Consider the following 144,179-nt stretch of genomic DNA (forward strand, 5'->3'; position numbering starts at 1 on the left):
AACTCCAGCAACACTTATAATATAAAGAACAACTTTTTTTTGTGAGACCATCATCATTGTCATCATATAATACATTATAAAAAGCTTTTAAACGATTATGAAACAACAAAAGTAAGTTTATGTATAACTAACATAAGTAACATTAAATCTCATTTTCGCAGTGAAAAATAGGTTGTTAACAGATATTTTTTGTGGTAGATTTCGTTGACAAAATTAACACAAGTGGAGAGTTCAGGAGTGTGCAATATGATAGATATGAGTTACACCATGTTTCCTCCATTAACAGAAGTGCCTCTATGGAGAGGTGCCCCAGCTGATATAGAGGAGGTCTCTACCCCAAATGTGCTGCTTTGTTGTGGGATACTTTGAAAACACAAACTGCTGGAGAATTCTATATGTGGGCATGGCCTAACAACTCTATCACTGTTGTTTCTCAGGAAGCAACTGGAGAGATGTGTCTTTAAAGATTTCTGTTAAGAATGGGAGGAGAATTGGAGTATATGCTAATTATGTTAAGGGTGAATGTGGAACAGTAAACAAGGTGTGTCTTGCAGATCAGCTTCAGTTGATTAGTGGACAAGTGTGAATAAAATTTAAGAAATTTTAAGGCATTGGACTCAGTCAATATCCAGTCAGACATATCTTATGTGACTGCTTGAGAGCTTCCATGGTCCATCAGCATCAGACCTCTCGGCTTTGACCACATTTCTATCGCATGTAATCCTTGAAAAATAAAGCCAGAGGGAGACCAGTTGATCTGAAGATGCATCTGGACACTGTGACGGATTGAAAAGGGACAATACCAGAAGGACTTGTGCCATCAGATTATATTACTGATGACACATGACACTGTGTCACTGAGTCAAGGCAAGGTCCCATTAGACACAAGCCAGAAATGGAAACAGCTGCTGCCAGGGTGCACATGCACTGCAAATATATCTGCAAATCTAAATTGTTGCTTTTAATTCAGTGCAAAAATAACAAAGGAACCAAAAAGTGGGGTCATAAGGTCTGCACCTTACATAAGAGATGTGCACCAAAAAATCTGAGTCAAACAACTGAGATGAATAACCAGCTGCCCATTCCAGTGACACAGGGAAATGCCCCCATTTCTGTTGCTAGACCACAGAAATCAGTCAATAAGCAGGTAAAAGAAGCAAACAGAGAGGGAGAAAGTTAATACAGAGAGAGAAAACTGAAAACGAAGACAATGTTGTCACACGTTAAATAAAGCATAGCCTCCCCAATACTTCCATTTGTCGTATAAGACTGCCGTTTTTTAATTATTCCATGCTGTCCATGTGAGCGGGAAAGAAAATACCACTCACAGCTCTGGAGTTTTGATGATAACAGAGCGCTTATCCATTATCTCTACACAGCTCTATTTATGTAAATCTCACTCCTCTCCCTTCCTGTGCTTTCTTGTGACGGCTTGCCTGCACTGTGAGAAATACGTCTGAAAGGCAGCTGGCAGTTTATACCAAACGAGTGAACAAAAATCTGCACATATTAAGTATGCCTTACAAGCTGTGCTTATTCCAATGATTATAGCCCTTACCACTGTTGTAAATATAGTTTTAGAAATTAGAGGACTCAGGGAAACTCGCCGTAAGACTTCATGGAGCATTAGCTTGATTTTGATAACTGTTTGGGGGTTTTTTTTGTTGTTGTTTTTTTTTTATCACAGCATTGCTGGGAGCATTTGTCTGTTAACTTGACAGCTTAACTGTTTTTATGAGGTGCAGAGCTGCTGGGAGAAGATTGGCCAAAGTAGGCGTCACCATCCATAACAAGCATCTAAAACACCAGGTCGGTCTGGCTTGTAAATATCTACTGGCTATAGTTGTTCACTTTGATAAATTCTCCATTTATGTATCCAAGTCACACCCGCTTCCTATAATGTCACAGCCATACAGCAGGCTGCACATTACCCTCTCTACTGAATTCATTCCCGACCTTCACCTTCTCGCCACTTTGATAACAGCCATCCTTAAAACCACCCCTGTGGCCAGTTAAAGGTTGCAGTTGGCTTTATTAGCGTGACCACAGCTGGAATGCTTGAAATACTCCTCCTATTATAAACTGAGCACAATGTCCAAAAAAAAAAAAAAATGATCCTGGGGAAAAATCAATCAAAGATTAAGCGGCTTGCGTGGTTAAGCAAAAAACTTGTTAACCTCCTAACCCTCATTCACATCAAGAAAGGACATCATCTGAGCACTGGTGCACCAGCAGCTTACTCAGGCAGAACTGATTGAAAGCAGCAGCATTTAGGAAGGAGACGCGCGCGCGCACACACACACATACACACACATACAGCAATCCATGCATTTGGCTGTTGGCAGTAACTCCGTGATCAGCAAGAAATTGTTGACCACAGATGAATATCTTTACGGACTGTCAACTTTGAGAGAGATCCCTCCGTACTTCAAAGTTCGGATCGGCGGCGGACTCCGGTAGCCGGCTTGCGTTTGATGGCACGTTCTGATCGCAGGCGCGCCGGTGAGAGAAGAGCGCGCGGCAAGACACCGAACGTCTCCGTCTGAGGCGCAGCAAACACGAACGGGTGCCACCACATTTCATACCCACATCACCCAGAGCAATAAAGTTAAATCCTGCAACTTTACCTGCAACTGCCGATCGCCGCGAGCATGCCAGATATATGTCAGCGCATCCTGGAAATAAGAGTCCGTAACATCAGAGTTTTCCCCTCCGATCGCTTCGGCCGGGATCGAGACTTCTATCCAGTTTTGTTAAAGACAGCACCTGCTGATCCGCGCGCACGTATGCCCGCACAAACAACTGGTTGTGCTCTGTCAGCGGATTCCCATTAACCACTGTGGGCTGGACGCGCCGCTGCGCAATGACGCACGCCATGGACTCGCAGCTGATTTGGAGTCTCCAAAGCTGCCCAAGGTGAATGGCCAGTATATCTGTGATGATGGTGTCCGCTGCTGGTTACCCTGTCATTACACTGAATGGGGGGAAAAAACGATATTTCATTTCACAGCTAAAACCATTAAGGTGTTTTGTTTGTTTGTTTGTTTGTTTGTCTGTTTGTTTTTCTTATTTGTTTTTTTTTGGTTGTCTTTTATTTCCTCATTGACATGAGACAAAGATTTACCTCGGGAGGCATTGAATAAATATTTGTTTCAAGCCCTCGAAATCGATTCACATCTTTAAAATCAAAGAGATCAGGGTGGAATAATGTAATCTATAGTGACACACAGCACATGTATGTTATCATTCCATCTCTATTTTGGTACTTTGAAGAAATCAAGTGACAATAATCCTGTCAGTGCATGTTTAACGCTTCGCAGCAGCACTTAAAGCTATTATACTTTCTAATCTGCTTCACAGAAAAATAGGTTGCTCTATAAATCCAGGAAAGGAAGCTCCGGGCCTGCCAGTTAGGATGGAGTACCTTGTGCCAAGGTGTCGGTCTCTGTTGGATGGCACTCGACAACCGTACCCAGGCCTCACCTCTTTGCCTCTGTGTGGGTGTACCGGGGAACACTTCCATCCAAAACACCCCAAGGGGAGTGAAGGGCGGTCGGTCAGGCAGCAGCTGATCCGATCTTTGCTAACATGTGTGCCATAACTGTTGGCGCTCACTCACTATACGGTAGGGCAGGCGACCGCCTTAGCGGTGACAAAGAGACCACCATTCCAGTGGCAGAGGGTGAAAGCCGTCCTGGTGACCAACAGCCATTCAGCTGAACCAATGCCTAAGCAGGACAATGAATCCCTTCCACACATGGATGTATTAGCCTCCACCTCCAGGGAGGCTGCTCTGTAGCTGACCCTGACCTCTAACCTTAGTGTGGAAGAGGGAAGAAAAAAGGCTTCCCTTTGGGGATCATTAAAGCATTAGCAGAAAGGAGCGTAATACTCTACATATTGTATTTTACTGTATGTCAAAGAAGCTGAGCATCCCGGGAGCCATTTCACTGGTTGAGCTTAAGGAAAGAACATTTTATAAATAAAATATATCAGAAATGTCATGAGATTTTCAAAGCTCTTGGGAATCAGTTAAATCCAAAATGTTGGGAAATGTGTAGTTTGACAATAAGAGGAACTGACATTTTAGCAACCTCATTCACAAATTTTTACCCGTTTTCACTTACAGTTGCCAGGGGGTGCTCAAAAATCTAAAGGTCAAAGTTGTCTGACCTGGCAGCGCATACTGGGTAAATGTGACATCTTTAATTTCGATTTGGCCCGGCACTTTTGTTGCATGCCATCCTCTCTGTCAGACAGTTTCCTCTCTCTATTTTGAGTGTTAATGAATGCAGAAGATGAAAAAGAATGCATTTGCTCCTATGCCACTAACACTGGCAGAGAACAAACCAATGTAAAATACAAATATAGCATAAGAAACTGGTTCCCAAGGTCACAGGGAAAATCTCACTGGTCACAAATATGAGTAACAGGATTTGAAAAAAAAAAAAAAAAAGCAGGAAAAAAAATTTTCTGCTATAAAATTATGACTTTTTTCAGATTTTGCTCTAATCTGTGATTTTTTTTTTTTCTTGTGAATCTGAGAGGGAAAATTATTTTCACTTTTACTCCAGCTCCTATTTGTGGACACACACACACACACACACACACACACACACACACACACACACACACACACGCACACACATGGTGATTTCTTTGTTTTGAGAGGTCACAATCCAAACAAATAAAGAACCAATATCTTAGGATAATTAAAACAAAAGTTGCTGGCTTTCAAGAAAATATTCAGTTTTACAGGCATACTCTATCATCTACCTAACAGAGAACAAAGTAAAGTATGGACACTGTCCTCTCACTAATGGCCGTATGGCTGGATTTACTACTTAAGAGCCAGTCTGTCCATTCATCCATCCTGCATGATCATATCCCTTCGTTTGCGCTGTTTCTGTAGTATCTTTTCACACCGTGCAAAGATTTGTGCCACCTGCCATGTCTTCCTGACCTTGTAGTGCGTTACAGGTCTGATATCTTCTGAATACCCTTGAAGTTAAAACAGGGATCGCTTCACCTGTCATTTTTTTTATGCTTGTGGGAGTAGGGGACATGTGATGAATCTCCCCCTCATATCGCTCACTGGGGTATTTTCACCACGTCTATCTAAGCCCTCATTCATCTGCTGCCGCTGCCGCTGCTTTCACTGAACCATTTCTCCCAGGGTTATATGGCCATGTGCATGTTTTATGCATGATTTATGTGTGCTGTGTTCTCCGAGTTCCATCATATAGACCTAGGTCACCAGAAGAGACCAGATTAAAGGTGGCCTTTCATGCGTTTGTCCAGTGATCTCTTGAGGTCTCAAGGGGTCAAGTGCGTGACACATTATTCGTATTCAACAAGTTACAAGCTACTGTATATGTAGATCTAGATAATAGATAATATCTATAATACAATATATGTAGATGAATATTTTTCCACATGTAGCAGTGAACTAAATCTTTGTCTGCCACTCTCTATTGTCTCCATCTTGTCCAATCATTCAACACTTAACCACAGTGCCAGCAGAGCTTGCTCTGATATTAACATGCTCATGCAATATGCAACATTTTGACAACTACAATCTTTATAATCGAACAATTCATCTATTTTATAAGAAAGGTTTCAATCAGTTGTAAGGTGACCTTGCCCTCCCCATCTGGGTGATGGATTTCCGTGCAAAGCCTCCCTCATCCACAATTTATTGCATAGGCACAAGAGTGTGGGCTTTGCAGAGCTGATTCCATGTTGTCAACCATGGAATCTACTACCTTTGACTTGGAAAGATGAAAGTCCATATCGATAGTGCAACAATGTCTCTGGCATTGAAGCATCATTATTTCTAAAATGAGGATAATCTGTGGGCCAAACAGAGATCTTCAGTTTCTATTTGGAGTAATTCAGAACCAAGGACAGCAAATCTTTCTCTACTCCAATATGAGCAGCAGGGACTGGAGCTGTGTTCAATATGAAATAAATAAGTAAGAAAAACATTAGAAATAAAAAATCACATGAATAAATTGAATAAAATATAAATGAACCAACAATTTGCAAAATATTTGAAGAAACTATTAAAACTCAGCTCATTGTTACTGTAATTTTACAATTCACTTTCACAATAATTATTATAGGATATCATTTTACTTCATTATAGACATTTTTATTTCAAAATACTTTCTCTGCTTTTATTTCGTAATGGCATTTTTTCCTCACTGACTCTTTTATTTTTATGTCGAGTTTTATTTCATAATGTCACTTTTCATGAAAGTGTTGCCACGGCCCTCTCACCTTTCAGCCATTCACATGCCTCCTGCCGGATGGATGGATTGATGATAATGAGTGCGGCGTAGCAGTGGCAGATCCGGATCCCGCAGCTCTGGAGTCAGAGATACCGGCGGAATGAGGACAGGGAGGGAGAGAGGAAGAGAGAAGGAGCGCAGATTGCGTCGTGGGAGTTCCCCCAACAGCCTCGGCCTATAACAGCATAACTAAGGGCGGGTTCAGGGCTCACCTGAGCCAGCCCTAATTATAACTGATAATGACGAATTACATTAGTCCAGTCTAGAAGTAACAAATGCATGGAATTTTTTCTTGGCATCCTTTTCAGACAATTTTAACAATATTGCGTGGGTGGAAGAAGGCTGTCTTATGACCCAAGGTTAATTACAGCTGAGCCGGAAGCCAAGATAATGCCATCCAAAGCAGCTATATGATTAGATAATGTTTTTCTGAGGTGTCAAGGGCCAAGTACAGTACCTTCAGTTATAAACTAGCCAGTATAAACCAGCTCTGTTCGCTGCTGCCGTTGGGACTGTTTCTTCACTTTGATGCTGGGTAATGAACAAAGCTTATTTTGCATTCATGCAATGTTGGCAGAAAGGGAGGAACGGGGAAAACACCGCTCATTCCATCTTTGGAGTGTCAGTTGGTCCGTAGTTAATCCTTAGCGCTAACCAATTACGCAGATGAATAGCCTAAATTAGCTACTTTCCTTGTGTCACATATTTGTAAAAACATTGTGTGATTGAATTTGCTGTAATATTGGATTTTATTGTGCTGTAACTGCCAGCGATGGTGCAGTTGCAGCAGTTCCACCATCAGTCTGTTGACATGTCTGTGGTTCTTTTCACCGAGGGGGAAATTTCACAAGTGTCAGAAACTCCCAATATCTCTAACTCCACATTACAAGTCGGAGGCTAACATGAATGTTTTTTTCCCACTTGGCTGCTCATAATTAGGGTTTAAACAATAAAACATGAACAAGGCATTACAACCCTGCTTAGCTGGCTTGTCAGCTAGTTGCAGTCTTGTTAAGCTAAATAAATATAAGAAGATATTACTTACCATTATGAAATAAAGTCTTTTTAAAAGGGCATTTTGAAATAAAGATTTCTATTATGAAATCAAAATGAAGTCCCATAAAACTAAGAATGATGAAATAACATTTCACATCAATGAGATGAGTTCTATTTCTTCAAATATTTCACAACTGTGGGTTCACATATATTTAGTGCAATTTATTCATGTGAATATTTGTTTCATAATGTCTTTTTTACTTATCTAATATTGAACACTTTTGGCCTCCGCAGAGCTCTAGTCCGTGCTGCTGACATTGGAAAAGAGAAAAGTTTGCCATCCATGGTTCTGAACTATTCCAAATAAAGGGTGAAGATTTATGATGCTTTAATGGTAATGATCATTTATTACATTATATCACAAATAACTGTTTCATTTATATATTTTCACCAAAATCACCAAGCTTGTTGTAAGGGCAATAAGAGCTAATGCATCTGGATACATGTTGGTAGAACTAGATTTTTAGACATTGCCTCTATAAAACATCTTTTACATCCTTATTACATAGTGGCATCTTGAAGACTTGGAAACTTCACGATATCAAAGCAGCATTATGTCTGGCTTCACAGGAGCTACTGTGCACCCTCATTAGACAGATGCTGTTGCCAGAGGGGACTGCGGTATCTGGGGTAAACTGTTAGTGGCGTCCTTGCTTTCCCTTCATAGGAAACAGATGTCAGAGGGAGCAAGACTGCCTTGTCATTCCACCTGAGGTTTCAATCCTTTCATTTTCCTCTTTTTCTGTCGACAGTGTCCTGACACTTACGCTGTGCTGACTGGAACAACGTCTCAGATAAGGCAGAATGATGTATCACAAAACAGATGTGCTAGGTTAATGAATAAATCAAAATATGAATGTTGCAATGGTGTGTCATTGGCTGAGAAACTAATTACGGAGCTAAAAAAAGTTGTGTCAATTTTCGGCTTCTGTTACCCTATGCATGTCATTTATTTAGCATAGCTAGAAGGGATCTTGGGTCATTAAGAGTTTGTGAACCAAGTGCTTTACTTGCTCTTTTTTTTTTTATAAAAGAAATAAACTTAAAACAAACAGAGAGTGTTGGTGGAGCAGGTAGAAGCACACCCTGTATAATTGGTTCCCACAACACATTTTCCTGTTTTCTTCCCCTTCTCCCTTCCTGTGACATCCGCTATCTCCCATTCCTGTCTGTAAATATTTTCCGTTTGATCCCTTGCTCATTCAGCTGCACTCTCTATCTTTCTCTCTGTCGTTCTCCACCTTTGTTTTACTCACATATGTATGCCAACACATACCCAGGAAAAGCTTGGCATTGCTCATTGGGCAGATAGAGAAACCAAGCATCTTCAGACTGGGAAGCGACAAATCGAAGTATTTCCCACTAATAGATACATCTACACGGAGAAAAAAAACCTCTCTTTTATCTTTCCAAAGTTTTATCTATTTTCCTGTAAAAATAGCCTTGAGGTTGCATCATCTGTCAGTCTGTCAGCTTGTTTGTTGTTTGATAGACTAGATTTTATCTTCAAACCAAAATTGCCACAAATATAAAATCCATCAGCTCATAACAGTACAGCACTGTAGTCTAACAAAGCAAAAAATTTTAACCTTGCAGAGACTGAAGTAAACGAAAAGCTACAAAAGATGAGAACAAACATGGCACCTACGATGGAATCATGCTGATGTTATTGTACTAAAATATGTTTCTGTGAGTCATCCGAGTCCACTGGAGACCATCCCACTTGCTGTACTCACACCTTCAGTTTGTTTTCTTTGCTCTAAACTACTGTAGGACCATTTGCTTTACCACAAGCTGCACAGTTACAAATGATGTAGAGCTTGCACAAAAAAAAAGTCATAAGGACTCACAAGTCGTGTCTTTACTGGGCTGAGTTCTAGTAACTTGTTGCCCCTCCAGGCCAGAGATTTTGTCACTGTGGATGTGTCAGAGAAAATGTAATTCCAGTTGATGCAATTCCCTTTGAGGATTATGGTCTTCTCGGGTGTTCACATTGGTTAAGAATGCATTGGAAATGGCAACACGATCTTCAGCTCACGCCGTGGTTTGCCCATGTTTTAATTTTTCTCATGCTCGGCTTTCCAAGCTTACAGTATAATAATATAATATCGTATATATATATATAACTTTCTCCACATCAACTGTGCTGCATTTTGTTTTCTGTCTTTTGCCTGTTCAACTTGAACCAGCAACATCTCCGTTTTCTTGAAAGAGATGTGCTTTTTCAGATGCCGGAACAAACTCAATTAATGGGGTACATTCTTCAGAGTTCCCCTAAAGGAATAGGTCAACAATTTGGTGAAATATCACACAAGTGTGTGAGCGCATTTTTTAACTTTGAACAGAGCCAGACAAGTTTTTTCCCATTGCTTCCAGTTTTTATGCTAAGCTAGGCTAATTGGCTCTAGCTGAACTCCACCAACTTTATTTTTCTCATTATAAGTCTCATCACTACGATTACTTTTTTTCTCTAACCGAGTAGTTTTTGGGTAGGGACAAGCAACCTACGTATGTGGTCATTTAAGTTGGACTTGTTTGGAGCACTACTGCGTACGTGAAAAAAAAAGTTGAATCAAGCCTTTCGTGGCTCCAGAGTTAGCTGTTTGAATTCTGATAAATGGCTTCAAGTGATTTCACTTGAGTCAGCATCAGATGTCAGCATTGTCAGGCTGCAAGTTTTAAAATAAAAAATAAAAAACGGGGGGTGTGAAGTGAGCTTACCAGACCTCTGTAGCCTGGTCCTCATCTCTGCCTCAGACCAGAGTTGAGTTTCATTTTGGGTAATGTAGGCACCAGGTTTTGACAAGGAAGAAGAATGTATGGAATAAAAAAGATAATATCTCTGGCTCTGCTGAGATATTTTTGATCTTTTTTTAAATCTGCTTATGGTAAATCCAGCGGGGTTATAGCAGTGCAATGCTAAGTCAGTGGAGTATTCTTTTATCACACAGAGTGGCATCGATCTAACTCCCAACAAGAAAGTAAATAATGTTCAACTTTCTTTAACATGCTAACATGCACTTACAGGATACTTAGTTGGGTTTTTAGTTTTGAAGAAGGATTATTATATGCAGAAGATCTTCTTAAAAAACCTTTAGTATCTAGCTTTGCATTCTATTAAGGACTACTTGAGTAATTTCCTTGCCAGCTCTTGCTTTGTTGATATAATAAAAAGCATTATGTATTTTGTGTATGAGAGAAACTGCTAATTTTTTAGTTTCGACATTATCTTGTACTATACATTTAGCTGAACTTGCTCATGGGAATAAGAAAGATGAATTCTTTAATCGTTCTTTGGGGATTTCATCATTACTACGATGAACATGTAAACATGCATATTAACATACTTTTATCCCACAATATATACACTTTATATTGTCCTAAATTAGCTCATATACTGCTCACAGGAAAATCAAACAGTTTACTGGAACAATATTAGCAAGAGCACTGCGAATGTGCTTGTTTTGTTTGACAAATAAAGCAATTAAATACTACAATGCACTGAAGCAAATGTACAGTTACTGGTGGCACACGTACAGTATGTTTTGTTTCCATGGTAACATTCTGAATACTCTGCATGTTGATGTCTGCAGGGACATCGATAAATAGGATATGAAAAAATAACTTATCTCAGTTATGACCTTAAACAGACTGGAGCTTGTATGTAAATGCTCAAATCACTCTGCAGGATGTGCTGGTATCAGTTCCCCAGGCTAGTTTCACTTTGCTCTACCTGGACTATTGTTCGGGCAAGCATTTACATTTGATTAAATTTGGCACCTTGGTATTACTTGTGTGACAGAGTGGAACTGTCCAACATCTCTTTATATGATTATTTTTGAATATTCTAGGATAGTAAAAAGAGGTTTAAAAAAAAGATGTCTGCAGAAACAAAGATTGCAGGACAACAGGCTCAAACCTGCATACATTATTTAGAGAGGTTGCAGATCGACCTCATACTCCAGGCTGGACTGAAGGTGAAGTGCCTGTAAGTAAATAATAAGTTGCCAACAACAATAAAAATATAAAAACCCAAGTCCCATCATACTGCCTCTGTAAAGAACCTAAAAAAACACATATTATAATTCCAGAGGTATTTTTGGGGCCTAAGTGTAAATAACTCTATTCTCAGTGACTGAAAGTAAAAGCTGAATTGAATCCACTGATTCAAAGAGCTTCTGTAAATATGTGTACTTCTATCACAGTTGGCACAGAGAAGTTTGGTGCATTAACAATCTCCGGGGAAAGTGATAACTTTCTGATGGGTGTGTGACACACAATTTGTTGCTGGTGCTTCAGTTTTTGTATTGCAGCTAATAAAATAAACAGTAAGAGGGTTCCCAAGAGACATGTTCAACCAACAGTTAGGTAAAGGGTCAGCCACACAGCACTGGTATGAGACCCCAAAGCAGAGAAAAGCCAAAGGAAAATTGCCAAAGGAAACAAATGTACGTGAGAGAGAATGACTTACCGACGTGAGAGAGGTTGAAGGTGCATGAGAGAGAACGAGTTACTGTGTAAACAAATTCTGGTACATGTATTGCACTTTTCTGTATAAATCGTTCATCCGAAATCTTAAAGAGCTATTTTTACCCGCGCTAGCAGCATGGCTCTATGAATGGCAATGTTGGTCGGTGATTCTGTCGGTCAAGCACTTTGGTCCAGACACAAATATCTCAACAACTATTAGATGGATAGCCATCTAACAGTTTTCTAGAGACATTCGTGCTCCCTGGAGGATGGAGCCTGCTCATTTCGGCAATCCTCTGACTTTTCTTGTCTCAAATGTCTCAACAAAGTCTCTTGGATGAATTGAAATTTGTTAGCATTTCGCTCAAAGCACTGCTACATGTCTGTAGACTCTTAGTCTTGTTTATGTGTAAAGCATGAAGAGTTTTCAGTACCACTTTAGCTGGAAATAACAGTCTGACAAAAAATTAGTCCTCATCAGCAGATGGAATTTGCTCAGTCGTCATAAAAGTGGAGTGAAATACAGTGAAGTAAATGAATACTTAATTAATAATTATAATAAATACTTGATATTAAATATATAAATAAATCTAAATGAAAAACAAAACAAAAACAAAGTGTTACAGTGTTACAGAATTTTCTATGAGAAGAATGCAAATGCTAAAAGCATGCTGGAAAAGGCTCTGGGACTGATGGAATAAGCCAATAAAAATACAAATAAATGTCATGTGATCTGAGGAAATTAGAGAAGGCAACGCCATTGACACAAAAGGGATTAAAGGATCTGGGCTTAATGGCGAGACGTTTGCCAATGACTGACTGATGATGGATGATGATGGAGGATTGTTGCAGCTACACCAAAATCTGTCACACACCTTTCCACATTCTGCTTCTCCTGCGTTGGGGGACTTTCTGCTCCACATTTTTTATGGCTGTAATTAGGACACTGTTTTGCATAAAGAGTCACCATTAGGGACAATCCATCATAGTCTGTCTGTCAGTATGCTGTCAACACAAACACACCGTGAGACAGCAGGGAAACTTAGAAACACACTCATATATACACTACAGTGGACAAGTATTCATAAGCAAATAAACCCATGTATTTGGCATAAACATATGCTAAATTTAGTAAATGTACTCCAGCAGTGCACCTCAAACATCTTGTATGTACATTTGCATCTATAAATCACATATGGACATTCACATATGTGAATGATTCATTGAGATTTAACTAACACATTGCAAATAGCTGATAACCTCAAGACTCACAGCTTGAATTTCTTTCTTCCTTTTCCAAAGTACACCAGAAGAAGTCCAAGAGTAGTGTGTTTTTGCATCATGTATTTGAAGTTGCTTTTCAAAGGGGCTAAAAATGTTCAAAGTTCCCTAAAATAGTTTGTGAAAAGCTTTAAATATGCTCAAAGCAAATGTGAACAATTAAAGTCTCTTTGTAGAGCCTCTTGGCTTTAATAAGGTAGGTTTCTGTGTATGTGTGTCTCTGTGCGTGTGTGTGGACAATCAAAGCCAAGAAGGTAGGGACAACTTGCAAGGACACATTTCCAGAAAAGCAATTGTCTATATGTCTGTGAAGTATGATTAATAACCCACACGTTTATGGAATGAGGGGAAGAGTCTTTGTTGAGGGTATCTTTGTGGCTTCGGAGGTAATTATAGAACATGCACAACAAGCAATACATTCTCCACCAGCTCCTCATACTGTAAGAGGATGTTGATTATTTTATCAGTAAATGAGAATTCCTTACAACACTACCAGCAAGTTATAAAGACATTGTATTGATTCATGAACAGTGAAATTAATAGACCTTGGTTACTTGCAACCTATAGCAGTTCCCTATGGGTTTATATGCAGATACTGCAGTTGACTGAGCTGTGCACATGTTGTATTAAAATAATCCTTGTTGACCTTCTCCACCTAACCCAAAAAAGACCCAAAAGTGCCATGGGAAGATAAATGAATCAGTGACAGTTATGTCACACAGCCTACCAAATGAATCCTCCACCTTTCTCGTGCTTTTTAAATGACAGGTCCAATTAAAAGATGATTAATTCAATTCAGTGGTAATTTAAGTTACTTTGTGAAATGATGACATTAAATCAAGGCTAAATTTATATATTAAGTCGTGGGAATCTCTGGAATACAAACACAGTTAGCTGAATGAAAGAAAGACAGTAAGAAGAGAAACAAAGAAAGAAACTACTGCACCATCCCAGAAAAGTTTTCTCTAATTATGAGGAGAGATTCCGATTTGAAGAGACTCAGACTGGGATATCTTTGGAGGCGATTTCCGTTTATTCCTACGACGGAAGTAAATAACAAAATCCTCCAGTCAGTTGTGACATGTAACTTGAGCTCATCTCCCATGGAGTACAATAACAAAAGGGCTGTTGCAGCCAACACATTAAAACACAGACAACATACCTGACGACAGAAGTAAATAACAAAATCCTCCAGTCAATTGTGACATGTAACTTGAGCTCCTCCACAAATTAAATGACACAGGCATACCTTAGCATACTGCACAGTAAGTTTTAAGATGACAAGTAAACTGTAAACTTACATCCGTGTTTCAACAGAAAGGCCACAAATTTCGCTAACCTCTCCCATGGAGTACAATAACAAAAGGGGAGAGGTAAAGTTAGGAGACATCATTTATGGGGGGGCCCTCAGAAGTGATTGACTCTGATTCTCATGTCTCTCTCTCTCTATATATATATATATATATATATATATATATATTTGTGTGTGTGTGTGTGTGTGTGTGTGTGTGTGTGTGTGTGTGTATATGAGAATGAGAATATATGTATGACACAAAAGTAAAAATAGAAGCTATCTTTGCTTTAGATTCTGCTTCCTATGGGGTTTATTAATTTGGTGCTGGTCAAAAACATAATCGTATTAGATCTTTAAAACTCACAGCTTGACTTCTTCAGTAAAAGAAGGTCACAGAACATTTGAGATTCAAACCCCTGCTGCAGTGTATCAAGTACAAAAGGTCTGATGCATATTTAACTGCATTTCCATACATGGCACATTGCTTAGTGTCAGCTTTGAGGGTTTTTTGAGATAAAGACATGTTCTGTATTCTACACACATTGCTTTAGATACAGCCTTAATGAGCCAAAAAAGCATGCAAAAGGCAAAACGATTTGTAAGTATAGGAATTCTAAAGAGGGATGGAGCAATACATGGCCTTCCTCTGACCTATGCTATGTTATGACTTCAAACACATGAATAATACACCCTGTCCTCCACACAGAACATCTTTATCTTTGAAAGCAGAGCAAACGAGCAACGAGGCAAACTACGTAGGATACTAAGCAGATTACTGTACCAGGATACTTTCAATGTTACAAGTACACTATTTCATGCATAAAAAGACCTACTGTGTGTTAAATGTCATTGCAACAGTCAAAATCATTACAGATCATTAGAGCTCTATGTTGACAGGTCACTGTGATAATCTTTTGTCTGACAACTTTTGTGTTACTTCACTATACCTTTTTCTTTCCCCCGATCCATATTTTCAGAGGGACCTATAGCAGTGGTGGGCATGTCCTTTGCTGTGGCTGGCTATACTATAAGACTCAGTCTGTATCATTACAGCTAATGTTAAGATAACAAGCAGAGGGCAGTTATTTCTTTACATTGTGTTAAAACTGGCTTCTGCTGTGGCTGGCATTGACAGGCTGTGGCTGTCGCTGCGATTACTGGGTGTTGCTGTTGCTGCAATTGTGGCTATGGCGGGCTACGATTATGATTACCAAAGGCCGTGACACTCAGGAGTTGTGCAGTAGTGAGGCTGACACAGTTGAGCTCGCTGAGCAGCCGGTAATCCATCTGTTCTATTTGATGGAAATACCGGCCTTGAATCGTGGCAGGAGTATGTGTTTTAATGGCATACTATCTTAGCCACAGCCAGAGCCACAGCCACAGTCATAGTTATAGCCATATAAGCAGCCCTTGCTACAACTTTTGTCAGGCCATGGCTATAACATAGCAATAGCCATAGTCGTAGCATAGCATAGCTAAAGAAACAACCATAGGCATTGTCATAGCCACAACCACACCTGTAGCAATGTCTTCGAGTGGAGCTTGACCACCCAACCCACAGCCAGGAGTAGCCAGCCGGTGGACGTAACTACTGTCAAACATCGGCTTTCTTACAGAAAGATGGCTCAGAGGGAATGTAAAATGTATTGCAAGCTGACACTAAATAATAGCTCAGAAAAAAATATTTCCTACTGTGACCTTATGGGGGCTCCGTGGAGCTCTAACAGAATGATGAAATGTACTGTATTTCTGTTAGCGGGAACTGTAGGGTTTCAGTGTTTCTAGGAGGAAGAGATAGCATAAGAATTGTTATGTACTGCAGCCATCAATAGTTGTTATAATCGATCATCTCCTTAAGCTTGGAACTTAAATTAGTATCTCCTGTCTTTACGCTGTAGAATCTATTATGTAATTTATACTGTATGTAAAGTTTATGAAGGTTTTCTAGGTAGAGTTAAACACATGGCTTATCACATCAATGCAATGGGTGAGTTTAAATCTGTCTAAGCCTGTACCCAGTGTAAAATTTATTCCCTTGCATTGCTCATCTATCATGCTTGCACCATCTGTCTGGGGGATTCATTCTATTATTTGTTCCTCTCTGTCTCCCTCACGTTTGGATTCTGTGTTTTTAATATCAGGATTCTGCCAGCGATAGGGTGACAGGGGCGCACACCATTTCAGATTAGCAAATCTGCCATATTATCCAGAAATGTCTGGGAGACTACAAAACCCTGTCAAGTGCCAGAGAGGCGCACTGTATAATCTCTCAGTACAAACTCTGCCGCGGGGCACAGCAGCTGTTTTTTCTGCAACGCCACAAAAGAGGAGAATAAGGGAGAGGGACCATTCTTTATTCCCAGATTTGGCCAAATCACACATCACAAGGCTGCTGCCTTTAAACAAGTGAAGGACAATAGACATGACCAGAGAGATTAAAAAGAATTAGTCATTAGAAGGGAAAGGAAATATCATGAAGAGACAACAAATAGTAAGAGTCAGATGTTCTCTCAACCTCATCTAGCTGGTGCAGCTGTTATTAGACAAATCCTTCCTGTGGGAGAGGAGGACAGATCTAGTTTAGACTACTGCAGCATTGCATTTTATTTTTTTTCTAGCCAGACGTGGTGGCAAATTACTGACACTAAAGGGCTACCCCACACTGAAGACAGTTAGCTATTTCCTCACAACATTTTTCAAATGACATGGATCTGTCTTGCTGGGAGTCCACTTCCAGAGATATTTCTGCACTTGATGTTTCTTTGACTCCTCGAACACCACTGAAGAGATTCTCCTTTCAAAACATGGCCTAATCACAACCAAAGAAAGAGCGAGAGAACATCTAGATAGTTCAGGATGAAGAGAAGTTTTCACAGCTCCAAAACACCGTAAATTGACTCTTCAAAGCTCAATGGGTGACCCACTTTTGTGCAGCCAATTATATTACGTCTACCACTTGCATCTTTTTTTTAAGTGGGTCAAGAAACAAGAGAAATCTGGAAATAACTGAACAAAGTTTGGGCGTTTGTACACGGAAGGTGTGGTATTTGTTTTTTTCTGAAACGATTAATAAATGTCTTCGGTTTTCAAGATCAATTAAAAATTAATTACTTAGACAAACAAAAAACTGTTGACACAAATACAAAGATGTTTAAGAAGAAGACACATCGAGAAGTAACATAAAGGAAGAGTTTTATTAGAAGGGTTTGGTGAAGGAGCTGAATATCAACTTCTGTTATGCTATGGCTCTTTGCAAATGTATCTTCAGCTCATATCGTCTGACACAAAGACAATGTCTGATTACTTCTTGGATCGCGAGCATCCATGAGAGCAGACAAACCGGCAACCCGCAGAACAGATGCCTGGACGTGATTAGTGGATACAAAGTACCTGACAACAATCGACCAGCTGACTCCCTGTGTACTTGTATTTTTAACTAAGTGAAAAACATCAGATTTGGCTTTCCTTTGATGATGGCCTAATGTTAAAGGTCCTAAATGTGTGGCATGAATCAGTATAACATGATAACATTCTGTCTTTTATGTCAGATAGCTGACTGCGTAGGACAGTGTAGGGCTTAACAATAAATGCAATAGGTCATTATCATAAAGATATTTGTCGGTAAGCAATGGTCTTCAGAAGGCTGGTTTTCTTGTGCAGGCCCAATAGTGTCGTCAAGTTAAATTTAAGGTCATGACGGATTTGTTGCTGAATGCAGGTGTGAAGGTAAACAGTGCTGAGTAAAATGAGGCACACGCATGTCAAAATGTCTTTTGGGCCTACAACACCTCTATCTGATGCTTGTCGGTGTGTGAAAAGATGAACAAGGAAAGGACACCGTAAGAAAGCAGAATCTGTAGTTTTTATGTCTACTGATAAACCATTGCATCGAACATAAGGGTAGAGGTTCACTGCTTAAACCTCCATTATTAATTGTTAATTAATTATTAATTATTAATTGTTGCTGTTGTTTTTGTTTCTGACATTTGGAGGCAGCACAACAAGCTGCACTCTCCTGGTAGCTCTATTTTGCTCTCCTCCAGCTGCTGAGGGAAATAATCTGGCTCTTCACCAGCTGACAACCACACGTCTGTATGCTGTCCTATAAAATGCACAGTATATATTCAATATTTTCATACAAATGTCGATAATACTAGATGTGAATATGTTAGAATCTAACGTGAGAATAAAAAACTGTCCAAATCACCCATACGACCTCTCAATTTGTCCATGGCGTGTATACACTGGTAAAGCAGTGTTAAGATACAGCAGCAGTGATCATTAATAACTCTACCACCTGGCAGACCTGTTGACCTGAGACTTGAGAGTTGGAATTGAGTAAAGCAGTTTCAAGTCTGATTCCCTCAAGCACTATGCGGCCTAATTTTTACAGCTTTTGCTGTAATTACTTCGCTTTTCTCAAAGACTTGCGATTTGAATTGGACCAGTCCTCTGAAGACTTGAGACTTGACTCGGACTTGGTCCAAAAGACTTAAAAACAGCTATCAAGCTAGAATCTCATAGAGATTCTGTTCATGCAATGGTCTGAGTGAAGTGGAGGTACCTGCACTTTTATAAAACACCAGCCTTATCTATACAAAATGCATTAGACAGTGGTTATCAATCACCAGAACAGTGGTATCTTCTCTTATTATTGTTTAAAATTGCTACACATAGATCACACACACACACAGACACACACCCAGATGGACATGTTTGTGTGTGTGTGTGTGTGTGTGTGTGTGTGTGTGTGTGTGTGTGTGTGTGTGTGTGTGTGTGTGTGTGTGTGTGTGTGTGTGTGTGTGTGTTATAGGTACCGCAAGTGTCTGCCTTTACTAGCACTTGCACAGAATACCGACAATTCCTACCTCTCTTGCTGTTTCTCCAAATGTGTGGGGAAGCATAAGGATAACATGAGACAATTGGGAACCAGTCCACTGAAAAGACAAAACAATTTGGTGGCAAAGCAGTCAGGTTCTTTTAAAACTCCATTACCGTCCCCACCCCCAACAAGACACAAGACAAACAGAGGTTTGTGTGGAGAGGGAAGAAGCTGCTTAACAACTCAACTGTGAGTTTCCATTTCTGAAAACAAACAAACAAACAAAAAACAGCTTACACCTCCACCACGTGTGTTTGATGTGTTATGACCACATCAAAGCCTCTGGCTGCTAAACTCTCTCAGTTAACAAGGCGTGAGGTCTCTGTTCCGGCTGATATTTTACCTTCCACTCTGTTGACTCTCCTCGGGTTTAAAGGCAGGCACCAGTACTTTTTGGAACAAAGCTACTGAAAGCCCGGCACCAGCACTCAAAACCAGTCACCAAGTGACCGTTTTCATGCCATCATATTGGAGGTTCAGTTTTTAATAAAATGTACGGCCATATTTCAGCTAAGCCCCAGTGTTAATGATGCCATGCTGCTTGTTATCTCATTAATAGTTCAATATTTTATTCAATCATCATCATCTAATTTCCCTGTCACTGCTGCGTTATTATATTAACAATAATAACAAACTCTATTTCTCAGATACCTGATCAGAAAATACTGGACTACAAATTCAAAAGTGCTGCTGTAACACATACACTCAGTTGCCAATTGATTAGGTACAACTAGATAAAACTAATGCAGTGTGATACAACAATCCTGCAATAAATCCTCCCTTCATGAGGATTATAGTGTTCAGTCATTACTGAAACTGCTGTCCATCCCATTTATATGGTTGACAAAATATTAGGAACGCCTCTCAGTATTGCCCAGTTCAGTTCAACAGCACCACAAATTACAGCCGTCAAAATGGCCATTTAAAGAAATCAACATCCTCTTAAATGGATTCGGATTCATAGTAATCCTTTTCCTGAACTGGAGAGTCAGTAGTTTTACTGAAGAACTTGACTTAAAACTTAAAATGGGTATGACATGGATTTCTTTCATCACTAGAGTAATATGCAGTTAAGAAAATCACTGGGATATGTAGTTTTGCAGGGAAAATATTTGAATTTATTTAATGTAAGTTTAAGCCATTTTCTCACTCATACATGGCCTTTAGATGAAACAGAAAATATACAACAGCTGAATAATATTAGATGGCGCATGGTGTAATGTTACATTACCATAACATCCGACAATCGACAGAAAGAAAGAATGAAAAAAAGAAAGAATGAAAGAGATTCCTCTAGTTATAGTTAGATAAGGGTATCAGTCTAGTTAGAGTTACTGTGTGTGTTTGTTTGTGTGTGTGTAACACAAAAGCATGCCCATGAGCACAGGATGCCTCCAGCATTACACAGGCAGTCCTGGCCATTTGGCAAGCAGGACTGTCTCTGTCACCAGGAGGCATACACAGTGCAGCCTGAGGAGAGGAAACAAGTGGAGGAAGGAAAAGCTCCAGCGGACACTCCGAAATAATCACTCTCTCCCCCGTCACCCACACATTGAGTTCTGTCAGTGCAAACCCAGCAACCCACTCGCTCTGTCCAGGGTCCTACAAACATTGCGGAGCCGAACTGACACGGTTCTGCAGGTTTTTGCCTAGCAATTACAGTCAGACCCAGACAACGGCAGAGATCTCTGCACAGCCCAAACATATCACATAGTCTGTGACAGCAAAGTAAACAGCAGTTGCTCTCAAATGTTTAGCAAGAATGTCTGAGTTCCAGCCTGGGAAGAAAATTGTGGTGGGGCTGTCGCTGTTGTGAACTTAGTAATTAATGCAGTTGCGGCTGATAAAAATGTTATAGCCCCCTGTAAAAAACATAGTTAGATATTCATAAATGAGGGTAGTAAGTGTACCATACTAATCAAATTTGCTTCCTCAAAGCTGTGTGGGTACAGTTTGATCAAACTTTATTGACTTTAAACTTTATTGAAAAAAAAAGCATCAACACAACAACTTTCGTCAAATTCTAATTCTGATTGTTATGTTGCAACATTGTCTTTGGTACTGTACGTGGAAATGAAACACCAACTTTTTCCTACAAGGCCTCAATCATCTCAAACCCTATTTCCAGACAAAAGTGTTGATACTGGGAAATTCTGCAAAACCCAAAAGCATGTTTGCTTACAATGGTTTTTTTAAAGTCCAATGCCAATGTTTTTTTGAAATTCTAACTTTTAACAGTATCTGCGCATATCATGGCAAATAAACTATGACTAAGGAATGGCTAAGGTTAGGCCACTAAAACTCTTGTCTAAAGTTAGGGAAGGACTGAGCTCACCTCAACCTCACAGTAATGAAAGGAATCCAAGAAATAGGCTGGCACATAACCCCCTGTAAAACCACAGCTTGTCGGTTTTACACTTTGTTAAACAAGATATAACATGTTAATTAATGAGCTTCTTACCTTTGGACAGAGCGAGGCCAACTTTTTCCCCCTGTTTCCATTCTTTGTGCTAAGCTAAGTTAGCCACCTGCAGGCATTAGCTTCATATTTATCGTACAAACATGAGAGTGGTTTGATCTTCTCATCTACCTCTCGGCAAAAAAAGAAATCCATTCTCCAAATGTCAAGCAATGTCTTTCATAAAAAAGGATAATGTTAGCAGCAAGTCTGTAATGGGGCGCAAAATCTGTTCTCGTGCCGCACCACAGCCCATCACCAACACTGCTACATACAGGGCACACATGGATGGATTACTGGTCTGGCCTACTGGGCACAGCCTCTGCTGGAAGTGACTTCTAACATTACTTGTTGGAAAGTCAATCAAATGACCACAAAGAGATCTAAAATATTGGACAATGACTATAAAGAGACGCAAAATTACTCCAAAAAGATGCAAAATGACTTCAAAGAGACACAAAAAGACCACAAAGACAGGCAAAACAACTACATAGACATAAAATGTTAGACAGTGACTACAAACACTGTAATTTGGTTGTAATTCTGAGGAATACTTGGTGAGAATATTACAAGACAAAAATGCAGAAATCTCCAGAAATATTCTAACTTTGTCATTTAATATTATGTTCATGTAGGACCCTGTGTCTTAAAGAAAGAAGCTACAGAAAAAAAATAAGTTTTTTTTTAGGGCCTTCAAAAGTGGCAAACAGCAGCTTTACATCTTGGCTATCACGAATGGCATTAAGTGGTAACTGTTACTTCATATAGCATGCTTGTGCTTTCCAGTCTGGTTGGTCTGTGAGGCTTTACCGTGTCAAGCCTACCTTGAAATTACATGCTATCCCACCTAAGAGACTTGTTTCAATTAAAAGAAAGACAAGGTTGGAAATGCAATATGTTTCTGAGGAATCGTTTCTGTCCATTTCCTCCTGTGTGCATTGGGTTACTGACAGAAACAGAGGGCAGAGTGTTGCAGTACTGATATGAAAACACTCAACTGAGGGATACTGAAATAACATTAAATAGAAACTTTGACCAGTTCAAATAAAAAGTAGAGGCTTACTGTTGAATTCGTGCTCTGCTGAAGTTTGGTGTTCAGACTGCAGGGGAATGAATGACAGCCATTCGAATGGCAAAGTTGATTGGGTTTAGCTTATCTGACTGGGTAAATACGATGAGATACTACTTATATTTAGATCAAATGTGTCAATACAGCCGTATTTTCCTGGCAAAATTGTGCCAAGAGCAACGTTGATGGCTAAATTCCATCTGTAAAAATATACCTACACTGCATATCCACAACAGGATGGTACGAAAGAATCTTGCCTTCCAACTGTCCAGTACCAGTGTATATTTATATCATCTAGCCCACAGCTTACCCACTTGTGAAGGAGAATACAGCCACTCCATCACTGAGCAGTATTGTGTGTGTTTTTGTGTGAAAGCGAGATAGCGAGAGGGAGAGGGAAAATGTGTGAGTAACTGTGAATAAATGCGAGTGTAACAGGCATGAGCAGGACCAGAGATTCACTGATCATTTTGGGATGCATATGGAAGAGAGGGTGGGTGGAGAGAGTGGAGATGATGAGAGCGAATAATTCTAATTTGCTCAGGGTTGCACAGCAAATATTTTGTTCTGATATGTTTACAAAAATACAGGCTGGTGGAATTCTTGCTGCTGTTTTTTTGCTGCATCCACCAGTGCACTCAAAATGTGACTGTGTCATAACACAATATGCTGCAGCTGCTTCTATGGCTTAGGCATTTTTTTATATGGCCACACAGATATATCCAGAAACATCACGTTTTGGGCGATTGCAGTCTGAAGCCTTATCGTAGCTGGGAGTTGATATTGAAGAAGGACATCAAGGTCTTGCTCTTTGTCCTTTGTAACTAACTTTGGCATGAGAGCTGATGCAACACTGGTGTCTTGAAGTTTGTGTCACACGTCATGTCCCACTGTATCATGAATGACTCAACGAAATGTAGCACTTTGGGAACAACACTCAGTTTGCCAGTGTGTTTTGGCAGCTGTCATGAAAAGGCTGGCTGGGGGTAGGGCATGTTATTGGAGCCTGGTTCAAGGATGGTTCACTTCACATGTGACTTTTCTTTTTACTACAGACTTACAAGTAAATGCATATTCATATTACAGCTTTGTATACAGCATGGTTCCTGTTGTAATGACACATAATGAAGGTGCTATTGCTACTTTAATTTCCCATTAAGAACAAGCAGGTAATTCAAATGTAACTCTAAAATTGTGTTGTTCAGTTTTACGCAATACTTGAGTAACTGGAAGATACAGAAGCTGCATATTTAGCCATGTTTGGCAAAAAATGTGATTGTTCGGAACATACAGTGCAAACAGATGGGCAGTGGAGCAGTGGATATGCTGCCGAAGTGGTTTAAGACATTTCTTTAGACATCCCCCTCAAAATCTTGTCACTACTGTGTATGTATTGTGTTTAAAGAGATATGTGAGGAGGCCACACTGTAACATCATCATTTTATGGGGGTGGCCACAACATAAGCTGAACATGAAAATCCCCCCCCTGATAATAATTTAGAAATAGACCTAATAATAAAGCTTTATTATATAACACATTCCACAGAAATGATGCAAAATACGTGCTTCAAAAAAGATTTAAAAAACACATAATAAAACAGATTCAAGAAATTGGAGCATTAAAACATAAAATAGAAAAAGAGATATTTAAAAAGAGTCTACACACTGTGATGAAGTAGTGAAGAACAGCCGAGCTGGGGGAAAGGTATATTAGGGCGTCTCTTCAGCCTAGCTGAAGAGATGGCGTGCTGGAGATGGCTCCAACTGTAGGACATTGAAAAGACAGCTGGCAGCAGCAGAGAACGGAGCAGAGTTTAAAGTCTGTCCGCTAGTGGATGATTGGCTCGCAGAGGCTGTGGCAAGATTTAATTGCCTGAAGTGAAAAGACTGAAAGCCATTAGTGAGCTGATTAGGCTGGAATCAGAAAACCTAAACAAATAGAGTAAGACAGTATTTCACTTAGTTCATCAGCTACTCTGTCGTGACTACATGCTTTATTGGGAAGTGTTGGTTGTTGCACCTTATTTCTGTCTCACTGTAACCAATCTCATCTTTCCAGATCCTCCCTCAGTTGCCCTGTGTGTTGAGGCACATATTTGAGCTTCTGGTTGGCTGATGCATGGAGCTTCCTTAATCCTTCTTCCTTATTTAACCTTCGCTAAGATTCATTTGTCATGTCAGAGTACACAATGTGCATATGGGTTAATATTGGCTGATTCTGATTCAAATAAACAGCGAGCTTCCACAACAACTCCGCCATCTGTGCTGTAGAGCTTGTAGAGCTTAATAGCTTTTACATTTATTGATGTAAACACTAGGTGACAGGTAGAACATGTCTCTGGTATATATGAAGTGGTGCATCACTTCTAGTAATAAACCTAATCTACATCAGGAAACCCAGGACAAACACTTCACAGTACCCTGTTTAATTGATAAGGTCTTGGAGGTGCAGTACAAGGACATATTACTGTACCATTTCAGAAATAGTCCGCACTAAAACTGAATCTTGGTTGCATTCCTATTATCTTAGTAATCTCAGCATTTGTGCACAAACAGCCTTTTTTCAGTGGTTGAAATGAAGAACATCCGTGATGGCACCTAGCACAACATAAAAAACAGAAGTACACAATCTAAGTTTAATAGGCTATAGCCAGCGGGGTTTTCAGTTTGATTTCTTTGCATCTGCTGTAAGCAGCAGTGAAGCTGTCTGTTCACAGGAGGTGTCTGCAGCATCCTTCAACAACATCGTACACATCAAGCTGGGATCTGAGCCCCCGGGATTTGTGGGGTTTCATCACAAGTTTCCCATTCTGGAGAGGGTCTGAACTGATTCTTTAAAAAAAAACGAAAAGCCGAATCAATCTGAGTTGGTTACCAGCAGTAGAACAAACAATGTGCTTGTTTCTTAAGCATGCCTTTGTAATATTCTGTTATCACAATATGAATTGCAGAAATAATTCTTCTATACCCCAGCCAGCTTTTGAGTCTGCCTTACTGTACGTGTCTTTAATCACTATCAGTTTTTATATTGCTGTCAAGCCTGTGTACGCTCTGACTAAAGCCAGAAAAAAAAAAAAAACTGCGGGATGGGCTTCTCTGGCAACATGACAGTACTGTGACAGCTTGGCTAGAGTAACCCTGATCCAAGGAAACACTGAAGGAAGATGTAACAGAGTGACAGCTTGACCTTCAGACGTAAAAATTGGCAAGGGTCACTGGATGGAACAGGCAGTCAGCACTTGGGTAGCAAGGTCAGTGTGTCGTAAGAGGAGGAGGAAGGAGGATATGAGGGAGTAGTCTTTTTATAGGACCAAGCTTGGCTCAGAACACTCACACCCTGCAGGCTCCTCAAAAGAGTCAATTGAGCGACTGAGTTATGGAGGATGTGGACACGAGAGAGAGAGACAGTATAAGAGAGAGAGAGCGAGGGAGAGAGGGGATGGGGATAGCCTCCATAAGGTTGGACTTGATGTCTTGGCTCACAGGGGATAGATTTTCAGGAGCATAACAGTCCATCTGTGCCCTTACATAAAGTGTTTCCCTGAAGTGGGATTGTGAATTGAGAGGGAAATGCCCTGATCTGCACCGTTCAGCCCGGTGAAAGAAAAGCCATGTGAACCGTAAAAAAACTGGGACCACCCTAAAGGGCATGTGATGACAGAGAGGTATCACGCCTCCCTCCCTCTCAGTCTGCTGTTCTCTTCTTGATCCCTTGCCGTCATCCTTTGCTAGACTTTTTGATTGGCCAATGCAGCACCTTGCACGATGACACTGCATTGCCTTGCAGGAAAATTTGAACCTGCTTCAACTTCTCTGCTGGCCGACCCTGCGTTGTTTTGCCAGAGCCCTCCGCGTTGGCACCCCCAATAGCAGACCCTTTTTATCAGTTGGAAACATGGAAAAGTCAGTTGGACACAGCATTTTCAACCAACTCGGCCAGCGTTCACTTAACCCTGCAGATGCAGGTGATAAATTCTCATAGCAACAGTTGTAATTTCAGCCGACAAAACTGATGGTTGCCTGCTTTTGAGTGGTAAATTTGCCATCGTCGTAAACTACACACATGCCATCCAAGAACGAAATGCTTGACAGGCATTGTAGCACTATGGGGGGCTGGGCTTAGCGAACTGTACATTAAATACACTTGTTTTCTTGGGTGCTTTGGTGCTGTACACATAATGTGAAGTGAAACATACAGTACATCATCAGAAGACTCCATCATACTTACATTATACTTAAATACATACATACTCAACTTCCAGTCTCATTACATCACGATTTCCTGCAGTTTAGATAGAAATGATATTTTTGGACGTATAATAATGTGTAGTGGAAAGACACTGTGCACTCTTCCATTAAAAAAATAAAAGGACTAACTTTCCTGTTATTAAGTTTTGAATTGCTCTATTTTGAATAATCCATGCAGTGAGGGCCAGCAGGATGCCTTATTTTGACGTGTCCTGAGGCTAGAGCAAATCTGTTTGGCAGACAGGCAAGGAGCTGCTGAGAGAAGACAGAGCACCAGGCTGTATTCAGAGACACAATTCATACAAAAATACTCTCAAATTTTCCTTGAAAATATGTAAATGTAATTTATGACTGACCCAATTTAGTTTCTCTAAAGTTTTGTTCTTGAAGACATCTAAAAATCTTTCTCTTTTCAGTCATATTGTGGCAGCGTAGCATTATAAGTTTTTCAAGCACGTTACTTTTCTTATCATCAAAGAGAAAAAAGAGAGGAAGAGTGAAGTGTGAGAGGGGGAAAGCGCTGCTCCCTCAGAAATTGCTTTCATAATGTGACCGTGATGTGACCCTTGTCATCAGTAACGCATGTCAACAGCTCTCCAGCAAATCTATGTACTGTAAAATTCAGTCTGATACCGCTTGAGGACCAGTTGTTTACTGCCACATGTTTATGTGTTTCTAAGGGGCACCGTCTGTTTAAAGCATGGGAACAGGGAAATAGAAGAAAATGAGATAAAACGGGAAAATGGCAAAAGGCGGAAGGAGGTTCGGGCTGGTTACCATGGTACCTGAGCTCAGCGATGTTTCAGAAGTATTAAAAACCCTCACTGAGGGTCCTTTTGCTTGTGATCCAACTCTTCCAGGTGTAGGCTGCTCCTCCTGCAACATCCTGGCAGGATGGGCACCTGGCTGGAGAAACACATCAGCCACCTGAGAAGAGAGAAACATTCATACACAGTGACACATACACACATTCACATCCTGACACACTCATTAGCCAGGTGTACCAGTCTGTGAACGACAAGTTCCTCCTGAAATATTCATGAAAACGTATTATTTTCATCTCTTTGAAAGGAATGTGTCAGATATTATCACAGTGGTAAAAGTCAAGTCAGATATGCATGGAATGTGTAAATGTCATTTCCGTGACACCAGCTGTGGTTACATGCAGATTTTTTTCAGTCTGATTAAAATCCTTCAGATTATAGATTTCAGGTCCACTGTTTACATGGAATGTGATTTAATACGGTCTGGTGTTTACACCAGCCCTACGCATTTGATCGGAACAGCTGTGGGACATGGGCAAAAGTGCTGAATACGTCATGCATCCGTCTTCCTCAACGGCTGTCTTATTCCTTTGGCACGTGGCATCTCAGAACGCTTCGGTGATTTGATCGACAAGAGCAAACTAAATGCATGGAGCAAATGCACATTAATGGTGGAATAATGCTTCAAATGCAAATAAACCATTTTAACTAATCGCTCTCCAGCCAGTGGAGGCGTTTGAATCGGCATTAAAAAGTTTATTGTCTTATTTATCGTCTGCTTTTATCTATAAATTAATTATTATAAATATCTGTTGTCCACAGATGCTGTAAACTGTATGGAGAGTTTTGTCACATTTTATTGTGCATTTTGAGCATTTATGATGCCGGATGCCATCGTGTGTGTCTGTTTTTGTGTGTGACTTCTTATCTAACAAATTAGTTAAGGTAAAAAATAACTTTTGTTTGAAGATACTTTAGTATGTTCTAACAAACAGGCCTCTGACCTTCTTTCACACAGTCTGCTCCTTCCTCTGCCGTCTTCTTTGCAGGAAAGTTCTCCTTACGTTCTGGTCTGGAAAGTTAACAGAGTGACAACACATAGGCTCCATCCTCGAGAGCTTAAAAAGATTCACAGTAATCCACTCATTATATTTTCAGCTGTCTTATACAAATATAAATGTAATAGTCAGCCTTTGAGCGGTGCTACGTTAAAGGGCAATTCCCTGAGATTGAACTAAAGGGCAAATAGCATAAACCATAAAAACAAAGCCCCAAACTAAAAATAGACAAAGGTATGTGGACAGGAGTGTATTGTTAAAGTGTAGTGGTAAATTACTTTTGGGACATTGGATGGCCAGAGGTTGATTCACGGTGTTACCATTAGAGAAAGGGTTGTTTTAATCACGTCATCCAAACGATATTTGATTTTTGATGCTCTCCGCTGAGCCCGAGCCTCTTTTAGGGCATTAAGACTAATTTGACCACCAACCCGATTCACAAACACACTTGAAAGAAAAATTCCCAGAGAAAAGTGCGACTCTTTTTCCAAACCTCCAAGATTCACAGTGATATATTAACTCCTACTGTTGACTTGAAGCCTAAAACAAGTGACATATTAAAGATGGAAAGAGAACATTATCACATCTGATCTGTTCCTCCAAAGTTAATACTGTAATACGGTACTAGCTGATGAGAGCCATGACTCCTGTATCTACATTCAGAAAGGGAAACACGAGCAGATGTAATTCACTTCAACACAACTCTATTGTACAGTTTACCTGTGTACTATATGTAATACATACACAAGGAGGGATGGGTGGGCGGTGGGGAGTGAAGGGTTGGTTAGGGGGAGCGGGTAAGGGGTAAGGGGTGGGGGAGAAAGGGGTAAGGGGTGGATAAAGGGCAACAATGGGGGCGGGGGGAGTGCTGAGTGGGTGAGGTCGGAAAGGAGAAAGGGGTGGGGGGTTCAGGGAGAGGGATGTTGTGCTGTAGCTAACCCCTGTTCTTTTTCTTCCCCCTCTTCTTCTCTGGCTTCTTCTCTTTTTTCTCATTCGTTAGTTTATCTTCACTCCTCTTTGTCTCCTCCTCCATCTTCTCTTTGTCTTTGTTCTCCGTCTTTTCTTCCTTTTGAGTCTTGTTCTCCTCCTGTTCTTTTTGTTCTTTCCGAGCCAGCTCCTGTTGCAGGCTTGCCTCCAGCGCGTCACACCTGGTCTTCCACTGCTCTTCACTCCGCTCAAGCTCTTTATCTTTTCAGGTGAGCATGGCCAGGCAGCCTATGTGAGCTTTTGTGCGAGCCTGCCTTTTTCTGGTGACTCTTTTGAGGAGCTCATCTTTTTGTCCGAGCTGCTCTTTGAGCTGGCTCTCCATCTGCCTCCGTCCATTTTCCAGCAGGTTAACCTGCTCCTTCAGAGCCTTGTTTTTATCTTTCAGAGACTTTATCTCACTGACTGCAGAGTAGAGGGCGTCTCTGAGGCCCTGCACAGTGTCTTGCAGCTGCACTGCAGATGATCTGTACTGCTTTGGCCGGTAAAGGGGACCGCTAAACTGCATTGGCCCAAATGCCTGAAAAATACAAATATACATGTAGTTTGCGGCTAAAACTCCAGTCCCACATTAACAAAACCTGTACTCATTTGAATCTACTATAATTTCAGGACAGGACTCCTTCTCTCCTCAACAAAGAGAAACTGCACTACAACTGCTATATCTTAGTGTATTCATTTCACTCTGTTCCTACTGTTAATACTGTTCATATTGTATATATCTTGTGGTATTCATATAAACCCCTCACTGTTATTTATATATCTCTGTACATTTGACTGCTTTTTGCACTTCTGGTTAAAGGCTAAACTTCTTTTTGTCTCAGTACTTGTACTCTGTGCATTGACAATAGAACTGAATCTAATCTAATCGATTTTATGAAAACCGAACCTTTTTTGAGACCACAGTGTAACTCTTGGGCTGTTTTATTTTTCTCATTTTTTTCTCATTGCTACCAAATTACTACCGAAATAATGTACCATCTGTTTTCAGTTCCAGTTGGGTTTGTTTGGGGTTAAGTTTGGTTTACTGTATATTATTTCTAGTGAAACTTAAGGATAATGTTTGATTCAAGGTTTTTAACCAGGTCTCACACACATAGTTAGTTACTGTATGTTACATTGCAGATTTAACCTCCATTTTTAATCCATTGATTAGAGACACTGACATCAAGAGTAATCTGTTTTGGCATTTTGAGAGAGAAAAAGACACGTTTGGTAAATATTCCCCTCAGAAAAAAGGGCTTCAATCATTAAATCCTCTTCATCTTTATGTATTTTTATCAAAATATATCAAAAGTACTTTTTTTTCAATGTGGCCGGATATGAGAAATTATTAAAATTGTGATGCATTAACTCAACAAACTGTTTGAAAATGTATTGAAGCTTTAGACAAAATATGAATAAATAATAGGGAATAGTAGGCAAGCCTGCAGAGGCACGGTGATGAAAATAGTTTCTCCAGGTCAAATGAGAAAATCTTCCCTGGTTTCTTTGTCTGTGTATTTCCGCTCAGTGAACATACTGAATGGCAACTAAGGGGAGCAGTCGTACTTTGCATTTGAAACTCAACTTGAAACTGCATCATAGTTTCAGAGTTGTAGAACTTTCCGACGGAGTTGTTGTTCAAGTTACTGATGTTAAAATCGTAGATGTAGATATGGGTTGTCGTTGGACTGCAACAGTTGATGGTTTGTTTTCACCAAAGACAGAGACAGAGCTCAGCTCAGATTTCTGAGGATAAATGAAGTTTTCTGCAGAGGCAGGTTCCAACCAGGACGTCCATTATTGTGGAGTGATTTCTACAGTGGTGTTTTGATGAAAAACATTCACATCATTTGTTTTAGTTCATCAAGATTCTAACAAAGCTCTCGATGGCATTTTACAACTGAAAGTGGCGATGACACGATGTTTCCTGGTCTGACCCCCCAGTCAGTATCTTGTCTGACTACTCACACATCCTGGTCCCACATTGTTAATGACATATAACAAATCAGTGAACACAAAAGCTCCATAAAGTGCAAAGACTGTAAACTACCAAAAGGGCCCCTCACTGACTGTTGATAGAACCGTACTGTGTACTGTATATCAATATCTTAGGATCCATTATAAAGAAACTGTTTATATTTTTACAGTGTTTTCCTTTTACAGATGTCAGGCAACTAGATCAGTGGTCAGCAAATAGCGGGTTGTGGGCTTCAAACAACAACAACAACACCTTTCATCCAGCCATAAAGCAGGAGAGTTTTTATGTTGTGTGGAGAGCCCATCATTTACATCTCAGGTCTCCCGGTGGAACATAGAAGATACATTCACATATACTGACACAGTAAGCCTCTATAACTCTGTTGGGAAAAATGTCAGGAAAAATTGTGTCTGTCCTCAGATACAATCTGAAAACAATCAGTTATTCTTGAATAAATCAATTGCTCTCCCCCATTGAACAACGCTGTAAAAACTGGCCCATGGTCAAACCTAACTGCTGACTCCTGGTATATGAGGGAAGAAATGTTAAAAAGAAGTCTGAGATCATTTGGAAATAGTGTCTCGGTTTGTCCATGAAAATGCACAGTAAAAAGGAATCTTGGACACATTTCTTTAAATTTATGGGATAATAAAATGTGGGTTTAAGTTGGATGTGTATGTTGAAAAACATAAAACAAATGTGTGTATCAAACGTGTATCATATTTTTCTTTTAATTATATTTTAGAATTCTTAAGCATCACTATCACTTTCCCGTCTCAGATTTTTGGACCCAACTGTATCTGCTATTTGAAAATTATTAAGAAAAATGGTCAGAAGAAAACTGAGAACATATTGTGTTATTAAACACACTCACCATCCTGAGCAATGTCACCCTTTAAACCGCACAGAGCTCAAAGTCTGTTTGTGCTCAGTTAAGTTCTGGCATTCTGCCTTTGGCTGTGGAAACTGGATGCTTCCGTTCAGTCCCAGAGGAGGACAAGAATTGTCTCCTGTGTGCAGGCGCATCTTAAAAATACTGTAGGCCCCGGGGCTACAGGCGTTTTGGAGTCATTCCACATAATACAAAGAAGGGCTTTATCCATTTATCCTCAATGCATTCTGACGGCAATACTACCACCAAGACTGTGCGCTGCAGTGCTCTAAATGGTGCAACATAAGAGCTACTGGACTGGTGATTATTAAACGTGTATATATTTTGCTCTACTCTACTGTGTTCTGATCATAGCTATGCACGAGAAACCTCAGTGACTTCCCAATATTGTTCATGGTGGTACTGCAAAACTTTCAATTGTATAATATTATAATCTATAATATTGTTGTGTGTTGGGGATAGGCGGTTGGGCTTAGCTTCCCAGTATGCTCTGAGGCAATGTGTTTATGGACATAGCTTTAAGTTAAATTGTGTTTTAACTGATCACAGATGTTATTTGGTACAGAGTCATCAGCGGGGGTGGAAAGATTACTGGAATACTGTATTCAAGTAAGAGAACTGTTACTTAAAAGAGTTTTTATTCAAGTCAAAGTAAAATTACTTGTGTAAAAATTATACAAAGAAAAAAGTACAAAGTAAGTCATTTATGATATACTCTGAGTAAACTTTACTGCATCACATTTTTAAGAGGGGGAAGGGGAGGAGTAAAATGTTATATGTGATAATAACAATATATGATAAAACTATTAAATTAAAGAACATCTTTAGGCTACCAGGGCTATATGCATTGGTATTTCAATGCATATACTCCGTTCACAGGTGAGAACCGCACCGAAAGCAACCAATAAATTCCATTCAGGCACTGATAATTACAAGTCTATGGACATCACAGCAGGAGCAATATTAAGCAACACAATTCAAATAGCTGACACTTCTTGTACAATTAACAGCGGAATAAAGCAGCAGAAAATATGGAGATGTATTAATAACATAAACTCCACAGCTATTGCAACCGACAAGCACAGAAAAATGCTAACTTGCTCGGCAGGGCTGTAGTTGTTGATGCTCTCCTCTGTACAGCGAGTTACAATAATCAGTCATTTGTTGCTCTCACCTGTCCGACCGTCACTCTGTGAGTCTTGTGACGTCCTCCACCATCTGCTCTAAATCCAGCTTCTCGGCTAGTTCATTCTCAATGCAAAGGATAACCAGTTCACTGTTACTGTTCACTGTTCACTAAGCCTCTCATGTCTCACTGCGCTACTCCAGGTTTTCAGACACTGAGCTGAATGAGCTCTGCATTCACAACAGGAAGTATCAAAAACAGCAGAAAGGTGGGGCACACCTCACGGACGGTAGAAGTGAATGTAGAAGTCACAGCTGAAAAATTCCACCACCAGTATAGAGTGCTGCAGGAATGAGTCCTAAGACCCAGAAATAACTTAGCATTGTTGCACATCCGGTTTCATCATCCCGAAGTCGATGGGTTTTTGAAAGGGTTTTTGGTTAGATGCCCGAACTAAGGTCTGTTGTTAACACAAGCTCACGACATTTTCGCGTTTTATTCTACAACATAAAATATATCAGAAAATACCCCACTCTTGATTTTTGAAAGCTTTTACATGTCTTAAAAAAGGCGGTTGCTAACAAGTGGTTAAATTAGACTGCAGAGGTTGTCGGGGACATTAAACGTCGTCACGCCACATACAAAAAATGATCTACTCACCAGTCCGCCATTAAGGCCAAATGTTGTCTATACTTGCTCTATTGCAAACTATTACCAACTTTCGAACGGATAATTTCAGGAAGAAATTCAGTTCAGTTCATTCACCCAAAATATTTGTTCTTTTGAACGAAACATTCACAAATGACACAAACCACAAGTGTTTGATGAACTCCCTGAAGATGGATCTTTCACGTCTGTTCAGTGCAGTAGTTGCTCTTAATCAAGCAACACCTTAACAACGACACCGATAACAAGCCAAGTGGACATGGAATGGACAGTGGACAATTTTTCTTTTGAACGGTTTATGAAAGGTTTAAACTACCCCTCTGCAACCAATTAAAATTTCAGTCAGTTTGGGCCTGTTTATTCTAACTGAGGTGTTTATATGGAGCCTTTTTATTCTGTTTGGGCTTTTAAACCGATTATAATCTGACTATTAGGCTCTAAGTAAACATACCTACTGTGTGTGAAGACCATATTTATTTTTATTGTCATTGCTTACAGTTTATAGAATATTAGGTGCCCTGCTTGAAAATGACCAAGGAATGTGTTTGACATTTCCAGCTGTGATGAATTTGCATGCAAGAAGGATCTACAGCTCTGGGAATACCAGCATAAATAATATGAATGAATATTTAAAGGTGAGATGAAAACATCTGTTTCTCCTGGCCATTTTAAACATTGAATCACACAAAAACAGTTCTATCAAAAAGTGAAGAACGGCTCACTTCAAGTGCAATACCTGTACCCTCATGTATCACTCCTGTCCACATCATTCATATTTTTACATTTGTATAAACATATATCTCATATGTCTTATGCATAAGGCAGTAAACTCAATAAGCCAGGTGAAAATTCTGGTATGAAATAACATGAAACGTAATTACTATTCAGTTTGCATTGCTAGAGATGTCCTTTTTTATAAGCTATTGGGCTACAGCTCAAGCAAATTATATGTCAGTTAACATTAGATAACAGCAAGAGCACCAAAGCCATCAAACCCCATTTGGTTAGAGATTAATCTTGCTGCAAACATGTCACAAGTAAACAGCCGTGCTGCTACCAAGCTTTATATGATCCAGAAGATTAACAAACAAGACCAGGACGAACAAGATACCTTGCCAACATAATGGCATCAAACCGCCAATCTAAATGCAGATAAACAGTTCACCTGTGAGGAGATTACAGTCCATCACTCAGCAGTTAATTAATAAGCAGTCACTTGGTGGCTAATCACAGTTCAGTTTAAAAGGTAGGGGTCAAGTCCTTATACTGTACCCAATTACTCATTTCCATTTTCCACCCTAGTGTCTCATTTAACGATGAAATTCAAGGATTTCAATTACCAACCAGTTCACCAGACCATTTATCTTACCCCAGCATCAGGAAAGCAATAGTCTGTAGAGAGGCACAACTCTGGAGAAACAGTCACTTGTGATTAGGAGAGGCTATTTACCATGGACGGTAATACACCAGCTAAAGAATATGTATGTCATTAAGCATGAATTATAATTCAATGGGTGAAGTGACTTAATGTGCAGTTATACCTATGAATATGAGATGTGGTTTATGTTCAGGCCAAGCTGTACCGAAACACTGTCAGGCGGTGGAAGATGGAGATCAAAGTACAACCATCGTCTGTCTTTAAGTGGTTTATTGATGCCTGTAAACGGGCACCCAGAAGGTGGCTACTCACAAACAACCCCCTGTCAATTTGCTGAGAGGATGGCTTTGAGAAGGAGGTGTAGGAACCTCTTAACAAGATCAATCAGCTCCCTCCCAGCAATCTAAATGGAAACAATACTCAGAATCTATAGGCATACCGCAGTCCCGTGAGGCTGTAATGGTCATTACACAGCAGAAAAGGAGCTTGGATGAAAAATATTATATAGATGAAAAATGGAGAGCTTTGGCAGCTTTCGTTATTCTTAGATTGTTACTATTAGAGGGGCAAAAGTTTAAAGTCAAAAGGCTTTATTGTGTTGCCATGGATACCACAAGCTCTAAAATGTTGATCCATCCATTCAATCAATGCACATTTCCATCTAGTACTGTTATACAAATATTAGGAGTTACAAGTGGATCTTGATAAAAAGCTGATAAGCTAACTCTCCCGTCCAGTTCCAGTAAACCACGATGGGAAACCTTTTGGAAAATGTGATAGAAACTAGAGTCTCCTCATCAGCCCACACATATCTCATATTTTGGTTTTGTTTCGTTTAAATGATTTATTTGCTAAGTCTGTTTCCATGGCACTTTGTCACATTTTGTTTTTATCCATGCACACACTTTTCAGCTTTTCCAACTCAGCCAATTTTTCACAAATTGAAAATGCACATAAAAGTAGGTGGGTGGAAATGGACAGAGTGACACTTTTCTGAAAGTCTGAGTTATCTGCTGCAGATACTGTAAATAATGTTTGCAACTGTCTCATTACTTTGAATAACTGAGTAATAACACTGGTGATAGTGTTCTTTTATAAAACCCTCAGTGCAGGATCCAACTGAGTTGCCATTTCATTTCACTTCATTATTCAATATGACATAGCCTAAATGTTAGCCATATTCTTGGGAGGTCGGTTATTTTGCTCAAACTAATCAGCACTAAAAGATATACTGGACACCTACACATTTTTCACCTCAATCAAAAGAAATATGCAGATTTAACAGTTGTTTCTGTATAGCTGTGTAAATTTCATCCAGTTTTGTCACAAATTTCTACTATTTTTCTGTTTCCTTTTTTCTGGCTCGGGCACATGAAGACGACACGCCCGCTCTTAAGTCTACTTAAAAAGCTCTAATTGGCCCAGGTGTTTTTCCAACAGGGAAACAACGAGTACAACACCAGACGTACTTGAGTCACTGAAAAAATCTGAGATGTGGGCAGAAGAGTGACATCTCTACTGTGGCTAAAAATACATCTGGTGAATGAACAGTGCTGTTCGTCTTCCCTGCAGTTCACTGTACAACTGGTCAATCACTTCTCAATGGCTCCTCAACCTCCGTCAGATACATTAGGGCTTTTTAATCAGTCTGTTGAGCAACTGTAGTAAAATTTAACACTAAAACTGTCTAGTGATGATTTAAGTTTTCTAGGAAAGACCTCGCCGGAGAAGACAATTTTTATTTTTCTATGAGTACAAGATAATCACACCATAAACCATAAAATAACCAACAAGCATAGTACAGTTCTTTGGTTTCTTGTGCAGTATTTATGAAATGTGAACAAAACAGCAATCTCATAGACATCAGCAGATTTTAAAACTGTGAACAAATTCGGGTCTATAGCCTTGAATTATAGTGCTTAGAGCACCTATAAAGTCTGTGCATTCATCTTACAAATCTACATGAAAGCATAACTTACAGCATGCATTAAAATATATGCAGCAATTCAGCTTGAGTGCAACGCAGTGCTTCCGTTCAACTTGATATAAATGACTAATCTCTGTGGAGTGCAACTAAATCAGCAAATACATGCTCTGAAGGATTGGGCATCATGTCAGTTAGTGCTAAGTATGCATCCAGGGTGCCATCAAATCCAATCCCCACACTGATGATGTTGAACAAATCAGTGACCTTCGTCATCTCCAATGAGAGTGTGAGCAGTGAGTCAATACCCTAATTAGCAGTTTGAACACATGCTTGTGTAGATAAGAAACTGCATGTCTGACGGTCCAGCTCTGACAGGCCGTATTATTTTCAAATGCCAAACTGTTTAAGCTAGCAGATCGGGAAACCACGTCATCCTAAAAGTGTGTATGCGTAGTTTGCATAGTAGGACACTGGAAGAGTGCAGTGCAGAAAAACTGCTGGGTACAAATTTAAAGGAGATACGACATTAACTCACTAAGTGTCACAAAATCAGATTACAAAATCTCGAGGGAATCAAATGTCCAAGCAAAGAACCTGTAAATGATTTATTGCACATAATGACTCAGCATTACATAGGGAGGGGGGTATTCTGTGCCAAAACTTCTATGAGGTGTAACAAATGCGTCCAAATGCTCCACAGCATGATATACGCCACTAATTACCCCTATCTAATAGAAAACCTGATTCCTAAGGGGAGATGAACATCAATATTGATGTATGAATGAAAAGAGACGTCATTAGAACATTAGTTTGCCTGATTTTTCTTTGGACAGTCAGTTGATTTCACATTAATAACCAACTGATTAATTGCCCAAAAGGCTTTGAAATGGACACCTGGGAAGGGCTTAGAATTTAGCCCGAGGCTCATTATCCAATCAATTACTTTTGTTACTGTATTCCTTTTTTAAAAAGGAGGCCTTTGGTTTTTGACAAAGTAATTATACCCACCTCAACGTGTGTTTTCTCAGCAAATGCACAGTGAATTTTTCACAGTGATGCATTCATTTAAATCACTAATACCTACAACTCTTTAAAATTCTATGCTGATTGGCTTGTATCTTAAATGTGGGTGGTCCTGTTGATTAGTTGCAGACACCAAAGTGGTGCAGAAAAGACTTGTAGTTACCACTCTGTGAATATAGTGTGTAGGCTTGTGTACATTTTTGGATATGTTAGTGGCTAGTGGAATAGCAATGTCGTTCTGTTGGTTGGTCGGCCGGTCAGTCCACATCTTTGGAACTTTGCGCATTTGGTACAGACGTTCATGGTCCCCGGAGGATGAAGCCTAACGATTTTGGTGAACTTCTGACTTTTTCTCTAGCGCCAAATGTTTCAAAAACTATTGGTGGGATTGCCATACCTGACCAGATACCTGTTGAAACTAAGGACATTTCCATCAGCCTCAGCTACACCTTGTGCTAGTGGTTATCATTGTAAACATTGTACCTGCTTAGCATCAACATGTTAGCATTGTCACTGTATGTTAGCATGTTGACATTAGCATTTCACTGTGCCTAAACAGAGCTGTTAGGATGCTCTGAGTCTTAATTTCTCAGGGATGTCGAGTAGTGTGGCATGTGGAAGAGCGATGGTAGCGTCTGATTGGGAAAATAGTTTTAATTCTGACCAGTGTAAGCCAGTGCACTAGTTGCAGGTCATTTTAATGAGCCTGTCAAAGCTACATAACATCGTGCTAATCCAATAGCATCTTACCCATTTTTAGACCAAATTGATTTCTCAGGCCAATTTGCTCAGAATCTTAATAAAAGCCTATTTCTGAGTTTTACTCTCTACTGCAGTACAGTCTGTTGTAAACATACGATTAAAAAAAAATCGCCTCTCAATCATAGATGAAGTCATTTAGCTTTGAATCCAAAAGCAAGACATTTTGAACCTCTATATGTATCCAAATGGTAAAGTATAATGGGAATTGCGTGTATGTAGGGCAACAACCGGTCTGTGTAATTTGGGCTGATGTGATCACTGTTTGGTTGCTGCCATTTTTGTGTATGTGGACTTTCCATGTGCAAAATGTTGAATTATTTATAACAATTTGAGAGTTGCTCAATAATTAATTTGATCCTACTGATTTAACATCTTAAGGTTATGCTGGTGTTGTGGGGATATTTAGAGATGTTAGAAGTTATCCCATTAGGGGGGCAGATAATGCAAAGGAGTTTGCTCCACACAATGACTTTGATTCATTATGAATGAGAGGTGAATCATGCATGTGCATAGCTTGACGCAAAAAAATACTTTTCTAGACTATTTGATATGTAAATGCTTGTTATCAAAAACCCACCCACTCGAAGAGGCTCTAGGTATTAATGGCAGTGTAATATATCACACTTCAAATGTTTTGCTTTTCAAACGTTTGCCTGATCAAATGTATTTTATCAAAACACTTAGCAGAATAGTTTTGTCTATGGAGTTCAATTCAACACTGTGAGATTCCCACTAGCAGCTGTAAAGCTGGGTTGTTAAAGATTTAACGTAATCAGCATGCTCCTCTTTAATTTTCTTTTCTGCTTAGAAAACAGCCTCATTATAATTTCTAAGCACTTGAATTAAATAATAAACTAAAAAAGGGCTCATAAATCTGTTCTGACTCATTTTGTTTATCTGAATGCATGTTTACATTGAGCATCCTGGTGTGAAACATAAGAGTAAGCCTTTTGGGTTTTGGCTTCTATTCATCTCTGGAAAATGCTGGGGTGATTAATGTTTTTCACTGCTGGTGGTGCATTGTTTATCTTTGTTCTCCACCTTAGTGTGCATCAGCGCCGATGACAAGATTGTGTCATGTGATTATATCCTCATTAAATGTAGCTAGTGTCTGTGCACTGGTCCAAAGATAACTCACAGACACAGCTCATGGATCATCACTTAATGGCATTTCAATTTCCTTTCTAATTTTACAAGAGACCATGACCCAAACATATTCTAGCAAAATAGTATTTATGATTGTGTGTAAACAGAAGCAGAATGGAACTAAAATCTGCTATTGAGCCCTAAGTGGAGCTTAACATTTATTCATTGGATTGAACTACAACTCACTTTCCAGTTATTTTAATGAAATTCTGAAAAGAGTCCAGGCTTGTTGTTCATGTAATCCTAGACAGTTAAGCCTTTCTTTGTGAATATGATGCATTTCTAGAGCAGCTCCACTGACGGTGAATTAAAGTCAAATATGTTGTACACAGTGAAAATGCCCTGGTTGTTTTTCCCGGGATATTGGCATATATTGTATTTTATAACTTCAGGTAGACATTACCATTGTGGCCATTGTAGACTTTTATCAAGAGCTTTCCATGTTTGCAGATATTAACTGAAGTTTATGAGATTATAGCCATATAATATACTGTATCAATTAGGATTAGGCATAGAATTAAATTACAGAAAAGACTCTTGTAAACTATAGAGCAGGACAGGTGTATTGTTGTAACATATTGGATGACATCCTGAACAAACACATTTAGCATTTTCAAGATCCTATTCATCATCATACAGAACCATCTGTGTTGGCCAGGTTGCCTGGCTACTGGATTTATGAAGCCAGCCACTCCCTCTTTTGCTATGAATTGATTATATCACTGACATAAAGAAAACTACTTGTTCTGCACTTTGATTTTTAGAAAGTAGATTGCGCATGTTTGGACTCATACTGTTTCCATAAGCCTTTATAGGTGACATAACGAAATGGGTGTGCCACTGATTTGTTTTGAGAGTGTGTAACTACAGGTATGAAGCCCTGATACAAAAAGATTGCTTCATAATCCTGAGACATGTTTTAAATATTTGTATACATACACCTGACTAAATCTCGCCAGGCCAAATCTTGTCCACAGATATGTTGCTCTTAATCACCTCTGCTATATTTACTCACATTTATAAGCAAAAGCATCATATGACATACATTTTAAACAACAAATAAAAGCACCAACTCAAACCAATAAGTAGGTCAAGTGACAGAGGAAAAATCTCTTGCAGAAAATAATTATATATTTCACATTTAAAGCCCTCCAAAGGGTGACTATTCTCTTTGTATGTATTTTTAGACAGACCCCACAATGAACTGCTTAACAAATTTGCTTCAGGGCCACTAAGGAGCTATCTACGCTGCTTTGAAATACTGGCAGGTAATACATGATTCTGTCAATTAAACCGCAAACTAGGAACCCCAAGTCCATAATAGGAAGAGAGCCACAGTAATTCACTTTGCCTGACTACTTTGTCCCTTCACATCAGTAGCAGTATTTGGTTTGACCAAGTAAATTATATTTGCACACTGAGTGGCCTGATTTCTAATGATGCACTTTGAAGTTAACAAACGTTGGGACCAAAAGCATGAGGAGGTGCTTCTTGTCCCCTTGTCTGTGTATGTGTGTGTAGGACAGAGAGAGGGAGAGTGAGAGAGTGAGAGCGATGTCATTTGTAATTTTTTTTATATTTGTACTCTTTTTAGTTTTTTATGTATATCTTTTCCCCAAATGCAAAATGTATGTAAAAATTTAGCTAAAATATTTGATTTCATTGTAGAGACTACAAGGGTTTTTTTAAAAACGCTAACTAGTAGGCAGAGTCAGTGTTGTATAATGCAAATCTTTAACAATTGCAATACACTTTTATGTCAATTGTTCTAAAGCAACGAGTGTCATCCCTTTTTGTCCCGTTTGTTTACCGTAGTTCAAGCCCGGTCTCCAGTTGCCTAGTAACGCTCCCTAACTACAAACACGGTGGAATAGTTAAGCTCTAGCATTTCTGTCCACACATGCTGTTGTTCATTACAACAAACTAATGAAGAATTGTCATATAATTTTTCTACTTGTTTGACAATTTCGCATTTTTGTTGACTAGTTAGTTACACATACCTGTACAGTTTTAATGGGGTAGCGCTAAAACCGTCTGTTACTAGTTTCACGTTAGCCAGCTAACGTTAGCTGACAGACACAAATAATTAATAAACACGAATTAGCCAGTTAACCTTCACTAGAGATGGACCTGGATATTCGTCAGTATCTATCCAAGGCAAAGGAGCAACAAGGTTTGTTGTGTAATAATTCAGGGGTAATTACAGCTGTAAGAGTTGTGAAAGTAAGCTATCGACATTTCATATACGTAGACTCTGGAGCTCTGCAGTCAGCCTACCATTTAATCACGGACATGGCAGCAGCTGGAAGCAGTGGACGAACACCAGGCATTGCCCCAGAGTTGTACGTTGCGTGTGCGGAAGCAGCCCTACAGGTGAGACTTTTAGGCAGGGGTGGCTCATCACCATATTGTCAGCAGGGCCGTACCCAGGATTTTTAAATATACTGAGAACACCAGAAGCAGCCCCTGGATAACAGGCTCTGAATCACTTGATTCATGAAGTGTGCCTGATGACATGGGAACTGGCGGACTTACTTGTATTTTATGGTGGTTTCCTGGGAAAAAATGTCATTCAGAAATACTATCAATCTTATATTCACCCTTTATTAGGATAATAAAGGTCACAGTGCTCTAGCAACAGCACAGTATGCTGCTTTTATTGAGAGGGGCTGGTTTTGTTAGTAAATACCTATTACTGTGATGATATGTAGGCATCTTCTGTGGTGGTTCCTGAAATATTATTAACATAACTGGCATGTTGAGAGGATTTTGTGGGTTTGACTAAATAAAGCAGGATTTAGATCATTATGGGGCTGTTGGTTGATTAATGCAAATGCTTTGTTGTGGATACAATTACTAATGTAGAAAATCATGGAAATAAAATGTCTGCAGAACCCCTGTCCTAGAGGAATCCTATCATAGATGTCATTATGTCACTGTTTTCATACAGTAACTTTAGTTCACTAAAACTATTTTTTCCCAGTAGGGAATAGTAATGAATATTCACTAATGTACACTGAACTGTCCTGGAGCAAAGGAAACATACTTAAATATTGAAACACAGTGATATTCCAAAATGTGATTTGTTCTCTCTTCTTTATATCAAACAGGAAGTTTTCTTAGAGAAAATGCAGTTTGCCTTGAAGTCGTAGGCTCAAGTGAATACTAAAGTAGTCGTCATCCTGAGCAGAACTACATCACGTTTTTCAGTTTTCTCAGGAAGCATGAATATTACTGTTGCATGGACATTTTCTAATACACTCATCTAAAGTTCATTACTGTTTTGTCCTTGAGAATGTCAGTGCTGTTATATACTTTCTCCTGCAAATCTTCAGATACATTGATAAGCCACAACATTAAAACTAGTTTTATATATATATATATATATATATATATATATATATATATAAAACTATGCATATATAGATATATACACACACATATATATATACACAATATATAAGCCATTCTCAACGACAACATCCTGCAATTAAGACAACTTTGTCATGCATCAGATCTCATTTACATTAAGCCATTTCTGAATAGTTTTGATAATGCATTAAACGAAGTGAAATGCTGGTGACATGATATAATAGCAGATAAGTTTGAAATCTTTATTTTGTGTGTCCTTTGTGTGTCTCTTTCTCTGTGTTTTCAGCTGGGTTGTTTGGAAATAAGCACAGTGTGTCTAAAGATGTACTTTGAAGGGAATCTGCAGGCTAATCAATTTTTGTGTCGAGCCTACCTCTGCCAGGGCCAGCTGAAGTCTCCGCCGGCCACTGGGAGTTTGGTGAGGACAGTAAATTGGAAAGATCTCCTCAAAGGGGTTGTGTGTGTTTGCATGTCTGTGCCAATGAGGTATACACACATACACAGTTATTATAGAGATATACTGTACTTATTTGCACTTAAAAATGGAGCAAGAATCCTAGCTTCATAAACAAGCTCTAGGGGTTTCACCATTTTTTCACAATGTGACTCGGTCTTTATGGCATATTGCCCTTATTAAGGCATATTGTCTTTTTACAGTATGTACACGTTAAAGTTTTTCTTAGTCTTTTATCATTCATGGCCTTCATTGAATAACATGTTTGTCTGATCTTTGTAGGTTTGTATGATGTGACACGTCTCACTTCCCCCTTTGCATTATTTTCTATCATAGGAAGACTTTGAAGAGGCTGTGATGTATTTTCTTAAAGCAATTGAAATTTCAAAGCATGAACCAAGGTGTGTAATCTCTCAGAAGTATGCTTGGCTTTGTTCTAACAGTGTCAAGAAAGTTTATCATTTTATGATCTCTGATATTGTTTGCCAATTGCACCGGTAAAAACATGTAATGAACGTGAACTGTTCACAACAGTGAATGTTTTGATGTTATGAGGGTTCAGTCTGCTGCACAGAAATATTCTGGGACATGAAGGTCTAAAAGAACAATTCTGAAATATAACATGATTTTTCATGCTTTGCTCTGACCTTTTATTCAAAAGTGGAGGATATTCAGCATGTATTCTTCTAAATTGTAACAGTTTACCGGAAGCATCTGTGAGCAGGGTAAAAGGGGTGATAGATATAGGTGCAATAATAGAAATTGTGAAGGACAAGGTCCCTTGTTCTTTGCACTGAAATATGTGTTTGGAAATATTGGCTTAGCCTGTGCAAGCAATCAGCACTGAATCTCTTTGCTAATGATTTCATAACCTGTCAATAAAAAGGGCTGAATGAGCAATCCCAATTATAACCAAAGGGAATTCATATCTAATACATCCAGTCCAGACTAATGCACAACGCAATATCTGCTGAATAAGTTAGCAGCACTCAAACAGTCTGTTCAAACAATTTTCACTTAAACAGGGCCTTGACTTCATATATTTATTTATTTCACACAGAAAGGCCTACAGGGTGCTCCCCTGTGTCTCATTGGACAATGGTTAATCCACACACATTTTCAATTCACAGGACTACACCATACAGAGTTAACACTTGGTCTGAATTGAGTTATACTAAAAGATGAAATGGCTTGCATGTGCATCATATAAATAATGCAGTGTTCTGTGTTTTCTTCTTCTGCATGTGGTTTGTGCCTTACAGATACCACTTCATGGTGTACAATGCCTCAGTGCTATATTTCCAGACAGTGCGTCCTCTCCTGCAGCCAGGGAGGTGCCTCCACCTGGTTCCCTCCCTCAGGCAGGTGGTCCAAAGTCTGGAGGAGGTGGCAGACCAAGACCACAGCTGGAGGGCTGAACTCATGATGCAAGTGACCCCGCAATGCTCTCTTACTTCCCTTTCATGAATAGGTCCAGTCCTGATTCTGTCCAGTATCATGCTGCATTCATAGAGATGATGTACAGAGTTAATTAACCAGCAGTTCGTTTATGACCACAGCTTTATGGTTCCCCAATTTATTGACTGCCTTCTTCTCTTCTATAGAATGGAGAATCTTATCATGTTCTGCCATGACACCTCCAGCACAAATGTTAGTTTTATATTTGATTAGAGGATGTAATGTACTGAACATATTCATGTACAGTATAAAGTCAGTGTTACAGCCAGCCAGGGTGTTAATAGGATTTGGTACAGTATGTCTAGCATGCCTTGAATTTATAGCTGAGTACCATCCAATGAGATGTGGGGGCCACCATATATGACTACCTTTCAAAACTCACTATGCCACTACAATAATGCAGTGCATGGTCTTTGTAATATTTTGTTCACACTGACCAGCACAGGGGCAAACAAAATATGTGAAACACCTTTCAGTATAATGCAATGCAATTCAACAACACCACAGTGTGAACAAAAACTGAACATTACAAGCATAATACAGGAAGAGGAATCATAAAGGAAGGGATGTTATATTTGATTGCATTGCATTGTGTTGGATGTACAAGTTAGGTGTATGTACAGTAATTAACTGGGAGCTTAGTGTATAGTTCAGTGGAGACTACTGTAGTAAAATTCACATCATGACACCATTTCCATATTTTGTGGAAATAGCCCAGTAAACCTTGGAGTCTGCAAGACACTATTCATTCACAGTCAAATATAATAACTCCATGTTGATCGCTGTTTCTATTCAGGCACTTGATCAAATGTCTTGTCGACTCTGGGAAAATGGAGGATGCTGCAAGTTTTGCCAAAGTTACAGAAGAATTGATCAAGTTACACACCCCACATCTCCATCCAAGACTCTTTATGTTACTGGTAAACAGCATTTCTTTGTCACTTACTAAAATGATAAGATTTTGGAAATTTGTAGGAGGATTCATTTTTTGAGTTTACATATCCAATGAAAAACAAGAAAAACAACTTTGTATTAACCTTTGTGACATACATTTTTAACATAGTTAATGAGTTTTTATCTTTCAATGTATCTGAAAACCTAAAAATCACTAAATATGGAAATACATCTATCACATCAATTATAAGTAATTGTCTTTACTTTAGCCCTGGCCCTAGTTTTAACCCATTCATAATTCCCCATTCAATATTGCTAAAATCTACACCTGTCCTATACCAGTCTAGAAATGAACTAAATTATCTTTGGACTAATATTCATGCAGTTAATTGAGATTAATTTGGAATACAATAGACTTTTTAGTGAAAAATTTTAGCATGATAAAAGTGTGATGTCTATCTTTACTCTTCTCTTCTTAGGTACAACAAAATCTGACAGAGAGTGATGTCCTCATTGAAATGAGCAGGCAGAATACCACCTTAGCAGTCATTTACAAAATACAGGAATTTAAAAAGTAAGCAAAGTTTCTGGAGTGTACTTAAGTAAAGGTTTATTTTTTCTCCTCTGACTTTGCTGCAGGATTGTTTTGCATTGTTATTAAGCCGCCATAATGAAAGCCAATTCCATCTATCTGCAGTTAAGATAAACAAGAAAATAATTGATTGGAGTGTTTACATTTTTAGAAGGCTTCCAGCTAATAATAGAGGCAAGATGAATCATAACTTTTATCACTTATGACTTTATTAATGGTCAAATCAAGGATATGTGTGTGTGTGTGTGTGTGTGTGTGTGTGTGTGTGTGTGTGTGTGTGTGTGTGTGTGTGTGTGTGTGTAAACCTTTCCACTGTGGGATGCCATATATATATATATATATATGTATATCTTCTTAAGCTTTAAGACTTAGAGTGATATTGATGTTTTTGTGATCCCGAAGCTTTAATGATTCAGCTAACTTGTAAGCTGCAAGCATTAAACCAATAGTCCAGTGATCCACTGGCTCTCAGCTTAGCCTGTGGTGTCCCATAATGGACAGGTTAATCTGGCTGCCTGTGTACATTAATAGTATAGCACCATGGATTCTGGTGTAACACACTGTAGTACAAACCCAGCCCCCACCCCTTTTTCTGCAGGCATGTACTCAACATGTCAGAGCTCCTTATGGCTTTTCAGCTCAGCTATAAACATTGACAGCATGACTCAGCCTTACCCGGCCAATTGTCAGCATCATATAGGTTATTTTGCCTAAGTTTTGTGCACTGTTTGGTGTTAGTATATTACAGGGCAAATAAAAATACAGATGCCTGTATACTCTTGGATGCATAAGTACATGTATATTAATGTACACAGACAAGTTTTCCTGTTGTTTGTAGCAGGCTGGAAGAAATAAATAAGGATGAGCTGAGGAAAGAGGATTCTGCCAAGCTTGAGGAGATTTTCCATCTCCTGGTGGATTGTACCAAAGCACCCGCTATGCTAGTGAACCTTAGCCCTCCTCAGAGCCCAATCCCTATCCAACCATCTGACAGGTTTGTGACCCAAAGTGTCGTGATCAAATCACCTACCCAACAAGCTTACCCTTGTTTCTCCCTGTCCTCCTCCTAAAACTCCCAACCCCATAAATCCACATATGGATATGCCAAGGGCAATACATGACTCAGATTACTGTACTGAAGTGTTGTGAATTGTATAAATTATGTTTTATCTGGGATTTGCAGAGTTGCCTTCCTCCTGGAGTTGGCTCTGCTGGCCTTGCAAGTGAAGCATCAGAAAGTAGCTGCCGACTGTTTGAAAGAGCTAAAGTCGACGAGAGAGGCTGTGAGTGTCCAATATTCTCTTAAAAGCTCAGGCAGTGGCATGTCTCCATGATGTAACTGTACATACTATGGAAACATGCAAATTTATGCATGGAATTTGGCATTCCCTCTTAAGTAGGCGCCTGACAATGGAAGGGATTAATTAGCTGAGTTCATGCCCAAAAGCTAACGAGATTGCTACATTTTTTGATTTCTCTCAGCAATGTAGGATTTGTTTCACTGAAAGGTGTGAAGGTTTTTCAGAAATTTGAATTAGGTGAAGTGATAATATAATCAGCAACTTTGTATGTGCAAGATGTTTTTGCATAAAATATGACTTAATAGTTTGTAGTGTCATTTTCTTTTCTATACACCGCTGAACACTGACTTCTGAAATCACATGTGAGTTTGTCTTTTTCAGAGCACTGGTCAACGCATAATAATTGAATGTGTCAACTGTGAAATCAACCTCCTGAAGACAGAGGCGAAGATGAAGGACTATTCCAAAGCCAGTGTGGAGGTGCACTAGTGAATTATCAGACGTGTTTAGTTGAATAGGTGTCCCTCCTTGAAGGAACTGCTGACCCATCAAGAAGTGCTTCATAATTTTGAGTTTCAGTGGAGAATTTTAATTTATATAATCATCCTAATAGTTCTGCAGAAGTTTTTCCTCTCTGACAAGTAAAAAATTTGTGGGAAGTAGGATCATGTAATATAATTTCATACCATATAATATTTTGGTGTGAAAACTGTCCCATTTAAGAATTGGCACCACATATTCAATCCAATTCAATCTAAGTGTACTTGCCAAGTACAGAGGAAGTGTTGTACTGTCATTGCTATAGGAGAGATTCTTAATCTGTAGTTTTTATCCCGAAGGCCCGCCTGAAGGAGATAGGCAAGCTGGATAAGTGGCTGCAGACTGCTGTGAGAGAGGGGGACCCTCAGGCAGTGCAGGCAGTGTGTGCTACCCAGTGGAGATTCTGTCTGCCCCTCTTACAGCACAACCTCAGGAAATGCATCAAGACACCTTTGCTCAGAGTGGTCCAAGGACTGGAAGACATTCAGAGGTTTACACCTTCTTCAAATGCATCATGATACAGGGTTATGTTTTTATTTCTTAGGGCTTTTAATTTTGTTTTTATTGTTGTGTTCGCAGACTGTCTGATAAGCGCTCAACATGAAAATATTTTCTTTCTGTAAATATATATATATGTGTGTGTATATATATATATATATATATATATATATATATACACACACACACACACACACACAACTTTCAAACTTTGAGGAAAAGCAAAGTATATGTATGTGTTTTACATTTTGATCGAGATAAATGCTATTATGATGATTTATGGTAAGAAACCAAACAGGTTTCTTTCACTGTTGCCTTTTGTTACAATTACCGAGAGCCATCATTCAGGTGTTTTTCAAAATGACAAAAGGAGATATCATTATTATACTTCATAATATATTAGTTTACTCTGGAAGTGTTTCTGTGTTATTTTCACAGTATGTTGCTGGAGATGCGCTGTCAAGTCCACTCAGAGTTGGCAGTGATTGAAGAGGAGGAGGGGCGCCTTGAAGCTTCCTTCACTCACCTTCAGAAAGCCATGTTGCTGGATAATGGGACACAACGAGAACGCCTGTCGACAGTTTTGCACCTCCTGCAGCTCAGAGGGACCATCTACCAAACACCCTCCCGGACCGAGGATAAAGCCGCTATGCTTATGCAGCAGGTTTTCAGTCCTTATGCATCAAAGCGTCAAATATTACACAATGTAACAATTGTTTAAAGCTGCACAAGGCAAGATTTTTAATTAAAAGCATACCTGAGCTATCAACAGCAATAGCAGATAGGAATAGCAAAGGAGATGAGTAACTTACTATTGCACGATTTTTGATTGTTGAAGTCAAATAATTCAAATTATTAACTTACATGCAGGGTACAGCTTTAATGAGACATGAATACGTGTAATTAGTATCCCTAATAAGTATATAAGTAATAAATTAACTTTAAATTGTATTCTCCAGTGCTTGGAGCCACAGAGGTAAGTATGGCTGCTTAGAGAACTAAGTTAACTGCATGGCAAGTTAATTCTGATATCCAAGCCTTCTCTCTCTTTCTCAGGCCAGGGACATGCTACCCCAAGATAAGACAGACACTCGTCCCATTCTGGTTGCTGTGGGTCTCCTTTTGGGCCCTGATGATTTCCAGATGGTGCTGGATGGAGACAACACCTCCAAAAGTACAAATTTCTCTTCTTCGCTTTCAGTTCTCACTGAGACACAACGACATTCTCTTAACGCATCTCTGATTTGTAAGATTTTCTCTTGTAGGGACTGTTTGAAACACATGCACACATTTATGCATAAACATTTAAGGGAGGAATGAGAAAATGTCAAACTATCTTCCTATTTATAGAAACAATGTCGCGACAAGGACTGGTTTTTAATTCATTATGTATTCATTATTATTTGAACATTAAATTCGGTCAACTGTAAAATTACTTTAGTTTGGAAATTTTATTCTTTTGATAGGACATTTAGAGTGTACATTTTATCCACCCTCCACCTGCTAGGTTCTGAGCCACTGCTGAACCTGCTGCTTGGTCCCACTTACCGCTCTCTCTGTCTCTCTTTCTTAGCTGCCTCCACACTCATTACAGTGGATTTTTCATTTTCGTTGAAGTTAATTTATTTAGTTCTGTTACATTAATCCTACTAATAAATGGACAGATCTCTTTCTGTCTGTCTGTCTGTCTTTCAATTTTCTCTGCTCATCCGAACGACTTCAAACTTTTGAATAAGCTGTTCTTGAGAAACATAAAAAGAGAAATATTGAACGACAGTCAGTTAGGGCTTGGGCGACTCATTCATGCAGCCGACGTCATTGATTAGATAACAGCGCATCGCAAAGATGGCAGTGCCCGTTCAAAGCATGGATTCCTCGGAAAACAAGCTTCAGCTACAAAACCTCACACTGGATCATCTAAAGTGTGGGAGTATTTTAGACAGAGACCCAAACTCTGCAAATCGGAAATGGCTTATCACAGCAATAAAACTGCTCTGCACGGTCACATCCCAGAGCGCTTTGTTTTGTCTACTTTTCATCCCCACCCATGAATGATAACCTATATTAGGATTATTAACAGGCGGAACAAGTACTGTAATGTAACATTACACCATACGCCATCTAATATTATTCAGCTGTTGTATATTTTCTGTTTCATCTAAAGGCCATGTATGAGTGAGAAAATGGCTTAAACTTACATTAAATTTTTTTTTTTATTGAATCTGTTTAAGGGGATGTTGATTTCTTTGAATGGTTATTTTGGAGGCTGTAATTTGTGGTGCTGTTGAACTGTACTGGGTTATACTGAGAAGTGTTCCTAATATTTTGTCAACCTTAATATTAGGAACACCTCTCAGTTTTACCAAGTACAGTTCAACAACAACACAAATCAAAACCTCTTCAAACAGATTCAATAAAAACTGAACATTATAATCCTCATGAAGGGAGGATTTATTGCAGGGCTGTTTTATCTAGTTGTACCTAATCAACTGGCAAGTGAGTGTGTATGTGTCACAGCAGCACTTTTCAATTTGTAATCCAGTATTTTCTGATCAGGTATCTGGTATCTGAGAAATAGGGTTTGTTATTATTGTTAATATAATAACACAGCAGTGAGTAATAGTTCAAAATATAGAACTATTAATGAGATAACAAGCACGTTTTGAACAGGCACTGCACTAGTAATATAAATAGGCTCACAGATCAGGAGATAGGATAAATAATTGAATAATCAAACTTTTATCTTAGGTGTAAAGTGACTGAGCTCTCATTCACTTTGCAGAACGCACTTGGAAGGCAATCTTCTGCGCTGATTGTGTAATGAGCTGCTGTCTCAGTAAAGCAGGCACTGATTACACGCAGATTTTAAGGGGAAACTGAATGAACGTGTAGACAACAGAGGATGATTGGTGTAGTGTCTTGTATGCAAATTTTTTCGTTGGTCTCCAAGTCTGGACATAAAGTCTCTCAGCGTTAAACCTTGTTGCAAGGTTGTGTGTGATTTCTCAGAGAATCAGTGTGTGTTCTAGTATAACTTACAGTGAAGCCCCATCAACCTTGTGCCATGGATCTTGGACCAGACAGGCCTGAGCTCAGGGAGAGCCTCTGATCTCAGACTCATTCCAGGCTCCTTGTTCCACAGCATCAAATGAACATTCAGCAGTCCTAATGACTCAGGGAACAACCCGCCTCTGACAACTAGTCAAAGGGTTTCTACTGCAGCCAGGTTAAAGGCTTTGGTCCCTAGAAGCACCTCTTGTTTTTGTCTATAAAGCTCGAGCATCCCCTAGATGATGAAACCAAGTCCTTGTGTTCTTAGATTCAAAGCCAGCACATCAAGTAACCGTTGAGACTACATGAATCAATTTATTGCAGAATGTAATGCTACCTCAATTTTGTGTTGTTCTTCAGACATTCATCAATAAGAGGTGTGTCCATGAGCGTGTTTATGTACTTGAACTCTCGGGGCGAGCACACAGGCAGTGGAGCCTTTTGCTTCTTTAAAACATTCCAGTCAAAGTCACAGACCTGTAGTCATAATTCAGTCCATGAAACAAATACTCGAAGACCTCGCTGCAGGTGGGTCTGAATAAAAATCTGGAGTATGTTTCTTTGTTTTTTTGTTTAGTCCTACATGTCTAATCTGATTACACTGTAGTCAATAACAACCCCAATTGAAAGAGTTGGCAGTGTTGGAAATGGGACATCTACTCTTGTATCGGCTTAGTTGTATTTCCTTTTGCTTATATGAAAATGTCATAATAAGGATAATTATGTACCTTCCTCAAAAGGATAACATTCTCACTATGCATATGAGTGCACATTTATTCCATTTTCTGTAAATTTTAAACAATCACTTAGGTCTAAGAAGTTGTGCAACAGTAGACCTTTTATTATGCATAATTGATAGAAACTTTTATGGATTCATTCTTTAGAGAAATTGAAGAAGTTTCCCCAGTAGTATTAATAAAGTTTGACTCATGCAAACATTATTTCAACGATTGTCTAGTTCCCTTCGGCAGTCTTGGATCTGGACCAGTGGCTCAGTTCTCTGCTAAGGCTCAGCATCACTCTACATCTTTACAGAAGGTGGATGGACATCTGGCCAGACAAGGCAGTGATGCTGACAACACAGAGAGGTGTGTGTGTGTGTGTGTGTGTGTGTGTGTGTGTGTGTGTGTGTGTGTGTGTGTGTGTGTGTGTGTGTGTGTGTGTGTGTGTGTGTGTGTGTGTGTGTGTGTGTGTGTGTTTGTGTGTGTGTGCATTTAAATGCATAAATTGTGACTTTGTATTGTATGTTTATGGATACAAGTAAACCCCTTTTTTCCTTGTTTTTTTGCCAGTGTAAAGTTTTCTCAGTAATTTCAGTGATGTTTTTAGCTGTCAGGCTTCCCAGAAACCCAGTTGGAAAATTTCCTGTATAATCAGCCTTTATGCCTTGCCAAATTTATTACTACTTGCTTTTACTGAACATTATATATTATATTGACTTTTTAATCCTCTCTGCAGGTGAGGTGTTGTGTGACTATAGAAGTCTGCAACATTCTCCTTATTCAGAGCGCAAAGTTGAGTTTCCCCTGTCTGCCCATATCATTACAGTTAAAAAGTGTGTACATCAGAAATGGCAGGCTCAATGGTCCGGAGAGAGCAATGCCATCAGAACTTGAAGATTTCACAAAGGAAAAGTTTATAATTCATGGCCCTGTAAACAAACAGCCGTAAATAATTCATAGCGAGCTGCTGTGCCCTTTCCCTTAACACACATTTTAGAAAGGGATCATCTCTTTTTTTTTCTTTTTTTTTTTCTTGGCTGTTCAAGGATGAAGTTGTGGGCAACACTGGTGAAGACAGCCAGGAAACAGGAAGTTTGGGATGTGTGCCGAGCTGCTTGTCGATTCTGTTTGCTTTATGATGATGGGAGATGGAGGATTTCCAAGGCTGAAAGTAAGATAAGGAATGAAGACTGATGGTAACATACCAGAAATATTCCTAACTGAGGGAGAGGTTTATTAGAATATTAGAATGATTAAAAGAGAAACCACAGGCATAGTTATAGACATAATCACAGGCATAATTTGGTTATAAGTATTGCTAATGAAAAGACACAGGTGGACTGAAAGTAGTATTGGTAATAGTGGTTGTAACAGTGTGAAATTCAGGAAGGAGAGGATTGCTGTCACTGTGAGCGTATTCACATCATAGATTTTGTCAATTCTCTCCAGAATGTAGATGCTCAGAGGAGGTGAGCTGTGCAGAATGTCTTCATGGATGCAATGAAAGCCAAACCTGTGTGAGGGACTTACTGCGCCTTTTAGCTGAAATCCGCTTCATCAGTGCCGAGGTGTGTGCTTAGTAACTCATGCCTCCTATTAACACATGCACACTTTTCATATGTTCTTACAGTAGTAATCCACAAAAACAGGTTTCACGTCACTCATACTGTATAAACGTGGTTGGTTGAATCAATATCTGATTAAAGCTGTAATCTTTAAGAATTCAGTCCTGGTTGATTGGTTGACCAAACCTGTGGTCACCGTGGTAACCACAAGTGTGATTTAATACTATAGGAAACACTTGTTAACCAGCTGATTTGTCAGAAAAACAACAGAACAGAAACTGGTGTATCTGCAGGGTACAGTAAAGTTTTATTACATTGCTGAGAAGCTGCAAGTGTGGAGCCTGTCACTAACAGCTCACTGTGACTGCTCCTGACTGTTCCATTACTCACTCGTGTTTTGCCAGTGGGACTCTTATATGTGAAGCAGCAATAGGAGAGTGTTCCATTTGCATTAACAACAAATTTATACAGTATAGCTCTGATACTTTGTAAATAGAGCGAACACTGAACAATTTAAATCCAGTTCAGGAATGGTGGACTCTACTACTAACAATAAAAACTACTATATAGAGAGGTTATTTACCAAATTTAAATTAATTGAAGGACTATTGCAGAAAAAGTGCCATAAAAAATATCAAAAATGGGGTTTGATTTAATGAAAATCTTAAGGATTATAAGGTTGATGCGGGAAAGAGTCCATATATTGACTGGTAGAGCTTCCAGGGACACAAACGCATTTTTCTGGTTTTGATAATGAAAGAGTCACACTCAGTGGCAATTTATCAATTTTGTCAGCTTTAAGCTGTTTGACTTTCATAGTAACCCTTTTCAAATATTATGCTACATTGTTTTAATACACATAATTTACCAAGAGCAGTGGAAATACTACATTCACATGTTCTGCTCTACCAGCTTTTTATTTCAAGCTTATTTGGATGTAGATGTTTTTTGTAGAGAGACGTTTGTGCTCACAAATACTTTGTGAACTATCTGCGATCATAGGAATATTAGATTTGATATTTTAGCTTGAGCTCTTCTTTTGAAATATGAGATTAGAAACAAAGACTGCTCACAGTAGTAGACATGCATTATAAGGATTTTTAACAAGCCCGTGAGGTAGATCTTGATTGGTCTGAGTCAGAAATTGTTGTGCTTGTCTTATGAGCTTGTCTTATTGTGTAATCACACTTCCCATCAAGCCTGCAGCTCCAAGTCTTTATTAAGTCCATAGAGATGTTAACTTGACAGCACTTTGAAAAAAATGGAGACAACTATCTACAGCAACTACATGACCTTGCCAAACTGACTCACACTGTAGCGTGTGAGTCTCTGCTTGCTCCTCTCATGTATCTCTTTCTTTGTTCTATGACACATGGGCATTATTTTTTTAAGAATGGGGTTTTTTTAAATTAAATTTAAAGATACCTACCTCTCAGTCTGATAAATACAGGTTCCTCTTGTCTTATCTGAGTTGTCTACCACTGGAGTAAAGTGCTCGCCAGTTGTTTCATTTTTCTTTGATCTGATATAGCTGAGCTATAATGGCTCTAGAGAAGCTGTCATTCCTATAGTGGGAGGTCTTCTCTTCTCCTTTTTTTATGAGTTTTTCAAAACAGGAAGTCACCTTTTATATTATCTTTTTAGGTTATGAAATGAATATACTCTCTCTTCCTCAGGCCACAGTCGAAAAGCTGCTAATGGAGGGGGTGCAGCTTAACAGCCCTGCTGTCCCCCCAAAGGAGAAAGGGGTTTATGTGTCTGAAGAGGACCCACACTGGGTTATTTACAGGTGAAAACACAATATGCACACACATTTCTTTGCGTCGTAAAACTAGACTATTTTTTCAATGCTCTGTATGTTTCTGCTTCATTATTTGAATATCACAGATTTAGTACAGTTTTAATTTATTTTAAATCAAAAGTTGTAATATTAAATGCTTTTACACTGCACATGACCATATTTATCAATTTAATGTTTTAATTTTAATTTTACTTTATGTTTATAATTATGAATAGCTACAGCAGCAAAATAGGTTGCAAAATAAGAAAACAAGTCTGATAGGACAGGAATATCTGACCACACCTCCTCCTATTTTTTTACATTCTTTTGTTTTGTTATCCCATGTTATTATTAGATAACTGGTCAGAAATGATCATAGGCAGTGGTGGGAATGACACAATCTCTTGAACTTTGTTACTTTATCTCTTAAGCAAAAACTACCCACCAAATCTGAAACCATTCACACACCAATTATGTGGTACAAAACATCATCAATGATGTGATTATCTTTAGATAAAGACCAAGATATTGTAGATGTATGCTACAAAACTCGAGGATAAGATATGAAATGTATTTTGCTGTTTCTCCAGCACCTCATGAGTCATGGTGGTCAGGGTGGTTATCATACTCATTGATTATATGATTCAGTAATGGACGTTGCACCAAGATAGAATCTGCCCCAAAATTCAAATGTGTATTTTCAAAGAATGCTTAATCTGTGCCACTTGTCTCCCTGGATGGCAGTCAGAACTGACATCACATTTGGCAATGGAATAAGCACTAGTGCGCTTTGCGTGAAATTTGCCTGAAATTTACCTCCAGCAAATTACATCACAGGGGCTGAGAGCTATTACTGTGCATCCAGGCCCTCAAACACATTGCTGTCTAATGCTTCATTAGATATAACCCATTTGATATCTATCTGGTGCAAAAAAAAAGTGTGCCACTTTTGTTCAGCAAATGGAACTATTCATGAAAATATCTAATGTATTTTAAGTTTAAACAAGCAACTTATATTTTAATTGACTGACTTTTTCAACTTTAATTCATTAGAGACAACACCATGTGGCCCCATATACTGCTGTAACTTCTCTCTCACAAACAAACACAACTTTCACTCCCTTCCCACTCCCCACTGTACTTCTCTACATCTCTCACCCAGAGACTGGATCCAGGCTCTGTCTGCCTACGCCACCTCCAACTTCTTGCGGGCAGCCGAGCTCGGATCAGAGATTAGGGAGCCGTGGGTGGTTGCTAATGCAGCCATTTACCTGTGGAACTACAGCAGCCCCTTACTGGCAGCTGGGGAGTACCAATGTCTGCTTCCCGCCTTCAAGAGTTTGGTGGAGATGCTACAAAAGATAGAGTGCACTGGGTATGCTGCGTCTCTACATTAGTATCATTGTTAGACAGAATAGTTTGCGTGTTTGGACTGTATTTCTTGTAAATTTTATTTTGTTCCAGTGCTAAAAGAAGGAGCCCAGTTGCTCCATTGAAAATCAATGAAAGACTAATTATTTGCAGTTGCTGTTGGTTGTGAACTTTATCATTCATCAGTTTTATTGTAAACCGGTCTGAACCAGAATATCACGTGCGTTTGATAAACCTCATTCACAAAATTTCATCACGAAACATAGCTGTTTTCAGACTAATGACTGTACATATTTTAAATTACTGAGTGGGTTTTGAAAGAGTTTCATCAGCCCAGTAGTCATTTTCTCAACCCACAGTGGGACTACTGTGTATACAAAGTCATTCAGTTCAGGTGAACTTTTTGAGCTAACAACAACAATATGTACACTTGTCCTCCCAAAATCATTTTAGGCGCAGTCAAAGTTGACTTCTGAAAAATGTTTATAAATGCATTCTCTATGGCACTGTAACTAATTCACAGAGTAAGAGGCAGTTTAAGCACTGCTCTTATTTTTGGTTATGAATGAATGAAAACAGACCAAACTGTCCATGGGCATAGCAATAATTATGTGATATTTTTCATTCAGTGACATTCTCTAGTAACAATGTGACCAGGGAAAAATCCATTTCTCAAATTTGTGGTAAGGGTTTCAACTTGGCGGAGGAACTAAAAGACAAAAAACAAGGATTTTTGGCCTTCAAGAACAACTTTCTGTCCTTGTTTTTTAAGACAATGTCAGTTTGGAGCATTCTTTGTGTTGTGTTCCTCAGAAATCATGCCCTGGTTGTGCTACTGTGTGATGCTGTGGCCCGGGGGTTGATCCAGCCTCTGTGTGGACCAGACAAAAACAGAGCTGAGAAGGGGACTGAGAAGCCTGGCACTGTCCATGGGGTTTTCTCAGACCCTAGTGCCCTGCAGGATGTACACAAGGCATTAGAGGTATGTCAGTTTGCGTATTTGGGAGCAGGATGGGCACCTGTGAATGACTAAATGTTTTAATTAATATATTTAATGTCTATCAGCCCCATGGAGGTATTTGTGAAGAGTAGTGACTTTCGGTTTTCTGAAGTTTCGGCTACATTATTGTAGCATTAGGCTTTGGCAGTGGCAGGTGTGAACCACCACCTATACTAATTCATGTACCAACATGGGCATAAAACCTGCATGTATTACCATATCTTTGCATAAAATTCTCTTTGACAACATACATTTTTATAGAATGCTATATATTTGGATAGGTTTTTGAACATATATTTATATTAAAACTACCTACATCACCATTAATTTGCAAAATAATTGATTAAGTCACTATATTTGCATAAAGATCAAAAAAGCGTCTAAACTGGGGAGTGCAGTACTTATAGGACGACAGCAACTATCTGATATGACTGAAGGGACAATTGCACAATCATCAATTTTGTCCAAAACCTTTTGAGAAGATAAAAAATAATCAGTCTTAAAAAAAGGACTGATGAGGTCGAAAAAAAAGTTATAATACTTTCCCCGGGGTTTAGAATCATCCAAGTATCATGCAACATGTAATCATGACAACTCAGTAACCAGCTTTTCTGGGACCAACATGTACATTTCAAACTAAACAAAACATGTTTCATTGGAAATCTGTTGATTGGTTGTATTTTTTTTAAGCAAACATCAGTGACCCTCTGTCAAATCCCTTCCAGACTGATTGTGGTGTTTTGAGCTCCATTTTTTGGCTGGAGCGCTACATCCCTAAATGTCCATGACTGACTGAGTGAGCAATGGAGATACTCTATTGGTCAGTTGTCCGAGTGTTGGGATTTCCCCATTGGCCAACTTTTCAGACCCCTTTAGCGACTGTTTTTCAAAAAAGCACCAAGGGACAAATCTTGCGACTTTTTGGACAAACCTTAGCTACTTTGCATAGAAGGGAGCCGCCAGTATTGCCCTGCAACCTCTCTATGTGTCTCATTCAATTGACAGCACGGCAGCTGACACAGATGTGAATTAGCTTCTAACCTTCTCTCTGAGTCATCATTTTACAAGTAAATATAGCTGAAATCACAGCACAGCCATTGTCTCTAACTTATGCGTATAGTGATGTTGTCAGACGATGTCGTGGTTATAAAATCAGCAGTGCAGAGCAGCAGCTTGGAAGTAACTCCTGATTAACATGTCAGTCTTAATGGGCCATGTTTCAGTCACTATTTCATTTTCATTTGTTCATCCATTGTCTGACAACAGAAGCAAAAAAACATGTAAATGAGCTTTATTGGGAATTTGGCTGTATTAAATTACTGTATATTTGAATACAGAGAGTAGGAGAGAAGCAAACAGATAAAGAGCTGAAACTGGGTGACACAACACAGAGTGCAAAGACAATGCCATGAATATGCTAATTGCAGTATAATGTCATCGAGAGACAATTAACGACTTTTCGAGCAGGCTTTAGCTACTTCCCATTGAAAGTAGTTGTTTACAGCGTCTCCACAACAGTCCTCAATTTTGCACATTGACCATACACGGTCCAGCGATAAACTAGGTCTTGTTCAGTGTCTGATCTTTCCACTGTGAAAACAATGCCTGATATCCCAGCCTTCAAAGCTTAAAAACAGATTGGAATCTCTGAAAAGAGTTAAAAGGAGTGTGTTGAAGAGTGTGTGTACAATCAATGGAGATTGATGAAGTTTGCAAGACGTGATCAGACACTCAAAATTTATTCTTTTCTACAGATATTACTGTACACTGCAAACATTAGGCATGAAACAGTTTACACACTGTCAACTCTTTGAAAGTTTTTTAACTTTCCAGTCCCATTATTTCACTTTTCAAACCACAGTTTAAACCCTCAAAGTTTGCTTTCAGCCTTACAAATGTTCTCTTAATTTTATTTACCATAAAACAGGTCAATATGATACAGATACTGATCTGTTTTATAGAAGAAATGGGAAGCTTTTTCATGTTATTTTGGAGCTATCACACTCTATACACTCTTCCATAAAATGTGGCTGGCAAGTAAGCTGCTAGTACATCCAGCCCCTGAAATGTATTTTCAGCCGTTCGGCACAATATCATTTTGTCAAAAAAGGTAATGGGGACACCGGAACAGACAAGAATGCAAAGATAAAAGGCACTTATAATTCTTCTTGTACATATTCTGAGGCTTAGCCCTCAAGGCAAGAAAGGATCTTAGACACAGACATTGTTTAGGTTTCATTCAGTATGTCTTTGCATCTGTATCTAAGAAATACAAGGCCTCTCAGGAAGCATTGATTCCTTCTTGATATGATATCATGACACATGTTGAAGCATCACAGGAAAAGTTTTAGGGGTTTCAGGGTATATTTTGTTATCTCATTCATCCACATTACTCATGTAACCATTGCATGGTTAGATGCAAAACCCTTTTTCCTTTCTCGTTTTCTATTCAAAGGATCCACCATATCAGTGAATTATTAACTAAATTTCATCGTATCCTGTTTCCTTTTTGAAGGGAAGATAAAAAAACAAGACTTTACAATACATTTTTTATAACTAGTCTTTAGTACAACAGGGTCAGATACACTGTCTAACTTGAAAACGTCTTACTGAATTTGTGTGTTTGTGTATGTCTGTTGCGTCTGCAGCTGACAGGCTGGCAGAGGGCCTTGGGCTAGAGGAATTCCAGGGTGTGCAGTCAGTCTTACAGAGTCTTAAATAGCATAATGTATGGTATATGATAGACACTTTGATCAATATGCATTTATTCTACCCTTTAGGATTATGCATAACCCCAAATATGTTAATGTCATGTTTTACTTATTCTGCTCCTCAGACTGCTAATACCGTACCAAGCAACTATTTCTAAGTGGTTGTTGTTTTCTACACTTCCTCCCAGCTGTGTGACTACGCCCTTCAAATATCCAGCTGTAGCATCCCAGGGGAGACAGTCCCCATCGCAGCACAGAAACAAGTGGTGGCCACATGGGTGCAGATCAAGAGGCTGTTGCAACAGCAGATTGGCTCAAAGACTGACGCTAAAGATGAGGTACCTTCTCTCTATCAGTCCAACTCTGGCTGTTCTTAGGTTACTAATCTATGTTTAGGGTCCTAATCAGCATTTGGAAGCACTGTTTATAAGATATTGCACTGTAGTTACTACACAGGCACACTGTGCATTTGGATTATGGTTAGAATTTTGATAAGGATATGGCATGAGTATAATTTCTCATTTTCAATAATTAGCAAGTTATATATATATATATATATATATATATGTAATGCTAACTAAGTTTTTTTTCTTTTTTTCCCCAAGTAGTCTTAGGAAGGCTGACTTCCTAAGTATCTTTTTACTTACAGTTTTTCTTCAACACTTTGATGCATTATCTAAAAACAAAAGGCCCATTTTGAGATCAGGTTCATTAAACAATAAAACTATTTTCATCGAAACATTAGTGAAAAACTGTTAAAAAAAAAATTGGTTTTAATAACGAGATATTGATTTAAAGAACAAAAAAAACCCCTCCAGTATTGCCAATTTTGTGATGTAACAAGGATGATTAACAAGTACTGTAAAGCTATTTTCATACCTTCTTATGCTATATCTTTCTTTTTTACTTGAAGAGGTTGACACCCTATGTGTGTACTCTACCAAAGATAAAAATGGCTATTTGGAAATCTTTTTATTGCACTACAAAATATGTGAAATGTAAAGAAAGATGAACCCTCGCAAAGACAACTGTATGGCTCAGCGACACAACATAATCATGTCACATTCATAATATATTCTGTGCTATGGTCTTCTCACATTTCTTTTATAATGTGCTTATGATATTGTAGGTTTATGGTGGCTGACATTTTTATGAATCTTTGTGATGCTGTAGGTGTTACTTCCGCCATATCCATATTACAGCATTGTGTTTGCTGGTTTGTGATCAGCTCCAGATGTCACTTTTCCTGATTGCACTGGTTTACAGTGGGACAAAAATGTGGGGAAAGTGCTTATACAATTTGTCAGTTAAATGGACTGTTTGATTATTCACCACAATCCTATGATCATTTGTGAGCCAAGAATTTCCTGCCCTACATTCATCCCTCCAGGCTGATGTGCTTTGAGTCAAAACTAAATGGGTTTTGTTTTTTGCCATGCAAATTAAGAAATGCAGTGTTAATATAAATGGGGTAATATCTAATTGCAATAAACAAATAATGAATCAACTCCTTTTCTATACAATGGGAAGTCATACATTATCAACAAGGCCATCTTTGCAATATTTGGGCCACATATAATATGATAATCATACTTCAGATCCATGTATAATTTATAAGCAAATAGTAATACTTGTATGTGTCTTTTCTATAATTAAACTTAAGGGACTTGTTTATATTCAGCAGAGGGACTGCACTGAAATGCTTTGTATGCATTGTTCTCTCCTCCATTTGCAGTATGAGAATGAGAAGGTGTCAGTGATGACACGCGTGCTGGTTGGAGTGGAGATGCGCCAGTGCAATAGGAACCCCAGGCAAATGGAGTTCTCTGTTCCCAGTCTCTCCACAGTATGTACTTCTCTGTTCACAATTTCCGACTGTTGCCCAGATGGTAACAACAGATGCCAAGATGAAACATGAGCCTTCAGAGCCTGTCTGCATCTCATCATATGTCAACACCTTCAAAATACTGTAGCTCCCTCGATCATCATGCTTTGGTCAGATTAAGATTATCAGAGATTTGACATAATATGTGATGATCATTTTTTCTGTGGAGAATTGCTGTCTCTGACAATTAAGGCTGTTTGGACTTTTTCCACACCTATACCTTCTTTCACTCTTTCTCACATTCGTCCTTCTACCCTCAGCTTTCTCTTCTTCTTTTTATCTCCTCATTTTCATTCACTCCTTCCTCTTCTTTTAAGTTATATACACTCTTACCTATTCCATCTCTCCCTACACTCTGCTTTCCATGTATTATCCCTCCTTTTCCTTTTCCTTTACACTTTTTCTTAATCCTTCTCTTACCAACCTTTCATTATCTGCATACCACCATTAATTTTCTTCATTCCTTAGCTAACTTCTTCTTCTTCTACCTTCTACTTTTTCCATTACTTCCTTACTCGCTGCCTATGGTTTATCTTCCTCTTCCTTGCCTTCAATTTTTTTCTTACTCTAACCCTGTGCATTCCTTTTAGTTACTTCCTCCCCTTTCTTCATTTCTCTCCCTTCCATTTTCACTCCTCTCTGTTTCTTCACGTTGACCTTTCACCCTTTCACTGCTTGTATTGCTTAATGTCGCCTCCGTGTCCTCCTGTCTTTTCCTTCCCTTCTTTTCATTCCTCATTGCTCTTTTTTCCATCCCTCCATTCTCACATCTTTTCTCTCACTTTCTCCTCCCCTCTTTTTTCACACTCCCTGTTCTCATGTGTTTGCACTCCCTCCCCTCCACCTACTATTCCCCTTACCATCTCCATTTTCCTCCCCTCCCTTCTATTCTCTCTCCTCACCTAAAGCTGGTGAGCATGACATTAGAATGCAGCTGGACGGACGCTGTGGTGGAGTTGCAGGTGTGGTGCCAGCTGGCTGCCTTCTGCCACTATGCCAAGGACCACAGCTTGGTGTTGTGCTGCACCAAAAGCGCTCTGCACCTGGAAGAAGCAGCAGCAAGGACACTCAACACTATGCCCTGTGTTTTGTAAGTGTAGTTGGATGATTAAAATTGATTTAAACAATAAGAGGATTTTAGAAATACTGCACTTAAATGGTTAAAAATGGTTAAGAGAGACTGCACTTGATATGAATGTGTTTGAAAAGAATTAGAGGTAAGTGTGAGTGAGCCATTTTGAATAAATGTCCATGTTCAAGTTGAAAAGTTTGAATTAAGTTGCAATGTTTCATATTTTTCTAGGGTATGTCAGTTTTAAATTTTGGTTGATAGATTGATTGATTGACTTTAACTAACAGCTAATTAAGGCCCTCATACTGCTAGGTATGAACTGACTGCAGTGGATGAGATGCTCAGCACTGCAGCCTGTTTGAGGGGTTTGAGCTTAGTCCATGAGTCCAATGGAGATCTACACAGTTACAGAGAGGCTATGAAGGTGCTTCTTTCCAGTGTCAGGTGCTGTTCACAGTTAATTTATGTATTGCCTATTGCCTTGGACTGCAGAATTTTTTTTTTTTTAAACATTCTTGATCTGCTCTTACTGACATTTTTAATTTCTTACTTTATATCTGCTGGCTCTCTTATTTTGTCCACAGCTACGCAGAAAAGGCTGAGAATCCAGCATTGTGTGTCACAGCTGCCAGACATTACTGGAACACTTGTCTACCCCTGACACAGACTCCTGAGGAAAGATGGCAACTTCAAGATTCCCTGGAGAAGATCCTGAATGCTCTGGTCCACACCAGCACCAGACATGCAAATGTATAAATCCCTCTTTAGCCAAATTTATGCACATTCATCCATATAACCTTTGGCAGTATTTCATGGTGGTGTCATGTGTGAGCAGGAGTCTGAGTCATCTAAGTTTTAAGGAAAACAAAAGCAAACCAAAATCTTTCTGGTCTTTCTGTCGTGTTTGGACCCTCCAAGGTCTTCATCAGGAAAATACCCGCCATGTTAAAAGACATTGTACTGTATATATATATGCACAAAACTAATGACATTTTGTTGTAGTAGGCCAAGTGATCTGATAAGAAATATACAGCCACACTTAAAAAATGACCCTCCAGATACATCATCAAAACATTGCACTAGTTCACAAAGGTTATAGAAAATTGATATTGTTGATATTGATATTGAATTGTTATAGAAATTGCAAAATGTATAATATTTGAATGTATATGTCAATTTTTTAGATATTTAAAATGAGGAATACAGTATTTTTAAGTAGTTTTTGGGAGATTTAATCCAGTGTGCAGATACTCTCAATTTTTCCTTCACTGAATCTGTCATTCACCACCTGGCTTAAATACAGGAGGGCACATAAACTGTTCTTTTGCATTTCTTTGATGTTTAACAACTCAGTATTATTAGTGGTGAAACTTAACTCATAAGCAGTAGCAGTAAAACAGTACAGCAACAATGGAAACCACAGAAACACAGAGTTGGCCCCTCTGTTATGGCCCCTTCCCAGTCACAGCAAGTCTTTCCCAAAATTTTCCATTTTTAGTCAAGCCAACTACTGACAGGACAAAGGTTCAGCCAAAAAAGTATCAGCAACACAATGAACAGCGAGTGAGCAAAACAAGAACTGAATGAGAGCCAGAACTGACCTTTAATGCCTTGTTATTTTTTCTTTTCCTATTTTGTCCTATTCTTTATTTCATATTTTTAATGACTCCACTTTGGTTGCTATCAAACACAGTAAAATTTATGGTAAAGTTCTTAAAGATGCTGTTATCTTTAATTGATGATGAAATTGATGAAAATTCTTCTTGAGGGTGCTACAGGGGAGAGATTGTAGGTGTGCTCAAGTGTGAGAACACATTTCGCCAGCGCTGCCTTTGGACAGCCACAGGGATAAACAGCTGTTCAACTGTAAAATAACTTAAAATCCATAATTAAAGACAGCTTATATGAGAATTGAGAATGATGTTCATCTGTAATGTTCTTTCCAACTTGACACTGTTTTTCAACAGTGCTGTGGGTCACAGTACATAGGGGAAAAAAGCTTAATCTATCACATACAGTTGTGTCATGTCTTAAGAGACATGATGTGATTTTTTTCTTTATGGTTTTGTAAAGGACATCAGAAACCACTGCCTTTCCTTGAGCCAGTGATGCTGCAGGCTCTGGGTGTGGAGGGAATTTACAGATAACAGGGCAGTGTCATATACAGGGCAAGCACAGATAGCAATTTATCTTATACATCAGTGAATTTTAAGTACGACCAACTATCCACCACCACCAACACTCCTCTAACACTCTGCTAGCGACCAAAGTATTCATCTTTTCCCTCTTCTTTTTCAGAAACAGGGAAAAATGAAAAGCTTGCTGACCTTGACAGCACTGCCTCTTAGGGGTTCTAAACATGAAGCAACAGGTGAGTTTTAAAGGGCAGGAAAGAACTTATACCCTCTGGCCTTATATTTGGTTTTACTTCCTGCTATGACTCTGATTGGCTTTCTCTGTACCTCTACTGTAAATAATGGCTAGCACAAAAATGTTTTTCTTTCCAGGATAGACAATTAAGCTTTGAGTCCTGTGATATTTACATTTGGATGGTCTGTTTGGACGGTTGAATTTCTAAGATCTACATTGATAATTATACAGTGAACATACTTTCTTACATTGGATTACCGATCAGTATTCTAAATGTGTATTGTTGTGTATCTATATATGTTTCTCTGTGAGTAGATGAAGACAACCTAACCTTGAGAGCAGCTATTTACAGTTTGTTGCTCCACATCCACATTGATAGAAGAGACTGGAAAAGTGCTCTGCAGCTGCTGGACAAAGCTAGTAGAGACATGCCTAGCACCAGACACAGACTGTAAGTAAAAGGGAAAGAAATGAAAAGGACTATAAAGGTAGAAAGACAGAAAGATAAAAGGAAATTAATTGTCCTCTGTGTTTTATCAGACCTCTGCTTAAACATCGTATACTGGTGAAAGCACAACTGGGGGAAAGTGTATTGATGGACATGCAAAAGTTTCAACACGAAGGGGAGCTGTGCTTTTCAATTATGTGGCATCAGGTGGCACTGTGTGCTGGCAATATAACTCAACAGCTGACCTGCTACCAGAAATCCATCACATCTCTGTTGGTAATACCTCTGTTCTGGCACCATTTTTATATCATTACCAAAAGCTGATCCATCAGCAGATTAATGCAGATAAATCATGTTGGAATCTGTCATATGAGAGAATCCTTCTCAATAAATCCATCATTTTATTTTCTGTGTGGTCCTTTTGCTTGAAGTTAAGATAAGAATGAGCATGAGGCTCAAGCACCATCTTGTGGAGCCAGAATGTTACTACAGCTTATTTCCAAGTACTCCTTGTTGTGGCCGGGATGGAGGAAAGAGCAAACATTATTCCTTGTAAGACCTTCTCACAACTAGGGCTAAATCATGTTTTGTTTAGGCTAATTTTAGAAGTCAGATTTAGGATTAGTGACATCTGTAAAACCATTCAGAGCACCTCCAGCTTCAGGACATAGAAAGGTCCTTACTCTTAGAAATAGAAAAAAACTTGATTGTCCGACCCAGAGAAATGGTAATTTGTCTTGACTGGCTACCGATTAAAACAAGTACAGCACAAACAAAGTCGAAATGTAAAAAAAAAGGGTGCTTTGATTGACTTTTGTGTTTGTGATGCAGAGCACGGAGAATCAGTGGCAGAAGGTCAACTTTGTGCTAGAGTTTGGAGAGTGGCTATACTGTCACAACTTCTCCAAAGCCCATGCCCAACACCAGGTTCAGTGGGCCATAGACATCCTTCTACAGTTGGAACTTGAGCAGGCAGAAGGAGCAGGTAGAACTCACTGACTCAACTTGTTTGATGTATCATGACACAACTGTGTGAATGACTAATTAGTTTGTTGTTAATTAGACTACTGTGCTTTCTAAAATCTAATGTGAAAGGTGACAGATTCCCCTTGAGGTATGCATGTGGGCATGAAACACTGTTATCTCAGGGGTCCTTTGCCAGATGGGTTCAGCTTTTGTTTACGGCTGCACATGTGCACATGTGCCTGTGCACTTTTATTTTAATTTTTATCCTGTGTAAACAATAAAACAAGCATATGCTTCAGAGAAAAGGAGTTGACTAGGCAAAGAAACAGATTTCTCAAGTCCTATGTGGGTACCCACTAGGAATAACACAGCAGCTGCCTGCTATGAGACTGTTAATATTCCCTAAGTGACAAACTGAACACTGAAATAAAAGAAAAAGCAGAAACTAATTAAAGAGATACTGTACATTCCTCCGTATTAATGGCTTAATTTGTAATTGTTAAAAGTATTGTTAATGATGCTGCTCAGTTATACTTACAGATTACTGCATATATCTGTCTTCTTTCCAGTTAAATTCTTTTATGAAGTAAATGGTATATGTATTATATATCTTCCCTATAGAGGACGAGTCCAAAAAGAGGGGTTCGAGTTCAGTGGAATGTGAGTCCCTGGTAGGAGTCCAGGGCTTGTTATTCATGCAAAATTTGTCAAATCTGAAGGAAGTGCGACGCCTTGATTGCTTAGTACAAGCGCACACTCTGCTCGCTGTCATGGCAGATAGGACTTCACCTGAGCACCAGCTTAACCTGCTCAGAGCCTACACCTTTGTACTTCAAATATGGCAGGTACTGCATCTTTACTATAACATTGTCCTATCACTCAACTGACAGTGTGGCTGAGGACGTTCTTCAAATGCAAATTATGTTGAGTATTGAATGTGCACATTTGTGCATTGTATTTTACTGCAGGTTTCCATGGCAGTGGCCTTTGAGATTTCCAGTGAGATGGCAAAAAGTCAGCCACCTCAGCCTCCTCCCTCTGCTGGATCCAAAAAAGGCAAAGACAAAGGCAAATGCAAGAAAGTGAAAGATGTAAGTCTTACAGCTCAAAATTGATTTAGAATTTGGTTGATTAACACAGTTAAAACAGAATGTGTAACATACAGTAGTAGGTCTTAATTTTTGAAGAATAATGCAGCTATTTGAGTTGCTTGTGAATACTGTAACTGTCAGCCATTATTTGCTCTGTCTGTGTGTATGATTTAAAAAAAACATTGTTATAATTAGTCTTATAATTTTAATTTTTTTCATTCAAAATGAGCTAAATATTTGTATTCATTTTGACCAGAGAATTTCAAATTACTACATGGTACCTGATACTATATGACACAAACAAGTGTGAAAGTCTGCATATTATATATATTACATAAATTATGTGGTGGAGTAAAAATATCCTCTACAGGTATTTACTGAACTTAATTAAATGTACTTAATTTTAAATGCTGACAATACAATAGTAATAACAACAAAAATACCAATTCTATGTCTCAATGTTTTACCAGACAACCCATGCAGAAGAAAGACCTAAACCTGTTGTCCTGGATCAGGCACTTCCTTCCTCTCCGAAGGACTGGGCTTGCTACATCTGTCCTGACCAGGCCAGGCAGATATTCAGAACCAACAGTAACCCCCACTGTATCAATACACACAGCATTACAAATCAGGCAAGACTACCTCTCCCTCACATTTCTCTGTGTCATGACCATCTGCTGTCTATGGCATTGCCTCTGATTTCAGTTTTGTTTTCAACATAGCAAGAATTGTATCCACTGGCTATATAGAATCAAAGCCTCAACTTGGTAACAATGTCGCCCCATGAAATGTCATTTGTTTGTCAATAGGAGGTGCATTTATTGATGTGTGTGGATCACATTAAGATGGAGAAAGGTTGAAACCCCAATATTCTAAATTAAATATGTGATGCAATTAATTTATGGGTCTACCAACAGAATAGCATATAAGTGTGTGATGAGACTGGATTTAATTACCTCCGCCAAGGGGGTTATGTTTTTGTCTATGTCTGCAGGATTAAGCAAGAAGGCATGGGGCATGGGCAAGGGAAGAATCCTTTAATTTTTGGAGCAGCTCAGGATTATTTACTATGAATTTAAATTTTTGCTTCTCTTACGTCTGGTGTATGTTGTTTGACACTGGCTCTGGCGGAAGTCTGGCTCTACTGAGTGCCATTCTAGTTGTGTTTTTTTTGTTTGTTGGTTTGTTTATTTGTCAACAGGATTATACAAAAAGTACCAAATTGCACCGAACTTGGTGGAGGGATGGCCAATCCATTAAAATTTGGTGCCGATCCAGTTAAAGTGGATGCAGGAATTTTTTTATCACTTTCCTTAACATTGCCGGATGGGACATTTTTTGCGTTGGCGGAGGTATACGCTCTATTGAGTGCAAGACCAGTTAGTTAGGAAATGGAGCAAAAAAGGGGTGATGACATCATGGGCCATTTGCTATTCTGATAAAACACTGGATAATATTAACATGTACATTTTTGGGGTATCCCCATTAGAATTAGATTTTTAATTCTTTATTTTTCCCTATGTTTGTTTGGCTGTAGACTCAAAGCATGTTTTATCTCAACCTGCTGGAAAAAGAACTTCACTCACTCTCACTCGATCACCTGACCTTGCCCATAATGCAACTAGCTGAAATCATTGCTCATGACCTTTTGGAGAGGCAAAGTCTCTCGGACCTCTACCGACTTAGGTGAGCACTCTATACACATTAAAGGGGAACTACATCAATTTTGAACATCAAAGTCTTTTTACAGGGGAGTTGGGGAGTACTACAGCAAATGAGAAAAATGTTTTATAAAGCCTTTTGTGGCTCCAGGGTTAGTTGTGCAAAATCTGATAAATTGCCTTAAGTGATGTCACTTGAGTCAGTGTTAATAGGGGCTGCAGACTGCAAGTTTGAAATGGGGCTGAAAAGAAGTGAGCTTACCAGACTTTTGTGGCCCATACTTCATCTGTGTTCTAGGCTACTTTAGCAGCTAATGGCGTACCACGCCCAAATTTCCAACCGAACTGTCTGCAGTTGATTTTGACAGTTTTTGAACTGTACATTGCAAGTCTGAAAATGTTAATGAAGTGCAATGCTAAATTAGCAGAGTACTCTTTAAATATTTTTTAGGGATATGAACTGCACTTACATAGGTCTTTTTTTTAATACTTAAATTGTGTATCACTGCAAGAGAATGGTTTGACTAAAATCAGCTTTCAGATGGTGGATTTATTTAAACTGTTGAAACCCAGGGAATCACAGAAAACTGAGGGACTGATGCGCATCAAGTTGTGGTGCTATTAATTACTTTCAGAAATCCTTTTAATGCTCAATAAGTCAGTTTTGTGTAGTGACTTTGCATGTTTCTTGTTGTTCTTTTTTCACCTAATTAGAATTCTGAGGACCTGTTGTCAGCTGAGTTTGGAGACACATTCACCATATCAGGAAAAGCTCCTGAATTTGTGCAGAATCCAAGAACAAGAACAGATGGAGTATGTCAACTCTGCTATAAAGATTTAATGTCTGTACATTTTTCTTTAATAACCACATCTTATTCTTGATTTCAGGTGCCACAAAGTCATTGCTTTTTCACAGGAGAGGAGAGGCGTTCACAAAGCTTACAATCAGGTCAGCCTGCTGCTCACAAAATAAATCCATGTTTTTATTTTGCATCAAATGCTACACCTTCACACAGATTTAAAACTTTTAATTAACTCTAGTTTTATTACTTCTTAGAGGGTGATTGGCAAGTGCCCACAAATTACTAACTGTACTGTATATTGGCAAAGTAAATTTACTGTATGCTCTAATTACAATTTCTATAATGTAACTTAATGAGTGACGGCACATTAATATATGAGGTTTATGATGTTTAATTACTTGTCTCATAAACCTGGAATGAGTGTTAATGGTTAATGGTGTGAATTTCATATTGAAGTCTACATAAAGCTCACCACATAAACTTTAACACTATTACGTATAAGATCCTAGCAGAGAAAATAGGGAAGGTTTTTTTTTTTCTGTTGCGCCCATTTTTTCACATAGTGGTGTTAGTGTGTGTGTATGTGTGTGTGTGTGTGTGTGTGTGTGTGTGTGTGTGTGTTTGAACTTGTGTCTGCAGCTTTCTGTTGGTTGGTGCATGTGCATACAGTATGTTTTGAGTGCATCCAACCTGTTAACAACTGACTGCTTTAAAAATCATTATCTGATTACAGTTTGACTCAATTTAGAAAAAAAGTTAATTGTCCCATATTGTCATTTTTCAGAAAGCTGAGATTGATGAAAATGTTGGGTCGGGACGTCAGAGTGTGGATGTGTGTACACAGGACATTTGGTTGGACAAAGCTGAGGTTTGCCTCAGCATGGGGCTCTATCAACCAGCCCGGCAGCTCCTGGCAGAGGCTCAATTAATGGCTCGGGTGAGTTGATAGTGAAGAAGACCAGAGTGTCAGGCTCTGACCTTAAAATAGAATCTAACCATTCAATCTGGCTCACAATGAATGTTTTACTATCATGGCATACCAGACTGAGCCGGAATTACATCTGCAATGCTCTATTTATGCGAAAGAAATGTCACCCTACAAATTATTGTTGCTTATGATATCCCTACTATTGGCCAATACTTTATGCCCACTAAAATATTAAAAGTATTTACTGTAAAAGATCAGCTAATATACTCTATTATGATTGTGTTTTTCAAATTCTCTCTGTTCAGGGGCTTAGGGATCAGAAAGCAATGGCAAGAAGTTTGCTCAGTCTGGCCACTTTGGCTTGTGAAGAGCAGAATCATGGCCAAGCTCTGATCCTCCTGGACAAAGCCCAAGCCCTGGGTGGGGATGAGGAGTTTTGGTACCAGCTCACCCTCACCAAGGTTAGAGCTGTAGTAGGCCAGACACACCAAGATGCACAAACCAAGGTATAGAATCACCACCTAACACTCTACACTGCAGTTACCTTTTTTTTTGTAGTGAATACCTTTCCCATTGCACCTATTTTTCTCTCACAGGTTGATCAGATTATAAAGCAAGGCTGTGGGGCTCTGAAGCTGGTTCTGGAGCAGCGGGTAAACAGAGTCCCAGAGGTCACATTCTTGATCACCTCATTAGAGATGAGGTAAACCCATGCCTGTTTGGTCAGAACTGCTGAAGGTGTAATCTTTTATTACTTGTAATGCTATGTTGTGTTTGATTAAAATTTTAACATTTGTAAGCTGCACTATCCAGTTTTGTTAAAAAGAACGTACATAACAATTTCCAGCAAATCGTTGACACTCACTTTAGATTTCTCTATACAAACAAATGTTGGAAACAAAGTGACTCAACAACCAACCCTTAGAAAGTCCAAGTTACTCAGTTTATTGTTTTTACTGTTTATTGTTTTTACTCTGATGTTTTGTTAAAAAAATGTATACACACATCCAGAGTTGATCCCCACTTCTTGTGTAACAAGGTGTCATCACTATACTTTAAACTGATCATTTACTCTAATAAAAGTCAACTGTATGATATGTAATAGAGCCCACTTTGAATGTAGGTGGAACATGTTCTTCATGCTGTACAGCATGTAACTATATTTAAAAACATCTATAAGCACTTGGGCAAACACACTCATATAAGTTGTAACTACACTGGATGATTACATAATCTTGATCTAATGCAGTGTGTTGTGTTCCAGAGGTGCCATGGAATGTATACGTGCCATTGGCGGTGGTGAACCTGGAGTGACACTCTGCACCAAGGCTGTACAAAGGCTAATGGCTGCCTGTGATACACTCAGAGAGTGTGCCAATAGTTTCACTAAGCTCAGCTACAGAGAACAGGCAGCAGAGGCACATTTAGAGTATGCACATGGTGTGAGGTTAGTATGTCAGAAGTTACTCGAGACCTGACTGTTAAGTTTAAGTGAAAATGGAATATTCTGCAAATCATACAGTATACCATTTGTAAACACAGCCTTTAGTGTACCTGGATGCCTTTAGATGGCTTTTGACAGTTAAGTTCTTGAAAGACTGCACATAAATCAAACCAAATAATGATTCAAAACTAGTATTTGGCCATATTGCTATATTTGACTAATTTTCTTTCTCACTCACACAAACATACTTTTTTAGAATTTTAGCCCATCATGCAACTGATAAAGAGGAGAAAAGGCGCTTCCTGCTCGATGGCCTCTCCCAAATGCAGCTAGCTGTCACAGTTCAGGAGCATATGGTGCTGAACGCTCAGAGCCTGCTACCCCCACAGGCGGAGGTAAATAAAGTGCACGCATATTCCTTGAAAAATTAATCTTTTTTGATGGTACCTTCTCAAAGACAATAGGATCCATTTCTACTGTTGAGGATACTGATACTGTAAGTAAACCAGAAATCAATTAATGGACAGAGGCAGAAAGCATTACTCATTGTAAAAAAACCAAACTAAAAAAAAATAATTTGCTTTGAGCAACTGTGGAAGCTCAGAAGCTGAGTTCTGGCTAAAATAGTTGTATCATTGAGCACACGTTCAGATAGCAAAATGTTTTTCAGTGTTGAGAGAAGAAAGGGTTTTCCTGTGAAATGCCTTGCTTATGGCTAAATGACGGAGAGAGGCTTTGTTTGTGTTATCTGCATTTTCATCTCCTAAAGAGTCTAACTGACCGAATTACAATTAAGCCGCTGTGTGAGGTTATTAAGGCCCTGTTGTGCCACTGTCATATTCTGGGGTTCTTGACTATGTGAATATCTTAGTGAAATATCTGTTCTGTATCTCTTCTGTATCTCATACCACAGTTTAACAGTGTTCTGACATTAACAGATAAAGCTTCTATTACTGTAACTTGTCAACAGCAGATGGGTATCAGAATTATATTTTATCCAGACGCTATACAAGCTCTCATACAGATGCAGTTATCTGAGGGCTTCAGTGCCAGAGATGGACGGGCATAACACTGACTGCAGCCTTGATATACATGCTGATGGAATCATTAAAGAAAGATTGATTGAACGACTGTCACACCTGCTGCAAATCCTTGTTCAAATGAGTTTTTGATTAAATCTTATGTGAATGTCTGACACAGCCGTTGGAGGCTGGATTGTAACATGGTGTTTTCAGCAGATGGTGCTGCTGCCTTGGTACATTCTGACAGCCAATCTGCATTGTAAGCAAGAGACAAAAGCTGCAATCACTGAAGTCATGCTCATTTATTCATCTTTATGAGCAGGGATAACTTTTGTTCCATATTCAATTCTGTCTTGTTTAAATTAATGACTTCAGTCTCACTCAGACCATTGCCCAAGTTTCTCATTTGCCGTATCCCAAAATGTCTGATCACACCTCTCACCTAAATCGCTATTGCTCCGTGAACTCATCATCACAACCTACTCCTGTACACTAACGCACTACTTGAGAACAATTTTGTGTGTATTTTCTGTATTTTGTTTTTACACTGGTGCTTTCTGTCCTTGCCAGCGTAATGGAGTGTCCCTTGCAGCTATGCGGAGGCTACTGCGCCTGCGACTGGCCCTGGCAGAATTTTGTCTGGCCATGCTGCAGGAGCACTGCGCTGAGGAGAAACACCAAGCTCTGTCCCGGGAGAAGAAGACCTCTGCTGAGATAGCTCTGGAGGAATTTACACGCTGCACACCTGAGCCCAACTCTATACAACAGGTAACACAGTGCACATGCAACCTGGGCTAAATGTAAAATCTTATATCTATTTAAATATAATCAAACAGTAATGATGTGCTATAGTATTTCCCTATATCACCAATTAGTGTAATAAAGTTAATAAACAGATATGCCAAAATTACTTTCAAACATTGTGTGTTCTCTTAACAAACTATTGCATTAACTGGAACTTTCTTTATTATTATAGTACAGCATCTTGTTTTAAAGGATAAGACTTTATATTTTCATCATCAGCAAATTGCATAAATACACCAATACCAACCAATCTACCAATGTAGTTTTCATAATCAAAAATATAGCTTTTATACATCAGTACAACAGAACTCCATTGTTGTCCAACAACGATTAAAAACACTTTAAAGACAATGCATTACATGACATATTTTTCCATTACAATGAACATGACTATTGTTCTTTAACACAAATGGCTGAAGTTAGTTTTTAGAGCTGTAGTGTACTTCGTTAATTTAAATTCTAAATATACAATATTCTGAATAACAAATTGGGGTGCATCAGATGAGCAGTTGGCCTAAATTATGCCTAAATTAATTTATGGTTTTAGGCAGAGTTACTGGGGCACAGGGAATAACAAACTGCAAAAAAACATATTTGCAAACATGAACAAGTGAAAGATCTACATCGATAAAGTCTGCCTTTCTATAGATCAGCAGACCTTGTAGGTGAGTTTCCTATCATTGCCACTTGGGGACACTAACATGCAAAGCAACACCAGGCAATTTTGTACTTTATAGCCCATGTCTGTGACCACTCTTGAGGGCAAAACCCTTGTGGCTAACCAACAAATTACAACAATTGTTCAACTTCCCTGTTAGCTCTGTGGGTGTTCCCCTCACCGGACCCACGTTTTATGTCTTCAAATTGAAACTGCATTATAAGCTTTGAAAGAGGATTCTAGGACAATCAGTTGTGTGTTATTATCACGGTCTTAACCAAACAATTGCAGCAGCAAACCATAATTCCAAGTTGGCTTCCCATCAGTGTATTCATTTTGTATACCACTGCCTGGGATTTAACCTGATCAGAGTGTTTTGCCTTCATTCAGAATATTTATATAGGATTTCTCACTAGAGCGCTTGGTTTAGGCGAGAAAGATATAGTAAGTGTGCATAAGATGTTTGAAAAGTTGTCCATGTTCATGGGCTAGCGTACTCATTCAACTCGCCTCTAAGCTACTGTTCCTCAAGAAAAAATGAGCTAAATAACAAGGAGTAATGGGTTTGCTGTATATCAACTTATCCAGAATTTAATGCACCATGTATTGCCCCTAGTAATGCAATTTTGAAACAATAATAAAGATCTGACTTCCAGAATCCCAGTACATACCAATTAGACTGCCCTAAAACTACAGTCATTTGACAATTATACTTCCATGCAACTATATGAAACTATACTTCCATTTTGAATGTGCGTATTGCCAGTCAACACGTTTGGAAAGCCAAATAAGATGTTAGATGTTTTTCATCTCTCATTCTCTCTTGCTTTCTCTCTGTCTTCCTCTTTCTCTGTTTCCCTCTGTCTACATAGCACAGGGACAAGCACTTAAAACTAGAGTTCCCTCTTCATGTTTTCTCCTCCTTCCCCTCTTATGATGCTACTTATGAACAGCTTTTATAACAGCCTTCCCTAGTGAAAAAAAAAATTCCTGCCAAAATGGATAAACCTGGGGTAGTATTTGCTTCCAAAATGACTTTCTGTTCAGCCTATTCCTGCACTTAAATCAATGGGTCCAAAGAAGTTTAGAGAAGTTTGTATCCAAACAAGCGAGTTGTTTGTGATCCACTCCTCATTTGACCTTAACTTCCTTGTGTCGTTTCCAGGAATGGGTGAGTGTGGGCAGTACTTTGGGGCAGGTGGCTCTGGGCCAGCTGGCTGCAGTCAGTTCTCACTCCTTGGACAACGTGGAAACCAGAGCTTGCTGCCTGAGTCTGATGGGAAAGTACCTGAGACTGCTGGCTGTGCAGAAGGACCCCCTTTATGCGTGTGCCCTCTGGGACAAACACAAGCATGTAGGCAACACAAATGTCTGTAAATAAATTTACACATAATGTTTATGTATATATGTCTACCGCATAGAGAATTCCCCCACTCTTTAGAAATTTTGTGACACAAAAACAACATACGAGAAAGAAGTCACTTAAGTTATGAAAGTACTCTCACTTAATTATGGGAAGTCATAGAAACTTGGGGAATTTTACACATGGGCCTTTTTAGGAATTCGGACACAAACACACACATGCACATACATACATGCTGAAGGAAAACAACATGGAAAAAGTCCCTACACAGTGTGAGAAGCTTATACTGATTAGAGAGATGGATGTCTGCTTATATATTTTAAGACAGAAAAGTTTAAGTCTTCATGGTTTGTCATCAGTAGGGGATTTTATAGTAATTGTTCTGTGATCTTGAAATAACTTTGTACAGAAGGAGGCCTGGTCTGACCCTAAAACCATTTCTGTGAAGGAGAAGAATTCAGAGAAACCGAAAGACAGAGAATCAAGCAGAAAAAAGCTAAGGATGACATCTGCCAAAAGTGCTGAGTTGCAGGTACATACTGTACCTCCTGATAAGTGACCCCATCACTCCTGTCTCATATCAAATCTGAGGTCCTTATCCTGAGGTTCACCTTACATCTCAAATCCCCCAGGGTAAATCCCTGGGCATTCTGCATTGTTCTCACATTGAAAGTCAGCGCAGAGAGATCAAATGTACCTACCCAACTTTATGCAGAATAAAATGGTGGCAGTGTATTATTTCTGTGGCAACATTTTAGAATATTAAGTGAGATTCAGTTGGTAATGTGGTAAGATTATGTCTTGACTGGGGTGCTTCCATTGAGATTAACTGTAACTATACAAAATGTATTGCCATTTGAATTATAGAAATTATAGATAAAAGCCTTCACAGACAGCTTTAATCAGTTAATTTCTTCTGCTTTTGTCATTGGGGGAATCAGAAAATTGTTGACAGATAAAATGACCTTCTTTTAAATAGCATAGAATGTGGTAGCCTTATGTAGAAACATAAATTACCATTATTTCCGAATGGAAAAGCAAAGCATTTAATAAAATATGGCTATAATGAACACCTGGCTGAACTGCACACTGATGCAAGAGAGGTCTCTTATGCTGTGGGCAGAGGCTGGAAAAATTCGGCATGGGCCCGTTTTGGGTTAAAAAACACAACAATACAAGGTCATGGGAAGAAGTTAGAACTATTAATAACACTAACACCACGGTTGAAAATGTTTTGAAGCTATGGCAGAAGCATTATTGTGCCTTTGAATTTCATGGTATGCAGAGTAATTTTAGTGTTGATCTCATTGAGGGCATCATAGTGAAGTCTGTTTCTGAAGTTTCTGAAGAAAAGAAAAACTATAACTGTGGAGTATACGCTTGCACATGGTTCTTACTTTTGCATCAGATTTAACACAAAAAACAGTAATGCAGCAATGGGTGCATGTAAAGATTACAGAAAATTAGTATTCCCTGAGTTTGATTTTAAGAATAAGTTCATAATTTTAAAGTCTGTCTTAAAACAATACCCTTAATACATTTCAAGAATTACTGGTCACATTAATAGTTCCTCTCGTCCATACTGCCTATAAAAAGATCCATTCCTCACATAAATCCGGTGGAAGATATGGGGATCAGAACTGACAGTACTGATTATGTCAAAAAATGCTTTCTAAGATCAATTGAAGCTAATATGAGGCTTCAGCTGTCTAAATTATAAAAAATTAAGTGGTTATCTTCTGAAGTCAGTCTTTCTAGTAGAAAGTGCCATCCTTGTGTTAGGCCCCAATCCCCTGTAAAAGATGCATATGTAGTGTATGTCTGTGATTGAGTGATCATGTGGACTTAATTGCATTCACTTTTATAATGTATAGTAATACTTATCTGCCTGCATGTTTGTGCGTGTGCATTTGTGATGTCTCTTAATTGTGCAGCGGAGCAGGCATAAAGCCAAGCAGCTGTTGGCACAGGCCAGTAAAGCACTCGCTGAAGCCATCAGCCTGTGTCTCCAACATAACCTGCCTTTTTCCATCCTGGCTGATGCCTCTATCAACATGTTGGACTGTCATGGCCAGTCGGACCCTGCAGTGGCAGGACAATATCTTGCCCTGTTTCAGGTATTACGCATCAGATCGTATGTGTATTTTTAAATAAACTACCTAAAAATTACATGTGAATCATCAGGTTTCACTTTCACTTTCAGTCCCATCTCTGATATGCCCATGTGCCATTTAGAAAGTTCCACAAATAGTACATTATATGAAATAGTGGTCCATATGCTGCCACTGACATACTACATGCACAGCACACTGCAGGTGGCTCTATGCACTTTGCAGTCCCGCGCATCTGTATACACACATCATCTTGGCTTACTTAATAGTATTCTTTAAGATATCATCATATCATCATCGAATATAATTCCTGCTATTACCTTCTTGCTAGCTCCTTCATCCATCTTCTGTTTTATTCCCAGAGCTGCTGCACTGTTGCTATGATAGGTGAAGTCCTAAGTTCTGCCTGTGCTGACACCAGTTTGTCCCAGCTCTCGGCTCTGCTCAATCTCCACAGAAAACTGCTCCTCTCTCAGGAGGAGAGGCCCAGCAGCATGCTGAAGGGAGCCGAGGACACCCTTAACAGTCTCTCCAAGGTACCGGCTCACCAAACCCCCCCATTCATGATTTATGGATGCTGTCATACCCACCTCGGTAAAATCCCTTGATGGGGGACAGACTATTGGGGCTGTTATGGCCTTTGCTCTGAAATCTCACGGAGTGGTGGAACTCTGTACTTGTGCCTTAAAGTTTTTATGTATGTGCTGGTATATGACACGTGTACATTTTAAGAATCATTGATGCTGGTGAGTTTGAATTGTAATGTTTTATTATGATTGAAGATCGATTAGCTGAAGGGGTGGCAATGTTAAAATATCAAGGAATTGGGACTGACAACATTGTGATACTTACTTTAATTTAGGCACCCCCTAAAAGGTGATCTCTTTAGTTTCTGAATGTTATCACTAAAAAAATCAATTAATAGTCTCAGTCAATGATTTTGACCTTGGTGGTATACCTGGTTATCTGATATATTGTATGATGGTGATTATCAATCACCTTCATTCAAACTCAAGTTAAATTAAGTGACGCTTGTTTAAACATGTTATTAAAAGGAACAGGTCTTCAGAAGCAATTAAAAGTGAAAAAATTATTTATATTCTCAAGATGAGATGATTAACATTTTATCTGATAACATGAACGTGAAAGTGTCGTAATTTTGTCTGTGACATTTCTGACAAATTGTGACTGGTAGTTTTGTGCTGGTGAACCCATTCTAATAGGTTTGAATAATTAAGATAACAATTTGTGAATCATTCTTGTTTTAATGCATTATAATTGCTCATCCTTTTTCAAAATCCTTTAAAATTGAAATGCAAAGAAATATTCCTATGTTCCTGTTAATGTACGAGATCTTTGGTGGCACCTTGTTGTGCAACATGCTTTTTTCTGGTTTTCTGGTTCGCAGGCCTTCAGCCAACTGACCATCAATCCCAACCACCTAAATATCCTTGCAGAGCTCCCACCCAACCTGAAAATCCTGCTGCTTCAGCATTCAGAAGATGGGTAATTTCTGTTTTATCCTTTTCTCTTGGTTATCACTATTTCCCTTTCTTTGCCATGGTACTCATCTACGATGATACTCTGACAGTATCATGGTACATGAGTAAATGACTAGAGATAACACAAGTAACATTAGGTTTAGGCAAAAGTCATACCTGGAGCAGAATCAGCTTGCTGTGTGGTAGACCTGCCACTGGAGGGCTGATAATAAAGGTGTTTTAAATACACTTTTGAAGTACTGAATACAGTATACAGACATAATTGCTTGTGTTGGTGTGTTTCATTTTTAGGTCAGAACTTTATGGGGCCTTCTATGAGATGACCAAAGCTCCAGAAAATCAAAAAGGAAAGACTACACAAGTTACAGGTTTGGTTCTTGTTCATTTTTTAAACCAAGGTTCACAGTACAAAGAGCAGTAAGACTTCCTACTGATATGAGAGATATGGATCATTTCAAACATAACATTTACTGCCTTTATGTATTTTTATACTGCATCTAATTTGTTCCATAGCTCTGGGGAATATGGTTTTCATTACAAATACAGTGCTGCATGTAGCATTGTTGTCAGCCTGTAAATGGGGCCAAATGAATGAAGTATTCCCAAGTAACATTTGTCTGCAAGGCATATGAAAAATTCAGATTTAATGAAGACATGGAGAGAGGAAAAAGCTCTTGCATTTCCCTTTGACCTCTCTGCGACTGGCCTGGCATGGAACACCAGCTGTCGAGAAGTCATCACAGGGTATTAGCATACTGTATTACCTGCTCACATGACCTTTCCTGGGACTAGTCTGACATAAGTAGTTGTAGAAATAGTAGAAAAAGCAGTTGGCTCATATCTAGACTCATTTCCTCATAATGAGGACAAATTCATAAAACAAAACAAAAAAAGCAGAAAAACAGGATGAGGCTGCTGAAGACAGAGGGAGATCTTATAAAAGGAGTATGAGGAGGGGGGGGTGGAGGCACTCACAGGGACCAATTACAAGGCCTGTATGTGTGAGGATCCATGTCTGATTGTGTGTCAGTTCCGTTGTTGCAGGTACCGTGACGTGCGCTAGAGTGGCCAAGGTTTCAGTCTGCCCTCAGGCTCTGCTGGCACTGAGGGAGCAGACTCGGGCCTTTGGCCAGGAGAATAGACATGCCCTCCTCAAGGAAGTCTGTTGGCACGGTGCTGAGGGCAGGCTGGAGGCATCTGAGGAGCACCAGGTTATTCCTTGTGTATGTCTTGTTGAGACCTCTGTTCTTCTTTCACTTTATTAACATTATCCACTGTAAGCCTGATACATAAGCTCACTCCACTGCAATTATTATCATCTCATGTCTTCTTACTTACTCAAGAGACATGGGATAGCTGACTTTTACTTCCAAGCATTGTGTAGCTGAAAGAAATGTGTGCATGAATGTAATGAGTGGCCTGAAAGAATAAATATTACATCAGAGCTACTGAAATTCCCTTTTTTTTTCCTTTTTTTCCCCCTATACAGAAAAGTGCCGCAGATGAAAAGTTAGCTGCTCACTTCTGCAAACTTGTACAAGATATGGAAGACTATTTGAATCCACTTCTCACACAGTTTGACTTCTCTTGCCTAAGGTGAAGTACCGTATATGTCATCAGATTCCCTATTTTGTCTACTGCAAAGGCTTGACAAGTTTCATTTTCTTAGCCTAAGGAAGGAAAGTTTGCTACTTTGAAGGGAAGATTTGTAATGTTTAGGAGTCTGCAGTTACTTATAAAAGGAGCTTTTTCATGATAGTGGAGTGTATGGTTCGGATTATGTATAGTTCATGTGTCTATGAGTCTACTGTACATACTCTATACTGTATAGACTTTAAATGTCCCTGTTTATGCTGTACAGTGTGTAAACTATAGATCTTTCTCACAGCAGACCTTCCAGATCCTGGTTTTGTGCATGCTCTGTTACTGGTAGACCTAAATAGGGCAAAACCATTATTTATGTCACCAGTTAGACTTGTTTTTTACTGCTGTGGCAGGAACACATGTCCACTTTGAGAAAAGTATATACAAGTGTGTGTTCAATTGAGACTGGTTTGTTAATCTTGGTTTGTCAGGTGTGTCCTTTGCTCTGAATTCACAAGTGCATACAGCAATCTTACACAGCAAGTGGTGCATGTCTGTATTTCTTGCACATTGTCACATCTTACACAATTGGTTCTATCTTATGTCAGACATAAGGTCTTGTAGCCCTACTGATCCTCACCCATCCTTATCTACCTCAGGCTCCAGGCTGCATCAGTACCATTTCCTGAGATGACCAAAACCAATGATAAAGAAGTAAAAGGGAGCTCAAGTAAGGGTAGAGTATGTTGGGTATGGCTTTGCGTGATAATTTGATAAATCAGTGGGAATTATAGTGTCACTAAACAGTCCAAATTGTTGGAACAATCAAACTAAAAGCTGTGGACTCCATATGTGGAGCAAGACTTCCTTAAAGGTTGTTATATAGCAACATCTTAAAGATTCTAAGGTAAAAAATTGTTACACCATCATAAAATATACATTAAATATGAAAATCATTGTACTTCTATGCATATTTGTGTATACAGGTAAATTACCAACAGACCCAAGGGAGTATGTGGTGTTGCTGGCAGACAGAAAGTTGCTGGAGTTGCCACTGGAATCCTTGTCCATCCTGCAGGAGGAAGGCCTGAGATCTGTGTCACGAGACTTTTCCCTCCAGCTTCTCCACAGTCGACTGAACAGAGCAGAACCAGAGAAAGGTACCAAAGACACACATGTAAACACATTTTTGAAAATTTTTTGCAAGGATTACCTAGGGATTCCTAATCATCCCCATGAACATGCAACTTTAACATGCAACATAGAGCAGTTAGTCTAGTGGCTTCTAAGTCTGAGGATCTTGGTCTTTGTATGATTCATATTATTGTATGGTTCTACCATTAAATTGTATGCAGTCCATTATGCAGTTTAAATAGATAGATTGCCTCGGAACAATTAGTTAACTACAGAAAATCCAAGATACTTGACATTTTTACATTAGAGATAGGCACATTTGTACTACTTTCCAAACAATAGATGTGTGTGAAGTTGCAAATGAGGCATTCTTTAGCCCTAATTGTGTACAGGAATAGCATTAAAAATGTTTCAACTGTCTGTTAAACATGCATTTAGCTTAACATCTTGTAGTGACCACACAGAGGTGCTCAAAGACACACATGCTTGCCCATGTGCATGCATATTAACATTGAAATACAACATATAAATGCTGTGTAATCTAGTTATTAGTGTAACAAAAGGCATGAGTAATGCATTACTTTATATAGCACAGGTGTTATCGGAAACCTGTTAGAATATGGAAGTGCAAATGACTGGACTGGCTGGCAGCAATATTATTTCAGCTAGGTCTAGAACAATCAGGAGGATTCCTGCTCCACATTTCTTCAGCCTGTTGTTACTGCCCTAATTAAACAGGCCCCCTATTTAAATTCCTACAATTGTACAAAGAGTTTTTAATTAAGACCTATGATTATTCATTTCCTGTAATTTCTTTTTAATTCTAAGAAACAATTTGTCAGTTTTATATCTAATGTTCTCATTCTTATTTCGTTGGTATCACTGTGATATTGTCAAAGCCAAATGAAGTAGCAATAAATATAATTCTTACTGGTTTCTTTAAAAGGAGGACTCTACTGTATATTACATGGAAGATATTGTCACATAGACATAGACATTTGCAAGTAAAGTAAAGAACAGTAAAGAAACAGCAAGATATGACTTATAATAAAATAAGACCTATGAACGGGTCATATCTGAACTTCCAACTGTGTTTTTTAATGTGGCCAACCCCAGAGTCACAGATACTGTAAGATGGGGAAAAAACGGACAGTGCAGTATAAATGTCTTATCCATCAACTAATAATTAGAGTGGGGCTTTGTGTTTGACTGGATGTTTGCCTCATAAAATTCTTCACCATATTGTAGTAAATAATGGCTTACACTTGCGAAAGCATTTTGACGCCAGGATTTAGACTGCAAGCAGTCATCCATAGAAATAGAATTTTTTCAGGAGAGAAAGGTCATTTCACATCCTGGTAGCTTGCAGAAGTTCATGCGGACATCCGTGAACGTCATGGCCTGCTTTGCTAAAGTGGATGTCCATTAAGTGTGGCCATTTTGTTGTGCCTGCTAGAACAATTTAGAACCAGGGCTGTAGGTTTGATTGGCCAGGCGTAATATATGTAGGTGGTGGCCAAGGGTAACTGTTGACTGAGCAAATCAAGCTTTAAGTTTAAATGACCGTATTTGTTAATGTTGTCAGCCTAAATTACACAGGTAGTGTAAACAACAGAAAGGCATCATATCCAGCTACTTACTGAGATGTAGATTTACCCTGTTGGCCTAGCTCAAATTCTGGCATCTCTTTTGGACACTGCCAGAAAAAGTGACTAACTGTTAAATGCAGACTTTAATCTTAAACAGTCTTGACTTATATGGCCATGGAAGCTAGACCCAACAGTGATGTTTTCCTACTTTATCCCTATTGAGAAAAAAGAAACATCACTTTCTAACTGAGTTCATAATACCTTTACAAATTTTATTTATTTAATGCTACAATAAAGATCACTGCAATGAGTGTTTTGTAGCCTGTGTTCCCACAGTGCGATCAGGTGCAAAGAGTGTAAGCAAGGAAGAATCTAAACCAAAATGGACAACACACAGTCAAGTACTGTACATATGCTTTCGAATCCAACACTGCCAAACTAGGAGTGCGGTTGAAATTATGACAGTCTCTCACTGACCAGAATATCAACTCTGATCATCAATATAATGTTTACAAGAATAAGTTTGCTACACAGTCAATCTGGTGAGATGAACTGTTGTTTAGTATAACTTTAGCCTTAACGTTTCACTATCATTGCCAAAAATTGTGATGGAAAGACAATCTTAAGAAATATTTAAATTTTTCTTTATCTATTTTTGATCCTGCATAAATTAGCCAAGGCAGTTATAAAGCTGTATTTCATTACAGACCAGTGTCGCTATTCAGCACCTTATTGCATTTTTTTTCATATTTTTGTCTTTGCTTTGTTACTGCAAGAATTGTTTACTGTAAACTATGGCAAACAGTGTTTGGTTGGAGCAGAAAACAAACAACAAAGAACTTTTCAATGTGCGGGTACCAAATTTGGGTAAAAATTTGTATAAAATCATCTGCTTAATAAATATTTTTGGGTAAAAAGAAGAAAAACAGAGACAGATGAGCCTCTCGTTTAATTAATATTACCAATCACGTTGTGTCCTCCAGTCTCTCACGGTTTTATTTTGGAGGTCCACTATTAGTGTAAAATGCCAAGAGAATAATCCAGTTGTTTTATGGCAATGATACTTAAATTCTTGGGGGAATTATGCACATTATTATTTTTGAAAGAATAGAAAACAGGACAGAAAGAGCACTGAAGCCGATGCTGCAGGCATTTTTAGCTTTTTAAAGGTTGAATCATTTGCATAACTTGAGTGAAATTTCAAAGGTTAAACTAGTGTGTATGTATGTGTGTGTGTGTGTGTGTGTGTGTGTGTGTGTGTGTCTGTCACTTGACACTTGCTTCTGCCACAGATAGGAACTTACAAGAACATGCATTTCATAATACATCTTTCAATACCTGGATCAAACACATGGGTGACGATGAGACCAGAAAAAAAAGTGATCTTTTTCTGGAACATCATTACCATACTTTTGACATCTGCAGCTTAGCATTGTGTCAAGAAGATACATTGCCTGAAACCAATTTTGAAGGGGCTATTTGTTATTCTGTGCAGTGATTTGCATGAGGTATGCACAGGACAAATTAGCACAAACTACTGTATAAAAAGTGCCTTCAGGTTGGAAATGTTTTCCTGTGTATGAACGTCTGTTCTTACTGCCTCAAAGATTACTGTCTCAGAGTTGTCAGGTGATATACTGTAACATAAACTGTGATTCAGACTACACAGACTGTGGCTTGTCCAGCTGTGGTGGCAAAAAAAACTGTCAGATGTAGAAACTCCAGTAGTACTGAAAAACGGTTTCACTAAAAAGTTTGACCTGAGCTTGGCATTCAAGGTTGGCACTAGTTGCAAGGTTCCCTGGTCGTTATCAACTGATCAAACGCTATGGTATTTTTGCTTTCCCGATTTTGAGCTATGTTTCTGTATGTGCAGTTGAAAACTGCTAAATATGGTGCTAGAGTTGGGTGGAAGTCAGAGAGTGAGGAAAATCATTGATTTATCTGCTATGTACTTTGAATTTCAACAGCAAATTTAGGCATTCAGTCATTATTTTTTTAAATATCTTTTTATGAAATAAAGTGGTATAAAGTGGTATAAAGTGAATTCAATTCATCCTTGGGGAACCTTAAATGTCTACTGAATTTCAGATGGTCTTATAGTTTCCCATGAATTAGAAAGTGGTCTAAGACTTTCGGGCCACACTGTATATTACATTACATTCCTATGGAAGATGCTTTGTCAAAAGAAAGCTACAATAAGTGAAGTCAAAATCAATAGAAACAAGAGCTGTATATCATCAAAAAAGTATAAATGCATCCCTCTGAAATTAACAGCTAAAATGTGTTTGAAGTGCTACAGTACAAGCCCTTTTTTCCAATTTACTTTTTCTAAATTACACACAAAAACATTAAGTACTAGACTGGGGTGTGGAGATGTAGGGGGTTGAAGCAGAAGCTTGTCCTTGACTAGCTGTGTTGAGATTTTACTTTAGACCAAAGTGTTGAACCGATGGATTAACAGATGGACTCCTCTCATACAGCTGGCATTGATTAAAATTCAAAAGGATAACAGTGATAAACTTGAAGGTTACCACTTCACCGTCTATGCAATTAGGTGTAGACTAAATCCATTTATTTATTTGTTTCTTTGTTTGTTTGTATGAAAAGAAAGGTGGGGGGTTGAATCACATTAATGTGGCAATTAAATTGATAATCAAAGCTTAATCAATAGGTTGTGCTTTCATTTGCACAAGATAGTAGATGTGGCCATGACGAAACTTTTAGAATAATTCTTCAGTCACTAATAAATGTCACTGACTTGCAGATACTGAGAAAGTCTCTTTTTTTCCCAATCCAAATGCTGTATAATCTACCCCACAGACCAAGTGTACGTATTAATTCTGCTTCCTGTCTGTGGCAGTTGAAAGTGACAACAAAAAGGACACCAAAGGTGGCAAGGGAACTAAAGGGAAGGGAGATCAAAGCCAACCCATCAAAGTGGTGAGTTCAGTAAATTAATCTGGGCCTCCCAGATACAGAAAGCAATATTACTTTTACCTGCTGTCAGCAGTGGCAATTATTTAAGTTCTTCCTGCCTCTCTTTTAAGTGTGTTTTTTCAATCAATTACATAATGTGTTTTCCTAAAGATCCTATTTCTAGCTTTGGTGCAATTATCCTCTGTCTTGCATCACTTCTCTTCCTGTTAGCTTTATTTTCTTTTGTACTACTTTGCGTCTACTCAGTCTCCCTTGTAACTGGTATTTGCAGATGTAAATGTTCTAGAGACAATATTTGCATGTGCATATATACTTTTTGATTTATTTACTTCTGCTGCGAATACTTTGTTTGTAACTGTCCTTGTTTTAAGCTGTAATAACTTTCATTTATATATCCAGATACCTGCCAATAGTGCCTCACCGTCAAGCACCTTCCCAGTTGACACACGAAACTTCAAATGTATCTTTTTTTAGAAAGTCCTTTTAAAAGGACTTTTGTTAAATATTTTTTCATTTGGGTCCCACTGCAGAATAGAGTTGCACACTTTCTTATAGATCATTATTCTCAACATGCCTCTAAAGATATTGTCGACCCTTGCAATGACAGCAACTGTGGTGAGTAAATGTAATTTTATGCTATCAATTTTTCTGGCTGAGAATAAGGTTACATACCTTACAATACATACTTAACTTTGTAATCTCCTGTGTAATGGGATGGAAATACAGTGCTTTGTGGCAGATATAGTGTAATTGGTTGTTGCTTATTATCACTTATATTACAGTTTAGTTCAACCTGCTTTTATTTCAGTGTCTCTGTATGGATGGTGTGTACTGGACTAAAGTGTTACTGGTCCTTTAGAGACTCAAGAAGCCCAGTTCTGCAGTGATCAATGTTTTTCTGTATATTGTAATGCAATCTTCTCAGCATCCAGCCTTTTAAAGCATCCTTTATGTATTTTTGCACTATACTATTTTACAAAAACTATACGTCTGTGGCCTTGTATGAGTTACATTGCAGCTCCCATTTGGTTTAACAACTTCCACAAGTGGAAGGCTTCATAATATTTGTACGTTGTTCTCTGTATGTGACACAGAAGGGACCAGTTTGAGCACGAAGATGAAGGAGATTTTGAATACCCACAGCAAGCATTTCACCCATCTGTGGGAGGGCTTCATGTGCAGCAAACAAACACCCAGGTTAGAACCTTTAAGTAGAGCAAATGAAAGCAATGCAGCATGTCTCTTCTTGGTTTTTGAGCACCCATTGCATTTATTACTTTTCAATCCACCTTATCTCTTCTGCTCTGCCATCACTCTTTCATATGTGACAAGCCTGTCCGAGATGGAGCAGCTGCTGTGCAAATGCAGTGCCTTTATTTACCTGGGGCGGGAGCGCTTCATGGCAAACATTCCACCTGCCAAACTAGCAGCCCTCAGTCTATCTGGTACTGTACACCCATACACTGCACTTTCCCTCCATGGTTTATAATAGGACCTAAAAGCATTTTTATATGAATATTGTTGTTTTTAAAATGTGAGATGAACACATGGAACATATCCATGTGAATACTACTGTATTCACTGTTACCTGCCTGGTGCGACGTTACCAACAGAATCATGTTGCATAGGTCTATTAATTGCTATGGTTTGTTTCAGTTTGTTCAGAGATAACACCAGCAACACCCCTGGAAATTTCACATGACAAACTCATAATGTTTCCATCACTAACCTGCATTTACACTTCATTACAGCAGTGTTCTTTCTGTTTTTCAGCTGATAGCAAGAAAATGTCAACTGGGGTTGTCAGAAAATTAGCATATTTATTTTCTGAATTGTAAAAGGTGTGTTGCCCAGATCTCATTACCAATATGCCTGCATGTAGGCCCTCTCAAAAAATACAATGGATACATACGTACTACCTCATATAAAACTCAAAATGATGAGAATGATAGAGAACTAGTCTATAGCATCAAATGTCTAATGAATCACACAACATTTTGTGTTTTCTAAAGCATTTAAAATAGTAAGTAAGGAAGAAAATGGGTGGCAAAATACTGTAATGAAGAAATTTTGAGAAGAGCTGTGGATTATGTAAGCAGTAAATGGAGCTATGGGCTTGATCTCTTCACACACATAAATCTCTCATTCCCTGAGTGGGTACATATAGAAATATCCATGTTTTGCACTGAGAAATCAATGAAGTTTTACTATCAGATTCTTGCTACAACACTTCCACAATTTCACTGAGTGCCTGTAAAAATCAGTCAACTGAGGAAATCTAATGAGGTTTAATGGTTGTGAATTATAGTAGTTGATCATATTGAGCTGGAAAAGCAGTATAAAATTGACTGACATTGCAATAATGTTTCATTCCTCATGAAATAAATTTAACAAGGCTCATTTACACAATGTGAACAGTCTGAACTACTGCTTGTAGTAGAAATATAGTGTAATGCATTCAATGCCAAGTAGCGAGGATTCTTATTTATTCTGAATGTACTTTTCTGTACAAGTCAAAGTGTTTTAAGACAGATGTTTGCTGAATCATTTCAACCTAAAGTCATTGTCGTCTCAGATGAGTAATGATTCAAGAAATAAATACAACTCAAGAATTACTGAGTGTATTTTTACTGAAATAGCCTTTGATAAAACTTAAACCAATCCTTTCATCTTTTTTTTTTGCTTGGACAAGTCTTAAGAGATCTTATGAACGTTGTAATAATATTTACGGTCAGAGGACAAGAACCCATTTCTTCCTTCTCAATTGTTAGAGGAGGCCCTTTCCCTTTTTGACTACTCTTTAAATAAATAATAACCTTCCCCAAATCACCTTTCAGCTCTTTTACCTTCAAAGGTATTTCACAAAGCAGCTATGGCTTCATCTTCATGGCTCCTTTCCTCTCCTTCACAAGCAAACAAAGGTAGTCTGAGGTTGGGTGTGCTTTCCACTGTGATTGACAGAGTGTCAGGCTGGCCTTACATGTCGCCCCAGGCCAGACGCATGTGTCACCTGCTAGCCTTACATTATTGATGCTAACTATAGTGTGACTGACACCATGGTCTGAATTTCCAGCTGTTACTTCGCAACACACCACTGCGTTCCTACTTAATTGGCCATCAAGATATGATTAGGCGATGGCAGATTTGCGTTTCTCAGAAAAAAAGGTGTCATACAGTACATGCTGCGCCATCTGCACTTGTATCTTATCTGGAAAGTGTGTCACTTTTTTTCAGCATCTTTGTCTTGTTTAAGTAAGAATATTCTTCCTTAACATGACTCTTTGGAGGACAAAGCCCAAAGAATGTAAAACTGATTTGACAATAACTGCACGAGTGAGCATCATATCAGAGTGGACTGCTGTTCTGGCCCAGAGCACCTGCATAGCAAAGAGAAGGGGGGCAGCAGTGTCTCGCTTCAGAAACAGACATGATTGTCACTGTATAGGAAGACAGCTAGAACAGCTGCCAGGCAATGCTTATCCTTGCTGCCATAGAGGAGATGGTGGATGTTGCATGACCTCGCTGACACACACCTGGTCTCAGACACGAGCACCAGTTTTTCACACTCAAAGTTCCAGTCCAAGTGCTTGGGCTCTGCCAAAGTATTCTACTCTCAATTGTTTCTTCAATTTTTGTTTAAAGTACACTGAGAGCTTCATCTGATCTAATGAAGGCCCAGGTAAATATGTCATGTTTTAGTTAATAAATAAAGTACAGAGCTAGTGTAGCCACTCTCTCTTCTGCCTGAAAGTCATTTCAGGAAAATGGTTCAAATGAATTAAACCCCAAGAAGCAGAAAAGGCTCCCACCATTATTCATGATAAATTCAATCATATAACCCCATACCCTCATACACATCATACACAGTTCAACTTAACTATATTTATCAAGGTTAAACACTTGAAACAAAATACAGTTCATCTACCATGCTTTAAAGTGCAGAGAAAAGAAGATTGTATTGTAATGTTAAAGTTTTAAACCATAAGATTTCAATCGTGGTTTATTTACTAACACCTGTTACTACTGGTGGTAACCGCAAGTGTGGTTTAATACACAGCAAAAACTCCTTGAGCAGCTGCTTTTTCCAGAATACAACAGAAGAGCAGCTGGTGGCTTCTCTGGCTTTTCCCATCATGCCATTACCTACCGCGATCTGATTTCATGCTGCGTACAGCACAGTTAGTTTCCACACAGCAGCAGGGAGCAATAAAGTTGGTCACCTTGCTGAAAAGTTGAATGTTTGAAACCAGTTGCCTACAGGTCTTAATCATCAGCTCTTTGTGGCTTGTCCTGACCATTACTCCTCTACTCTACTGTCTAGTGACAGCTTCACAATAAACGCATCACGCTGTTTTGCCAGCTGAATGCTGTTAATAATACCTTTAATGCAGGAACTGTTCAATTTGTACTAGTAGTAACTTGATGCAGCTCTGATAAAGTGCTAGTAGAGTGAACAGTGAATCAGTGAATTCAGTGAAATAAAATTAGCTAGTGTATCACTGTAATATCTTTAATTGTGTTCAGGTGGACAAATGAGGACAGCTGAGAACAGCTGTCTTTGTTTTCGACAGAAGGTGATGGACATCCTCAAGGGTGTGGTTTATTGTTCATTTGTAAATGTACATGAAAAGAAGTCATAGTTGCAAACACCGTATTTTGCATTAAGACAGACATGACAGGCCACCAAGGCACCTTGTACTGTATGTATTTGTTTGTCAGGAGTTTTGCCTATTTTTATACAGCTGTTAGTGAATAGTTGTCTTTCATTAGAAGCTTTATTTATTCTGTTACCAGATAACTATATTGATGTTTTCTCTCCTCAGAGTGCCGCATAGCTCTGCTCTTTGAGCAGATTCAGAACAATGCCAGCATTCTTCACCAATCAGTCCTTGACATGCACAAGCGGTAAAAAAACAGCTTTATTGAATCAAGCTCTAATTCAGTTTTTTTAAATAAGTTGGCCCTTAGATTTCTTTTCACTCATCTTCCATCTTTGCTTTTACCTTCTTATGTGTTTTATTGCATTCACTTTACAGTAGTGACAGCTGATGTTTTGTTTTTGGCAGAATTTTGGTTGGCAGGAGTTTATAGAGACAGGGCTTCCCCACTTTCTCCAATAAACTCACAATTTCTCTCCTCTCCAGTGCAGGCCAGCTTGCCCTGGAGAAACCCCTGGAGACTGCTCTGTTGTTAAGTTTGGGTGGTGTCGGCTGTGTTGTCCTCAATCAGTGGGACAGCAGCCTTCAACAGAACACACACAATATGGCCATTGTTCTAGACAGTAGGTTCTGGCCGTACATTTGAAAAAACAATGCAGTTTCTACATTCATCATTACTTTCTGTCAAACTAATACATTGTACTTTAGCCTCTCTAAAACATTTACTTTATGTCTTTGGGCATTACTAGCAGTTACAGTAATACAATCTGTGTGTGTCACCATGTGTTGCAGATCTACTTAGGGTCAGACAAACCTCTGGTCAGACCATCCATGCCGTGAGGAAAGGGAACAGTTCAGAGATACCACATCACAAGGTTACCGGATCATGTGGTACTGTTTATCCTAATTGTTCCCAATTTAGCCACACATTTGCATTTCTGTTTTGTGTAAATGCATTAGAGTCCATGCGTTTTTGTATGAGTACATCACAGATACCCACACATCTGTCTTTCTCTGCGCATGAGGCTTAAGTTTCTTTGCAAAGAGAAAAAAAATGTCCAGCAAAATCATTCAAATTATGATTTTGTAAAGTATAACTCTCAGATACTATAACTGCTTTCTCTGGCTTTTGTCTGCAGATCCGGTGCTCCTCAGTGACTCAAAGGAACATAATGTTCACCAGAAAAAGACTCTCACACCATCAGCCTTCAACTGCATACTTTATGGACTCCCTAACTTAATTATGATGTAATATACTGTATACCCTCAATATATTCTCACTTATATTTCCCAGTTCAAGATGATTACAGGCACACATGTCCGTCGGCTTTGCAAATACTGTATTACAGTATGCAAAATACTTGAGCTACTGTAGTGTGAGGGCGTTAAACATTTCATTAGAGATGATTGATTACTAAAATTCTCCACTATGTGATTTTATGATAATATTGTGATAATAATATGAAAATATTGTTTTTACCATACACAGCAGATGTAAGATACAATATGCAACATGCCTGACTCCATCATATAAAGCTAGAGTGCTCAATGCTCTCAGAAAAAGTAGCTTACAGAAATTCACCATATACATGGGTTTCATTGTTAAGTATCAGTTTTACTCCGGAGCTTTGCACTGATGAATTGTACCTTTGGGATCTCTGCCTGGCAGATAACACTCAATATATCAGGTGTTTAGAATTTTCCGTCCACATCGGTCACCGTGATTGCCAAGTTCTCATCGATGTGCGTTTGTAGACTTTACCAAGCTGAGCGTGAGAAATTATTTCAGGCCAAATAAACACACTGACAGGATCAGACAGGTATGTTTTAAGTGTGGTGATGCTGCTTCATCTTGTAGCTTTAACTGAAGTTCTGTTATTGCCGTCTATATATGTCTGTTTACTCAAGCTTTGTTGATTGTAGCTTTCATTAACAATCAGCGCTGATTTAGTCTCTTCTTGACAGTTCTGTCATCTTGACATGTCACATGAAGTTAACTCTGAATTGAACAATTTCAGAAGTTGAGCAAACAATTAAAGATGCAATCATTGTTTAAACATGCTGTGCCAAACTGTGTCAACAGGAAAACCACTAGACTGGTTTTTTGTTAACTTCAGCTGAGGGAAGCTGAGTTCATTCTTTCATTAAAATGAGGCTTAAATTAAACTTAGTTGCTTTTACTAATTTTAATTTAGAGAATGCCTTTATCAAACATAGCAGTGCAGGCTTAATCCTTATATTTCTTGTTGTATGGTACTAAATGTTAATTTAGCAACTTCCTAACTGGAAAATACACCTCTTGAGAAAAAAATGTTTTTACTGTAAGAACTGTTTGACCTGGGGATTTAAATGCTTTCCTATCGATTGTGATTTGCTCAGCTCCAATTCTCTCCTCAAAACTGCGTGGACACATAAGTCACATTTTGAAGTGAACAGAGAAAGATACTGTAGACAGGATCTGGTCTAGCAGAAGACTAAAAGAATACATTACTCTCCTGGATCCCCATTTGTTTTTTGATTGAAAAAGACACTGTTCTTTTGCTGTTTCTCAATTATGTATGAGCTTCTAGAGCGAAGAAGACACTGAAGGGCTCTAGTCTATATCACTGCCTTGTCAGATGACAAATTTGTATTGATTTGGCCAGTCTCAGACACCCTATCCTTAGCAACATCCAGACTGATACAGCTGATTTGTTTATTTCAAACCCAAATTTTGCCCACTTTCTCCCAGTCAGACATTGACAATGAGATTATAGAGCTTCTACATAGACACACAGGGGTTGTAGTGCTGCAGTAGCTCTAAAGAAATTGTTTACAACAAACTGCTGATTATCAAATAACATTTAAGAAATTATTGTTTCAGCTCATGTCTGCTTTGCTGATGTCTGGACAGCTTGTCCTTAAGCAGCTGGCGTTCAGAGCGAGCTGCTGGATGAGCATGTTGGTTGCTCCTCGTGGCTCTAACTATTGCCAAAAAATCACACAGTGGAAAAAGTTGATTACAGATTAACAGTTTAAAAGCACTGGCATAGACAACAGGAGGCGAATGCATCCGACTCCTTTCTGCATTAAGATGAATGGAAGGTGAGTTGTGGCGACAGCTTAAGAGGGGGTAATGTAAGAAGCAAAAGAGGAGAAAGAATTTAAAATAGTCTTCGTGTTTACCCTAAACTCCATTTCTGTGTGCTACACCATCAATCTCAACTCACTCACCTCACAGTCTGGGTCAGTTGAACGTTGACCTGGAAACTACTGAGACACACCAATGCCCCGCCAATTTGATGGTGGAACCTACCTCTCCCACAGGATGTACTGATTGTTGCCATTTTAGCCTCTCATTTCGGTCTATCTTCAGGTGCATCTCATTTCTCTTTTACCATCTCCTCTGTTCCCAGGTGATGAGGAAATCAATCAGGTTTGCCATCTCTAAGCACCTCTGAGGTTTCTTAACACAGCACAGAAGATAGGGAAGAAAGGAAGCTTCTGAGAGGAGGCTTCAGAAAGGATACACAAGATGCACCCTAAGTGGAAGTCAGTTATCAGACAAACTTATCTGTTCATTGGAAATGTGGGGGGATTGAATACTGTTGGTGATATAGTGAGGTGTAAAGAAAGGAAATGGGGAAACAGCAAGCCTGGCTCCGTCCAAAGGTAACAGCAATCACCAACCCGCACCTCTAAAGCTCACTAATAAACCTGCTATATCTGTAAGATCAAAGTATTATGGTTTTACAGTTATTTGTGGGACTATTTCCTGGAATCTTTCTGCCACTTTGAGGTTGCCAGGTAGCCATCAGAGACTTCAGAAAGTTAGTCACACCTGGCCAAGAAATGGTCTGCCACATAAACTTGTGTTGATTAAACAAACAGGGTATAGCATGTTTATTACTGGGCTGTAGAGGTGCTGCTACGAGGATTTTGTTTCCTTTGGACAGAACCAGGCTAGTCGTTCACTCCTGTTTCCAGTCTTTGTGCAAAGCTAAGCTGAGTTAAATGGCTGCTGAAGGTACCTTCACATTTACTGTTTAGACATAAGTGTGGTGTCATTTTCTCATCTAACTGTCGACAGAATTTATTTTCCAAAATGTTGAAATATTTCTATAAGAAGATTAAGAGCCTACGGCCATGCTAACGGCTCTGTGTGGTGCTACTTACAGTAGGCACTATAGTAACATCAGCATGCTAACATGCTCACATTGATAATGCTGACATGCTGACACTAAGCAGCTATAATGTTTGCCATGTTCAGGTTCTTAGTTTAGCCTGTTAGCATGTTAAAATTTGCTATTTAGCACTAAACAGAACGTGCAGCTGAGGCTGGTTGGGAATGTCATTAGCTATTTGCTGGTATTTGGAAATAACAAAATTCACATAATAACCTGGAGGTTGGGCTTGATGCAAAGTTGTCTCTCCTTCATCCTCAGGAGAAAAGACAATCCATGATATAGCTGTTGAAATATTTCAGTATGGACCAAAGTCGTGGAACGACCAGCAGGTTTCCATACCTATCTCTAGAGCCAAACCACTGATGTGGCTTAAAAAAATCTACGAGAGGGAAGCAACATGACAAAGAAAAATGAGATGCATCTCTTGCTGTGTAACCATGAGCTGCATAATGGAGGGATGCTGCGTGTTTGGCAGTGAGTGCAAGGGCAAGGATAGAGAGGAAAGACTGTAGGGTATCTGATAAGATGCATCATTTTCAACATGTGGAATGCTAATATCAGCTATTCTTCATGCTAGCCCTAACAGCAGCTCTGCCCACACTATTTCCCTGTTGCTTGCCACAACATGCAATTTCACATGGCTAATTCTTTCCCCGCCATCACATACTTTTTCAGCCATTAAAAAGCCAGTCCAGGTAAGGTATTGGGTCACCGGAGGCTGCACTTAGACTAACTTGGGTAAGAAATGTTGAGCTGCATGACTGACGCACAGCCATTCTGACAAGCAAGGTTGATTGACGTAGCCTTGTTAAGTATACATGAAACCCCTGCACTTTTTTCAAGGTCCGAGTGGTCTGCCTGCTAACTATGGGTGCCCAGACAGCTCTGATTTATGATAATGCTTTATTTGACAGGCATCTTTCCTTGGCTCGCATTGGGGATTTATTGATTTGCATACTATAAAATAAAAGTCACTGTGTTTCCTTCTGGCTTTGCACACTTGCTTTTATTTTACATTGCGGCCTTGCCCTAAGCTAAGTTACGTCCTACATCCATTAAGATCATTAACTGGTTTTCTGTCCTACAGGGGAAAGAACCGTTGTTTGTTTTCTGGTTGATATCAAGCAAACTGAACACAATGTGTGAGTAATTTGATGGCTCAGCGGCCTAAGAGAGAAAAAGCAGGAAGGCATTCAGAATGAGGTCTGTCTTTTAACTGTTATTATACTATTATATAGTACTGATTTTAATCTTTTTTGCAGCCATTGCTGATAGAAGTGCAAAAGCGAAGGTGAGCCACTTGATCTTGGCATATTTAACCCCGCATGACATGACTGGAACGGAAGTAATGCTACCACATTTAAAGCCCAGTGGACAAAAAATATTATGGGTCCTAGGCTAGGCAACCACCAGCAGGAGGTGTTTTTTAGCTGGAAAACGAAAACAATCTCCCCTCCAACCAACTCATTCACGAGCTTTGGTTTAATTAGTTTGCTTTTTGAATGGAAATGTAGCCACTTCTGCATCTGTTCTGAAACATAGGGTTATTTTGTTTTGCTTGTTTGTTTTTGTTGGGGACCAATTTGGATGGACGTGTTTCAAACCAGTAAATTTTGCCACTTTGGTTCACTGAATTCAAGAATTACAGACTGAGACCCAAACCAAATTACGCATTAGATGGCATTGAAAGCATTTGTTGTGTTTAGTTTAACCAAAAATCAATAATTACTGTATTTCTCACTGGTTCTTTTAGTTTTTTTTAGATTAAAATATCCTGATGGAAGTCATTCACAAACTCTTTCTCTCACACACACATACACACAGACACTTATGGAAAGTAATACCTGTTATAAATTTAACACCTGTGCCACTTTTTAGCCACTATGACTTTTATTAACTGTAGATGACTAACATGGGCTTGTTCTGCGGGTTGGTAGGAACATATTGCTGACTTTTTTTTAGGTCCAGTTTTTAGGTTCAATCAGTCCATAAAGCATTTGACTAAAACACTGTAATATTTAGCACCTTTTTCATCATGCTGCAAGGTAGGGCTGAAAGCCGTAACCCAAAAAAGTGCCTCTTCACTTTGAACAGGGAAGGGAATAACACCCAGTAATCAGGCATTAATTTATTACCAACAATTCCCTTGACAGTTTCATAGCATGGCAAGATTTGGGCTCTTCACATTTGGTCTCAAGTCATATAATCATATTAATTACGCTTAAAAATTTAGTTAGACTGTGTATCACATCAGAAGAGCAAGGACTGTAGCTCACACTCTGAGCGCACGTTTTCTTTTATTGATTTTATAAGTGAATGTCTGAAGAGATGCTGTGCACAATAAGTCTTCGTTCTGATGTGACTGAAGTAGCTTTATTACGTTATGTCTAAGATCACATGATGAGGCCATTACATCACTAGGGCCATAATAGAGTTTTACATGTGAGGAGGAAAGGGGAGGGGAAATTGTTACATTACAAGTCTCAGTACTTTACGCTTCAGAAATTTATCAGAAACAGTAGATGCCCAGGAATTTGTTTGGATGACAGTGGCACAGAGTTAAAGCAAAAGTTCATTACTGGCAGGCAGTGAACAAGGATGTAATGACGTTATAGAATATTTGCATAGTGTGCAGATATAATAGAGTTAGGTCCATAAGTACCTAATTCTACCTACTGTGAAAGCAATCCAAGAGCTTGTCAAGGGAGAGAAATGTAATATTCTTCGATGACCACTTACTGTGACCTCAACCCAACTGAGCATGCTTTTCACTTCCTGAAGACAAAACTGAGGACAGAGAGACCCACAAACAAGCAGCGACTGAAATTGGCTGCAGTAACAACCTGGCAAAGATTCTCAAGGGAGGAAACTCAGCAGTTGGTGATGTCCATGGGTTCCAGACGTCAGGCAGTCATTGACTGCAAAAGATTTATCATCCAAGAATAAAAATAATTCTTATTTATAATTATTTTGGTTTGTCCTATTACTTTTGCGTCTCTGAAAATGAGGGACTATGTATAAAAATGGCTGTAATTCCTAAATGGTTAACGCAATATTTTTGTTAAGCCCCTTGAATTAAAGCTGAAAGTGTGCACTTCAATCACATCTTGATGGCTTTGTTTCAAATCCGTCGTGGTGGTGTACAGAGGCAAGATTACAAGAACTGTGTCACTTTCCACATACTTATGGACCTAACTATGTATTTTTTTTTTTGTGCTTGATTTTTCCGTCTGACATTTCAACTTTTCGAGAGAAGCTGTAAATGATTCTAACTTAAGGTTTCCACATACATTGAATAATATCAGTTGCGATGAAACTACTGCAACGCAATAACATTGAAGTTTGCGAATGAAGAAAGGCAGGCCCACTGACAGCGCTGTCAGTTATTCTATTATATGACATTTTCTAGGATTATCTTATTCAACTATGCCTCGAATCAGTAGAATTGCTGAGGTGGAATTCCATATTACTAGATAAGCAGAGAAATGTCATGCTTTCACTCATCACAATAATATATATTTGTACATATTTGGAGTTAATTGAAGCAAACAGGTTTATCAGTTACGTGCAATGCAGAGCAGTTGTTTTCTCATGTTATAAATACATTCATGGAACAAGATATGAGCACAGCACACTGAGACAATGCTCACAGACAGAGACGTCTAACGTACATGATGAACTCATTGCAATGCCTTATATCCACTACATGTTCATGCAGTGCTTTTGTTAACACTCGTATTACTATTATGATATGAAATTGATTTCTAACACTTATGTATAACCCTAGATGGATTTAGAGTTTATTACATTAATTTTAAAATCATGGAAAATCATGTCCTATGAAATTTTCATGCATTTCTTAACTGCTAATCCAAAGTATGATTTAACAAACAAAATGAGTGAGTGACATATTAGAAATGCGGGTGAGCAAGGCACTTAAACCCCTTATAGTTGCTCCCATACCTAGGGATATAGGCATACTTCAATGTTAGCAAAGCAGATTTGCAAATACAATGCAAATTCAACATGAAACATAGAACATGAAAAAACACACACAACAAAGTCTGTATAGGACAGCATATTGACACAAAACAATAATTCAGGAAACACAACACGGTTAAGCATAAGGAAATGTATTAAGCAGACTAGTATTGACAGGACTGTGACTCTTTATTGAAGTTAAAGGACTGGTGAGTTTGCCACGTGGAACAGCGCTGATCTTCTTTGACTTTCTCTGTTTGGCTGCAGATCTGAGATAATTCCGAGAGAGGATTGACAAGAAGCAGAAAAGGTCAGATTCTAGCGAACAGAAAAATGCATTTGTTTGCTGCACAACTCACACAGGTTCATGTTCTGTCAACTTTTACCCCTTTCCCTCCTTCTATGTAACTCTCAACACCATTTCTTTTTTGTTATGGGTACTGTCATTGTTACACTGTTTGGTCTTTGACATGTATCACCTCTGCCCTTATTGTTTTTATCCATCTTCCCTTTCCTGTACTTCAGTTGTCCTTAACAACAGTAAGGTATTCAGTGGGTCCTGGCATTTTCAAACAGTACTGTAATGAAAATGAATCCATTTTGCATCTAATTTACATTCCACATAGCAACCTATCAAACTCAGTTTTGTGTGAAGCCTCTGCTTTGCTGCAGGTACTGGTGCGGTGCTGTGTTTGCAGGTCTGGGTACGCTTCAAGGACCCACTCACCTCTGAGATTATAATATTGTGCCGTACATTGTTTCATTAGTGCAGCATGACTGTTGGACCTCTAGTTTTACGGCAGTCAACTGACACGATCAGTGGACAACATCCCAGCAGTATGTTTTCCCTCCAATTATAAGGGAATGTCCCTTATGCGCTCCTCCAGACTGCCACCTTGGCATTTCTGATGTGGGTGTTGTTATGAATACACTGTTTGTAGCCTATTCTACCATCCTGTGTGCAGCTGTTTGGAGTATTTCCGGGACTGTGTGTATTGGGTGCATTATGGCACCGTTATTGCTGTCATGTGAGAAAGTGATAAAAGCACAACGAGCCACATGAGGCTCCGTGAGCCAAGCAATGAGTATCACTGGACTAGTCAGTCGGCAGATAATGAAACTATTTTGCTAATTGATGAATCATTTCTGTCATTTTCACCAGCTAGTGTTGCTCAAAATACTGTATTTGCATAAGAAATTAGATACATGAATGTGAAGCAATAAAGACATTTTTGGATGACATTTGATTCCACTTACCAGGTCGATCCCTGTAATCCTCCTGCAGAAAACCATAATTATTATCTCCATAGAGCCTTTGAGTAATGTACATCATCACCATATCTGGGTAACTGAATGTACAATTCACTGCCGTTATGTTTGGACTATTCAAGGAAAGAACTGCTAATGGCTCTGACAGGCTTCTTTGATATTTTCAAGGCCAAAGTTCCAGCTCTTCCAGGTTCATTATCAATACTATCAAAGCCTGCTTTGACCTCAAGGTTACATAAGCGCATATGCCACATCAATCCCATTTTGTTGAAACATTCAGTAACTAACAACAACTCATTCTGAAGTTCTTGTTCTGTTCTTTATCTGGACATGCTGGAAAGCTCAATCTGTATTCCTACCGCAATCCTCTCTGTAAACCTTCAGGCAGAAAGTCAGATAGGGGGGGTTATTCTCATGCTGGGAAGCAGAGAGAACAGTTACAGGGCTTTTGCTGCCTGCCTTCTGTTTGGCTTCTCAGTGGTCATGCTTGCTTCGTAAGCTCTGTTCTTAAAGTGAACGATATTTTCAGACAGGACAGTGCAATAATACACAGTACAATGGGCATGTCTGTAAAATGCACTCTTAAATAATACAGAAGTTGCTTCACTGCAAATTGCTTCCATGCCAGTAGAAGTACTTTCTGTTTTAAGGTAATTGGTAATTTTATCATGCTTCTGCTTTATTGCATTGTGTAATGGACTAATCAAAGAATACTATATTTGAATTTGCTATTGTAAGCAGTGACTGTACTAGCGTACGGGATATACTGTCCTCACCAGAAAAACAGCAGCACGGACTGTTTATTCAAGTGCTTAAAACAACCTGCAGACAGGGGGTAGATTAAAGGAAAATCCCGACTAAATGAAGGGAGAAGCATATTAATTGAATTCCTACAGGGCAAAAAGGGTCTCTGAACAGTCTGATGAGTATGAAAATGACATGAATTACAAGCTATGGCCCTTCACAGACACCAGATCTCGACCCAAATGAGAACCTATGGGAGACTTCCGACAATGTGCTAGATAGCACCCTCTGACACCACCCTCAAATCCCCAAATGAGGGAATATCTTTTGGAAGAATGGTGTTTGTCTTTAAAGTTCATGTCCAGAGACTTGGAGAATCTACAGTATGTCAAGGAGCACTGAAGCTGTTTTAGAGGCTTGCAATGGTGCAACGCCTTATTAAGACACGTAATCTTGTTTCTTGCGTTAAATCGTCAACCAAACTTTTCCTAACAAGCAGCTTCTTCTGGTCATGTGCACAATATTATGCATATACCTTTTATTTTCCTCGGATGTAAGTGAAGAATGAAATAGGGCTAAAAGGAGAGTGCCAGACTATTTCTTAGCTGTTAGAAGAGCTAGGAGGATTCTGTTACCTTTGGGTAGAGCCAGGCTAGCTGTTTCCCCCTGTTTCCAGTCTTTGTGCTAACCTAGCCGATATTGATAAAAAGCCATTCTACCCGTCCAACCTTTCTGTCTTTTCCCAGTCTCTTCTTCCACTCTTCATTTGTTTGATTTGCTTTCCACAGACATCAAACACTTCGACATTCCATGGTGTAATGTGTACCACCCCTTTCCAGAGGAGGCTGGGAGTTTGCTTCCCCTTTCAGTCATGCTTTGTATGCTATTGAGATACCATGAAGGTATATCAGAGGCAGCTAACGCACATTGGTCCTCGAAGCAAGGCATTAGTGTCAGGAGTGCTCATATATAAAAAGCGACTCTGACATCCTTCCTGCCCTCTGCTCATTGGGAGTGGGTTCATATAGGAGCACTGCCAACACATGATCGGTGGAGAATAGACAGTAAAAAATCTTGGAAGCGAAATATGGGGACTATAGCATGTAAACAAAATGGGAACTGTTACTACTGGAAGATGTACTACAGAAGTTTCCCTCAAATATTGCATCTACCATTTTCATCTATCCTACAGAGTCAGTATGTTGACTTGATGGATTTCTTAATCTTCAGCAATATGAGTACAGTCACATAATACATGATGATATAGCCTGTAATATATCTTACTAATTCACAAGAGGGAAGCTCATTTTCTTTATTCCCATAGCCCTGTACATCAACTGAACTGTTTCATTAGGACACATGTTCTAATATGTTAGCCTCAAGGCCATTGTCCCACGCAGTCACATTAGACAGAATCGTCCTTCTCCTGACTGCCTGTGTCAGCGACCTTCAGATTGCTCACCTCATGTATTTGCTGCACCACTCCACGGTCTTATCACTGGGGGTGTGTTTGGGAAAGCATGATTTTGATTTGAAAGGGCTGAGCTAAATAGAGTATCCTGGCTTCTCATTAGTGGAGTAAAATAGCTACTTAGTCAAGTAGAAGAATTTCATTTATTGGCAGCTGCCTGTGTTTCCGTGCCCAGTGCTGTGATTGCTTTCTCATTTTGTTAACTGTTCCCCATTGGCTGCAGGGGTCCGCTGTGCTTCTCCCTCCCTGTTATCCATTTGATCTCTTGATTGCCGGTGTAAGCCTCTGAATCCTAATGGATGCAGGTATAGTATATTACTGTTAATGTTGGACACCATCTGTGCCACATTGCAGTGCTGATTCTTCGATTAATTGAAACACATCCGAGCAGTTTTAGAGTAGTCTGTTGTTGGTCTGTAATGCTCTACGGATGTTGTCTCACAGGGTGCACACTTGACTGTGCTGTAGATAGTTTGTACTGTGGTAAAAATTTGTAGTATTAAACACTGATTCATTTGGAAAGACCTTCACCATGCAGTGCTGCTCAACCGTCATGAAGTTGTGGTAGAAAAGACTAGAGAAATTGCAAAACACTGTAAGAAGTGTAAGACCTATAGCCTGCACAGGGATGAGACCTCAGCCAAGACTCCCACTTCAGAGGAAAGGCCACGTCCCCCACTGTGGCAGTCTGGGGGATGTCCAGAACGTCAGAGTCTGACATTTAGGTCTTTGGTATTGTAAGTTCGTTGTGTGCCCAGAATCTTTGCAGTGCAGTGACCAGTAAAAGGTGTATGGGCTTTTTAGACATATACATCAGTTGCCAATGTAACAAGCAACAGGATATAGTAATTCATGTCGGTTCATGTTCATGTAGTCAGTTGTTTTTAGGCATTTTTTTAAGAGATAGTAATAAAATCTGTAAGTAAGTAAATTTAAGAATTAAGAAATAAATATATACTGATTACCTTTACTTTTTACATAATTTTGGTTTTCACCTACAGACCATTGATCACCTAAATGATCATCTGATTCGCATATTAGCTTGTATAGCCATTGCTCGTGTGTTGCTGTGTTCACAAATCTCAGCAATTACCCTATGTTAGAGGCATGTGTAAAATAAATTTTCCTTAAATGTCCTGGCCCTGAGATGTCTCTCAGGGCCAGGACATTCAAAGCCTTACAGTAATGAGAACAGTGTAATAATCAAACCTAAAGGGCAGCCATTAAAAACATGCTAAAACATTGTTAGCTCCTAGTCTAAAGGGTAAGTATCCAGTATCACAGGATTCTAGAGTCTAGACAGAGAGAGAGAGTCAGAGAAAGAGATTTATAGTTAGATAGATCCTGTACAATCTATACCTACAAACAAATTTCCATGAGATGGATTTATTTGTTGCATTTGAGCACTAAAGACAAGTTGAATGTTGCTGTAAACATGCTCAGGCATTTAAAGGGGCCATATGTACGTTTTTTCTAACACAACACAGCCAACGTTAGCATCAACGGCTGTCTACTTACCGTTTTAGAAGAAACGTTGTGAGTTCAGCATCAAACTTCATTCTTTTACTCGCCAAGAGCTGTCTCCAGTGGGGAGAAGCAACACCGACAAAAACGCTGGTTTTGCTTCTATTTCTATCCCTTCTTATATTCTACTGAATTTAGCAGGCGAACCAGGCCTGTCTCATCACTTTCCAAGGATCTGTCACTGTATAGTCTGTCCTTGTGAGAGGATGAAGAAGGCGTATTCTGACCTCTTGTCTTGTAAATGCAATGATGGCTAAAGTTCTTGGCACGCCACCATCACCACCCCCCGCGTTTTGAGAGAAAACCTACCTATAGCCCCTTTAACAGTTATCACCCATCCAGATTGGTCACAGAGTAAACACGCCATTGGCCTTTCACGAGCACTGAAAACATAGCCTACCTGTATTGTATTGAGACCAAAATGCCTGTATGTTTTCATTGAGAGAATCTGCAACCGCTGTGGCTTAAAACAGATTGCTATTTCTGCAAAAATGTATGATTCTATTCTTAGAAAGGCACAGAAAAATTACTGCCCAAGTGAGTCAGGAAATATTCTAGAAAGGTGGCATACAGTAATTGGAAAGACAGTATGATGGTGAGACCGGATGGAGAGAGAACTTAACTATCTTTTGTCTGTCTGAAATATCTTTTGGCTTCCGCTCCGTGATCCTATCTCTGGCCCCAGTTCCAGAGAGATTCTCCTGCAGCTTCATGCAAACATGTTATTATCAACCTCTGCAATCAATTACACCAGCTACTGGGGAACCGAGTACATATATCTATTACTTTTCTACTTTGGTTCGGAACTGACGAATTTATCCAGAGACAGCAAGGATCTCATTGCATCAACATGGTGATGCAATGCACTCCCAGGCAGTGCTGAGTGACAGGCTGGTTCAGTCTTACTGATTAACCAGCAAGCAGCATGTCAGTCATGGCTTAGGAGAAATACACTGATGAATCGTGGTTGACACTATGCGGATGGAGGAGTGGACCTCAGGCAAGGAGTTGCACTTGTGGCCCCCCTCTAGGGCTTTAGACTCCAGGTGCTGGCAAGTAGGACAGCTTTCTCTGCTTGCACCTCTCTGCAAGGGAATAGTGACTCAAGAGAAAAAACGTGGCTGGCCATGCATTGTAATACAGGCTGGGTCCACAGTGAGAAATGTGGGGTGGTGGCTGTAGTGCTAGGAGGAAAAAAAGAGTAAAAAGCACACAGGAGGCTGTAGAAGGTTTCCTCTGAGTTCAAACACTCAGTGGATATCATGGAACAACCAAAACGCTTATCATCTAGCTGTAGAGATCCGTTGAAAAAACAAATTTAAATCACCTCGCCTGGGGTAAAGGAAAACAAATAATGAATTAATACTGATACATAATGCAATACAATTATAACTAAGCACAAGTTGCTATTGAATGCCATTTCCATTCAGCTAGTCTTACATTTGGCAATTGAATCCTCAAGGACGTGTTATGTGGTAATTGTTGCTTTTGTGCTGTGATTATTAAATCTTGGCTGCTACTAAGGTCATTGGTCTTCGATTACTTTTTTACAATATTTCCAACTTTTTTGTAATAGTGTCACAATTAAGTGGTATATTTTAAGCCACAAATGCTAATGTCAGCATGCTAACATGCTCACAATGTCAATATTAACATGCTCTTAGACAGGAAATTCTGCAGAAATACATGCTGCCCTACTTTACCTTGTAGATATGATCCTTAATTAGAGGTGTTGTGAATGCTTCATAGGCCAGATCTGTCCTGTCTGGTGTGATAAAAGGAGCTTTCATTTGCAGTGTTTGATAAATTTCCTCCTTAGCTGGTAATCACCGTTAAAACAAGATGCAGCAACATGTTACAGGTGAATTTTGTTTGTTGTTGGTTTTCACAGTGCTAGGCATGGTTACTGGGATCGCAATCAGTTTGAAAGATTAAAGCCATGATGCACATAACAGTCTGCATATCTGAAAATCTAAGGTAGTATGTCTTTAATAGATGTTTCATATTACAGACATGGTGGGAAAACTGACACTGTTAGACTTTTAGCAGTTCATCATTCCATCTCCTCACTTCCTTTGTTTTGCTCTGTTGTTGCCTGGTGTTGTTTGCTGTCAGTGGTGGCAAGCTGCCGTCCTCCGTCGTTGTATTAAAGCAAGGCAGAATGATTGACAAGATTACAACACACACGGAGCAGGTGCACTTATGTGAGTGTGTGTATCTTTGTGTGTACTCACAATTAGTGTTTCAAAACGGAGTTAAAGCACGAGACACAACATGTCTACATTATTTTAAAAAAAAAATTTTTAAAACACGGTCTTTCACACACCTGTATGGGAAACTGCCTGCGGTTCGCAGCACAAACAACGCTGAGAGCTTAACCCTAACCACATGCTGGACACAGGATGCGAACCCTGGTCTCAGCTGTCATAGTCCCGCGTTTTCTACCAAAAAAAATTATGTATATATGTATATATATATGCAGTTCCCTCTTTTGAAAAAAAATTGCCCATGAATATAATCCAGACAGCATTTACATTTCCTTACTAAATGTAACTAATGTAACGTAAAATAGCGCTATACACCAATCAGTCACAATATTAAAACCAGTTACTGGTTTTAATATTGTGGTGGCTGCATGATGGGGTTTGGTTTTGATACAACAAATGACAACAGGTTGGACTATAGCTCAAATGGCCCAAATGACCTGTGTAAGTTGTCAACAATAAAGGATTTTTTGGATCGTATTACTTGAGTCAAGGATGGCGTATGTTTTTTTCAAAGGTCTCACTCCTGATTCTCTTTTGTCACAGCACCACTGGCTCTGCTACAGAGTATCAAACACCAGCAGAAGACAGCTTCAACTGGGGGATAGTGGTAGCGCAACCAGGCCAGAGAGATGGATCTATGGGTCGTCTGCTGAGGTCTTTGGAAAACTCTAGGCAGCTGTGTAAAAACACGCAGGGACAGTCCTTGAAGCTGTCAAGATAGTGATATATCACACAAGGCTCACAGTGGTCTTTCAGGATTTGGTTTCACAGTAGTTGAGGGGATGATATGTGGTCCCAGGTGAGAAGGAGTTGATGTTTTTAATCATGGCTGACTAAAGACTTCATTTTACATTATCCATGTTATTGGTCTTTCAAAAATCTCTCAAGGGCTTCGGCATGCAGACTTTTTGCTTATACTCAGTGAAAGCTTTGACGCTTGCTGAAATATTATGAAGTAATTATTTATGTGACACTCTGAAAGCATGACCCTGTGCATGTGCAGTTAGCTGAAAACAGAAACCGAAAGATCTGTCAATGAGAAGACCGTGATGTGGAATCACCTACAAAGAAACACAAAATAAGCAACCAGCCCTGCTAAGACCAGCGGCCATGTTTGTCTGCAGTCTGCATCAAAAGTCCTGACTTTGTTTAGTACATGTAACCCAGTTTCTCCCAACTGAACTGAAGGAAACCTAGTTCGAGGGTACTTTGAGAGCTAAGGAATGAAAAGGAGGAGTATTATTCATTTACTCCCCCAACCTCAGCCCAGTTCAAATGACCAATCTGCCAGTCATTAAGTCAGTAGCCCATTTGCCTAACCTTCCTCCAGGCTACCACCACCCCCATATTAGAGTATGTTCAAACAGAAATGATCACTTAAAGTAAAACGCAGGCTTGTTCATACCGTTAAAATGGTCCTCATCGGGTATATAGAGTATGTGTTACATTATAGCATATTTTGACAGATATGTTTGCGCCCCCTTGCCTAGGCTGCTGTCACAGAAATAACTTAATGCACTTAAGTTTGCGGTATTATGTGGCACGTCTTTTAAAAGGGATCTGTATGAACACTAGCTTTGACACCCATCTTTGTTTGATTACCCATTTGCTATTTATATTTTATTTATTATCTATATTATATGCAAGACACAAAATTACCAAACATTAGCAGGCGGAAAAATTTTGCACTTGAGAAAACTGTCACAATTGCCACCACACACACCTCTACCAGCCTGCACCAGCAGAGAAAAAAAGCCTAGTGTGTTTAGGTTAGTGTCTGTGTGTGCATGTGCATATGCATATAGTACAGAAAGACTCAATATTTGCAAAAATGTTTTCAGACAGCCCCAGATACTATGAATTCAAGGGGGTTGCCCATTTAGCTGTAGCACTATATGTAGTCAAAACACTTGAGAAATGTACACCTTGTAATGGAGGGTAAATCCCAATAGACAGTAAAACCAAACTACAGCAGCCCTCAAGCACCCTGCACCATCAATTTATTATAGACCCCGAGCAACATACCCATTCCATCTTGGAGCAAGCTATGATGTTACCTGTTTACATTTACGTTTTTATTTAGATATTCATGCGGTCCAGGCAAATACAGATAGGCCGTTCGGGACTCAGTCATTTACAAAACACACATATTTTCTCAAAATGATATCTCATGTCAAATGGCCAGGGAGCCAAACTGTGCCCAATCAAATTAGAATGTTATATTCGGTTGTTTCTCCAAATAATTTCTAGTAGAGGAGGAGCTGGAGAAAGATAGGTCAAAATAAAAAAAATAGAGGGGTTACGTAGTGTGGCATCCTCCTTTGAACCCGTTAATTCATTTTTACTAAAGGTCAAATTAATCCTCTGACGGCCTTTTTTGGCTGCAGTGCCAAAGGAAAATCACATTGGGACAGAAGGAACTGAACTACACCACTCTAACGGCATTTAAATATATACCCCCCGCCTACATTGTTCTGTCAACTTTTTTTTAAATCTCCTGCATTCATGACATTACTTTATGAGAACACTATATGGAAATCTGATTAAATTAAACCTTATCTGATGTTATGAAAAACAGCAAACCATATACCAAGTGGCAGAGCTGCACGTTGAAGCCACTTTTTTAACTGACTCACTTTTAAAACTGCCAGCATCATATCTACATTTAAAGTAAAAGTACTTTTTTTTTTCACTCATGAAATTACTTAGAAAAAGAGGTCCAACCATTAAATTTGAGTGTTTTTATTGCAGTCATGCCATTTTCCACTAGCTGTTTGACATTTGGCTGTTGGCCATGGTTCCTTTTCTGTGTGAGCTGGCCAATAGGAGTTGGATAGTGGAATCAGGCAAATGATGAAATCTCATTTTCTGATATTCTCAGTTCAACAGGAGTTTCTATTTGGTTCTTCACACAGTTCACAAAACTAAAACCTGTCAACATAAGAGTCTAACAAAAACCAGACTGGGATGAGATTCCATCAGAAATACATTGAGATCTGCTCAACATTTCCTTCATGCTTTACCCAAGGTTCTATCTATAATAAGATTAACTTTGAAAGAATTCCATAATCCATCAATGACATTAGCTAAAGAATTCCATCATGCCAGCAAGTCAAACTACATTACTGATTAAATATGGGATAGATGAGCCTGTGGTGGCCGCATTGTGGCTCATTGGCTGACCATTTTGGCTCATCCCATGCCCATCTTCTACACACTTGCAATCTGTCTTGGTTTCGTTCTGGTTCTCTAAATGAATATTGAATATTTAAGTCAAACTGGGCAAAAAAAAGAAAGAAAGAAAAAAAGAAAATAAATCTCGAAATGACAGGTTGTATGATTAAGAATTCAGCTTTGCAGAGAGGATGCCCGATCTGATGTTGTTAATTTAATCAGTACATCCAGATATGAAAGAGGATAAAACAATGAGGTCTGGAAAGAGACAACAAAATAAGAAAATGCAACACAATCAAACTTTTGCAATATGAATCTATCATTGCTGTGATCTTAACTTGCTGTTTGATAACAAAAACCCTTAGTATCCAGAAAAAACAAAACCCTGCACAATCAAAAGTTACCTTGTATAAAAGCCCTGCAATAAATCTTACCCTAAGGTTCAGTTTTGTCAAGAGTTTACCAGCAGGGTCTTGTCTCGATTCTGTCATTCTGTATTCTTCAGTTGTACTAGACAGGGTTATACTCATACAGTAAGTGTTTATAATACCATACCATTTAAGTAAATTTCTAAAGAAAATACTGGGAACCTCTTTGCATACAACACAAGGTATGTACTAGACAGCTGGCTGCTACCAAACAGACTTTATCCAAGAACAAAAGCAACTTTCTACATAATATACTGCATTTTAATAACCAGTAGATGTCGCAATAAGATTGAGCTGGCATGGACCTATTCAATATCGGCAAGACACTATCAAATGTGTATGGCAATTATGCCGAGCATATTTTGACATGGATAGCATGTTTAACAAAAAAAAAAAAAAAAAATTCTTTCTCCCTGTTGAACATCAATGAGATGTAAAGTAACATTTAAACGTTAAAGTTGCACCAGTCAATATTTTTATATGAATCAAATGACGAAAGGTGTTTTTGTTTGTAGTGACGAACCCACAAAAATGATCACTCAGCTTTGTAGAGTGTTTTAGCATCTTTAAGCTCATTGTCTTGATTTTCCAACAGCAGCTGCTTACAGCAAAAAAACAACCCTGATAAATGGCTGTACACTACCTTCCATCCCCAAACAGCAGACAGACAAAATGAGCGAATAGCTGGTGAACATAGTGGAGCATTTAGCAGCTAGAAAGCCATAAAAAAGACAGACACAGTCAGAAACATTTTTCTAAGAGCTGGTGGAGACCAAAACAGAAGTAAAGGGAGAATGAATGTTGGACTTACATTCAGCAGGTAGCCAGAAACATATCTCTGTCATGAATGCTAATGTTGCTGTGTTTCTAGGGGAAGTATAGATAGGCAGCTGTTTGCTAAAGCATAACCATATCAACTTTTTAAAGTTGATAATATGATATTGAATTTACAGTTACTTCCTCTGACTTTAAGTTGCATATATATTATACCTTTTTCTAAATGGAGTACTTAATATACAGCTCCTGCTTATGGTACACCATCCAGTATAATATTAGAATTGTTGATAAAAATTTAAGTTGACAATGGCTAGCTCAAACGTATGTGATAAAGAATTCAGGGAGCTCAACAGCGTTAACACCATGTCTGTAGGCTTATCCAAATTAAACTAATTTTAAATGTATGAACAGGGTGACTGATTCCTGAGCTGTTCTTTGCTGAGATAGAATTAAAAACGTCCTTGCTGTCATTTCAATGAGTGCGTAGTTGAACTCCTCCACTAATGCCTGTAGGCTCTATACGATTACTCATACTGCTACGTCAACAAATTTTGTCTGTATCATCAGGAAGACAGGATTTTTCCCAAATACCAATCAATCAGTTGTGTTTTTCAGTGTTTTTCAAGAGGGATTCTGTAAAAACTTAACATTTAAAATTTTAATGCATGGGTACCTGATCCTAAAAGGATGATTACTAGATTTTAAGTAACCATGTTAATTTAGTCTGTCTGTAAGCATTATCTGTTGATAAAATACAACAGTGAAAGTAAATATACAGTATGTTACAGTTTGATCAATTTGGTTGCTGCTCACAGCAGGTGTTGCAGCACAAATTAGAAACTATCTCCAAATCAAAGTGTAGGGTCTGAGATGGTGTGTGTGTGCACAGCTGCACTAGCTGAAGCACACTGAAATGACAGCAAGGAGCTGTTAAATGCTATTTTAACTTGCCTGCCTGACATAAGCAAGATTGCTGGTTTGACAGAAAGCCTGAGCAGATAACCGAGTGTATTCAGGGGTGATAATAATTGTGAATCAGAGATATGATGTGTACAGACAGTGATGTGGTCAAAGAGATTTTCTTGGAGCTCAAACTTTTATCAACATTATTATAATCACATTGACAACAAAGAATAATGGAATTAACGCAGTAGGATACCGTGCCAAAGTACTGACCCTTTCCAAGCAGGTGAAAAAGAATATTGATATAATGTCTCAAGACTAATTATTTTAGAGCCCAATTTAGCAAGTATTTAAATTCCATACCTATCCTAGCCAAAATCTATCACTGACATTTTGATTTATTTTTAGTCTCCATCTGAATTACCCAAAGCTACAGACAACACAGGGCCTTTTCATTCAGGCCCATTTCATCAGGATTCACAATTTTTTTTTCCCGCGATAAAATATTAACACTGAAGCCTTGACAAAATAATGACATTTTATCAATTAATGATGGCTTTAAAAGTGCAGGGGAAATAGAAAAAGCCCTAATATCCTTTGTCATCTCGTGGGAAAAAGACTGATGTTGTGGAATATTTATACACCAGCAATGAGACCTGGCCTTTTAAAGAGTACCTGCTCTGACAAATCACTCATCATGTGAGAGCTGCATTCATAGTGGTGTTTTTTACTGCTGGGCTGGCTCAGTTTCTGACTTATCAGAATTATGTCATTTACAGACAGGGACTCCCATGCCTGTCTCGTGTTTCACTTCTTTTCTTTTTCAGCCTACTCACCTTGAATTAACTAAGCTAACTTAGTACACAAAGTCACCAAACCAAAAAAAGAGAACTCTGACATTATCTGCCCTCGTTTGTAAGATGATAATAAGTCAGTGTTGAGTTTCCAGCTCGTTGCAGTGCCCCCGGGTGACCAAAAAAATCAGTGGATGCGGGCTTTACGGTTCTACTGTTAACATCAAAAGCAAGCAAAACAGTTACATCTTACTATGTCTCTGAAGAGATGAAGGCAGCTAAGACACAAGATTATAGTCAAATGAATTAATAAATAATTTGGTCTGTGTGTCACCATGAGTTATGGAAGTTATTCACTTGGATTCTGTTTACAGTGATTTTTTTAATTAAAATTCTGGGGTTTTTTTTGGTCTTTTTAAATCTTATTACTTATAACTTCAGCAGCTTTGAGAAGGCTGACGTTATGTTTATTGTTCAGTGTTGACATGTGTACATCAGTCACTGTTTCAGCTGATACAGTATGAGTTAATAAAGCCAAAACTTTAAAATCTCTAATCCTTTTCCATTATACCTCAAACTGGATATTTTCAGAGTCCAAAGATGCGTCACTAGCTGACCCTGAAATGGGTTCAAATAAATCACCTCAAAAAGTATATTTTTTTCTTTTTAGAATTTGAGGAAAGATTTGAGTTCTTCACTCAGCAGACACCCAGATGTACAAAAAAGTACTGACATTTGATGAGGGATAGATGGCTGACTGTAACTGCAACTGTAGATGAGACGACTGACACAGTAGAATGACAGACCTGAGCCATCCAGGCTAGGCGTTAAGGTTGCTTCCATTTTAGTAGCTTTCTTCTACACTCCCAAGTATTGCTTTGGTACTGTCCCAGTGAGTTTTCATAGTGACACAGACCAAATTAATTATTAGCTTATTTGAATCTGATCTCAGTCTGTCAATATGCATTCGATCAGCTGTTTTCTTCTTATCTGCATTGCCAGCATTGAAGCGAAACAAGAAGGCTAAGCGTCTTCAGCCACGCTAGCAGCTCTCTGAGGCTAAAACATGGTGTGTTTTGAGTTAAATGCTAAAATCAACATGCTTACATCTGCACAATGACAACATGATTAATATGCTGATATTTAGCAGGTAGCTAAACCTGTTCACCTTGTTTACCTTCTATGAATAGCGTGTTAGAATGCTAACATTTGCTAATTAGCACAAACCACAAAGTTCAGCGAAGCTGTTTGGAATGTAAGTGGTTTCAAGGAAACTAATTATTGTACAAAATAAAATTTTGACCTCAGGGTGGAGCCACACAAAAACAAATCAGAAGCTCCATAAAATGATTAAGATTAAATCTAGCATAGCAAAATCCATGTGCAGAGATGATCTACTGGCCGTAATCTCAGGTTTTATCTGGGAGCTTCCTGACTGAACTAGCCCACATAGTTGTTGCTTCTGCAAGTCATGAGCAAGTGTGTCTGAGACCAGGCACATCATAACTACAGTGCATTCAGAAAGTATTCAGATCCCTTCGTCTTTTCACATTTTGTTATGTTGTAGCCTTATGCTAAAAAAAAAAAAAAAAAAATCATTTTTTCCCTCATCATCCTACACTCAACACCCCATAATGATAAATCAAAAACATAATTTTCAGAAGAGTCCCAGCTGTTCCAAACATCTTCCATCTAAGAATTATGGAGGCCACCATGCTCTTGGGAGCCTTCAATGCAGCAGACATTTTTTTGTAGCCTTCCCCAGATCTGTGCCTCAAAACAATCCTGTCTCTGAGCTCTGCAGTCAGTTCCTTTGACCTCATGGCTTGGTTTTTGCTATGATGCACAGATTGTCAGCTGTGAGACCTTATATAGACAGATGTGTGCCTCTCCAAAACATATCCAATCAATTGAATCAATATATCAATATACCAAAGGTGGACTCCAATCACTGTGTAGAAACATCTCAGAGATGATCAAGAGAAACGGGAGGCACCTGAGCTAAATTTCAAGTGTCATAGCAAGGGGTCTGAAAACTTATGTCAATGTGATATTTCAGTTTTTCCTTTTTGATAAATTTGAAAAAAAATCTTAAATTCTGTTTTTGATGTATCATTATGGGCTATTGAGTGTAGATTGATGAGGGAAAAAATTATTTATTTATTTTATTTTAGCATAAGGCTGCAACTTAACTGAAAAGATATGAAAATATGAAAAGATTAAAGTGGTCTGAATACTTTCTGAATGCACTGTATACCTCCATTTGTAAGCAAGTGATGGCACTGAGTGATATTTAACTGTACCCCTTTGTAAAGAAATGTAGTTAACTGATAGTATAGGCCCACTTCAAGTGTTGTTGTGTACTTTTATACAATCAGAAAAATCACAATACATTGAGAATAAAAGACAGGAATGCCAATGAAGTACAAAAAGGATCATGGGCAATTTAATCATTGCTACGGTATGACACTCATGTATCTGACATCTTTTGTATCATCTTTTTTTAACATCTCGGGATGAAATAGATTTCACCTGGGGGTGGAATGACATCAATTTTTGCTGGCTGGACTTTGCTCTTGAAGAAAACGCAGTCACGACAACGACCTGAAGAAACTTTAAACACACATGAAGATTGACAACTAAAAAATCACCACTGCACTTATTTTCACATTTGACAGTTACAGGCTTTTCTTTAAATTGTAGTTATGTAGTAGATACAGTATGTACTCCAGAATCCTTCTCTTTGATGGCCATTTACTATACTTTTTAGCCTCCTGCCATTCTTTTAAGATGTGGGCAATTCAAACCCAGATTAGAACATAGTCTTGCCATTACTTCCTTGATGCCTCTTGCTCCAAGTCTGTCACACTCACACACACACAAACATTGACGCCAAAGCTCCTTCAAAAACACACTTAGACATCCTTATACACAGTAATTACAGCAAATGCTTATCATATAATAACTGCACTTACACTATGAAGCTCGCTTTAAATCTGTGCTGTTGGATGAACACATCAGTCTTCTTCATTTTCCCTACTAGTTACCTCAGTTCAGCGGCTGTGTGAATGATGGCCCCCTTGACACATAAGCAGCCCTCTGTCATCGGCAAGATACGGCTTCATTTCGTTGGCAGTGAAAGATCTTTGTGCCGAGCTTAGTGGAGAGATACACATCTCCCAGTAGTGCACTTACATAGCATCATACCTCAACAAGGCAACCAAACAGCCATTGGGTACAAGTTTGATAGTGACCGTTAAAATAAAAATGTAAAATAAGTTTTCAAGAACTCTGGTTCAATCAACTCAGCATTCCCTTTTGGCATTTAAGAGCCACAGTGGAAGGAAATGAGAAAGAGCAGAGTGCTTTCACAGCACTTAAAGAGGCAATACAGTTCGTCCTGTGTCATTCTATTTAGAGGATGAGTAAGAAGCAACAAGGAGCACAGGGAACCTAAATCACCTGTGAACTGCAGGCCTGCAAGAAAGGCAACGCATCCACGGTAAATTGCTCAGTTAGATCTTTGGGCTTCTACTAAGAGCATAATGACACCCACAAAGTCCATAAATGCAGCTATAAATCCATTGTTTAAGGAGAACCCTGTAATTAGTGAGTCAGAAAAGCACAAATTTTCCCTGGTTTTTCCCTTCTCCTTAGGCTGTCACTGTGCCCCAGTGTGAAACTGTCTCCTCTGCTTAAAATCCTTTAGCAGAGGAGACTTTTACTGATTGACACTATTGATTAATGTCAAAGTTCTTAAGCATGATGTTCTAACCATGGCTGGATTTTGCCTCGTAGAACTCTTTTTGGCCTTTATTTCTCCATCCTGTCCAATTGAGTTTTGAGGTCGAGCTCTGGTGGTGGATGATCAATCACAAAGTAGGAAATGGCTTCTGCACATTGGGGATCCCATTGATAAACGATGAGGTATTTGATTTTGTGTCTTGACCACCCCAAGGGTGCACCCAAGGCAGGCAGAGATGATAGATGGGATGGTCATATGTGTGCAAGAAATTATATAAAAGTGGGTGTCAAACTTTTTAACCCATCTGGATTTATTCCCAACGGTAAAACATGGATGGTAGAGTTGTTTGTGCAGTGTTAGAGATGTCTGATTTTGCAGGATTCTGTTTGGAGAGGCCAGGCAATAATGTGATCTGAAAAATTATTTTATCTTGATCTTTAGCCATGGTAGTGGTGTGTCTATAGGGATGGCAATATCTTTTAAGTTGGTCAGTCAGTCAGTCAGTCCACCACTTTGGTCCAGACTGAAATATCTCAACTACTATTTGATAAATTGCCATGAATACAAGCAGAAAATCATGGTCTCCAGAGGATGAATCCCTATAGCTTTGGTGATTCCTTGACTTTTCCCCAGTCCACCAGCAGGTCAAGCTTTCACATTTCTTCTGAAATATCTAAACACCTACTCGTACAGACATTCATGGCTCCCAGATGATGTATCCTAATGCCTTTGGTAATCCATTTCCTTTAGCATGAGGTTTACATTTCCAGTTTTGAGTGCAATGTCTTGACAAACATTGATTGCCATAAAATTTGGTACAGACAATCATGTTCCCCTCAGGATGAACTGTAATAACTTTGGCAATCCCTTAACTTTTCATCTAGCATCATATTCAGGTCAAAATTTTAATTTGTCCAATATAATCAGTATAATCAAATACCTGAAAAACTAATGACGTTCCCATCAGCCTCAGCTGTACTTTATGGTTAGCACTAATTAGCATATATTAGCATGCTAAGATGATGAACAAAGAGGGTGAACATCGCAAACATTATAACATACCAAATATCAGCATGTTAACATTGTAATTGTGAGCATGTTAGCATGTTGATGTTAACATGTGGCATAGAGCCTCATAGAGCTGCTGGTATAGACTGGGAACTTTTTGTCTTGTTTTAGTTAATTCAGCATTTCAAATTAATCAGGAACTTAAAGTGTTAACGAATCCAAGAAAAATGCCTGGAATAGTTCTTGACTGGCCACGGTCAGAACTGTGGGTCATGTGATGTTGTGTCCAGAAAGAAAAAAGGTAGAAATTCTAATACGCATAGTCTGTTGGCCAAAAAATTAAAGCCTGGAAAATTCATAACCTGTACTGTGTGATAAATTTTCACTGGAATAACTTAGGTTCTGTCTTTGAAAACTGTATCCAGTTAATTTACACGCAGGTTCCAAGTCACCAACCTTAAAGTTTAGAAGCTTTTCACCTGCTAGAAATCAGAAGACTGATGCTTTTCTAAGCCTGTGTGATGTTTCAGCATCTTCAACAAAGAAGACAGATGAGTTCAGAGGGATGTCCATACCTCTCATCCTCATTCTATCCACATCTTGTTACTGTATTCACATAGATGATGGATGGCAAACAGTTTTTTTTTTTTGAAAGTATAGAGTATGAGCACTTGTAATGATGAAAAAAAAAAAACTTAACTATACATGAATTGTTAAGTTAGTGGAGAAGAAGGTGGCTCTTCTGTTTGAGCATCATCATGAAACAGAACACATGACGGAAGATATTGATGGTGAGTGACACACTGACAAAGTTAGCGACTAGCTGGTGAGCATTTAGCAGCTAAAGAGCCAGATATTTAACATATTTGCAACAACAAATTTATAATGGTGAGAATATGTCAGGGTTGTTTTTACAGGTTGTTCCACTGCCCCCAAATGGGTAAAAAAAAAAAAAAAAACAGTGCTGCTTTAAATAAAAGAGCATTAAAAAAATCTGCACCAACTAGGCTTTGATTTACAGTCACAAAATTTCTTACATCATCTGTGAACCATGGCGACACATCACCAGTGAGTTCGGAGGAGATTTTGGGATTTCAAAAACGCACAGTCTAGGGGAAAAGCTGAAAATTGGTTAAGCATTACACTTTTAAAAAATCCTCTTTGTGAAATCTGAAAATTATAGTACCTGACTTCAGTTGTTGTTAAGAGAAAAAGATGAAAAGGAGAGAAGGAACGGCGGTGATTTGGTTAGATCAGTGAGAGTAGGAACAAGTTTCTATGCTTTCCTTATGCTGGAGGCTGTAATATTTTTAATAAATGACATCAATGGGACAGTGGCCACATCTCCAACTGAAGACCAAGTGCTCATTTGATACTAAAGAGTACACTGAGCTAAATTCAAAGAGATAAATACTTTACAGCACCACCATCTGTATTCAAGTAAGAAAGTAAGCTTTATTGCAGTAACTTGTAGTAACAACGCTAAGTTCACATGTCAAGGTTGGAGTTATTTTAATTACATTTTAATGTTTGTGTCAGTGGAGTTTAATTTAGAGATTAAATATATTTTCACATAGAATCAAGTGATGCTTTCATCACAGGTGTCAGCAGAGATATGTGACATAATCTACTGGCCGGTCATCCAATTAGTACCAGAAAGCCTCCCTGATTCAGCTTAGTAAGTCCAGAAACCTCTCACTTCTTACACATCAGCCATTACCTCCGGGACCGTAACCTCTACTACTATGCCTTGTGCCATTCTCTTTTTCCCTCTTCTCCATCTGTGCCTGTACCAACACTTTCATCTCAGCTTTTATCTCAGCTCAGCATTCATGGCACGTGGTTTGACAATCTTTGTAAATATTTACTGTTGCTTCTGCATGGTTGATATGGAGTCACTGGTGTCACTGTTGCTTCAATGGATGGATTGAAATCTCCCAGTGAGTAGAGGAGAGAGGAAAGACAAAGATCAACAAAAACCGTTAAACACTGAATCTCACCTGCTGCCACTGTCCTACCCTATCCTGATTTTATAACTGCGACACCATCTGATAAAATCACCATACACATACAGACAACAGCTGTGCTTGGATTTTGGCTATATTTACCTGTACAATGGTCACTCAGAGAGAACGTTAGAAGCTCATTCACGTCTATGTCAGCTGCCATGCAGTCAGTTGAATGAGATGCATACAGAGGTGTACCTGCAGAGGGAAAGCCAACCTTCGTACTCTTTTCACTTTTATAGGGCAGCCCCTGCTATTGTGATCCAGCCAAAGCAAGACTCAATCCACAATTGCTTGAAACAATAAAAAGTAGCCTACAAAAACTATGGGAGTAAGTCAGTAAGAAACAGAAAGCAGACAATGTTTGGTGTGCTTACCATAGAAAACAAAGCAATTACTTGATCATCAAAATGTATATCCTCTATCAATCCTCCTTTTATTTCCATTTTCATTATCCCAGTTCTATAGGAAAGTCAAACAACAACTATCAAATATCAATTTGATAGCCAGTGCACAGACGCAAAAACATTTGTTAAATGTATAGTATCCCTAAATTCATTCCAGTTCATCTGTAAGTCTATGTTCTGCAGATCTAAATATTGCTCTGACCAGGAGCGTCTAGTTTGGAAGCCCATTTCTGTCAGGAAAAGAAAAAAAATAGATGAAAAGTTAAGTATGATAAAAAATAAAAATACTCATGGTAATTCAAAATAATGAAACGATAAATCAAAATTATGAAACGGTAAGTCATTATTTTGAGATTTTAAATCAAATGATGAGATAGTAACTCAAACATCTGACTAACTAATTCCTAATTATGAGATTTAACCCTCTGGAGCCTTAATTTTTTTTTTTATTTATTACATTTTTTTAATCCTTTATTTAACCAGGAAGGTCCACTGAGATACAATATCTCTTCTGCCAGGAGGTCCTTGTCAAAATGGGCAGCAAAATTAGATAAATAAAGGGTTTCATATAAAAGTAAAAATAGGGACAGATAACACCACAAAATATGAATTTGGACCCTTAAGGTCAACTTGTCATCAAGCCAGATGCCAAGGTATTTCTAAGAGGTAACCCTCTCTTGATGAGTGTCATCTAGTGTTAAATCCATACAGTCAGTGGGTGAAGAATGGGAATGCGTAAAAATCATATAATTGGTCTTTTTAGAGTTTAATACCAATTTTAATTTAGCAGTTAAAGTTAAAATCAGTCTGTAAAGAATGCATTGCCACTTTTAAAGATTGTGCCATAGTATAATAACAGTGTCATATGCATTTGCTGAATTTGGTTCTCCCATTCAAATAGTTTTAAAACTAATTCAGCGCAGGGTCACTAAAACCTATACATTTGAGTCTTTGCAGAAGAAACCATGATCCACTGAATCAAACAGGATAAATCAATAAAAAGTGCAGCACATGATTTTTTACCATCAAGAGCAGTAATAATATCATTTGTGGCTGCAGTTATAGTACTATGCCCTTGCCTAAAATCTGACTGAGTTTGATTTAAAATATTATCATTCTATTCATCTGTGAATATCCTGAGCCTGTTTTATTTATAGTAACAATTTTATTTATATATTATGTAGATCCAAGCTGAGAGAACCATTATTTACATGGAGTTTTTAAAACTGTGAGTCATTAATATTTTCAGTAATTTAAAAGCATATATAGACTTTGAATCAAAAAGGCACAAAAACGAGTAGAAAAAAATAAAATAAATCACTTTACATGTAAATTGATTGTATTATAGTTTTATTTCTTACATTACATGTATAAACATTGAAACATTATTTTTTTGAAACCTTGAACTGTTGAACCTTAAACCAAAATATTTTAGTGATTATCACTAAAGATTTGTAAATTTTATTGGAGCTTGTCCTTTTTCTAGTATTTTTGGGATCTTGGCAGCTTTATACCTTATTAAATTCGCAAAATGATAAGAAAGAAGTTTAGCTCATTTTGTGCAGAAGAAAAGTATACCATGCATGTGAGGTACAGACAGTTTTAAAGGTGTTAAATAAAGACCAAAAAATGCAAGGAGGATTGGCAAAAAATAGCCAAAATCAGCCTGGACTCCAGAGGGTTAAAGTCAAATTTATGATATAGTAGGTCAAAAAAGAGATTTGATTTTATATCATATCTCTTTTTCATCTTTTTTTTTCTCATGGCAGAAATGGGCTTCCACAGTCTTGAGAAACAGGTCTAACTTTGCTCTTTCTAGTCTAGAACGACGAGTCCTTGTGTCCAAAGTATCTTACATGCTGCTCCAATATTCTTCTTTTACATATGGATTCCAACTGTTGAGAAGATCACGTCAATTGTTGCAGTCTGGATTTGCATTCGCTGTGGACCGAGGGAGTTAAGAGTAGTGGGAGGAGATGAAGGAGAGGGTTGACATGCCTGCCTGCACATATGTATTGGATAAAACATTCTATAAAATAGAACAATTTGGTCAGTGTGTTCAGCTAATTCAAACAGTATTACAGACATTTGCTAATAACATTACCAATAAGAGGCCATGGGGTCTGTAGACATTCCTGCAGCTCTCCAATAGCTGATGTATTGCAGGTCAGTTTAATACAGTTCATGATATGTGGCACTGGCTATGGAAAATGCATGTGGTCAAGCATCCATCTTCACAAGTAGGTTGCAAATATTGATTGCTTAATCATGGGAGCAGGACAGGACCTTGAAAACACCTAGAGAAGAGAATGAAGACAAAAAATCCTTTCTAGCACTAGAGACACTTAAACCTTTGTCATTTAGTTTTCGGTTATATTTTTGGCAGTAGTTAATCTAGTTACATATGAGTTCCATTTTTCCTTTCTTTCTTTCTTTCAAACTGTATGGTATACCATGAAACTCAGTGGGGTGCAAACAGAAAAATCCATACCGTAAATAAAACAAATAATTCTGGAAATGTGATATCCAAACAATGCATGTGAACCCCAAATATTCACATCAACTCATTTCCCCCACTCCTCCACTTTATCCTAATACCATTTTCCACCAGCCACGGACTACAGTGCAAACACTTATCATTACCACTGCTCCCTAAACCTTAGACCTATGACTTTCTGTCCATAAATGGTTCTGAGCCCTGTTTTCTTGTAGCCAAATAAGAAACCCTCTCCTTAGTTACAGTCAATGAGATGCAGGGCAGCATGTTCAGAGTTGGGAAATGTACTGTGCCTGAAAATAGGTCACACTGTATAAAGTGTGGCATGAAATAGATTATGTGATTTAATATGTGGTCTTCTTTTGCTGGTACATACAGTACTTGTACATAAACCCCTGCGCCAAGGAAATACCTAATGTCTGCTGCATACTGCCTCCTGAAGTATAACATTACCATTGCTGGGCAGTGACACATCAGTAAAGCATTACTGTATTGCGATTACTAACTTTTGCTGTTTTACCAGGAGTTGGAAGACGGTTTGATATTACTTTTGTCTCTGTACATACAATGCACACGCTGGTTCCCACAGCTTTACTGAGAGTACGGGCCTACTGATGTGCTGCATGCGGTCACCAGTTAAGCTAGTTTGCGATAACGCCAAACTGTTAAGCTGACTGCTTGTTAAACAAATATGTGATGAGATATTGATTAAATTTTTCAAGCAAATTGTATAACATTGAGAAATACCATAGTTATTCACATGTTAGCAATGGTCAGCACAATATTTTGGATGAATTCAAGCAGTCAAAATTAATGCTGACTTTGTAAGGCTAACTAAGGCCACAATTACCAGATTTAATATGTAAGATAAGAAGCCATGTCTAGTCTGCCTCAATACGGAAAACATATGTAGCTTGGGCACACATATGAGATGCTCTACTAGTCATATTCAATGCATTTATCATACTGCTGGTCAAAGTGAAAAATATTGATAACAACCCATGGTCACTTCAAACCTTCCTTTCAGGAGCAGTTTCCAACTCTTATCCTCATTTCAAAAAACTGTACAGAGAATACTATAGGCAACACTCTTCTCAGGAAGTGAGACACTATGGAAAATGGTTCAGAAAGACCCCTCTCACCACTAGAAATGATGAGAAACAAAATGAATGGAGCTTGTGTAGGTGTATAATGAGGCCATTTATTAATTTCCCAAGGGAATGAATGATCAAAAAATGTGACTACAGTCAGTACAGTAGTTGACTTTAGCATTTTCAGTTAGCCCACTTGGCAATTCAGCAAAAAGGAAAATGGTCCAAAACACAAAACATACAGTATGAAAGTATCTTATGTATTATTAGAAAATGTATAGCTTGCAAACTCAACAAAAACAGTGTCCTGTACTGTACATGCATGTGTCAGCTTTCCATGTTTTATTTATTCTTTCTAGCTGATGGTTCAGGACCTCCTTCGCAAAGTCTGCACGGATTGTTGACAACTGCAGAAAGACTTAAAAAATCTGGTGAGCAAGCCCAGAAGGTCCACAGGTTTTTGGACTGCAATCAAACTGTACAGTGTTTAATAGAGCACTTGGAAGAGGTGGAGTGAGTCTTAGCTAGAGCCTCTAATCACTCCTTCAGTCTAAGTAATTCCCATTTTCATTTTTTTTTTCACAAAAGGTACAAAAAGAATCAGCACAGTAGATGATTGCTTTTCAAAAAAATATACTTTAATACAGACATTTTTATAACCAGCGTGCATCTATGACCTATAAAACCATGCAAATCAAACACAAGACAGAAGTACTCATGACACAAAAACATACAGCAGAACAAGACATGTCTTTGTAAGTACAATACAACACAACACAGGTGGAGCAGCTCGATAATCAGGGTAGGGAGGTGAGAAATAGGAGTGTTAGCCTATCTATACATGTCGGAAATGTTCCTTCCCCCTATCAGCATACAGTGCAGTCTCTAATCCCTGCACCAAAAAGGTAACACTGGCAGGTTTGTTTGATTTATGTCCTGTCTGATCTTCAAGGTGAAGTCACTATATAACATTCTGAGGAACTTAGATCCCAAAAGCAAAAGAATCAATGATGTCAGTTACTACTGGATTATTGGATTGTTCAACACAAAACAAATAAACCAGGCAGGCAATGGTACAAGGGGTGCCAGGCCAAACTGACAAGCAGGCAGACAAACACTCAGGAATAGGAATCAAACAAGACCACAAACAAATGTCTGGAGAACTTTGCAAAGAGGACAAAGAAAATCTGACAACTGGTGAGTGGAAACAGGGAGGCATATATACAGAGGGGATGATTAGGGAACAGCTGTGCATAGGGGTTGAATGGCCAGCAGGTCGGGCAGAAAGGCGTGGCTGGGTCTGAAATTACATGAGAATTAGTGACAATGAAAACATGGAACTGGCATAAACACTAGATACAGTGTGCGAACCATGACAGAGCCCCTCCACCCCTCAAGGGACAGCTCCCGATGTCCCACCAGGCTGAGGAGAGTCTGATGACACTGAGTGATGAGGTCAGGATCCAGGATGCTTCTGGCAGGGACCCGGGAGTGTTCTTCAGGGCCATAATACTCCCAGTCAACCAAGTATCGAAGACCTCTCCCCTGGTGATGAGACTTGAGTAGACTGACTGTGTATGTTGGCTCACCATTAATGAATCTGGGGGCGGCAGTGGTCTGGTGTAGGTGGAGTGCACTCTCTCGGACTTGATCTGGGACACAGGGTGGGATGGATCCTCATAGAACATGGCAGGTGGAGTCCCTGGGTGAATGACCTTGGAGATGGGGAATAGGCCCACGAAATCAGGAGCCAACTTGCAGGACTCAACCGTCAATGGCCAAATCCCTGGGGGCGAGCCACACCCTTTGCCCTGGGAGGTAGGATGGACCTGTCAAACACTGACTGATGGCATTCCACTGGTATCAGTCTAAGTTCGGAGGAGGGTAGACCTGGCTTGTATCCACGTGCATTGACAATGCCAGATGAAAGACTGAATGAACATTGGCCTCCCTTACCTCACCCGGGAACAAGGGAGATGTGCACACTGAAAAAGAGATATCCCCGTGGCTGAACAGGAAAGGGTATTGTGGGCATACTCTACCCAGAGAAGCTGCTCAGACCATGACAAGCTGCTTGGACCAAGAGAGTGAGCCAAGGTGCACCACAATGCTGTCTCCATCTCCTGTTTTTTACTGCTCTATCTAGCCATTGGATTCTGGGCAAAATCCAGACGAGTGACTGACCTCTGCACCCAACAGACTGCAAAACATCTTCCAAAACCGGAATGTGACTTGAAGCCCCATATCCGATACAATGACCCTGGTGAGTCTGAAGTCGGAAAACTTATTGTAACATGATCTCTGCAGTCTTTTTGGCAGTGGGTAACTTGGGCAGAGAGATTAAATGAGCAAACTTGGAAAACCAATCAACTACAGTAAGGATGACTGTGTTACCTACAGAGTAGTGAAGGCCGGTGACGAAGTTCAAGGAGATGTGGGACCAGGGACAGTGTGGCATTGGGAGTGGATGTAGTAGGTCTGCCAGTCACCTGTGAGAGTTCTTATTCTGGGAAAAGACAGGACATGTGGCCACAAACCCACTGTTATCATGCTCCAAGGTTTCCCAGGAGAAATGCTGCCTCAGCAATCCCAATGTACAAAGTACCCCTGGATGACAAACCAACCAAGAAGGTGTCCCCACTGCAGAAACTGGGGTTGAAGAGAGGCTGGGACAAACAGGCGGTTGTCTGGACATTCACTTGGACTAGGGTTGTTATCTAGAGCCTGCCTCACCTCACTCTCTGTCTCCCAGGTGATGGCTCTGATACAGAACTGCCGTAGGATCTTCTCTGGTTCTGTGGTATCCTCTTGTTGAAAATGCCGGGAGAGGGCGTCATGTTTTACATTCTTGGAACCTGGGCAATAAAACAGAGTGATGTGAAAGCGGTTACAGAATAACACCCAGAGGAAATGAAGTTCAGCTGTTTGGCCATATGGATGTCCTCAAGGTTCTTATGGTCTGTCCAGACCATGTACAGCTGCTCCACCCCATCCAACCAGTGTGTCCACTCCTCCAACCATAACTTGACCGCCAGCAACTCCTGGTTCCAGATGTTGTAGTTGCGTTTCACTGGGGTGAGCCTGCAGGAGAAAAATGGATGAGCTCTGGAATGTGTTGGATGCACCTTATAATCCTCTCTGGAGCGCTGAGAGAGTACCTCCCCCACTTCTGTATCCGATGCATCAAACTCCACGAGAAACTACTACTCAAGAAGAATGAGAATAGGAGCAGAAGAGAACAGAGACTCGAGTCGGTCAAAGGCCTCTTGAGCAGACGGGGATAGGAGAATGTCTTGTGAACTGAGGTGGGGGCTGTGAATGGGGCAGCCACTGAGCTGTAGTTTCTGATGAAATGCCTATAGAATATGGCGAACCCCAGGAACCATTGGAGTTGTTTGCAAGACCTTGATATCAGGCAAATCAGGGACCGCTTTCACCTTGTATGGATCCATCTGGATGTGACCTGCCCTGAGAATGAACCCACAGCAGGAGTTTTATCTGACCAAATGGCATCACCAAAACCCATAATGTCCACTCGTGGTGTTAAAGGCAGTCTTCCACTCACCCCCCTCCCTTATACACACTTGATGATTTTTCTGAAGTTCAGCTTGGGGAACACATTTGTTTGCAAGAGCTTGGAATTGGGCCAAGCTCGTGAACACATTTTCCCCTTGTAACAGTTTGAAAGCGGAAGAGATGAGTGGGAGGGGTACCTGTTTTTGATACAGCTTCTCCGCCCCCTCCAACTAGTGTCTCCACTCCTCCAACCCCAACTTGACTGCCAGCAACTCCCAGTTCCCTATGTCGTAGTTGTGTTTCACAGGGGTGAGTTTGCAGGAGAAAATGGCACAGGGATGCACCTTATTATCCTCTCTGTAGTGCTGGGAGAGCACCTCCCCCACTTCCATATCCGATGTGTCAATGTCCATGAGGAACTGCTTGGCTGGGTCAGGAAGAGAGGGATTAGGAGCATAAGAGAACAGAGACTAATCTCTGTCCAAATGGTTATGCACCTAACTGTACATCTGGTCTCCCGGCGGCAGCGCCAGCTATCCTGCACTGAGTCATGTCATGCCCATCCCAACTGCACTGGCTTCTCCGTGCTGCTAGCGGTGCTTGATGCACTCAACAGGGCCGAGGATGCAGCTACAGGGACCTGGGATGCAGGAAGTCAATGAGCATTGGTATAGTTTCTCTGGGTTAATGCTCGTTTCCATCTCCTCTCTCAGCTGTTTATGAAAGCGCGTAGTCGGCAACAAAAGCGTCAAGCTCAACTGGGAGCTCATGAGCAGCCAGTTCATCCTTCAGTTCCTCAGACAAACCATTATAGCAAGCGTTGAAAAGAGAGGAAGCATTACACTTACTTTCAGCAGCTTGAGTGCCAAACTCTATGGAGTATTTGGCCACTCATCTTTCCCCTCGTCTGAGGCTCAGCAAACCCCGTGCTGTCTCGCATCCCATGGAGGAGTAGTTGAACACCTTCCAGAGCTCGGCAGGAAAGAGATTCACTGATGCACAGATGGGTGGCTACCGCTCCCACTGCTTCCACCGCAGTTCCTCATAACATGGCTTGTACAGACAGCAGAGAAACAATGTATGCCACCTTGGCACATTCGGTTGGGAAGGACGACGGCTGGTTTCCGTCTCTCCCGATTACCCAGAATACTTCTCAGGCATTGCTACACAAAACTCACTGGTCGGTCCCATCCAAACTGAGGCTGGAGGTGCTGTGGCAGATGTGGTCACAGGCAACGCTGAATCCATTCTTTCACCCAAGTGTTATGAGTGGCGACATCCTGGATTTAGCTTGCTATGAAGGCAAGCTGCAGCCCATGGCGATGCAGGGCGTCCATTTGGGCCCATAATTCTCTGGTCAAAGACTTAGTCAGCTGGCTCCATGCTGGCCAGATTGTGCTATAATGTAACGAGAAACTCAAGACCAAAACGCAAAAGAGAGTCAATGATGGGAGTTAAAGAGCCTTTACTGGATTGTACAGCACAAAGCAAATAAACCAGGCAGGCAACGGTACAGGGGGTGGCAGGCAGAATCGTTGTCAAGCAAACAGTCAGGAGCAACAATCAGGCAAGTACACAAACAAAGGTCTGGAGAGCTTTGCAAAGAGCACAAAGACAATACAACAACTAGAGAGTGGAGGCATATATACAGAGGGGATGAATAGTTAAATGGGAACTGGTGTGTGTAGGGGTGGAGCAGCCAGCAGGTGGGAAATTGGGCAGAGGGAAGTGGCTGGGTCTGAAATGACAAGAGTTAATGACAATGAAAACATGGAACTGAAAGAAACACTAGATGGAATGTGAGAACTATTACAGAGCCCCTTCACCCCTCAAGGGACAGCTCCCGATTACTTGCAAAGGGCCCCTCTGTATGTATGTGTGCAAGTAGTGGGGAGGTTTGGAAAAAGGTTAAAGGCATACTTTTTGGCACTCAGTGGCGAAGACAGTGTCTGGAAACTTAAGCAGAAAGTTTAGATTTTTTGACACACCAGTAGATAGTAGGACTTGCTGACTAGTTGTGATTAATGAATCGACATTGGCCTAGGTAGGCAGCACTGTGGTTGTAGATTTTCCAGCAAGACATGGCTTTCATCCAGATATGAGCAACCAACAAATATTTCAAGCCACAACATTAATCACACCAAAAAATGAAACATCTTGTGCTGAAGTCAGCTGCTGGACTGTCCTTCCAGACTTCTCAGTATCTTGTTAATATTTTGTTTGCTGAAGTAAACCGGTGTACTACTACATACAGGAGCCTGGACTATGGCCAACACTGAAAGCTGGACCATAATGTAATAATGGAGTGCTTTGAAGGTTCACATGTTTTTGTTTTCTGGCTGTGTGCTGCTGCTTATTTTTGGATGAAGCCATTGGCCCACTGGGGGATCTGCAACCACAGGATTCCTTGCCTGGGCTCATGTCCAAACATTAATGTTCCTTTTCAGTCAGTAACTTATATCACGTTATGTCAAAACAGCTGCATTATCCCTGTAAAACCTAATGTAGTATATTTATGACATGACATGATTGTTATTCGACCTTACTGCAGAGGCTAGAGTACAAACCAATCAAGCCATACTTTATTGTCAGTTTCATGTTTGGCATTTGCTTGTCTTTTGACTGGGTGTACACTGCACCTATAATGTAAAATTGTTTATTCATATTTTGCATTTTACAGAAGCACCAAGAGACATATTTGGAAAAAAAAATTAAGTTAAAGTGTTTTATTCTGCTAAAGAAGAGTTGCAGAAGTGTTTGCAGATTATGCCTTTACAAAATGTGTTTATATAGTGTTTCTAATAAACAATCTATAAAGTGGTAACCTCCTGATTGATTCTGCTGTATAGACCCATTTGCAAGACAATCTGGAAGTGGAACTGGATTACCTATCCCACAAAACAGGTGTGTCTGGTTGTGACAGATGAAAGCTTAACATAAAATTTTTTTTTTAAAATCACATGAAACTGCATTAATCAATTTTTGTTCACTTTTTTTTAAGAGGGGGAGGACGGGGGACATCCAAAATTACACTTACCCAGCTACCACCATATTACACTGTAATGGCTAATTTGTTAGCAAACATTTGCCAATTTACACTCACGATAGGAGAATCAGAGGAATATTAGCATTCGTTTGAAGTCGCGTTTCTTACCATCTCATTAATGTGATTCTAAAATTTATTCCTTTTAGGCTGTTTTGTTCTCTGCCAAGTTGCGAGAAAAATATCTGGGTCTTGCTAAGTATTCAACTTTCTTCGCTAGCTAGTTGCAAGCTTTGTCTGTCCACCATTTGCTGCTTTTCAGCTAGCTTACAGTTGGTTTATTGCAGTTTTTTTTCCTGAAATCAGCTACATGCTGACCATACAGTAAGTGGTGGTTTCCGTGAAACCAACTAATAGCTAAAGAAGCTAAAAAACATAAAGCTGCTGAGTTGGGTGATTATTCTCAGTGGTTTTAGCACTATGAGTGACCCCTTCACATTATACAGAAGCATTTTATCAACTACTACAACAAAAATTATTGAGTAATGCAGATTTAAGTTACAAAAAGGTCTAAAAGGTTTAGTGTTCATAGTTAACAACAAAGCAACAAAATTCATTAAAAATTAGTTCTTAATTCCGGGAAACCTGCCTGTGATATAGAAGCTAACCTCCCAGTTGTCTTAATCATGGCCTCATGTTGTTATGCTAATTATATCAAGGCATCACAGTTAATTTGGCACAGATGCATTGATGCTTAAAGATGCTAAATGTTGCCTCTACCAGACTGGCCAAACATGATTGGAACACACACTAATTACATTTCTAAACAGGAATCAATACTTTTCCTTTTTTTAACATAGTGAATCACTGTGCAGCATAGAGAATACAACAGTGCTTTGACAAATATCCAGTAATAGTGAACAAACATGCACCACAAAGTCAAGTAGAAGACATTTTGACACTCACTGCTACATCTACTGTAGCTAAAGCTGATGTGTTCAACTGTGTGACAGTATTTAGCTTTACTATTGCTGTTGAGCTGTGTTAATGATGTGAATACTCATTGCTTTTGTACATGGCTGCTTAGCTAAGCCACTCTTGTGCTAGGGTATTTAATGGTGCATTGTGTCGTATTCATAGTGCCTATAGAGATCTTATTGTAATACAGGCAGTGAACTGCAATCCCTGTGTGTGTGTGTGTGTGTGTGTGTGTGTGTGTGTGTGTGTGTGTGTGTGTGTGTGTGTGTGTGTGTGTGTGTGTGTGTGTGTGTCTGTTTGTAAGAGTGTTTTTGTGCATGCATGTGTGGTGTATGTATATGTGCTACTTGTGATTGTGTGCGTGTTTTTGTGTTTGTTGATCCGCTGCTCGCACTCCATAATTATGTTGTCCTCCTACATCTGCAACAGAAGCAATAGGAGACTGGCATCTCGAAGTCCCATTGACCATCTTCACAAAATATGAAAGCTTTGCCCCAAATAGTCTACACAGGATAAACTAACGTAAAAGTATCCAAATTCAGAAGACCCCTCCTTCCTCTTGACAAGTGGAGATGAGGAGGATACGCTGCCAAACTACTGAAACCGCATAGAAAAACAACACTTTCTCTGCAGGCACCATCACAGGGCTTCAAAGGAGAAGGCGAGGCTGAGATGAAAGGCTGGATGCACTGTGGTATTTGAAAAACACTGGCTAGCCTTATACTAACCGATGTCAAGGTTTGCATTTTTAGCAGTCTCTTTTTTTTGGGGGGGGTATGCAAACGGATGTTATCAAGTCGAATTAATTGCCCTCTAATGGGACACGCTAGCAGGTGTGTAATGAGGGTCAAGATATTCTCTAATATCAGGACAGAGGATTGTCCACCAAAATATTTACAGGATATCTAGTGGGTAGCTCTGAGAATTTCTGTTGGTACAGTTCTTTCTTGCCCCCGCTGTTGTGTTTTGTAGATCAAATATTGAACAAACTACTGAAACTTGCTGGAGCAGAAAACTGCTTTTTATGTTTTGTGTCTGTCTTTAATTACTTTGGCAAGTGAAATATAAAAATGTGCTAGAAGCATCCACTATGAAAACCCTTCAAAAGTTGATTCTCTGTTTTTCACACTGTACCCTCCATCTCCCCAAGAAATTAATTAGCTTCAGAAACATACTGTATCTAATTTACAGAAGGATATTATGGACTCTTAATATCCTACTCTTATGGTCAGAAGACAATAAGAGAACACCTACTGGGATGACGTTTACTGTTACATTGGACACACTTTGTTCTCTGGAATGGGCAGCTGAGCAAACGAGCCACAGTCAGTTGGAGAATTGTCAGACCTGGGTGATGCAGTGCCACCCACAGGGATGCGGGCGGCAATGGCCGACATTTCCCCTGTTTGGCTCTCTGCAGTTACTCCGGGTCGCTCTGAGGTCTGGTTCAGGTTGCTGTCTGGTATGGTTCCCATGCCGGTGAAGAGCTGGATTAGGCACTTCCTGAACTGGGCAGAAACCAAGTGAATTAAAATCTTGAAGTAAACTTGAAACGGGCTTAAAATGATTTGCAAATATAAAGTTTTAGTTATCATCTTTAAAGGACATGATAAAAAGTGTATATTTAGATACTTAAACATTAGCTCTCATATGTCATCTTAATTCATATATTCATATCTCATATTAAGCATGGAACTAGAGCTTACAGACGATTAGCTTTAATTAGCTTAGGCAATAAGTATCCTTTTATAAACTTTTTTGTCCCAGTGTATAATACCTGTTTCTGCATTGAGCGATGTGCATAAAATTAGTAATTCTAGAATATAAACTAATTTCTACTGCTAATAATCGGATTTCATCAGTGACTACATTACATACATATGCAATTGTGTCTGCATTGTCCTCTCAGACACACACACGTACACAATGGCACTTACAATGATGCCCTGTCAATAGTTGTTCTTAGAGGAACATAGCCATTATCTACCAGTCCTCACTAATAGCCACACAATCATTGGTTTCCACATTACTTTAAATCAAAAACACACTAATTGAGCTTTTTCTTTGTTGAAGCTCCCACTCTGTAAAGCCCTGGGGAGAAGTCATGATTCTTGACCCTTAATGACCTGTCTAATTTAACACGCAAGCCTCCTAACTGCTCCCCTCAAGCCAATAATGCTTTTCGAAGTGTGGCATTAACTCCGCTATTACCCTCATGAAAAAAAGGCTGCTCTATGACTTTGTTCACTCTGGGACCCTAAATATGCTGTTAAACAACCTTACATCTCATAATTGTACAACACTTCCCTCCACCTTTGAAAGATATAGCTTTTAAAACACTCCTGCACGGAGAGTAAGGTCATAAAATGTCATCTTAATAGCAAAATGAATAGCCTGAAACACATTAACTGTGACGATCTACGGCAGATACAGTACTTCCATCTGCTTCTTAAAAGCAGTTTAAAGCTGAATTCTAGGGAGGCACCATTTCAAGTACTCATTAAATTATGAAAAATAACATTGTTTTTGCAACTGTCATCTTGTCTTAAAAAATTATTTTCCTTTGTTTTTACCGGCACCTGGCAATAAGTAACGCGTTACTATTGCCAGAAGGTGGCAGTAATGCACCTAAAAGCTGATTTAACAACAAAAGAATAAGAACACGGTACTACCAGCCTCTGGTAAAATGTGTGTGGCGCTGTGAGATTACATGCTATTGAACAAACAGGAGAAACATGCAAAGCCAAAGACTTCTACAGCCATCAAAAAGTTCTCTATGGAACACCTTCAAAAGGGTTGATTGTGGCGGTGAATGGTCAATATTAATAATACACATTTTAGTCAAAAAAGGCTGAGAAAGGTTCAAACTAAATCAAAACCAGTTGCCAAAACTAACAGTGATTTTGTGTTAGGTACGTTATATTGCTGAGTTAAACCAGACCTTAAACTTGCATTAATTGATTTTTGGGGCAGCACAATGAGCTATAAAACACAACATTTAACATACAGTATGACCTTCTAAAGTTATTGATGTAAATATATTAGCAAACAACTGCCTATTTACACATACAGTTCAGCACACGTAGCGAAATTAGGATCAGCATTAGCAGCGTTAAGGTTGGTTTATGGTCTCTCAGAACTAGTTCTAAAGACGTGTTGTCTGACCACATCAGAAATCAGATTTGTTTTTAGTTGTTCCGAACAACAACAATGGAAAGTGGAGTGAAAAATCTGTTGTGATAGAGAGAGGGGAGAAAAAAAACAGGGATACTGGCGCATAATGGTAGACAGTCGCTCCAGGAAGTCATTCATAGTGTTGAACTTGGTTGTTCACATTTCCAGAGCCACACATAGTTGTGTACCAAATGAAACAAGAGAGCTAGAGAGAGAAGTACAATGCCCAGGTCCTCTTTTACCTCTGCACAGCTAGCCGATTACAGCATCAAGTGCGTGTGAATGTCGGATCGTCGGTTTTGGAAAGTTACAGGAATGGACATATACACCACTATCCAATGTCAGAAAAGTTTGGGGGGACAGGGTTTCCAAAGCTAAACAACATGCAGTTCGAAAGGAGTATAAATCCCCCTTAAGTCCAATATTCACTCTCCTTTTAGCTCTGTTTTGGTCCCCTCTAACCCTTGAGGGAAGTATCTGCCTCTTTAGCTGCCTATTGCAAGCCTATATTTACCTGTTACCCAGCAGCAGGAGAGCACAGAGTATCGTATGGAGTGCTCTGGTCTACAATTTGAGATAGTTGCTGGGCAGGTAGTGTCCAGTTGTTTCATCAGAGCTTTTTCATTTAAAAGAGCTGGAGATGAGGTTGATGAAAGTGAATCAAAATGGTGCAGCTGTGAGCGATAAAACCAAAACACTGAGCATAAAGAGGCTAAAACCTTACACAGTTTACATACTGCTACTTGTGGATTATTTCCAGGTTTGATGGCCTTTATTTTGTGAAGTGGGTTTCATTACATGCCTCCTTACTGTGCAAAGAGTACAGAATGCTTATATTATATATCCTCCTTGGCCTCAAGACCCACTTTTCATGTACACCGGAGTAAGGCACTCTCTTGGTACATGAATGTACTTACTAAATGTATGCACGTACGGTAAAAAAAATAAAATTCAGTCAATGGCAGCAGAAGTAGAAGGAGAAAGAAGTATATTTTCTCAAAACAGATCAATAAAGTTTTCCACTTGCATCAACGCCCCAGTGTGCAAAACATCAATTTATTAATTTTGTAACTATTTCTTGTCAAAACAGTTCAAACTTAATTTTCTTACAATCTTTATTTTTAGGTGTCTGTTTGCCTTTATTATTGATCAAGCAGTGTGGGGTTGAGTGATTAAAGCCCGTTTAAGCCTCATGTGAAATGGATTTTAAATAATACTAGTAGAAGTGATAATTGGATATTTCTAGAATGTTCTTTCACATTTGACCTTTTAATCCTTTGTGATCTCAGGGGGCTGTCTCCCTCTAAAATTGCTACTACAAGTAGCTGTGGTTATGCATCCCGAAAATCCCCAGACTCTGGTTCACCTAATTTTGTTATATAAAATCAGAGAGAGAGCGAAAGGGTGGGGTGGGGTATCACGATCAAGCACTAGAGGTCAGCTGACCTCTATAAGCACCAGCAGTTCGGCTGAAGCTACAGGACCTCTTTTCAAACCTATATCTGCCTGCTAGCTGTCCTTATTTAAATCCAGTCAATGTCTAGTTGGAGACACTTGCTGACCCATTTAAACAGTAAGTGCAGCTCAGAAGTGGGGGAATCCAGTGAAAATGGAGACTGCATGCAGCTCCCTGGCAAGGGGGTCTGATTTCAGCATCGTGACAAGCACAAACAGTTTCTGAAAATAGATTACCTCAAATTGTACTGTAGGGAAGTATCAAATTTGGTCATGTTCATCATAACTGGCCTTGACAGTTTTAATGTTCACTATGTAAGACTGTATAGAACAGTATTGAAAAATTAAAACCTGTCATATACCGTAAAAACCTGCCACAGACAATGGAGCAATGGGCAAATGGTAAGAAATACACGTTTACACGAAAAGGTTGTTAAAGAACTTCAGGAGACTTCCGTTTTATATGAACTTTGTACAATGGTGGCTCCAAACTGCAGTGACTAGTAAGGAAATCTGATGTGACATCAGTAAATTGGACACAGCATGCTCGTGTTTACCAGAGATGCAAAAGCACTAAAGTCGGTGACTCCAGCATTCAAGGAGCAGACAGCCCTGCAGGGCATCAGTGTTTTACTTAAGGACACTGTGAGGAACTGTTTGGTGGAAGAGTAGTAGTAAGAGTATCTTTCTGTTCATCATGATACATGATGTAAAAAGTTATTTAATTTCCAGGCTTTTAAATAAGATCATGTCATGCAAACCGCTGCCTGATTAAGTCACATGATTAAGTCATATAAAATTTGCGCCTGAATTTGGCATCACAATTTCCAAGCACAGCTTAGTCACCACTGAAAAAAATCATGTTTGCACCTCTCCTTCCACTTCCTGTAGGTGCGGATACAGCTAGTCATCAACTTGTGTGCAAGTTGATGACAGTTCCCAGTGCATCCATAAAGAAATAGCCTTTGATATCCAACTTAATGGCTCCAATTTGTAGCCTTTAGAATGGTCTTTTATCAGCATACATGAACATTTGATCTACAAAAGCACATATTATGATGAAAACGGAACATAATCAAAATACATTCAAATTTAAAATAAATAGCTGTACCTAAACTGCAGCTACATTTTAAATCCACATAATTCACATTACAGCTTTCAGCTTACTTTAGCACACCAAAGTCAAAGTAGAGGAAAAGGGGAAATGCATGCAGTGTTGCATAATCTAGTGTGTTGTGTAATGGAGTGATCCATTGGCAGATTTGCCTTACAGTCAATATTACCTCTACCCAACAGCTGCCTTAAATAAGGCATTAAGTAAGAGAATGTGACACTTGCCAATTAATAGGTCCTTAAATCCAGTCAATTAGATTTTGGTGAACACTGTAAATCACTCTATAATCATCGTGGGAGGCAAGTGTCAGCTCACAGTAGAATACACTGTGAATAAAGAATGACTGTTTTACAGAGAAGCTGCCAATACAGAGTGTTTGTCTCACTTACACTGAGAAGTAGAGCTAGACAGCATAATGTAAAATTAACAAAAGTAAATGACACAAAAAAGTGTCAGCAACGGCCCTTTCACATTTGCAAGCCTCACAAGCATACCATAGGCAGCCAGTGTATTTTTTAACAACAGAGGCATGCATGGACAATTTTCATTTATTCATACACCATGCATTATTAAGAGACAGGCTAACACCCAACAACAACAGAAAAAAACCATCTCAGTAGTCTGCAGCAGCTTTCATCTGCTGCATACATGCAGTGATGTGTCTAAGATGTGGCAGAGGAAGGAATTTACCTACCTACCATCTACACTGCTATTACTAGTTGGGTACTGTACAGCACTGAGGACAAGAGACCAAAATGGCCAAATCAAACAGGACTCTGACTCTAATTCTGACCGAAATTTAAAAAAAAAAACAATCATCTGGCTCTAATATGAAAAGTTACCTGTTTGTTCATGAAGACGTAGATGATTGGGTTGTAGACAGTGGCTGTCTTAGAAAAGAAGGCGGGGATGGAAGCCAGCCTGGGATCAAGTTCAATGCTTGGATGAGCTGTGACCAGTATGGAGAAGGCTGCATACGGCGTCCAGCCCACCATGAATGCAACAATCATGACAACCACCATGCGGGTCACCTGACGCTCTGGCTTCCTGGCATTGGCCAGACGACCATGAGATACCTGGAAGAAACAAAATGATGACTAGCCAACAGCAATTTCTAACCTATTGAGCAGTTCATCTATTAGGATTTAAGGAATATGGGTTTTCAAGGCTGACACCAAATTCTTTTATTTTGGCTCCAAATGCCAATACAGCCATCCATCTATTAACTATTAGATATTTGAGAGTCGAGAGGCGGGGTACACCCTGGGCAGGTTGCCAGCCGCACAGGGCTGAAACACAGAGACAAACTACCATGCTAACGCTCACATTCCCTCATTTAGAGTCGCCACCTAACCTACATGTCTTTGGACTGTGGGAGAAAGCTGGAGTAGCCAGAGGAAACCCACGCAGGCACAGGGAAACCATGAAACCACCACTGCACCACCATGTCGCCCCCATTACATCCAACTTTTCAAAGATTTTAAGTTTGAATATTTTTATTCTGTCATTCTTATAGAAATATTTAGTTTGTATCCATTTTTACCCTTTGAAACAGCACTTACACTACCATAAGAAACTAAAAGCTCCATTTTAGCCATACTATCGACTTTCTGGGTTTTTTTTAGGCAGGTCACCGGGTAATGATGGGGAGTTTCCCAGATATATCTACTGTCTTTATTGAAGAATGAATTCACTAAAATAAAATGAAAACTCTATAGGGCCCCTTTCAAATGTTTCCTGCAAAGCTTAATTGTTGCTGATAAAGCCCCTATTGGACCTCTCCCTCCACTTAATTAACTATGGTTCCATTTACAACAGGTCACACGTTGCAGTTGGCATCCAATTAGAAGGCTGTTGGCTTTTCTTCCCCAGTTGGTAATCCAACCTTGAATTCAACCACCATGAAATAGTCTTTATGTCCCACTTAATGGCTGCAATCTGCAAACTTTGGAATGCTCTTTTGTCACCATCCATGAACATTTGCTCTACACAGGCAGATATTAGGATGACTGATTAATTGGACATAATCAAAACCCAGTAAACTTACAAGAAGTGCACGCATGTTTCTTCCTACCATATGACAGCTGCAGCTATTTTTCAAATCCACAAGGTTGACGTTACAGTATGTTTATTTTAAGCACACCACAGTCAAAGAAATGTCATATGCCAGGAACATATTACAAAATGTGCAATATTACAAATGTGTTTGTTTGTTTAGTTGTTTTTGGTGTGTGGACAATACCTAATATTTTTTGTAATAAAAGCCCTAATCAGAGAAATATTTTCAGCTAACTAGTCTAACTCAGTGGATGTGGATCACTATGATTGTAATCCTCCCATCAGCACACTACTGGTATCTGATTTTTTCCGTTCACCCTAGTAGTCTTTGCTGCTGACTTCAAAGTTTCTGTCTTTGTAAAAACTTTGGAAAATTCTAACAATAGAATACCTTCCATTTAGCACTCACACTGGAAATAACAGCATTAAGTCACACCCCCCACCCTCATAACAGAAGGATGGTGGCAATGCACTTGTGTGAAATCTGAAAGCACAGCTTATACAAATGTCTTATAAAGTAAATTTCAGAAGTTTATGCTTTCCTTGTATGTTGTGTAAGAACCAACCTTCCTGAGCTTCCGCAGGAGCTTTCCATAGCAGAAGAATATCACTCCAAGAGGGAGAATGAAACAGGTGGTGAAGAACGTGATGATGTAGCTGTGATCCATAATGTTGGTTGAATACCTGTTCAGAGATGGTCAGAAAAGGTTGACATTCACTTTTTAGGGGATTTAAACATGCATTTATCTACCATTACAATACAGATTTTAATAAATTGATTCAATAGATTCACATAAGATTAAGCCAAACTGTTTGCTTGAGAACACTTGAGTGTCTCTTTAAGAACAAAATGGTTAATAATCCCATGATTTCCCAGCTATGAGCTGTCTGAAAAATGTCATTTTAACATGCACAGGCTTTTATCTGGCTGGAGAGAAAGATAACAGTCTTCCGGCTCATTTGAGCTTCAGTTAAAAGGGGAATTTCACAGCTGAGACAAATCTCTGTGGCACAATTGGTGGCCCTGAGGCTTCTAATTTAGTCTAATTTTGTTATTTCCATGAGAATACCTATCACCATCAAATGAAACAAGCCCAAGATTAATTTGTATGGAACTACCTGGCATACAGAGTGTTGTGTGAGTGTGTGTGTATGTGTGTCATGCATGCAGGCACCTTAAAACAGGGAAGTGTGGCTGAACACACATTTGTGATGCAGCAGTTCACACCTTCGTCCTTATTCAAACATTTTCATGTGAAACATGCAAAATAGTAGTTTTTGATGAATAATGATTTGCTCTGTTTTCGTTCAAACTACTAAACTAGGTGTGCGAGTGGACAGTGCCATACTGTGGTTAAAAGAGACAGTAGTGCTGTGAGGGATTTGTTAGGTGTAACTGCACAAATAAACTCTGCATACACAGGAGCACTCCTAGAAATTCCTGTTCCTGTGATAGCAGCTCACTTGAGGCCCTCAAACTCTAAATACTGTATCTGTAATCCCTGGGCCCATGTCCCCCTAAATTATTCAGACTTTCTCCCTTCATTCAGCACCCCTGAAGGCAGGACATGAGCAGGCTTATTTTTCTTCTAATTGTACTCTTACAGACTTTTATGCACCCTTTGGTGGCATTATTAAAACATAATATACTCCTGTGCCAATCTCAGGCTATTTGGTTTGTTTCTCTGCCATCTTGGGGGTAAACCCTTCCAATTAATTGTTGAAATAAAGAGATGCATCAATCACTCAATAAGCTGGACAGAACAAACCATTCAGTTTCCCCAGCAGCTCCATCTTTTGGTCAGGAGGCCAAAGTAATTTAAGATTCAGTGACTTAATGAGCCATTTCTGTGTACAGCATTTAAATCATTTCCAAAGTGCTGTCACCAGCCAAACTGTCATTTTTGATGAGCTGAATCACATGAACCAGTCCAGCTAAATCTGTCAACAATTAGTTTAACGAAGAAGTATTCCCACCACCAGCTGGTGTGCCCCATTTCACCAACAGCCCGCTTCACTGTCGGAGGGAATCTCCTCATCTACACTGGGGAGCTCAGTGCTGCTTTACATTTGAAAGTTAAGACGACCCTGGGTTTTTCAGAGGTCTTTTTTTTTATATACTACCACCGGGGGACACCAAATACTGAAATGTTTAGATCCAACACATATTGGCTTTAAAATGTTAGCAGGTTTATTTTATTATATCAGCCACCACTTCTTACAGAAACAGGGAAGTACTGAATACAGTGGCTTCAGAAAGTATTTAGACCCCTTCACTTTCTGAACATGTTATCATGTTGTAAATTTAATTTTAAATAGATAAAATTGACATTTTGCCCATCACTCAAAAACCCATAATGAAAAATTTTTTCTAGAAAGTTTAGCAAATTTATTAAAAATCAAAAACAATTTACACAAGTATTCAGACTTTTAATTGAGTACTTTGTAGAAACCACTTTGGCAGCAGTTACAGCTTCGAGTCTTCTTGGGTTAGTCGCTACAAGTTTTTTACACCTGGATTTGGGCAGTTTATCCCATTCTTGCTGACAGATCCTCAAGCTCTGTCA

At 39.1% G+C, this 144,179-nt stretch overlaps 2 protein-coding genes across 3 annotated transcripts in view; one reads left to right on the top strand and one right to left on the bottom strand.

Annotated features, from left to right (window-relative positions):
• The first annotated feature begins 42,655 nt into the window (after positions 1-42,655).
• Positions 42,656-95,568, top strand: LOC120796537 (cilia- and flagella-associated protein 46). The gene is given in 59 exon segments (XM_040139511.1): positions 42,656-42,913; positions 42,992-43,113; positions 44,399-44,530; positions 44,903-44,967; positions 45,829-45,993; positions 46,821-46,944; positions 47,398-47,501; positions 48,331-48,504; positions 48,694-48,793; positions 49,193-49,291; positions 49,651-49,841; positions 50,288-50,513; positions 50,906-51,023; positions 53,859-53,988; positions 54,669-54,791; positions 55,064-55,190; positions 56,864-56,976; positions 58,130-58,342; positions 59,152-59,320; positions 62,238-62,387; positions 63,785-63,895; positions 64,843-65,024; positions 65,319-65,450; positions 65,591-65,756; positions 67,305-67,377; positions 67,692-67,827; positions 67,917-68,100; positions 68,656-68,809; positions 69,412-69,635; positions 69,759-69,881; positions 70,352-70,513; positions 71,419-71,567; positions 72,257-72,355; positions 72,431-72,491; positions 73,130-73,282; positions 73,579-73,779; positions 73,870-73,976; positions 74,538-74,720; positions 74,974-75,112; positions 76,310-76,507; positions 78,367-78,555; positions 78,974-79,096; positions 80,499-80,681; positions 81,038-81,211; positions 82,084-82,181; positions 82,469-82,545; positions 83,222-83,400; positions 83,667-83,773; positions 84,421-84,491; positions 84,748-84,921; positions 89,348-89,427; positions 89,824-89,884; positions 90,007-90,039; positions 90,519-90,621; positions 90,757-90,869; positions 94,248-94,329; positions 94,569-94,705; positions 94,875-94,973; positions 95,222-95,568. Coding segments are annotated over 59 exon segments (7,827 nt in total). The 5' UTR covers positions 42,656-42,864; the 3' UTR covers positions 95,335-95,568.
• Positions 95,569-131,444: 35,876 nt separating this feature from the next.
• Positions 131,445-144,179, bottom strand: part of valopa (vertebrate ancient long opsin a) — a 21,162-nt gene continuing 8,427 nt past the window's right edge. Inside the window, exons 3-6 of one of the 2 annotated variants that reach the window (XM_040139232.1) lie at positions 142,179-142,296; positions 140,397-140,630; positions 135,159-135,319; positions 131,445-131,588 (exon numbers count right to left, since the gene is read on the bottom strand). In XM_040139232.1, coding sequence (XP_039995166.1) covers positions 131,477-131,588; positions 135,159-135,319; positions 140,397-140,630; positions 142,179-142,296 — 625 coding nt within the window. In that variant the 3' untranslated portion in view covers positions 131,445-131,476. Of the gene's footprint in view, positions 131,589-134,829; positions 135,320-140,396; positions 140,631-142,178; positions 142,297-144,179 lie in introns of those variants that run through there. The other variant, XM_040139233.1, reaches the window with a different exon arrangement.

The sequence above is a fragment of the Xiphias gladius genome, chromosome 11, assembly GCF_016859285.1.
Source record: "Xiphias gladius isolate SHS-SW01 ecotype Sanya breed wild chromosome 11, ASM1685928v1, whole genome shotgun sequence".
NCBI classification, from domain to species: Eukaryota; Metazoa; Chordata; class Actinopteri; order Istiophoriformes; family Xiphiidae; genus Xiphias; species Xiphias gladius.